Source organism: Balaenoptera physalus (assembly GCF_965194825.1).
Source record: "Balaenoptera physalus genome assembly, chromosome: 3".
Lineage (NCBI taxonomy): Eukaryota > Metazoa > Chordata > Mammalia > Artiodactyla > Balaenopteridae > Balaenoptera > Balaenoptera physalus.
The window spans coordinates 147,213,155-147,357,333 of record NC_138890.1 but is presented as its reverse complement, the minus strand read 5'-3'; the positions used below and the strand labels follow the sequence as shown (position 1 = coordinate 147,357,333).

The 144,179-nt window shown below is 40.9% G+C and overlaps 1 protein-coding gene across 1 annotated transcript; it reads left to right on the top strand.

Annotated features, from left to right (window-relative positions):
* The first annotated feature begins 57,389 nt into the window (after positions 1-57,389).
* SLC1A3 (solute carrier family 1 member 3) lies at positions 57,390-132,129 on the top strand. Its single transcript, XM_082453795.1, has 10 exons — positions 57,390-57,599; positions 59,191-59,462; positions 78,133-78,270; positions 114,411-114,615; positions 117,995-118,037; positions 120,814-121,106; positions 123,610-123,843; positions 124,395-124,589; positions 127,710-127,844; positions 129,802-132,129. The coding sequence occupies exons 2-10, from the start codon at positions 59,282-59,284 to the stop codon at positions 130,004-130,006; spliced, it is 1,629 nt and encodes a 542-aa protein (XP_082309921.1). The 5' UTR covers positions 57,390-57,599; positions 59,191-59,281; the 3' UTR covers positions 130,007-132,129.
* Positions 132,130-144,179: the final 12,050 nt, after the last annotated feature.

Below are 144,179 nucleotides of genomic sequence, written 5' to 3'. Positions count from 1 at the left end.
GTGAGATGAGTATTATGGTCACTGGTAGAAACATCAAGTTCTCAATTTAGTTTAGGAAAATTTGAATGAGTATTTCTATTCTTTCCTTACACTTCCAACTCTTGTGCCAGCAAAGTGAAAAGCCCTACTCTCCCCACCCCTGCACCTCCCCAAACCTCCCACTTTGTGTTTGTTTGTGAAAAGAATATGAGCATTTGGCTGTCTCTACCAGCTCTTGACAATAAGCAGGACAATGGGCTAAGTTATTTAAAAATGAAAAAAAAATTTTTTTGGATAAACACTTAACAAGCTAATGGTGGTTTCTGACGTGTTCCAAAATGAGAAGCATGAAAAAGAATGGCCTCTCTGCTTCCCTATTCAAGCAGGAACTCAAGATATCAAGTCCCAAACCAGGGCCCCTGGAGCAGCAAGATGAGGTCACAGCTGACCACATGAGTGGACCTTATCCAAGAAAACTCTTTGAAGGTATCCCTTTTGGTGACTGAACAGATTGTCCCCTGAGATTGTAGCAAACACAGATAAAAAATACTCGGGAAAAACCACTGCACATGGCACAGGGATAATAAAATGCCTGCTGATTTCAGCTACTGACGGCATGCAGACTTCGGACAATTTTTCCTTAACTCATTTCTATGCTTACCCTAAACTCCAGAACCTTCAGTCATGAAGAAGAGGTTGATTGGTGTCAAATGAATTTGCTTGGCATGAAAACGATACAAAGGCTCCACTTCATAAGAACCCAGGAGTTGAAAATACTTATATAATGAGAGACTCCAAGCTTCCCATTCATCAGAATAATCTTCCTAAAACGTCACTTTCCCTATCCAATGCTCAGAAGCTTACAGTGTCCTTCTACGTTGGATATAAATGCTTTATAAATAGCCTTGCTGACATGAGCCTCGTCCTGAACGTAAGTGCTCTGTTCATTGGAAGCCAGTTGTCACAATTTCTCACCAACATGTGTCTCATTAATTTCCACACCTGTGCCTGAGCACAGACTATCTTCTCTGCCAGGTGGACCTGCTCATCCTGACTACACCTCAAGGTGAACTTGAGTCCTGTCTTTTTCATGCAGCCCTCTCTCCCACAGTTGACAAACACTTGACTTCTACTCAATTTTTCATGAATATCTTTACTGCAAGGAGCTGGGACCCTCCAAGCCGTGAGGAACACCAAGGTCACGGTGCCTGTGACCTAACAACCTGTAGAAAATGAGTTGCCTGAAAACTTGTCCAGACTCCTAGGTAAGAAGGAAGGGAGGGGGTTCAGTTGTATTCAGTCTTCTCACTCCTCCTAGGATCTGTGGACACAGAGATCATTCAAGAGCCATGGGCTGCTCAGGGGTCAGAAATCCAGCTGATTCTACCACTGAAAGAGGTGGTCTGTGAGTTCCCCGCCTCACCCATCCTCCCTGGCCTGCCTTTGAAAAGTTTCCATAGAGATGGTGATAAGATGTCCACCTTTCCACCTGCATCTCCTTCTTTGAGGGGGTCTAGTCTTGGTAGTACGTTTTACACCAACTTATATCCACTCCATACACATCTATACTTCCAAGCTTTCGCCTTTGTTCTTCCCAGCACTTGGAACATCCTTGCCCTCCTTTCCTACCTAGTAAATGTCTCCCCAGCCTTTTCAAGTTTCAGCTCAAATTAACTCCTTTCTTCTCCTTCTCTTTGCTGAACTCTTAGACAATATTAGCTACTCTCTTCCCTATTCCCAAAGTATATTATTCTTCACTCTATTTTAGAACTTAACGGTTGTGTATAGTCAGTCGTTTATACATATGTCACTCCCAGCCCCGGGGGGAGAAGGACTCTCTTATTATCTTTGTATCCCCAGTTCCTAATTGAATGTGAATAGCTTAGAGGTTCTTGAAATGGACCCAGGTGCACACCGTCCCACACAGGTAGAAGTCAAGCCCAGGGCAATATTCTGCTACTCCTGATGCTTGCTAGGGAACCCCTCCAACTCTCCCACATCAACTTCCTATCTCTTCTTCTATCCCAGCTCTGACACTTTCTTCTTGTTATGCTTACTCTGCAGGCCCCATTGCAGGCCCACTTTCTCTAGCTTTATTTTTTGGAACTCTCTCTGCACAAGCCTAAGTACTTGCCTGGTACCTCTAAGCCTCAGTTTCCTCATCTGATAAAAGCTACTTGTATCAGTGTTGTATATAGAAATATGAGATATGTATGTAAAAAATGTTTTGCACTGAAATATCAAACAATAATGCAAATAAAATAAACTTTAATTGCATATTTCAAGGTAAAATATATTTCTAATCAAAAATAGTGATGATACAAAAATAACTCAGACTATAAATGCAAATGAGCCAGAAATATATCTATGAGTGGCCAAATATCAAGAAAGAAGAAAATTATAACAGTGGGAATATGATTGAAAAAATATACTGGGCTGAAAATTACTGAATATTACCAGTTGTAAAAAGAAATAAAACAAAAATCTTTCTTCTTATTCCATGCTTACACAGCTAATATTATCTCCCCATAGACACCTCAAATCCAATATGTTCAAAACTAAACTTAGAATCTCTTACCCACTCCCCCCAACTAACTTGCTTCTATTCTTATACTCCTTCTTTTGACCAGTGACACTACTATCCATCACCACTAAAACTCCAATCCCTATTTCATCTGCCCATCCTATTCCAAGCCAACCCAAGTCCTGTGGAATCTAAGTCCTGAAATGCCTCTTGTCTCTGTCTCCTCTTATACAAATTCATTGCCCCCACTTCCAGGCCTTTACAATTTCTCACCCGTTCTGCTTCCATTGTGTCCCATTAGATCTTCTATCTACAGTTCATCTTCCATAACGCTACTAGAGAGAGCTTTCAAAGACATAAACCTTAACATGCCACTTAAAAATATTCTATGGCTCCCCATAATTCAGATTAAAGACTGAATTCCTTAATATGTCATTCCAATTATTTCATGATTTAGGCCCTGTTTATCTTTCAACTCATGCTTCTGTACTTCTTTACATATCTTCTTCTCTTTTTTAAAAAAATATTTATTTTTTTTTTTAAAATTTTTTTATTTTTGGCTGCACCAGGTCTTAGTTGCAGCATGTGGGATCTTTTTTTTTTTTTTTTTTTTAGTTGCGTCATGCAGACTTCTTAGTTGTGGCATGCATGAGGGATCTAGTTCCCTGACCAGGGATCGAAACCAGGTCCCCTGCATTGGAAGCATGGAGTCTTACCCACTGGACCACCAGGGAAATCCCTATATATCTTCTAATATAGAAAACTTTCTCTGGGAATTCCCTAGCAGTCCAGTGGTTAGAACGCTGCCTTCTCACTGCCAAGGGCCCAGGTTCAATCCGTGGTCAGGGAACTAGATCCCACAAGCTGCACCTTGGGCCAAAAATAAAAGAAAGAAAACTTTCTAAGACCTTCTCAAGATGACCTTTCTCCCATACGCCCCATAACACTGTGTGCTCACCTTAATTTGAGCATCCGTCTCAAACATGGTCATCTCTAATTAGGTATCTTCCCTGCCAGACTATACACTCTTTGCTTGTCACCTAAAATTTTCACATAAAGACATTAAGTGGAATTCTTCCATTGCCTCCTCACCCAGGCGGGCAGTGCATGAGTAAAGTGATAGGAAATAGAAAAGAAGAACAATAGGAATGAAGGAAGAAAGACAAGGTTAGTCCTGACATTGGACAGAGAAAAGTCCAGGGCCTTGTAGCCTCTGTTGGTGGGTGAAGAAAGAAAAATACTGAACCCAGCATAAGCTTGACCATATGACCCCAGCAAAGATCATAGAATTTAACCCTTGTTATGAATCATATTAAAAGAATACATACAGGGTTTCCCTGGTGGCACAGTGGTTAAGAATCTGCCTGCCAATGCACGGGACACGGGTTCGAGCCCTGGTCCAGGAAGATCCCACATGCAGCAGAGCAACTAAGCCTGTGCTCCACAGCTACTGAGCCTGCGCTCTAGATCCCGTGAGCCACAACTACTGAGCCCACGTGCCACAACTACTGAAGCCCGTGCGCCTGGAGCCTGTGCTCTGCAACAAGAGAAGCCACGACGATGAGAAGCCCGTGCACCGCAACGAAGAATAGCCCCCGCTCGCCGCAACTAGAGCAAGCCCGTGCACAGCAACGAAGACCCAACACAGCCAAAAATAATTTTAAAAAAAGAATACATACAACAAGTCTCCCTAACAGGACCTCTGGAAATGGCAACTGACTACTAGACAAGCTTTTGCTTGATGGATATGGACTAATCCCAAACAACAAATGTTTCATTATGAATTATGTCTTGACCACTTGCCAACAGGTGATTGCATTTAAAGAGCTATTGAGGGCAGTTTTTTCTAAGAGTTCTTAAAATGTGCTCATCATTGAAATCTCCAAGGGCACATAAAGACTTCAAAATCAACACACTGGCCCCAACAGAATAAAAACAGATCACAAAAACAATAACTTCTGGTAAATTTAACCAGTTAAATGTGGTTCTCTGTGTTCCTCTCTCCCTGCAAACATCCTCATCACTGGTCTCATCATCTAACCAAGCCCAAGTTGATACCATAAATAATAATACATTCTAAAATTCTACCTTCTTTAGGAAGAAGACTTATACAAATGAAATGAGGATTTTATCCACTTAGTAAATGTATTCTCAACCAAATTTTCTGCCCTAAAAGCACCAATACTTATAGAGAACATAACATGGACATAACATAGAGAACATAACATAGTTCTAGGGCTATTGTTGTCTCTGAAGCCTGCAGTTTTAAATATATCTCTTAGCTATTCTTGTGATTGATATGCCCCTCTTCACCAACATGCGATATAAAATAAGGATATCTTTTTAAAATATTCAAATTAAGTAACTATGCATCTTACTCCTCTATTGTGAAAAAACATTGCCTCTCTCTTTAGGGTTGTCTCACCTCCAATGCCAAGGGAAAAAAACCCAAGGAGTCTTACTCAGCCCAAGGGGTCAGTCCTGTTTTACCATCCTCATGATGGAAGAAAACTGGAAACTATGAGGAGTCCATCCACTGATGGATGTCAGGATTTGCAGCAGTTGCTGCTGAGGGAGTATCTATGAAAAGTGGGTGGTTTGATAGTGAGATACAATTCTTCCTCATTGCTGTGAGAACTGTGGTGTCTCATGATATCTGTGCTGACAACCAACCCCTTGAAGAAGGGGACCTGGATACCAATCCATGGCTGTGCCACTGGTCTGGCAGGTGTTTCTCAAGGTAGAGTATGGAAAAATAGAAAGACACGTTAAGATCAGCAATACTCACTACACAACACGACTAGTTACCTAGCTTGTTCTAAATAGACATGGCTGTTGTTCAGAGGTACGTCCACAGTTCCAGGGAGGCTGCATCAGGAGGAACCTGCCGCCTTGGCCACGTGCTATGCTCCAAGCCAGCCCTTTTCTTGTCCTTGGTTCCCTCCCTCATACTGAATGTCCCTAACCACCAGCTGACCCTCAGTCTAAGCCATCTCAATTCATCAGAGATGGTCTATTAACATTATCCGTAAAACAGAGGCTATTTGAGTCTCCAATCTAATCCTCCTAGAAGGCTCCTTGGATCTTTGCAAATTGCTTACTACTGCAACCCACACACATCTTACCTGAGGGGGTCTTAGTCAGAGTCCTGACAGCAAAGAGATGGCACACACATCATTTGAGGATAGTCAACAAAGTTGTGCGGGCAGGAAAATGCAATATCATGTTAATAACAAAGGCCTGGAGGACAAGGGAACAGAGTAGATACCAGAACCGAAAGAAGGTAGCCGTAATGAGATGGCCTTCTGACTGGATCTGTGACCTTTAGTAGAGGGACAGGAACACAACCAATCTCCAGTGACCCATTAAGAAAGGGCTACAGGACTAAACACATCAATCTGACTATTCTGCCCTTCCATCTCCTTCTGGTTGTCTCCATTGGTCAGATGCAACAGGAAGCCAGAAGGCAAGAGATACATGTCAGCCTCCTGAGGACACAGCAGAGAAGAAAGGGTGAAAAATAAAACTGGAAGTGAGGAAGGGGAGAAATCCCACCCAGAGAGCTGGGGGAGAAGGTTTTGTGTATCACTGCTCTGCATAGTACATTTCATGGACTGGTGCCAGTCTGTAAGATGTTTGTGGCTAAACTGCCATGAGATGAGTACAGAGATGGAGGGCATGCCTTTAGAAACCTTGATAGCACAATTTTATGCTGCCACAACACTCAAATACACAACCATAAACCCCGCTCATTAAATAGCAAATAGAGCCACTCAGGGGCTGTTGACTCAGGAGGTGAACTGCATGTGGCATGTGCTACATTCTAGTGATGCACAAATAGGCTCGGGTTAACACATGGAATATTTTAAGGTAAGTTTGTCAGCTGTAACCCAATTTTTTTTTCTTCTTTTTTTTGGCTGCACCGTGTGGCTTGCAGGATCTTAGTTCCCCAACCAGGGATTGAACCCAGGGCCACAGCAGTGAAAGCACCAAGTCCTAACTACTGGACTGCCAGGGAACTCCCCCAAATATTTACTAAAATTTTTAAAATTTATTTATTTTTACAACTTTCTATTCTGATTGTTTTGCAGTTATATATATATTTATATCTATGGCATTTTTTCCTTTGTTAGGTAAATTTGGGAATAATATTTGTATTACTGTTTCCATATCTGATATTGACAAAGTAGCTTGTATTTTCTGCAGATAATGCTGCAAAAAAATATTTTAAAACAGCCATTTGAAGGCTCTGGAGATCAATCAAAAGCAGTAGAAACTGCACAATCTTTGAAAGAGAACTAAGTTGGATAAAATTTGTGTTTATATAGCTTTTTTGCCTGAGGGTATTTCCTAGTCCACACAGACAGAAGTCAGCTAGAACTTACGCAGAAAGTCCCAGTCTTATTGGTTTGAAGAATCACAGCATGGAGTTTGAAGAAAGGGTCAATGAATTTGAAAATAGGTCCATAGGAAGTATCCAATATAAAAAGAAAAAAAAGGGAATTCCCTGATGGTCCAGTGGTTAGGACTTGGTGCTTTCACTGCCGGGGCCCAGGTTCAATCCCTGGTCAGGGAACTAAGATCCCACAAGCCACACAGCGTGGTCAAAAAAAAAAAAAAAAAAGGAGAGAGAGAGAGAGAGAGAAAGATTGAAAAAAGATGAACAAAATCTCAGAAATGTATAAGACAATGTCAACAAGACCAACATACTTGCAATTAGATCCCAGAAGATGGAAATATAAAGAACAGGAAGAAAAACTACTTAGAAATAATGGTCAAATGTTACCAAATTTTATGAAAAACAGCACACAGATCCCAAAAGCTCAGCAAACTCCCAGCAGGATAAACACAAAGAAAAACACACTTAGGCACATCATAATCAAACAGCTGAAAATCAAAGATAAAAAAGAATATTGAAAGCATTAAGAAAAAAAGAGACATATTACTAAAAAGAGAACAATGATATGAATGATGGTAGACTACTCATCAGAAACAATGGAGGTAATAATATCAATTTTACACAAGTTCTATCAAAAAACTATATACTCTAAATGGACTAACTTGAACCTGTGAACTTGAGAAACCATCTAGACCTAGTCCTTCTCTAACTGTTATTTAGGCTAGGCTGCTGAAATAAAGAGAATTAACAATAATTGAGTAGTTTTAAGAAGACAAAAGTGTATTTCTCTCATCTGATAGTCTGAAAGGAGCAGTCCAGGTCAAAAGGCTGCTTTGTTCCATATGGTCATTCAGAAACCCAGGATCCTTCCTTCATGTTCCTCTACCATTCCTTAGTGCCTGGTCTTGAGCTTGGGTGGGAGACGAGATGGCAGAGTAGGAGGACCTTGAGCTCACCTCCTCTCACAAGCACACCAAAATCACAACTAACTGCTGAACAACCATGGATTTAAAAAAGACTGGAATCTACCAAAAAAAGATATTCTACATCCAAAGACATAAAGAAGAAACTGTAGTGCCTGGTCTTTATCATATGGTTAAAGTCAGGTCACTGTCACATTAAGATTGCATCTGGCTAACAGGCAGAAGAAGCTGTAGTGGGACATACCCTAGACTAGGTCGAGAAGTGGCACACATCACTTCCATTCACATATTTTTAGAGAAAATTTAGTCACGTGACCATACTTAACTTGGAAATAGAACTAGTTGTGGGGTTGGGGGGGGTTAGGGGAGTGGAGAATGGAATCTGCCTCAATATCAAGGCAGAAAAATCATGCTAAAATAAAAAAAGATAAACGAGAACTAAAGATGTGTATCTAACTTGGATTTTTTTAATTGTCGGTGTCTTTTTCTCACTGAATAAAAGTAAGTATAATATAAAAATATCTACCAATAGCTAATTCACATAAAGATTCTCAGGATTCTCTAAAAACAGTATAAAGCATATTCAAATTCTTTAGGGGAAAATGTGTAATAAAGTATAAATCATCAAAAAAAAAACCAACAAAACTATATACTCATCCAGCCACTGCAATAAGCCAAGTAAGTGAAATAAAAGGCAAAAAGATTTGAAAAGAAGAAAAAAAACCTAAAACTGTCTCCAATCACAGACATCATAAATGTTAAGTTGGAAATCCTTAAGAATCTAACAAAACTATAATAGAACTAATAAGTGATTTCATCAAAATCATAGGATTAAAAAAAAATCAACTTTAAAAAAATCTATAATGTAGCATTTCTACACACTAGCAGCAAACAATTGAAAATGAAGTGTAAAAACAATTCAATTTACAACTGCATCCAAAAACATAAAATATTTAGAAACACGTTTAGCAAAATCATGCAAGACCGCTATACTCAAAACTACAAAATATGCTGAGATAAAAATTAAAGACCTAAATAAATGGAGGAATATGTCATGTTCATGAACTGGAAAAATTAATATTGTTAAAAATGTTAATTCTCCACAAATGGATCTATAGATTCACAACAATCTGAGTTATAATTCCTACAGGTATTTTTATGGACTCTGATAAGATAATTCTAAATGTATATGGAAAATGAAAAAGGAACTAGTATAACCAAAACAATCTTTTTTTTTTCCTGTTTTGTTTTTGTTTGGCCACACCTTGTGGGATCTTAGTTCCCCAGCCAAGAATTGAACCCAGGCCCTCAGCAGTGAAAGGGCTGAATCTTAATCACTGCACCACCAGGGAATTCCCCCAAAACAATCTTTAAAAAGATGACAAAGTTGGAAGACCTACACTACCTCATATCAAGACTTACTGTAAAGCTACAATAATCAAAACAGTGGGATTATAGCATAAAGCTAGAGAAATATCAATGGAAAAAATAGAGTCCATAAATATACTTACAAATTAATATTCAGCATGGGCACCAAACAAAAAAATGAGAACAAATGGAATGTCTTTTCAACATATGGTACTGAAACAACTATATGTATGAGGAAGAAATGACCCTTGACTCCTATCTCACCATTCACAAAAATTAATCTGTTACAGATCATAGACCTAGCAATAAACCCTAAAACTGCAAAACTTCTAGAAGGATCTACAAGAATATCTTCATGACCTGTGTATGAAGTTCTAAGGCAGGTAAATTCCCAGGTAAAACTGGGAATTCCCTGGCAGTCCAGTGGTTAGGACTCCATGCTTTCACTGCAGTGGGCAAGGGTTCAATCCTGAAAGCTGCGTGGCTCAGGCAAATCAAAAAATAGATAAATTAAGTAAAACTAAATTAAGGTGGTTTTAAAAAATCAGAAAGAAAAAATCAACCTTTGAGTATGTGTGCTGCAGGAGGGACTTAAAGGGGCAAGAAGGAATTCACTGGAATAATAGAAATGCTCTTTATCTTGATAAGGGTATGATACACCGGTATATCCATTTGAAAAATCCCATCTCATTGTACACTTAAGATTCTATACTTCACTGTATGTAATTTTTACCTTGTAAAACTGTTAATATATATTAAACTCTAGTAAGTTTGCTTTTCACAGTGGTATCGTTGAGCAATTCTGAAGCTATTTTTTGTGTATGCTAAGCATGGGCAAGTGAGTAATTACATATTGTAGATACGGTGAGGGAGAAGACTAGAATGTATCTGTGGGATTGGATTGAACTGGAAGTACCAGCATAAATTCATGGTTCTATATACATACATACAGAGAGAGAGAGACATTTGTATATGTCCATGTTTGTGTGTGTGTGTGCGTGTGTGTGTTAGCCCTACCATTGAGAGGGCCTCTAAGCAATGACACACATGTATTATAACAATCAGCACACCTACTTCTCAGATCTTGGTTTATAAATACCATTCTTTACTAAAAAGCCAGGGCTGCTTGGAGAAAGGGCTGATTCCAGGCTTGGAGCAGTAAGAGCACAAGATGCTCCTATAATACCTTGTGCTGAAAATTAAGGAAATACATAAAGAATAAGAGATCATATCAAAAGAACATGGAGCCAGCTTGAAGGAGTTCCCATTGGTCATATCTAGGACAATTGATAAAATCAACTGACGTTAAATATAGTGGGTAAAAATTACATGATGTCCAAGTAATTCTCACAAAATATATCTCCACATTTCAAGGGAGAGAGCTGGTGGACACCATCTCATCCAACTGATCTATGTCAACATCATTAACATTGGGGCAAATTGACACCGTGTGCCTCCAGATGTGATGCACTGAGGACATATCACTTTATCCCTGCCAAAAATGCATGGCCTAAAATTAATCACACCCAGGTTGAGAAGCATTTTACAAAACAACTGGCTTGTTCTCTTAAGAAATGTCAAGGTTAAGTAAGACAAAGTAAAACTGAAGAACTCTTTCAGCTTAAAGGATGCCAAAAAGACCTGACAACTACTGCTACAATGATAACTGGATTGGATCCTGGACCAGAAAGAAGTAGCTTTAAGAGATATTATTGATCCAAGAGATGAAATTTGAATGTGAACTATGGGTTAGATAATAGTGCTATAGTAATGTTAAGTTTCCTAAATTCAATATCCTTATTTTCAGAAAATTCACATGAAATGATTTAGTAGAAAAGGGACATGATGTCTTGAACTTACACTGAAATGGTTCAGAAAAAAAGATTTTGTACACATAAACATGTTGATATGAGAGAGAGTAAGAGAGAAGGGAAAATGCTAAAGTAAATGGAGCAAGGGACTTACCTGGTGGTCCAGTGGGTAAGAGTCCACACTCCCAATGCAGGGGGCCTGGGTTCAAACCCCGGTCGGGGGAACTAGATCCCACATGCATGCCTCAACTAAGAAGTCCACATGCCACAACTAAAGATCCTGCATGCCACAAAGAAGACCCCGTGTGCCACAACTAAGACCCGTGCAGCCAAAATGAATAAATAAATAAAACAAAGTAATTGGAGCAAAATGGAAACTGGTGAAGGAATACTGGAGCCCCTTGTAATAGGCTTGCAACTTTCCTATAAGTTTGAAATTGCATCAAAATAAAAACTTAAGACAAAAAATTAAAATTACATAATATTTTGAAACATTGATTAAGTGACCAACAAAACTGTGTTATATTATTGGAGAATTTATACATTACTTCGTTAAAAATAATTTTCAAAAATAAAATTCTTTCTTAAAATGTTAAAATAATGTATCTGAGTATATTAAGACAAAACTTTTCAAGTCCTTATAATAATTATCTAAACATTAAAAATAATAAAGGTGAAATAATTACCCTTGGTACATATTTATGTATTTAATCAATTTCTTAGCTTTATCTGTCTATAATACCATGTCATCGGTGTTTTTGTAAAGAATTTTAAAATAAGGATTTATTATTTTTACTTTTCTTATAAAATTGCCTGCAGTATTCTTCATAGTTGAATTTTATGGTTAATAAATTTGAAATTCATGACAGCTTCATTGATCTCTTTGACTGTAGTATTTTTTAAAATATTTATTTATTTATTTATTTATTTATTTGGCTTCGTCGGGTCTTAGTTGCGGCACGTGGACTCTTCGTTGTGGCATGTGGGCTTCTCTCTAGTTGTGGCGCTCGGGCTCTAGAGTGCACTGGCTCAGTAGTTGTGGCATGCAGGTTTAGTTGTCCCGTGGCATGTGGGATCTTAGTTCCTTGACCAGGGATCGAACCCGCGTCCCCTGCAATGGAAGGCAGGTTCTCAACCACTGGACCACCAGAGAAGTCCCTGACTGTAGTATTTTTATTCAAGAAACTACACTCTCTACTGGTGCTGAGCACTCCACAGGCAGCTCTGAGCAAAGTCTGACAAACAGAGCTTATTTTCAAATTTTAAGTTTTAAATTGAGATCTGTAAATATTTCAACCCAAATATTTCACAGGTGCTTTTTTTTTATCCCAGAGTACTTTCTTCAGCAAATATCTTTTACAAAATAAATTCCTTTTAAAGGGTGTTCTTTTTATAACTCTTCTAAATATTTAATCTAATTTAGATTATGAAAATCACAGGTCTTCTTAATTTCAGTGCATTCCAGAATAGAATAAAAACTTATCAAATTGAAAATAAAATCTTTTCAAAAGATTTTTTTCCACATGTTGAGCTATTCCACTGTTTGAGCACTTATTAACTAATTTGTTCACTTCTTCCCTTGCTTTTGTAAGGATAAATATTAATATCTCCCTGTTTACAAACTTTGTTTTTAATCATTGCAGTTTGCTATAAACTTTAAAAGCTAAAGGTGTGGTTGTTCCCTTTATTGAATAATTTGATTAAATATTTCCAAATGATTTTGAACAAAATGCAATCAAAATTTGGAGGATTTCTTCCCCATGGTTGACATTTAAGTTGATTTTCCAAGCAATTCTTCAAAAAGTTCAAACATTTATAAGATTCAAATGATGATGCATGACAAAGAGAAAGTACATACTGTCATGCTGCAGTTTTTGTTTGCTTTTTAAGGTCAGCTTCATCACACATACACACACACAAAAATTGTAATTCAGTTACTCTGTGTTCAAATTTAATCACTGTCAGCTAGTATTTCAATTACTAAAATATTGAAATTTGTTTGGATGCAATTAGGAGTTGTGTGTGCACCAAAATCAATTCCAAGTACATTTCTGCTCCATAGAGAGCATGATTAGAGCACAGTTTTTACCATGGTGCTATGCTCTGCTAAAATTTATATTCATAATATCACCACAGCAACAAATAATTTCATCTTCAATGTTGGATTTTTAATTGAATTTATTACAATACTCACAATGATATCAAGTGTTGCACTTTCAACAGATGAACCTGTGGAAGTTTTACTTTGATTTCATGAATTGTCAGATGGAAAAAGAATTGAATCATTAACCAGAATTAGCTGATTTCCTGTTTGAAATATCTGATGATCCTGACATAAAACTGGAATTATTTAACTGTTCACCAACTTCTTATTGTTAATGGAGCCAACACTCTAACATTGCTTTGTACATGCACAAGAAATCTTGAGACTGAAAATGGTTGAAATTAATTTAGAAGAACAGACATCTGATCTAAATGAAAAGTCACACTTCAAAGAGTGATGTATAAACATACATTTCCACAGCTGCACATGTTTAATTGTTTGCTTTGGGCATAATCCAGTTAAAATAACATCTAACATTGAAGTAGGTGCTTTGCTTCTTCAGCAGATGTGTGTCTTTGCTTTTTATATGTTTAGTGATATCACTAAAATCCCTGATGTCAACCAACATTTTATGCAAATTTTATATTTGTCATCAACTACCTTGATAAATGAACATTCAGTACTTTATTTTTCATTAAATGTGCTCTTTCAGGTTTTTGGCTTGGTTTTGTGGTGGTGTTGTTTTTGTTTTTTAGCTTGTTGCTGCTGAAAGTACAAATTGCAAAATTTTTAAATAGAGATGCCAAGTAACAAATGACAAAACCATCACAGCTAGAATTCATACTATTTTCTGTATATCTACCTGTGTCGGGACTGTTCAGCCTTTAAATCCAGCACATAATTCATATACATTTAACCTGCAATTTCCTGTGTTTCCCACTAATGGACAATCTCATGGCTTTGTGAGCCTCCCTGGCTATGGCACATACCTGGGCACAACTGGCTGGTAGACCAAACAGCTGGCAGAGGCATCCACTTGTCAAAGAAAAAAAGGAGTTAGCTCAAGTGTGGATGCACTTTTTTTAACAACTAACGCTCTACATGCTATTCTTGAAAAGGAGGGGTTAATTATATTGCATCCGGAAAGGGCTGGGAAAAGAGATATGACTTATCTATCATTAGTCCTCTTTCAGATTTAACCATATGTTAAAGTAAAAACTCTGTTCACTGCACATGCATCTTTCACATGACTGTGGCAGAAGCTAAAAGCACAAGGTAGAGGGCTACTATTAGTTTTCTATGCTGCTAACAAATTTTCCTCATTCATAAAATGGGAATAATAATAGGACTACTTATGAAGTTGTTGTAAGGAGTAAAAGAGTTAATATGTATAAATACGCCTGGATCAAAGGAACTGTTTTATCAGAATTAGGTATTATTGGGACTTGCCTGGTGGTCCAGTGGCTAAGTCTCCACGCTACCAATGCAGGGGGTCTGGGTTCGATCCCTGGTCAGGGAACTAGATCCCGCATGCTGCAACTAAGAGCCCGCATGCCGCAACTAAAGATCCTGCATGCTGCAAGGAAGATCCCACGTACTGCAACTAAGACCCGGCACGGCCAAATAAATAAATAAATATATATATATATAAAGAATTAAAAAAGAATTAGGTATTATTATTATAATTATTACTGCTTTCTAGAAAAAAAAAAACACTATGATTCCTCATTGTTGAGATTTTCAGAAACCAATATATTTTCCAGACCCTTCACTGTCATGAATGCTCTCTTAGTGTTCTATTCACGAATTCCTATATGGTTGTATTTCGGCAGATATTACTTCTGTTGCTGCAACCACAGCAATTAGCTTTCATGGACAGCCATGTTACAATTTGTTGGCTCATATGAAACTCAAATTAAAAAAAAAAAAAAGTAGGGCTTCCCTTGTGGCGCAGTGGTTGAGAGTCTGCCTGCCAATGCAGGGCACACGGGTTCGAGCCCTGGTCTGGGAGGATCCCACATGCCGCAGAGCAACTAGGCCCATGAGCCACAGCTACTGAGCCTGCATGTCTGGAGCCTGTGCTCCGCAACAAGAGAGGCCGCGACGGTGAGAGGACCGCGCACTGTGATGAAGAGTGGCCCCCGCTCGCCGCAACTAGAGAAAGCCCTCGCACAGAAACGAAGACCCAACACAGCCAAAAATAAATAAATAAATAAATAAAAATTAAAAAAAAAAAGTAAACCTAAGTGTATTCCACATAAACTGTTAGCAAGCCACAGTTTCTCCAGTTCAGACTCAAATAGCTAGTTTTATGAAGGTACATTCAGAAATTTCCATCTCTCCCCATTTTATTTAATCATGTTAGTTTCAGCCCATAGCTCTCTTTCCTTTGAGATCTTTCTGATTATCCAAATTATTAGCTTTGAATTACCTGTGATTAAGAATAAGTTTGGATTCAAATAGTCTTAGGCTTAAATACAAGCTCTACAGTTTATTAACTGTGTGGACTTGGGCAACTTCAATCTATGTCTCACTTTTCTAACCTGTCAAATGGGATAACAAATATTTTGTAACACAGGATTCTTGGGATGATGAAATGACATAATAACTGGTACATCTCTCAATATCTTATTATAGAAATAAAACATTGTTATAAATATATTTATTAAAACAGCATACATTACATATTTTAATTATGTACCATGATAATAAAAATTATTACAAAAAACTATTCACCAAGATAACATGAAATATTTATTATTTATTATAATGATTAATGAAATATTATTATGGAAAATGTTCCCCAGGATAAGAATGATCCTTGTGATAGTCCAACAGAGACTTCCTTCCAGGTAGGTATATGACAGCTTAACAGCTACAAATTGACCTATTAACCAACTTTAAAACCCTACCGGTAAGAAATGAGATTACTACTTTGTTAAAACAGCACAAATTTGGGTTGACTTCTTAGGCTCAGATGTTTCTTTTCTGATGCACTATTTTTTCGTGCCTTACTCCCATTTTATTCTTCAGTTCTTTGTGTAGGTCTAAATCAGTGTGTCCACCGGGGAAAGTAAGTTCCTGGGCAGAAAACATATACTCAATCCAGCACCAAAAATAAGCATAGAGCATAGCATCATGGACACGTGAGGGCTCAGGAAGCATCTGATATTTTGATCTTTCTGACAGCAGTTATAGCATATCTTCTAAACACAGATATTTAATTGCAACAACAATGAAAGCCAACACTGCAGAGCTCTTACCAGGTGCCAGGCAGCCTTCTCAGTGCTTCCCATGTATAAACCCATCTAAGAACAATCCTACAGTTGATACTACTATTATCCCATTTTACAAATGAGGAAACTGAGTCCCAGTGGCAGAGCTAGGTTACAAAACCAGAGAGTGTGGCGCCAGAGTCCACATTCTGAACCTGTAGCTACGCTGCCTCTCTGCTGCCTACCCCAGTGACCTGACCAGGCATCCGCACTACCCTGGAGGGAGCGGACCGGGACGGAAATCTGCTGCCGTGGAGAGCATGCACAGGAAGAACACTCCAAGATGGCACGCCCCAAGATGCTGCACATTTCTCTTCCTTTTAAAAGGGCCGCCTATTTCAGCTCCACACACAGAGTGGGGCTTCCCCACCCCGGGGGGGGGGGTAATATTCATTGCGCTGCTTTGTTTGAAGTATCCCCCTCCAGTCCTGGAGCCTCGCGAAGGTACCCGAGGATATAATCCTGCCTTTTCCCTCTCTGAGCCCACTTTCTCTCCCTTCTGCGTTTTTTTTCAATGCACACTATACCCCTACACCCTTCTCTCTTCTCTCTGTCTGCGTGGACTTGGGGAGGCAGGGAGGAGCGCTGGCAGGGCGGGTCCCACTGGATCTTGAGCATCCTGTTTGAACGCGAAAACAGAGCGCAGCGCTTCTCAGGGCACTTCTCCCTCCTGCCCAGGCCGGACACTCAACCCAGCTGTCCGTTCACTAGTGTCCGGGCAACCCCTGCTGGGGTCATCTCTCCTCTGCCCTACTTTTCTTAAAGGCCTTTCATCACAGCTTTTCCCTTTGGAATAGAACAAGGAGGGGCAGAGGTGGAGCAGTGATGGCCGCTCCTTGACCCGTCCCGTGGTGCTAGGTGGCCGGCCCTTCCGGAGCGGCCACCCACCCCCACCCTTGCCCTGGCCCAGTGCCCCTTCCCTGCTGGCACTTGGGCCAGTCAGACTGAGGTGTGGTCAGCTGCCCTGCCCTCCCCGCCCCCAGCTCCCCGTCCCCTTTGCTCCATTTCCGTTTCCTCTGAGTGCTTTCGCCACCACCACCACTGCTGCATCAGGCCCAGTTCCAGCAACTGCTGCTGCACGATGCCCTCTGCCAGAGAGCCACAGCTGCCTGGGGAATGCCAGAACCTTCTTGAAAAAGCCTACTGGAGACGTCCACTCTTTCAGATCCCAGCTCACATCCTCCTTCTTCCTGAACTATGGTAATGCTCTGGCATGTGCCAAATGCCTCCATACTCAGTACTCCATCTATACCCCTTCAGGGAGAAGTACCTTCACACCTTTAGGGTGTGTAAACTGGAGGAAGGGAGAAAGGGCCATACTCCAGCTCTGCGTGCATTTATCTCCAAGTGAGTGTTCCTGGGGCTGTTTACGGATACGCACAGCTATCAGGCAACCCATCCTAGACTCTGGAGCTGAACCTGCCCCTTCCAGCTCCAAACCCAGAGTTCTTTCCACCAAGCCAGAAAGAACACTTTCTCCGGATCTCTCAGGAATTAAATCCCTCCCTTCCCAGCTCTCCCATAGAACATTGCAGAAATCACTCCCACCTCCTACAGCCTCAGTTACTTCTAGGCTGCCCTTCTCCACCAGTGTCTGGGAGGATAAGGCCAATGTCTTGTTCATCCTTACGGTCAGCACCCTCTCTCCCATCTTGGAAGTCCTCAACAATATTTGCTTTATGGAGATATTTTAAGACAGACGAGGGTCTCATGGAGAGAGAGATTTCATTAATCCTCAGGATCAGGGGGTTGAGGAGAGCTAGCCTTTTTTCCTAGGTGACCTGCTTCTAATCTGTCCCACTCACCCAGCACCATAAAAAACTTAACAGGTATCTCCTTCTCCTGTCTTCCCATGGGATTTAGTGATAGCCTCTATTATGGCGCTTATCAGAGTGTATCAATATAATTTTTTCCTTGTTCTGTTTACCCACTAGACTGGGAGTTCTCAAGGACCGGGGACCATGTAATTCACCTCTGTGATAAATGACTGGTAGGTGCTGGAAAAATGCTTCTTGAATGAATGAATGAATTGGAGATTTCATGAACTAGAGTCTCCACTTGAAATAGGAAGTGGGGTAGGTTGATACTGGATATAAACTTGTCAGAGTCTTTGGTCTGTAGAATGCAAGCTTTGATGCGAAGCCCAACTCCTTGTTTTACCTAAGGAGAAGTCCAGGGAAACTGAGCAACTTGCCCAAACTCACAGTCAGCCATTTAGCTGGAATTAGACCTCAGGTCTTCCCCGTTCAGTGAGTCCCAACCCTTTGAGAATCTGAAACAAAAGGAGGGAAGACAGAAATCTCCCGAAGTGTCCTCCTTTCTCCTTCAGCCCAGGCTCCCTTAGAAGCCAGCCCCACGCTGCTGTCCTTTCTCAAAGGCCTTGTATCAGAGGCGGTCACAAGAGGTTATGAAGCATCTGGGCTGAGATGGATGAAGAAAACTCTCCCTCCACTGATGTTCTCCTTTCCCCCAATGATTCCTTCCCCTTCCAGGAGTTTACCTTCATATGGAAGGTGGACAAAGTTATATATTCAGGCACTTTTCATTACAAATTATTTATAACAGCAAAAATTTTACCCAATATAAATGTCCAAAATAGGGGAATAGTTAAATAAATTATGATACAGTTATACAATGCCAGCATATGCACTCATTGAAAAATCATACATTGATGATATAATGAATTCATGCATAACTTGAAAAATATTCATATTACCAACAGTTAATGAGTGCTTACCACATGCCAGGCACTGGCTAAGAGTTTTGCATATATTATCTTATTTAGTCCTGGCAGCAATCTTGTGAAGGAGGTACTGTCATTGATCTCCATTTTACAGATGAAGATACTGAGGTTTATAGAGGTTAAGTGACTCACCCAAGCTAACACAACAAGTAGAAGCAGACCTAGAAATTTCAGAAAAATGTTTTCATTATAACGTTAGGTTTTAAAAATCAGATGCACAACTTTATGGATTATTCCAACTACCTAACCTTTTTCTTAAAAGGAAATACCATCTAAGGTAGTTGTCCACAGCCAGTGGAAGTAGGCATAGCTTTTATTTCCTAAGGATGCTCAATATTTTTCAAGCGTTCCACAATGAATAACGATTTCTCTTATTTGTTTGTTTAGTTTATTTATTTAAAGATGCAATAAAAGTTCTTGCAGGGCTTCCCTGGTGGTGCAGTGGTTAAGAATCCACCTGCCAATGCAGGGGACATGGGTTCGAGCCCTGGTCCAAGAAGAACCCACATGCCGCGGAGCAACTAAGCCCATGGGCCACAACTACTGAAACCTGCGCCTAGAGCCTGTGCTCCACAACAAGAGAAGCCACCGTGATGAGAAGCCCACGCAGCACAACGAAGAGTAGCCCCGGCTCGCCACAACTAGAGAGAGCCTGCGCGCAGCAACGAAGACCCAATGCAGCCAAAAATAAAATAAATAAATTTATTTAAGAAAAAAAAAAAAAGCTCTTGTAAAAGTATTGCTCCCAGGGAAATGGCAGCTACATCACCAGAATTTCCAAAGGAGGAAAAGAGAGGATACCTCAGAAAAAGCTCATGGGCAAATGAGAGGCTGAGCCATCCTGCTGCCTGCACCCCATTCCCAACTCCTCCAAGTCTCCTCCCCAAGATCTAGTTCAGGCCTGCTTTCACCCATAAGAACTGTCCCAACTCAGGACCTGGAGTAGGGAGACAGGAGCTGCTTGCCTCGTAGTACCAACTACCCAAACTCCTACCTTGGCCATCGCCCAAAAACTTTCCCTCAGAAGGGAAGTCCCCTGTTCTGAGCTGTATTTTCCATTAGAAAGTAAAAACCCACATCAGACTTCTTAACTCAGTGAAATCATCCATCCCCTGTGCTCAGCATTTCACACGATAGCACAAGGGATATTATGGAGGCGGCCAGGAAGGCCAGAGGTGGACCCCAGAGTCCCTTGCCCATCTCCTTCTCTGGGTCAGCTCTGCCCAGTTTTCCAAGAATGATCTGGAGTTTGGGGAATGGCCTAAAAAGGGCTGATTTGAAATGTACCTCTCTCTGACTTCCCCCAGTTTGCAGCTTGGACAGCCACACGCTTCTTTCTGAAGCACTAGAATTATGCTGCTCACTTTCTTTCAGAACATGCACTTCTGATGTCCACCCTTTGCAGGAACATGCTTGTGCACACACTCACAGACACACGGAGGTGCACTGGCAGAGCCACAGCCACAATCACCAGCGCATATCCCCAGGGCAGGGCACCCCAGAGATACTCATAAAAGCCTGTACATGGAGGAAGGCAGGCAGATAGGCAAGCTTCTGAGAAGCATTGGTCCAAGTTGGCAGCTGGTGCTCCAGGCATCAAGTGCACATTCCAGCCTGACATCAGAAGGAAACAGGGGAAAGCTATAGGGCCACCTTCTCTTTCCTTTTAAAAATTTCAAAAAGTGTCCTACAGCCCTTCCATTTAGATTTCTTTAAACGAAACTTTATCACATAGCCAAACCAAGCCATAGGAAAGGCTGGAAACAGTCTATGTTCTAAGTGTCCAGTTCCCACCTAAAAATTATAGTTCCATTAATAAGAAGGGGAGAATAGATATTGGAAGGCAATCTGTCACCTAATTGTATTTAACTGAGGACTGAGAAAAATTTGGCCTCCTATTTTAAAAGCCCCTAATCCAACACTTACCTCTCCTCCCACTCCCCAACCCCTATTCCTACTTTCAAAGCACCTACTGCGCATTTATCCATCAACTTTGGCACAATTTAGGAGAAGATGAAATTGCCTTAAATGCATTAAAGCTTAACATCATCTGGCTTCTTGTCAAATTTTACTTTTTAGCATATTTTGTTGCCACTGTGTATCCTTTCTTATCCTCTCATAAAAGTATTTGATATTATACTACATGTTATAGCCAAAACAAAAACAAAAACCCCATAATTATCAATCACTGCAACTAGAAAATAAGGCCTATGCAGCAGGACTCTGTTTGTGACAGGTAATGTTGTTTCCCACTCCCATCTATGACTTCAAATGCATAGCTGTGGACCACTGACCTGATAGCTCCTCTAAATCACTCTGCAGTCATCAGAAAACCTGAGTGTACTCCATTCCTTAGGGTGCTAGTGTACACGTGCTACTTGTGTATAAATGTGCCTAAGCCTACATGGTGCCCAGGTGGCCTCTGCTTCTGTGTATACTCAGGACTTGGTATGTGGTGTTCCCACTGGACCTGGTATTCTGGACCTGCCTACTTCTAAGTGTATTATTACATAGGCTTTGTGTCTGCACACTTAACATTCCTCCACATCATTTGCCCACTTACATAGTATTTCTACCTAAAGAATATTTAGTTCTTGTTTTCTAGTTAGGTTAAGATGACCCCAGAAATCTGAATTGCAGCACTACTTACAATAGCCAGGACATGGAAACAACCTAAATGTCCATCGACAGATGAATGGATAAAGAAGATGTGGCATATATATATATATATATATGTATATATATATATATATATATATATATATATATATATATATATATATATAATGAAATATTACTCAGCCATAAAAAGAAATGAAATTGGGTCATTTGTAGAGATGTGGGTGGACACAGAATGTGTCCTACAGAGTGAAGTAAGTCAGAAAGAGAAAAACAAATATTGTATATTAACGCATATATGTGCAATGTAGAAAAATGGTACAGATAAACCTATTTGCAGGGCAGGAATAGAAAGGCAGACGTAGAGAACAGACATGTGAACCTGGTGGGGAAGGGAGGGTGGGATGAACTGGGAGATTAGGTTTGACATAAATACACTACCAAGTGTAAAATAGACAGCTAGTGGGAACCTGCTGTATAGCACAGGGAGCTCAGCCCAGTGCTCTGTGATGGCCTAGTTGGGTGGGATGGGGAGAGGGGAGGGAGGTCCAAGAGGGAGGGGATGTGTGTATGCGTATGGCTGATTCACTTCACTGTGCGACAGAAACTAACACAACATGGTAAAGCAATTATACTCCAATAAAAAAAATAATAATAATCTGAAAAATAAAGAATGAATTATAAAAGAAGAAATACAGCAGTTCTAAGATGATTCCAGAGTTATACATTTATACCTAGGTGACATTTTTTATTTCCAAACTAACAAATTTTTCAGTCCATGGCAATATTATATGCCACCGTGAAAGGGAAGAAATTCTGTGTTATCTTTGAATATCTAGGGCTATTTTCTCTGAGATCATTTAATCACCTAGAAACCTCAGAGTTATCTTCAACTCCTCTTTCTTATGCACATTTTATGATCTTGTTCAGGGCTTTGTGTTCTACTTGGATTATTGCAGAATAAAATGTCTAAAATGTCCAAAATGTCTCTCTGCTCCAGTTTCCTTCTCTTCCAATCCAACCCCCAGTAACACCACACAAGTCTGAATATGCCTTTGTCTCTATCAAATAACCTCCCATAAAATTCCTAGTTGACCTAACAGAAGAAGCACAAGCCTAATTCTACCCCATCACATCAAAAGGAAATAATAGATAAATATTATTTAAAATATTTTTTAATGTGGTCATTCTACCACAGACAATGACAGATTAAGTAGTACCAGACCAGTGCTCAGGCCTCAAATAATCAAGAAAAGAAAACAATATGTGTGAAACAATTATTTTTAGATGTTGGACAACCAGCATCAGAGAACTGTAACCCCTGAGAGAAGAGAAATAAATGAAATGATCCCTATTATGACCCCGTACTTCTCTCTGAAGGTATTTGCCAGACTCCAGACCACAGAAGTGGGAAGTAAAGTAAGTACAGCACAGTTGTCTCACTGAGTGCAAGAGACATTAGTTGAAGTTTAAGTGAGCTGAGGTGGCTGAAATTTGCAGGGCAGAGAGGAGGGAGCTATGCAGAAATGTAGCTTTAGGAATCTGCATAGATATCTCCTTGAGTCTTTGACTGGATATTAGTCCATGCAGGCATAGGGTAATACAAAACGAGTCCAATCAAAGAAAAACAGAAACTCCACCAAATACTCTGGATATTTTTTTCACTGAAGACCCCCATAGCATTAGGGCCAAACTAACCCTAGAATAAAATCTACTCCAGACTTACTTTAATAAAGCTTAAAAACAAGCCTCAAAATGATGAAGATAATTTCCCAGTAAATTTATTACATGACAGAACAAATCTATCCACTCTTCCATTAAAGGAAGATGAAAAGATCCAGCCAGGAGGAAATAGATGAACATTTTTTCAAGTTTAAAGGGTTAAAAAAAAAATTCAACCTAGAATTCTATATTAAAAAAAAAAACAAACCTTCAAAAGTGAAGTTGAAATAAAGACATTTTCAGGCAAACAGAAACTGAGAAAATTCATTGCCATTGTTAAAGAAGTGCTTCAGGCTAGAGGACAATAGTTTCAGATGGGAATTTAAACCTCTGGAGATAAATATAAAACATATTTACTTCTCATTTTTTAAGTCTTTTAAGTAATAATTGACTTTAAAAACAAACCAAAAAAAGTGCTGTGAGACTTATAACATATGAAGAAGTAAAATCTATCACAATAATAGAACAAAGAAAGGGAGGGAGGAAAAGAAGTATATTGCTATAAAGTTTGAAATTCTATGGGAAGTAGCGTAAAACCAACTTTTTACCTAACTCTCTTACACTTACACTTTCTCATTCCATCAAATCCTAAAGAACCCGATCTTTGTCCTCATCATGACTTTCAGTTCCTACTCTTCAATGCTGCTAGAATCATTCCCTTGCCTTCCAACTCAGCAGGACCCTGTGGCCACAACATAGAATCATAGATGCTACAGTGCTAAAGGTCAGCCATTATCCATTGCACCCTCACTGTATAGATAAATAAAGAGAATTCAGACCTCCAGCTCCTTTCCCTTCAGTGATGCTCTTACCATGATCCTTTGCTTCCATGACCAGTGTTCTGTTTGTCTTGCTAATTCCCGTGCTATGCAAATGCCTCCATTTAATTTCTCCAACTTCATCTTTTTATACTCACTGCTGCAGTTAATTGCTTAAGAAATCATTAATCGTATCAAGAGCTTCTATTGCCATTTTCTGCATCTAATCTCAGCCAGGCTTTCAGTACTGCTCCACATTCTTTTTGTCCATCTCTATTTAGTTCCCTAGTAGAATTTATAATTTCAATTTTAGAAACTTACCTTCTTCTTCTTTTTTTGGCCACACCACGCAGCTTGTGGGATCTTAGTTCCCTGACCAGGAATCGAACCCGGGCCCTGGGCAGTGAGAGTGCAGAGTCCTAACCACTGGACCACCAGGTAATTCCCTTCAGATGCTTACCATTTAGTTTTCCTATGTCTGCGTTTGTCTTCTTTCTTCCTGCGGTGGACATTGTAAGGTTTTGGCTTTCCCAACATTTGAATCACCTGTACACCTTCCTATGTTTGGGGAATTTCCCATTGTGGGAGGCAGATTTCTAAAATAGCCTCCAAGATTGCTAGCCCTGGTGTACCTGCACCTTCTCGCTGTTATTCAGACACTACTGCTGTGAATTCCCAGTTATTCAAACATGATTTTCAGACATAATCAAGTTCCCAGATCAACTGGCCTTAAAATAGGGAGATTAGCCAGATGAGTCTGACCTAATCACAGTAGCCCTTTAAATCTGGGTCTGGTGGTCAGGGACAGAGAAAGTCAGAGAGATGTGGAGCATAAGAGAGGGATTCAATGAGGGAGAAACTCTCCGTTGCTGGCTTTGAAGATGGAGGGGCCACTTGACAAGGAATGTAGGCAGTCTCTAGCCTCTGAGAGTGGCCCCTGGACAGCCAGCAAGGAAACCACAAGGAACTGCACGTTCTACAACCACATGAGTTTGGAAGAGGACCCTGAGCTCTAGCTGAGAATGCGGTCTGACCAACACCTTGACTTGAGTCTTGTAAGACCCTGAGCAGAGATCCCAAGATTTCTGACCTACAGAACAATGAGCTAAGAGTGTTGTTTTAAGCCACTAAGTCTGTGGTAATTTGTTCCAAAGCAGAAAGAAACCACTACACACCCTCCTTTTACCTTTGGGTAAAAGCAGAAATCAATCCCTTGCAGGATGAAGACATATGGTTTAGGTTTACCTCTATTAAAAATAAGACAACAGGCCCAAAATGGAGTCACTTATGCTAAGCCCCATGTAACCAGACTAAGACTTAATTTTAATTATAGTCTCGGCTATCCCAGAAATGGAATCTTAAACCAGTCAATCAAGAATCATGATCTGGGGCTTCCCTGGTGGCGCAGTGGTTGAGAATGTGCCTGCCAATGCAGGGGACACGGGTTCGAGCCCTGGTCTGGGAAGATCCCACATGCCACGGAGCAGCTGGGCCCGTGAGCCACAACTACTGAGCCTGCGCGTCTGGAGCCTGTGCCCCGCAACGGGAGGGGCCGCGATAGTGAGAGGCCCGCGCACCGCGATGAAGAGCGGTCCCCGCACCGCGATGAAGAGTGGCCCCCGCTTGCCGCAACTAGAGAAAGCCCTCGCACGAACCGAAGACCCAACACAGCCAAAAATAAAGAATAAATAAATAAATAAAGTAGCTATAAAATTTAAAAAAAAAAAAAAAAAAGAATCATGATCTGCATTAGTTAGACAATCTGCCTGATAGACATCTGCCATCTCCTAAAGGAAAGTAACTGTAATAACTAACCTGCTTTTTTTGCTTCCTACAACTTCCTTCTTCCTGCTCCCTTCTGCCTATAAAGTCTTTCATTTTGTACAACTCCTTGGAGCTCCTTTCTACCTGCTAGATTGCATGCTGCCTGATTCAAATCAATTTTTGTTCAAATAATCTCTTAAAATTTTTAATATGCCTCAGTTTATCTTTTAACCGTTCTGGTATCAGAAGAGGGAATCAAAGGAGATTCCCCCCCATGAGGAGCCCCCCAGGAGCAAAGAGCAACCAGACATAGGTACCCATGGAGCCCCTTGACCTTGCTGCTTTCTTGCAGCCCCTGGAGGTGGTAGGTAAGTCCCTCTCGGGTCCTACCTCCCCAGCTTTTGAATTATGAGTTTTCAGACTTTATTTAAGCTTTTTTTTTTTTTTTTTTTTACTGACTGAGCCCAAAAAGTGACAGGAGTTCAACATAGAAACCTATCTGGGTTGGACTAAGACTGACTTAGTAACGGGACTGCGTTTAGGTTCAGACTGGGGTCCAACTAGAAACTGGACTGGGTCCAGTGTGAGACCTCAGGTGAGTAAAATTTTGTTTTAAGGTTGAACAAGCAGGTTAAACTTACCAAAGATAATCTTGAATTACAGTGGCCAAAGTGGAGAACTTTTAATCTAGATAAGCTTAGCCATTCATGACGTGCCTCTAGAGAGAAAGGCGTCTCAGCCAAGCACTGACCACGAAGGGTAGAAGGAAAATTATTTTTCCTCCTCTATAGTTTCTGGTGACCAGGATGAGACCCACTGGAACAGTCCACTTGCTCCAGAACCTACAGAGGCGGGAAACTAGCAGAAGTCTTCAAAGGGGGAGAATTCTTACCCAAGTCAGCTCTCCCCTCTCCCAGATCTCTATCTGGGGTGCCACGTCGAGAGAGAAGGTAAAATTTCATGTTGTCCCTTCCTTTTAGATTGGCAGGCAAAAAAAAAAAAAAAAAGTAAGAATTAGATCTTTAAATTGTGACTGGTGAATTTGCTTTCAGGTACCCATTTGTTTTTGATGCTTTCCCAGAGACATCTACTGACTTCCTATTTGTATCGTTTTGTGTCCTGAGAACTTGACTTGAAAACCTCAGGTTAGGGGTCTCAAAAATATGGCTGGACAGAAATATGGGTTGCAATTCATTTGGGGTTTTATGAACTGTTGCCAACTCTCAGGGGAATTATCTGAGTCTCTTTTTTGATTATCTGGGAGTGGCTCTGTAACCGAGCAGGACCCCATGGGGTCTTCCCGGGACAGGCCTTCCCCCATATCCTATGCTTTAGCTCCTCTGATGTACCTAGACAGTAGTATTTGATGCACATTTCCTGAGTTGTTTTGCAGATGTGAAACTACCCCCTTCCCAGCAAATGGAAAATGCTAACTACTTGACGACTATGAGCATATGGCCCCAGGTCTCCTGGAGACTAAGGACTGGTAGTGTTAACCCCTGTAACACCACGCTGCTACCTCACCATCAGCCAATCAGAGAACTGTGCACAAGCTGATCACATACCCTGCGACCCCCTGTCCCTCACCTGGCTTTTAAAACTGCTTTGCCAAAACCCTCTGGGGAGTTCGGGGCTTTTAGGGCATGAGCCACCCATCTCCTTGCATGACCTTGCAATAAACCTTTCTCTATTCCAAACTCCAGCGTTTCAGTTTGTTTGGCCTCACTGTGCGCCAGGCACATTGTTAACAATTTTGGCGAGCCAGCCAGGAGTCCATGCCCATGGCAGGTCAACCCCAGCCTGGGGCAGCCCCTTGCCTGAGCTCCCAGCAGCTGCCGGAGCCCATTTTGCTCTGGGGATCTCGGAGGGACTGTCCCCATCAGGCGCCGGCCGTCCATGGCATGAGGCTGTTTGGAGCCAAGAAACATCTGGAGCTGTGGTCCACATTTGGTGTTATTGGGTGAGTCGCTCCAGCTTGCGCAACCTGGGAATTCCCTCCACTCCATATGGGCTGCTTCCCTTGTGGGAAGTGAGCCACTCTGTTTGCTTGAGGGTACGTCGCTCCAGTGTGTACAACTGGGAACAATTACCCCCCTCAATTTGGGCTTTCCCTCTAAGGGACAAGCCATCTTGTTTGATTGGGGTACCCTGTTGGAGAGGGGAATTGTTGTTGGACTCTACCTGATTTGGGAACCGGTTCATTTTGAGAGCCAGGCCAATTTGTTTGGAGGCCTCCATTTGGGAGTGGAAGTGGAATTTTAGACTACACCTCTGATTTTCTGTCTGTGTGACCATAGCTTAGTTGTTGTTTGTGTCTTTGTGTGTATCATTTTGGGGTGAGCCACTCGTGGTCCATTCTTTTTTGGGAGCCAGGACACTCTGGAGCCTCCGTCTGGGAATGGAGGTGGAATTTCTGGGCTATGCCTCATCTGATTATTTGCTTTGGAGACCATATGTTTGTTGTTTGTATGTGTGTTAGTAGTTGCATTGGCCAATTGAGAAGTCTTTGGTGAATAATGGGACTCATGTGTGACAATAACAGGGTATCCTTCCCTATTGCACTGGTTTTGCCTGTGGCAGAGCAATGTTTCGGATTTTTTTCCTTTTTGGGGCTAGGGAACCATGACTCTGAGGGACCAATATGAATTGCTGTTTGCTTGATATTTGATAACACCTGCTGCGAATAATTAAGTATGGATGATCAGAGTTCTGTTCCATCTTACTGGGGTACTTTTGCAAAACTAAGAGATCTTTAGCTATGCTCCCTAAATGAAAGAAAATGCCTCAATACTCCCTGAGATCTGGAGGGCAAAGGCCCTAATGGCTCGGCTGTTATATCAAAGTGGGTCTTTTGCAATTGCTTTTATATTGGGAGTGTACGTGTGTGTATGTGAATGAGTGTCTCAGTACCTGAGTCCAAATCCCTTTTTCTCTTCCTGGTTTTGCTGAAAAAGGGGCCTACGAATGTGAGCAGATGATATGTATTATTTATTGTATTTATTTATTACTGCCACTTGTTTGTTTAAACTGCAGTGGATATTTGGGAACTGGAAAAAAGGCAGTTCCCTGAAAATAGCCTAAGATGCCTGGGTTTTGTATAAGTAGTTAGAGGAGGAATTCACATTTCTCTTCCTGTGCCTTTGAGATGTAAATGATCTATCTGGCCTCTCTGGAGCTTATCTAATCAATCTGTGTTGCTTGGAACTGAAGGAAAAAAGGGATGCAGAAATAACATTTTAAAAAACCTCAAAACTTCTGGGAACGCTCCCTCAGACAAACTTTAATTAATAAGCTTCATAAGGTATATCAAGAACAAATAGTAAAGGCTTAGTCATCTAAGCAAATAATTTTAATATAGTCCAGCTGTTCATTGTAAGCTAGTAAGTTCATATTGTAATACCTGATTCATAACTGAGTTTTTTTTTTTAAGTGCAGCTATGAGATCTCTAGTACTGTTTGTTTATATGTCTGTGTACACAATATACATATGAGATATCTCTACCTCTGGAAAGTATTATCAAATTTGAATTTATAGGGACTTCCCTGGTGGTCCAGGGCTTAAGAATCCACCTTCCAATGCAGGGGACACGGGTTCGATCCCTGGTCAGGGAACTAAGATCCCATATGCCACAGGGCAACTAAGCCTGTGTGCCACAACTAGAGACCCTATGTGCCAAAACTAGAGAGAAGCCCGCTCACTGCAATGAAAGATCCCACATGCCACAACTAAGAACTGACGCAGCCAAAGATAAATAAATAAATATTTTTAAAAATTGAATTTATAAAGACCTCTATTTAATTGACTTTAAGCACGTACTAATTAAATATAAAAGAAACTAGACAAAATGAGTTTCAAGGGACTTCCCTGGTGGTCCATCGGCTAAGATTCCACACTCCCAATGCAGGGGTTCAATCACTGGTCAGGGAACTAGATCCCACATGCCGCAGCTAAAGACCCCACGTGCCGCAACCAAGACCCAGAGCAGCCAAATAAATAAATAAATAAATAAATAATCTTTTAAAAATGAGTTTTAAGTTCACGTGAAAGGGGAAATACTCTATTAAGTTAATACCTGGTATTAAGGTTAGTTTGTTTGTTGATCTAATTAATATAGATCTGTCTTTAGAGTCATCAACGTTAAGTATAATACTTTCACTGAACCTAGGTTTAATAGAAGTTAAATGAAATCTTGTTATATCTGTTGAACATTTGTCAGCAAGAAAAATAACTTGGTATGATGAAATTTTTATGAATGAATTAAATGCAAATGAGATAAGAGCTTTTAGGTAAACTCTATAGGAATAATTACATTCTGAAAAATATCTAAAATAGTCTCTCCAGATTTTGGTAACTATTACTTACCTCTTGATTTTCACTAGAAATTAAGGTTTTTAAGAGTTGGGGATTCTAATTTAAATATGTAATTAAAGCTACTAAAAATAATAAAACATTTCACTATACAGTAGGAAAGTGGGATATATATTTTGAGTAAAAAAGGAGTTTTATGCATGGTCAGGCTGAGATTAGATTAAACTTAATTGGGTAAATGAATTTTGTTATTAAAAGTAGACAGGTGCAGGACTAGATTTGTTTCCTCTCAGCTAAGGGAACAAGTTTACTTAGAATGCTGCTTTTGATGACAGATTGTGTGAACTTCCTTGCCTTTCATTGATCTGTATTTGTTTTCAAATATTCACAGTGACCTATGATTCTATCTGACCAAATGTTTAAAAATAAAAACTTTTTGATAGTTTTGATGAACTTCCTATCAAATTCTAATTAAAGTTCTTTTGACTTCAGCTAGCTTTGAGATGCTTCAGAGGGCCCCTGAGGCACCTCAGAAAAAAAAAAAAAAAAAAATATATATATATATATATATTAAACTGACTAGAATTAGTTGGTATGCTAAAGTACACAGAAAGCATTGTCAAATGAGTGATTATACATTATAAATAAATGTTATTAATATAGACATTCCAGAAATTATGCAAAATTTCTGAAACTTGTATACATCCTGGTATAATGTTATAATTTTGGTTGTTATTGTAAAATGTTGTATGTCACAACAACTTGGATAAGCTTCTTTGCCAAGAATTGTAATCAGATCTTTAACCTCGCCTTTTTAAGACCTTTATGATTCATAGACAGCTAAGCTGATGCTTTGCAAAACTGCCACATCTTCAAGAAGAGTCATAGAAAGGATGTTTTGAAGAAAACAGGTTTCTGATAACTTTTAAATCATACTGCTAAACTAGGTAAGGTATTTTAAAAGTCTAATGGAAACTATGATTCCATAAAACTGTTAGTAAAAAGGATTAAGTATATAGGACTGTGTAAACTGGTGAATATGGTTATAATTGTTCGGTTTTGCCTGAAATATTACTGGCTTTTAATCTGTGTTTTTCCAGATGTAAGGAAATCTTTCCCCCTAAGTATAGTTATGACACAGTCAGAAAGTTAAATTTAATAGATAAGTATGGGAACTGGAACCAAAAGCCTAAGTCCGATTACAAGTTAGATAATAACAGGGCTATGGGGTTTCATCAGGTTCAAATAATTATAGATGAAGAAAGGAAGAGACTTATTCTATTTACTAAAGATTCTAAAGAATATTCCATGCCCAAGGCTGATCAATTCCATTCCACAATCACCCTTCATCACCCCTGTACAGCAGGAAGTAGCCAGGAGTGGCTGTTGCCCCTTTCCCCACAAGACTGTGGAATGGGCATTGACCATTGGGAATTGTAATAGGGAAGAAGAAATCTGACTCCATGTTAGGTCTGTTTCTTTTACTTTAACCTTTGTATTCTATTGCTTTTCTACAAGTTAATCACTAAAGGAATGTTGCCTATAGCTTAAAGTATATGTAATGACCCATCTCAGGAACCCTGCCCACGTGCTTGAATGTTAAACTAAAATACCTTTGTTCAGCTCACAGGGAACATCCTGACCCAGCCCCCTGTGAATTGTTGCAGGAAAGAAGAAATTAAAACATCCCCTCCTGAGTCTGGTCGAAACCAGGAGATATTTGCAACAACTTATAACCTATATTGTCTTTTGTTGTTGTTGTTTCTTGCATTAACAAATGTGTGACTGAGCCTCTGATAAAATGATAATATGTAGTTTCATATGAGATCAATGATTGTAATAATGTAACTCTAGATATGGGAAGAAGCAACAAGAGGGAATCTTTCCTGGACAATAAGAGACTAACAAGATAGGTGGTCCAGAGATTTTTGTGCTGTTAACAAGGCCTAGTCCAGTGATAGCACATTGAGTGGCCTATCAATGAGATCTTCATCAGACCTGTGAATGTGCATTCCTAGCACAAAATGGTCATGAAATGCCCCCCAAAACCACGGTCAAATTTATGACCATGAAAGGGCCCTGCTGGCTGAAAATTGGCATTTACCATCTACCCCTCCTCTGCAGCTGCTGACCTTCAACACCCCCTGAAAGGAGTTCAGGGTGGAGATCAGGAATGAGGCACTCTGTGCTCTGGGAAAAACTGGCAGAACAGGCCTTCATATAGTTAGATATTTTCAGAAGATTTTAGAAGCCCAAATTCTGACATCTTCTCATATCTAGAAAAGCATTAAAATCACTAATGGTGACATCTGCTTTGGCCGTTGAGGAGAGAAATGCATTTGGAAGTAAAAATGGAGCAGCTGTGTTAGACTCAGACACCACCAGCCATTCTCAAATCAGTGTCTGCCGGAATGTGGGTACCTCTGTCAAGTTTATGATTAACCTCCTTTCTGAACCTTTATTCCTTTTCTTGTTCAAAATTTGTTCTCCTTGAGATTGAGGAGTATCAAAGAAAAGGGGGGAAGTGTAACCCAGCAGGACCCCATGGGGCCTTCCTGGGACAGGCCTTTCCCCATATCCTATGCTTTAGCTCCTCTGATGTACCTAGATAATAGTATTTGATGCACATTTCCTGAGTTGTTTTGCAGATGTGAACCCCCACCCCCGACAAATGGAAGATGTTAACTACTTGACGGCCATGAGCACATGGCCCCAGGCCTCCTGGAGCCTAAGCACTGATAATGTTAACCCCTGTGACACCGCCCTGCTACCTCACCATCAGCCAATCAGAGAATTGTGCACAAGCTGATCACATACCCTGCGACCCCCCCCCCCCCAACCCCGTCCTTCACCTGGTTTTAAAAGTGCTTTGCCGAAACCCTTTGGGGAGTTTGGGGCTTTTAGGGCATGAGCCACCTGTCTCCTTGCATGACCTTGCAATAAACCTTTCTCTGTTCCAAACTCTGATGTTTCAGTTTGTTTGGCCTCACTGTGCATCGGGCACACGAAATTTCATTAACAGCTCTAAATCTTGGAAAGATAGTATCTTTTGCACCCTCTTCAGTAACTCCTCTGTGTTCATGGAGTCATTTAATACAGCCAGGAATATTTGCTCTTTTTACCAGGTGAAACCGGACAAGATATTTGAAAGGATGTTTTTCTTTCTCTCTCTCTCTCTCTTTTTTTTTTTTAATGATCTCTATGTTCAGAAGCTGGCCATGTTGGAAGCTGATATTGAGCGCCTGATAGGAACTTTTTTTGAGGCTTTCTCCCCTAAGGTAAAAGCAAACTATGTACTCTGACGGAAGGAAAAACTTTCTGAAGCCTTTGTGGAAGGATTTACTAAAACATTCCAAAAACACTAAATCTAGACACAGCTCTAAATTTGGAACATAGGAGTCTTTCGTTTTTCATCTTAGTTGAAGATCTTCTCCTTGACACAAAGAAGCAAATTGAAGATGACTAGTTGAATGGGTGGGGCAGCCTCCATATCATTCAGGTTGCAACCCAGTTCTTTAAGGAATTAAAAACAACAGAACTTATCTTACAAATTGATTCTTTACAAGAACAGAAGTGTGACTCTAGAAACAATTCAAAGCCCATCTATCCTTTTTATCAATCCCCAAACCTCCCCTATTCATCTTAAAAGACTTGCAGATATTGTAAAAAAATTGAACTTAGGAAACAAAAGTCCTTCCTGGTGGAACTTGCATTCTTTCTCTGTGTCTTTTGATATGTAAGTATTCTACTGGTCTTCTCCAGGAACCAGGGTAATTCTTATCAGAAGGAGAAAAAAAGAGGAAAGTCTATTTTGCAAAGTAGGCCAATAAAAAACTAAAAATCTCTTTCACAAAAATTAGTAAAAAACAGGTAATCTTAACTTATTCCATCTGCCTGCCAGAAACACAGTTTAGATCTAATTGTTCTTTTTTAAACTAGTGAGTTTTGTATTATCATACCCATCTCATGCTTAAAATTTCAAAACAACAGCTATAATATCTCTGAGTCTGTATGTTTATGTATGTCTATGTATGTATTTATAGATGTGTGAAATTCTCTACCAGGGGAAGGTATTGCCAAAATTAATTTGTAAAGAGCTCCATTTAATAGGCTTAAAGACAAGCAAGCATTTATATAAATCAAGTATACTCTCAGAAATGTAGAAACTAATTCAAATGTTTTTCAAGTTCATGTGATCTAGGATAATCTTCAGTAAATAAAAGCAAGTTTAAGTTTGTTGGTTTAATTAAAACAGGTATGTCTTTAGAGTTATCAGCATTAAGTATAATACTTTTATTCTACCTAATCAAATGCAAGTTCTTGTGCCTGATGCACAGTGAGGCCAAACAAACCGAAATGTCAGAGTTTGGAGCAGAGAAAGGTTTATTGTAGGGCCAAGCAAGGAGAATGGGTGGCTCATTCTCAAAAACCCCAAGCTCCTCCATGGTTCTGGGGGAGAAGTTTTTATAGGCAAAATTTGGTGTGAAGGCTGCAGGGTGTGTGACTTTCTTCTAATTAGTTGGTGGTGTGGTAACAGGATGGTGCTCCAGGAATCTTGGGCTTAGCCTGAAGTTACCAGCCTCAACCTGGGTGGGGTACCTTAATTCTAGGAGAAGAACTCAAAGGTATTGTTATGCATATCCCTTGAGGAGGAACCTGGACCTTGCCTATCACTAGAATTCTACTAAATTTTTTTTCCTTTGGCTGAGCAGCTTGCAGGATTTTAGTTCCCCGACCTGGGATTGAACTCAGACCCTTGGCAGTGAAAGCACAGAGTCCTAACCACTGGACTACCAGGGAATTTCCTGCAGTATTCTTTCTTGACTGCTCCTCCTTTGTTTCTGCATTCCCTTACTTCCCTGATTAACAACTGTTGAATCTGCTCTTTGGTATTCAGGAAGGTCTAGGAGGCTGAAGCCTTTTTCCTACAAATGAGAAATGGGGGACATGGAAAGGATTTGTGCCTGAGAGGGCCCCACAGGGTCCTGCTCCGTTTCATAAGTCTACTTGAAAATAGTTTGCAAAATCTTTTGGTAACTTGAAACCTTAAAGTTACAGTGAGATAAATTAAATGATGCGCATTCTTTGACTATCTAGATCATTTCCAAAAAAGATAAAATACTGAAACATTAACTGCTGAACACAGGTTTACCCATGTCACCAAACTGAGACATAATTATAGTCTCAGCTCTCCCAGAAGTGGAATCTTAAACCAGTCAACCAGGAATCACCTGATGTAGCACCAGTCAGGTAATCTGGCTCATAGACTACTGTCATCCCCTAAAGGAAAGTAACTTTGCAATAACCAACTTACTTTTTGCCTCATATAACTTCTTCCTACTGCCTTTTGCCTGTAAAAGTCTTTTGTTTTGTACAGCTAATTGGAGTTCCTTTGTATCTGCTAGATTGCATGCTGCCTGACTCGAATCAGTTTTTGCTCAAATAAACTAAAATTTTTAAATACGCTTCATTTTATTTTTAACACCTCTCAGATCCATTTGTGCCATACTCAAGAGCCAGTGGCCCAATAAAAAGGGATTGTGATGTTCTCACTCTCCCAGTTGTATTAGTGGCAGCTGCTAAAAAATGAAGTTCCCAGTGTAGAAGTGATGGCCACACAGGTGACCAGCTAGTAATAAACAGTAAGAGCCAACATTCCCTTGTCCTTAGCTGGGATCCTCTGTGGCACTGAAACATTAATTTTTCTCTGCATTTACTTGTTCAACAAACTTTCATCGACCACCCAATATGTGACTTTTTCCCTAAGCATGAACAATATAATGGTTTAAAAAAAGACAGGTCAGGTCCCTATCCTCACAGAGTGTGATGGCCTAAAACATGTCCACAAATTCAACAGTCCTCCCATCAAGCCCTTAACATGAGCTCGTCTTAGCAATTCACTTCTAATGAAGTGAATGCAGTGGAAATGCCACTGTGTGACTCCGTCATTAGCAGAAATACTGTTCAGCTTCTCCTTGACTTTCTCTAGGATGTATGTCCTTGGAACCCAGTCACCATGCTGTGAAGGACCCAGGCCACGTGGAGAGGTTACAGTCACATGGAGGTGTTCTGGCCAATAGTCCCAGCTGAAGTCTCAGTGGATAGCCACCGTCAGCCATCAGACATGTGAGTTTTTGAGATGATTCCAACTGCAGCCCTTGTTTGGCTATAACTGAGTGAGAGATCCTGAGTGATAATCACCTAGCTGAGCCCAGTCAACCTTCGGAACCATGAAGGACAATAATAATAAATAATTTTTTGTTTTATGCTACAAAGTTTGAGCTGGTTTTTTATGCACCTATAAATGAGTTTATAGTCATATGTGCTAATGTCTAGAGCAGACATCAAACAATTATCCAAAAACATAAATTCAACTATAAGGGTACCACAAAGTTTCCTCCTTTCCTGGCTCACAAAACACTACCCCATCCTAGCTGATATCTCCCCTTTTCCCAGCTTCCCTGTCCTTGTTAATGGCATCATCAGCCTGACAAAAACCAAGCATGAAAAATTTGAGTCATTCTTGACCCATTTTCCTCATACCCATGCTCAATCAGTTATGATATCCTGTTGGTTCTATTTCCAAATGTGCCTCCCACCTGGCTCCATCTGACCAATCCCACCACCACCTTGGCCCAGTTCAGGCCCTCAAAATTTCTTCGCTGGTTTATTGAAATGACTTCCCCAATTGGTCATTCACCTCCTTGCCTATTCACCACTGTCAGATATATGTTCTTAAACTACATCTCCTATCTTCCCCTCCCCTGTTAAAAAAAAGCTGTACTATCTCTTCACTGCCTGAAAAGTACAGTCCAAATATCTCAGGCCCTTCGTGGTCTGCTGCTAACCTTTGCTCTGGCGTCGCTTCCCACAAGATGCTGCTATTACATGCTACACTCCAGATAATCTGAACTTCTCAATATGCTCTGATCATGCCCCCTCTTAGATGCCTCCGAGTTCTCTCTCCCTCCATTGAAAATGTTTTTTTTCTTATCTCATGTGTCCTGTGATCTTCTGAGGCTCCCACAGCATGATTGTCATGGGTCCTATGGCTAGGTAACAGTGATAGTTGTGGCTGAGATTGTTCGTGGCCAACCATTTTGCACAACAGAAGCTATGAGTTTTCGCTGAGCAATGCGGCCAGTTAGACGCTACAATTCCCGCCCTTCTAATGCAGCTTGACACAGTCATATGACTAAGTTCTGGCACATGGGATGTAACCAGAAACAGAATGTGCCACTTCTAAGTTATTCCCTTAAAAGGAATAAGCATGTCCCCCCAACACCCACCTTGCTTTTTTCCTTTCTTGCTGGTGATGATGCGATAAGGGCTGGAGCAACCGTCTTGGCCTTAGAGATGAAACTACATTTTGAAAATGGCAGAGATATTCTAGACCTCTTAGCTATGAACAGAGAAAATCAGTTTCTATTATGCTGTGCTACTGGATTTGGGGGTCTCCTTGTTACAGTAGCTTAGTCCATATCCTATCTACTATGATAGCTAATCTTTATATTGAGAGTTTATCATGTAGCAGACACTGTGCATCACATCATTTAATCCTCACAATGATATCATGAGGAAAATAGTATTGGAGATGAGGAAACTGAAGCTCGGAAAGGGTTTGCAATGTGCCCAAGGCCACACGGCTAGTAGGTAATGGAGTTAGAACTCAAACCTAGACTGGTTGCTTTCAGAAACTATACCTTTAATCACTACTTATCCCTTTGCTCTGATTCACGGCCTTAAAGGCATAGACAGACCTCACCAAGCTTTGCCAAGTGTCCCCATGAATACTTAGAAAAATGTTTCATATGTAGTAGACACTCGATAAATGTTTGTTGAATGAATGGTCAATTGGTTTTAGGAAAACAGGCTTTTTTGGAAGTTCCTAACTACAATCATATGATACAGTTAACTGTTTCTGGTGAGCCAGCAGCCCTGCATCTCTATTTTATATAGAACACTCTCCCAGTTACTTAATACCAGACAATTTTCTCTCTGAAGAATACCATATAGCGGACATCTCTGGTGGCACAGTGGTTAAGAATCCGCCTGCCAATGCAGGGGACACGGGTTCGAGCCCTGCTCCAGGAAGATCCCACATTCCACGGAGCAACTAAGCCTGTGTGCCACAACTACTGAGCCTGAGCTCTAGACCCCGAGAGCCACAAATACTGAGGCTGAGTGCCACAACTACCGAAGCCCGCACGCCTAGAGCCCGTGCTCCGCAACAAGAGAAGCCACTGCAATGAGAAGCCTGCACACTGCAAGGAAGAGTAGTCCCCGCTCGCCACAACTAGAGAAAGCCCGTGCACAGCAACGAAGACCCAGTGCAGCCAAAAATTAATTAATTAATTAATTTTTTTTACCATATAGTGCCACACTTTGGGTCCATGTCCTTATCTATCCTACACACAATCAACAGAGAGCCTATGTGAATGTAGCAGGCAACTGGGGAAAGCATGCAGCCAGTTGTAGTCATCTGTATTTATTTACACAGATGTTCTTCCCCTTGTTCAAGCAGAAGACTCCGGCCCAGAAATCAGAGACAGAAATAAAATTAGGGGGATTTTTGAAGACTGCTGTGCAGTATCCTGGATCCCGGGGTCTCAGCAGGGATGTGGGGTTCAGGGACGTTCAAAGTCTTCCTTTGTGCTGTGTTAAGGGTACTAGTACAAAGTGATTAGTGCTGAGAGCTTGGGGTTGTGGAAGAGGTTATTATAAAGTACTGACATCCTGCTGTAAGGGTTGAATGTGTTCCCTTCTTCAGGGCTCTTATCTGGAGCCCTGCGATAGAAAAGGAATAGAAGAGAACGCCTGAACTGTTCTAAGGTTGCTTTCAGCCCTCCCCTGGGAAAACTTTAAGCAATAAACACAAATCAAGAGGAAACTGAAGAATGATTTTCTGAAATGGGTCTTCAAACAACCAGGCTTTATTTTTTCAAGTGGGGGGACTAAAAGAAGAAATTAAAGCCAACTTTCTTTCTAATTAACTTCCATAGACCTCCCAAAATACAGCACAGATGCCATGATGAACATTAACAACATGCTCTTCAGTGGAGTGTGCTTGAACTCAGTAGCACTAAGACAGAGAATGATTTTTAAAACTAAAAAAAAACAAAACAAAAACCCACCAAACACAGAGAGAAACACCATAAAAGCTTGTTGTAATCAATCATGACTTGCATTAGTTCTTTAGCAGGTTAAGCTGAATTCTTTTTCATCAGTACATTCTTCTCTTTTGATTCCAATAATGATGTACATTTAAGATTATTCTTTCTCTTCCAATGGGGACCTACCATATTAACATATCTATTTAAAAGTAAGCATTACTTTGTTTCAGAACATATGTTTGGGTATAATGTCCCTGCCCTGGAATTCCACAGAGTCATGTGTCTCAGGGGTGGGGTGCAGGCGTTTCAGGGCTAAGATGGATCTACCACCCAGAGGAATATGTGGATTAGGAAGAGCTAAGTGATCATTGAAAAGGCATGTTTGATCCACCATGTTTGACCAGTTTTAGTGCAGCCAGATCCCAGGGGATAGGAGTAGAACGGATGTAAGGTAGGTGATTCTAGCTTCAACTTCAGAAAATCAGAGATGATTTGAGGGTATTTCTCCTTCAGTTTTAGGGTCCACAGCAATAATCCCATAGATAGCATCAAGGATATGAAAAACTCACCTTGTAGAGGGAACTGAGCATGGAAGTTGACATCACTTCAGGGTTAATTAATTTGAGATAAGAGTCAGACAGAAAGAAGCTATGTGATAGATGCCAAGAAAGATAGATGATGCTGTCCTGAAAGTGAAAAAAATTGTACTCAATGTCAGAATTCCAAATGGAAGCAGTTCAAGGTTGGATTGAGGATTATTTGACTGTGAGACTGTATTAAGTATTATTTGTAAACCATGTCAATGAAGATAAAAATAATGGAGAAATTTATCTTTACGATTTCTGTCATGTTTACATTGGGCTGAGAGAAGATACCAATGTAATTAATGTAGGGGATTGTTGAGGGGATCTGTTGAAGGCCACAAAGGCTTTGCATAAAGAGTGAACTGAAGTAGAAGATGGAGGTTTCTGTGTCTCTTCTTAACATTTCTGTGTACTATGTATCTCACCTAAAAAAGTGGAATAATAATTTACTCCACCCAACATCAAATTGTTAGAAGGGAAAGGCTCAGTTTTCTTTCCTGCAAAGGATTTTTAAGGCCTCTTTTTCACTTCTCACTCACTCCTCCTTCTCCTTCTCTAGCAAATTTGGGAAGAATAAAGTAGACTTTCTTGGCTTTATTCCTTCCTTTTTCTTGGAAGTGAGTGGGCTGCATGGATCATGGTTTCAAGAGCCTCACCTGGACAGCTCCCATCTCAAGAGGCCATCCCCAGACCAAGGTTGCCTGTGGCTCAGGAACATATCTGCCTAATCCTGAGATTCAGTTCACAAGGCCATTTGGAAGTATACTTAGCTATCCAACTCAGCTGTGTCTCTAATAACAGTTATATTTGATTTCCCACATGTTTAATTCTTTACCTTTTTTCTCACTTTGTTCGTAACCTGGACAGAGAAAAAAAATGCTATATATTGGGCTCCCTGGGAAATCTCAACAAAATAATGAGATATTGCAATGTATAAGCTGATTCTAAAGTACATGTGGAAAAATAAGCAAGCAAGAATAGCCAAGACGGGCTTCCCTGGTAATGCAGTGATTAAGAATCTGCCTGCCAATGCAGGGGACACAGGTTCGAGTCCGGCTCTGGGAAAATCCCACATGCCACAGAGCAACTAAGCCCACGTGCCACAACTACTGAAGCCTGCGCACCTAGAGCCCGTGCTCCGCAACAAGAGAAGCCACCGCAATGAGAAGCCCGCGCACCACAATGAAAAGTAACCCCCACTCGCCGCAACCAGAGAAAAGCCCGGGCCCAGCAACGAAGACCCAACGCAGCCAAAAATAAATAAATAAAATAAAATAAAGTAAAATAAATTTATTTTAAAAAAAGGAGAATAGCTAAGACAATTGTGAAAAGCAAAAGTAATGAAAGAATGTCTTTACAGTATAATGCTACAATAATTAAAACTGTGGTATTGGCACACTGAGTATGCAGACAGATCAATGGATCAGAGTAGAAAGGCAAGACATAGACATAGATATATGTGGAAATTTAGTAGTTATTAAGATGATATTTAATATCAATAGAGAAAAGAAAAAGTATTTAATAAATTGTGTTGGAGCTGTCATCTGGGAAAAAATTGAGTCCTTACTTTATGGCAAGATAATTCCAGATAGATTAAATATTTAAATTCAAAAAATGAAATAATATAAATTCAAGAAGAAATCACTGGAGTCTTTTTATAATCCTAAGTACCATAAAACTTCCCAGAAACCACAAAAGGAAAGATTGATCATTTCAATTACATAAAAATCAAAATTTATGTATAGCAAAACCCATCAAATATCAAAATAAATGACAAACTGGTCAAAATATTAGAAACTTAAATCACAGAAAAAAAGGCCAACATTTCCTAATACATACAATCTATATGGCAAGAAAAGGCTAACAACTCAATAGATAAACAGTCAAAGGATATGAAACAAAAATGGCTCTTAAAAATATGAAAAGACACCCAGTAACATTCTTCAGAAGAAACATGTAGATAACTCTACAATGACTTGTCATTTTTTTTGCCTATTAAATAGACAAAAAAAAAAAAAAACCTGCATAGAACAATGCATGGAGGAACCAGCACTGTCAATACGTTATCATTGGGAGTATAAATTGATTCATCCTCTACCAAGAATAATTTGATCATATCAGTTACAAATGTATGCACCCTTTGACCCAGAAATTCCTCTTCTAGAATTGTATTCTATCAATATATTTGCATATGTGCAAAATGACATATATAAGGTATTTATTAGAGCACTGTTTATAATAGCAAAAGATTGAAAATTAAATATCCGTTATTGGGAAACTGGTTAAATACACTATGATCAATCTCAGAAGGTAAGCTCTATGAGGGAAAAGATTAGTTTTTGTTTTGTTCACTGATATGTCAGAGCCTAGAAAAGTACTTCAGGGCTTCGCTGGTGGCACAGTGGTTAAGAATCCGTCTGCCAATGCAGGGGACACGGGTTTGATCCCTGGTCTGGGATGATACCACATGCCACAGAGCAACTGAGCCCGTGTGCCACAACTGCTGAGCCTGTGCTCTGGAGCCCATGAGCCACAACTACTGAGCCTACGTGCCACAACTACTGAAGCCCATGTGCCTAGAGCCCGTGCTCTGCAACAAGAGAAGCCACTGCAATGAGAAACCCGCGCACTGCAACGAAGAGTAGATCCCACTCGCCGCAACTAGAGAAAGCTGGTGGGCAGCAACGAAGACCCAACACAGCCAAAAATCAATAAATACATTTATTAAAAAAAAAAGAAAAGTACTTCACACATAGTATGTTTTCAATACATATTTGTTGAGCATATCAATACAATAGAATTCTAAGTTGAAGTAAAAGAGAATGAAGAATCTTTTTAAATACAGATATTGAATAATGTCCAAAATATATTGATAAGGAAAAACAATGTATATTATATATTATTGTGTGTGTGTGTACATGTATTTGCTTATATATGCATAAATATTTCTATTTTTGAAGAGTCAATCTTTTCCTCATTTATCATATTTTTAGTACTTTTACTGAGGTATAATTGATATAAAATAATAAATATACACATAAGTAAATATCTCTGTAAGGATACAAAAGAAACTAATGACACTGATTGCCCTCCAGAGAGGACAATGAACAATTGGGCCTGGGATTAAATATGAGTAATAAAAAATTTTTACAACCTAACACCTTGTGTCTCTCAATAAAGCTGTTAAAAATACATGGTAAATGAAGAAAAGGTTGACTATTCAATAAATGGTGTTGGAATATTTGGCTACCATTTTAGGAGAACAAATTAAAAAGTTAGATTCTTACATCACAGAAGACATAAAAAGAAATTCCAATTAGATTAAAGTCCTAGATGAAAGACAAAATAAAAGCCCTATTAAAATGCTGGAAGAAAACATTGGAGAGTACAGTACTTTTATAACTTTAGAGTGGGTAATGTCTTTTCAAGAAATACTCAAAACCAGAAGCCGTGAAAACAAATGTAACAATAGCAGACTTCACTGCCTAAAATTTCAAACCTCAGATGAGAAAAGACACCATAAGTAATGATAATGTCATTGACCAAAGCCTCAAGATGTCCAGTAGAATATCATTACAGTGCCTTTAGGAGTGGTATGGTGCCAAGAAGTGGGAAGTACATGGCAAGAATTCAAGACACAAGTTGAGAGACAGCAGGGGTTCTCCAGCTTTCTGCACAATTGTTCCCTTTGGCAATCTAATTAAGTCCCTTCTCACAATAAGATAAAAAAATATGTAAGTATAAAGCAAAAGATTACAAAGGGAAACAATTATCTTGAAATACAGTTATATGTATATATGCTTCTTTACTAACACAATAAAAAAAATACAGTGTCAGGTCTAATAACTACTGCAGTTTTGAAGTACTGTTGAGATATCTGAAACAACTGTAAGGCGATATAATAACATCTATTCTTTCTATTGGTGACAAAGTCCAAATACTGCTAATATTAATATGGTTTGTTGCCTACATTCATAAGTAAAAGAATTGCTGAATTTCAATGACAAGTTAATGAAAATAAAGTTGTAATATTTTTCACATCCAAGTTCACAGATGCCTGGGTTCTATCTGTAGAAGACCCTTTGGACAACTCCTCCAACCCCAGGTTCAGAATTCCACGGAAAGATCTTGACACAACCTCAAAAAATAAAGAAATGCAAAGTCCAATCAAGTGATGTGGCTCCCCTGTGGTTGCTTAAAGACTCCAACCTCATCCCCTGGGAGTTGACTTATGTGACCACCCCACTCTCTACCCTTCAAACTCATGACAGAGAGACTTAAAGAGCATCTCACAGCATGGCAATCAGGAGTTGAGAAGCCATGCCCTGCTGTCTGCTGCTTCACATATCACACCCAGCCAAAATCTCTGGTCAATGTGCCACTCTGATTAGCTGGGAATGTACATCTGGAAACATAATTTCAAAATATTCCTTTGGGAAAGCAACCCCCCAATCCTTTGGCTAACATAATTATTTTCTAAGCAGGCAAGTATGTATAATCCTGGGGAGATTTAGAATTAAATACAGAGGCCATGTAATTAACACCTATGGTATTCTATGTTTGCATTAAATTTCAAAAGAGTCTCTGACTCTTTGATATTTTAAGTACCTGTAATGTTTAAAATAATGTGGCATATTAGACAACACTTCTGCTTTTTCCTTGCTTACCACGTGGTCTCCCTTCCAATTCCTCCATAGTTTTTCCATGTCTAGGAATTGGAGAGCCCCCGGCCCATTCCTTGATGATCAATTCTTGATTACATATCTCTAGCTACACTAACACACTGTGGAGAGGAAATCCGTGTTGTTAATATTAAACTGTGCCCTAGCTTTAAACACTGTCTAGAGGTTGATAACACCAAATCTAATCTCCAACCAGACCTCTCCCTTGAATTCCTTCTCTTATGTCTAACAGCCTATTCAACATCTCCACTTGATTATCTTTTGATTTCCTGCCCTGCCCACACCCCACACAAGTCTGTTCCCACTCTTCCCAAAATCAGTAAATTACAACCACAGTCTTCCAGTTTCTCAGGCCAAAAACCTTGGTGTCATCCTTTTTGAGCCAATACATGCTTACAAAAAATCTGGCTAACACTATGAGGCAGAATAATAGACATTCCATTAGATATAATTTCAGCCTTTGTAATAGTGTTTGAGCATGTATGATATTAAGCAAAATAAAATGGACTATTTAACTTTTAGTGACTCCATTCCATTTCAGTTATGAATCTTCTGCTCTGTCTCTATGCACACTTGTGCACTCCCTTGGCATGCCCTTGCAGCTGGAGCTTTTGTGTGGCAAGTCCCAAATATGGAATTCCAGCTTTCCGTCTCTCTTGAATGCCCTTGCCACCTGGCCATCTCCATTTGGAGATCTGAGAGGATCCAAACGCTCTTCATTCACCTACACCTAACCTGAACCTTAGGCTTTCAACCCCATTTCAGTTAAACTCTACTTACCTAGTTCCTCAAGCCTAAAACTTTAGTTCCAGCCTTCACTACTCTTTCTTTCACACCCTTTGTCCAAATAGCACCAAATCCTGACAGGTCTTCTTTCAAAAGACATCCTCTCATAGGACTACTGCTCATCACCTCTCTGGTTAGTCACCTTAATCCAAGCCACCATCATCTCTCCTTGGGGCTTTTCCAGTAGCCTCTTAACTAGTCTCTCACCCCTACTGACCATTCTCCATGCAGCAGCCAGAGTTCACTTTTTTATTTTTGTTTGTTTGTTTGTTTTTTGGCCATGCTGAGGCAAGAGATAGATGGGCCCTCAGGGCAAACGATTTGAGTATCGTACTCCGATACTCCGAGATGGGAATAACAGGACAACTGAGAGAGGAGGCTGGGTCCTGCCCAGATAGAAGATAAGAGACCACATATTCCTCATTCTCGAAGGCAGGAGACATCCCCGAATACACATGCACAGAAAGGCTCCTTGGAGGTCAACGGGGAAGTGATGCTAACTGATGTCAACTAACGCTCACTACCCACAGGCCTCTTCGGTAGAATCCATCTTGGCTAAGAAGTGCATGCACACACATGGGAAAATCCTGAGATACACCAAATACGGACTTTAAACCAGGCAAATCAAAATGACTGGCCCAAGGAAACCTGGAAGAAATGCCCCATAAAAGTAATTCAAACTGCCACGAGGGCATGACTCTCTCTATGAGCCCGCCCGTGTGTCTATCCACACATAGTGTACTTCTTTTTTTCCTAATAAATACTTTACTTGTTTCACTATTTTCTGTCTTTGTGGGAATTCTTTTTCTGCAAAGCCGTAGGGCCAGGGCCTTGTCGCTGACCACTGATCTAGTGGCTGGGATTCGGTGCTCTCACCCCCGAGACCCGACCTCAATCACTGACCGGACACTGAAACCCTGCTTCAAGCCGCTGCAGGCCGAGGCCCCCAGAGATCAACGCCACACGGCATGCAGGACCCAACCAGGGATCGAACCCGTGCCCCCTACAGTGGAAGCGCAGAGTCTTAACCACTGCACCTCCAGGGAATTCTTAGAGTTCACTCTTTAAAAAGGCCACTTTACCCCTCTGCGCTAAGCTAAGCCCTGCAGTGGCTTCCTATCCCAGTCAGTGAGATCCAGAGCCCTTTCCTGAAGCCACGTGCATTTCTTTGTTTAGGGTCTGTCTCCCCCACTAGAATATAAGCTCCAGGAGAGACCAGACCTCCTCTCCTTTCTTCACCACTCTACCCACAGTGCCTTAAACAGTGTCACGCACGGAGTAGCGACTCAGAAATTTGTGGCATGAAGTGTAAATAAACTTGGAGTGGGAGTTTGGGGTTAGCAGATGCAAACTAATATATAAAGAATGGATAAACAACAAGGTCCTATGGTACAGCACAGAGAACTGTATTCAATGTCCTGTGGTAAATCATAATGGAAAAGAATATAAAAAAGAATGTGTACAATATGTGTAACTGAATCACCTTGCTGTACAGCAGAAATTAACACAACATTGTAAATCAACTATATTTCAATTTTTTTTTAAATGGGTAAAAATACACTGCTGACTGTGGAGCAAAGGTTGTGGGTGTGAAGAAGTGTAGAAGGGAAACACATTTTACTTTATAATTTTTACTCTTCTGTAAAGAAAAAACATTTTGAAGACCTAAATCCTCAAAAATTTTAAGGGGGGAGAAATTTATGTAAACATGTTAACAAATCTAAGCTCTCCATAAGCACTGAAGGGGCACTAGAATTAGATGGAGAAGTCTTCAGGGCCCATGCTGGTGACGCTGAGGAAGCTGAACATGTCACATCAGCCTTAAGAGAAAGGTCAGAGAGGAGCTTTCCTCTAGTCTACACTGACTTCCTAATGAGAATCAGAATCCCAGCTGCACCATAGCCTCTTCCTCCCCTTTTGAGGATGATTTGTACCCTTGCCCACTCCCTTTTCTTGTTTGTTCTTTTCCTTTTTCTTAACCCTGACCACACCAGTTTTAATTCATACAGTCCAATGTGCATTTCTAAATCTCCAGGCAGCTCTCAGCAACTCAAGACTAGCCTGAAGGATAGACCTTCTTCCATAAAGCCCCAGTATCAAATAAAGATTGCAATCTCATCCAGCAGACCCAAGAGAAGAGTTCTAAAAGGCCAGCGAGGAAGCAGTGAATTCTCTGTGATAAGAAGTTGAGAAGACCAGACATGCCAGGTGGGTAAAAGGAATGCCAGAGGCGTAGCTCCAGGATTGACATATATATATATATATATATATACTGACTGTATTCCCGGAGTAGGATTTGCTCGGTCCTGGCTCTGGTACTGAATTTGTAGTAAAAGACTGGTGCAAAGGGTAGTTAACCAGGGGTAAATTAACCCTTTGGCAGGTCTCCTTTCCCTAATTCCACCCCACACATTTTAACCTGGAGACAAACCCTGGGCTGAAATTAGATTGGGACTACATTTTAATCACTAAACTGTTCCATAACAATAGGCCTCACCTGGTGGCTCCAGTTTCCTGGAAGAATTTGAAAGCTGGACCGGTAGTTCTGAGTCACACTGGATTTTGTGAAAAAAAATATAAGCAGAGGAAGGTTACCTTGCCAAGGATGTGAGGAGTGAGTTCTGTCTTAAAAATTACATTTGAAAAACTTAACAGACATCTAAAGAGGGATCCCAATAGATTATCTAATAAAATTATTCACTCTCTTCTACATGCTGGTGAAAGCTGCTTTTTCTACTCTTCTCTGTCTGCCTCATAAATGTTAGCCATTATTATCCTTTTGTGGATCTACTGCCTCCAAGACTTACCTTCCCATAATGGAGTTGAAGAAAACGAGGATTTTGACCCGAGTGTGGATTTGGGGTGGGGCTGAGGCAGGGGTGTGGATGAGAAGGCATTTCGTTTCTGCTGATAAAGATCCTGGAATATGAAAGAACATGGGCCACCAGGGGGTCACTCCTGTGGCGTCTTTGTTACATTTGGATACCCTGTTCCTTTTGGTTCATGAAGATTGGGTAGTTCTCCGAAGGTTTTAGGGGCTGATTTTGTGGTGGTAGGTGTGATTGCTTATTTGGCCAGATTCCAGAGAAAAGACCTGAGCATTTTACACACTGCATTAATACAAAGCTATCTTTGATTCTGAAAGTCACACCCAAAGACTTTTTTTCAACCCAAGAAATGCTTGTCAAGAAAGCAAAAGTGGTGGAGGGATAAATTAAGAGTTTAGGATTAACAGATATACACTACCATATATAAAACATATAAACTACAAGGATTTACTGTATAGCACAGGGAACTATAGTCAATATCTTGTAATAACCTACAATGGAAAAGAATCCAAAAAAAGAATACACACACACACGTATGTGTAGCCAAATCACTTTGCTGTGCACCTGAAACCAACACAATATTGTAAATCAGCTACACTTCAATTTAAAAAAAAAGAAGAAAGCAAGGTATCCAAGCTGTTTCTACCTTCTTGCTCTCTACTTGTCTAAAACATGGTGTGCTCAACCTCTTCGGTCTTTTCTTTCAGCTGCGCCTTGTTTTAATAGCCGCTCTTGAGTCCGTGCTGTCTTTGCTCCTGGGTTCTTCCACCTGGAAGACTCTCCCTAGCTATTCCTAAGTGTGCAAAAAACTTCACCCGCAGAGCTCCTTCTGAAATGCTGCTTCTTCCGTGCAACCCTCCCTTTTCCCTGCAAACTGTCTGTCTAGAGAGTTTTATTTTTCAATTTCATCAGGTCTTATTTGGTCATCTATCTCACTGTGCATATGTTTTCCCTACAGCACCAGAAGATCCTTGAGGACTACACCCGTTTTGCCCTTCTCTGTGTATCCCACCTTCCCTCCAGTGCCTTCAAACCTAGTGGGAAGTTGTGCAATTCGGAGGACAGTATTTTCCTTGGGAGTGTTCGTTCGAAGAGCAGAGCTGTGTGGCACTCAAGTGCCTGAGCTTTGAAAGCAAGCGGCCTGCGGTGGAATCTCAGTCCAGCCACTTACCCGGCTTGTGACCTTGGCTGGTTGCTAATCCTCTCAGAACCTCAATTCCTTCACTGGTAAAGTGGGAATGATGAAATTTAGTAACAACAGGTTTGCTGTGACAAGTAAAGGAGGCAAATGTAAAGCACTTGCCACAGTGCCTGGCACATAGAAAAGATTTAATAAATGGTAGCTGTTTTATTATTATTACTATGACCATTAGCATTAAACCTCTGGCAGAGACCAAAATATTCTCACCACATGCTAATCTATTTAAATAAATTGGGAGAGAATGGACTGGAGAAGGGGTCTTGCCAGCTCTACCAAGTCCAAGAACGCCTCTATAAAGAGTAATCACTTTATAACGGTGCTGTCTTTCCAATAGAAAGACAGTGCAAGTCACATATGTGATTTTAAGTTTTCTATTAGCCACGTTAAAAGAAGCAAAAAAGAAACAGGTGAAACTGTCTTTAGCATAGTTTTAATATATTTTACTTAACCCAATATCTAAAATATTATCATTACAAGCATGTAATCAATATGAATAATTATTAATGGGATACTTAACATTTTTGTGGATCAAGTTTTCAAAATCCAATATATACTTCACACTTACAGCCCATCTCAATTTGCACTAGCCACATTCAAGCACTCCAATACATGCGGCTAATGGTTACCATATTGGGCACCAATAGCTTTATAACATTGGAGTTGAAAATATCTGCCTCATAAGTGAATCACGTCTTAGCAGGCTTTCACTGTGTGTTTGTCTGAAAATGATCAGGGCTGGGAGTGTGAACACCGGGTTCTGGTGCTGACTTTGACATTCACTTAGTTGACTTCGGGCAAACCATTAATTTGGCTGGGTTGCATTTCCTGCATCTATCCTGGAGCTTAGCTAGGTCGCAAGGACATAAAAATTATGACCCATTGCTCAGTTCAGTCCGTCTCATCACCACCCACCATTTCCTCCGCCCACCCCAGGCCTGGGCGTGAGACCTGAAAAACATACTCCCATACATCTTACCTGTGGTTGAATTTACTAAAGCAAACCATGCCTCTATAAGATTTATTCACTGAAGCATCACTAGCACTGTGGGGTCCTTAGAGTTTACTTTAAACCTTTTGTCTTTTCCTCTGAGATTATTCCAGATTATGAGAACGTTATTCTCAGAGTCTGAGTACTTCGAGTTACCTGATCCAGTCATTTCCATATCTTGCCCTGGGAACCCACTCAGGGTCCAGATGCTGGTGGTGGGGAGAAGGGAGGGGATACCAGAGGAAGGATAAATCTAGTGGCTCTGCGCATCCCACCCGGACATTAGGTTTATCCCTGATGTGCCGTATTACCGTTTGTTTCATCATGAGATTTTATTTGAACAAAGGGTTTATCTAACAACAAAAATAATACAATTTTGAAATGAGTTTGATGTCCTTTATTCAATGAAAACAACCCATGGACTGGGGAAGCACAGTCCCTCACCGGCAGTAGAGCCCCCGTCCCAAGGGATTTGGGGCCAGAGTGACTTTGTAGAGCTTTAGAAGAGGCCACGCTGAAACAGGGCATGATTGGCTAGAGGTCCTTATAAGGCTGGCAGGTCCTATTTTCTAGGGTAAGGTAAGCTAGCTAAAGCAGAGTGGGAGGACTGGAGTTAGTGTGTTAGGTTTCCTTGACAGTGCAGGCTGTCTGAGGTTTCGATTTGTGACATCGGCCCATGTACGAATTAACTTTATCAGGTTAAAAAAAGTTTGAAACTTAGTTCTTGTCTCACCTTTTGTTTGGAGTGGCGGGAGGCTCCCAATATTTACCCAAGCTTCCACCACCAGACCCCAGCCTCAGTGTATTTTTCTCCAAGGCTATATTATCTCCCCTAGTTTCATCTGTTGATATTAAGAGATTTTGGTACTTGACTCATGCAACTCTGATAGAAACCCCCATTTACAACTGAGGTCTAGCGACAGGAGTGAACTGGTCACCCCTAGTGAATTTCATTTCTTCAGGTGTGATCCTGTGTGAGGAGGCAGCAGGGTGAGGGAGGACACTTGGCTTTGTCACTTCTGTGACCCAGAGGTGAGCTGCCTCACGAGGCCAGAGCCATTCCTCTGCCCAGCCAAGGAAAATGGGATCGGTAGCATTCTGGAGGTTTTTTCCTTGGTCTTTCAATTTAGAATCAAGCTATAGATGTGGCATTAGCAGAAGATGGACTTTGATTCCAGAGTACAGCACAAATCTTGAATGTACATTTTAAAGCATAAAATAACTTTATTCTGACCTTACCCCAAATTACTCTCACAGCATCCGATGACCAAAAATTATTTCAGCCTCTAAGATTGATTTGTGTGCAAGACCCAGACAGTTTGCACCATTCACCCTGTTTTCTCAACTCAAAGCTGCATTTTCTCTTGCTTAAAAAATTTGCATATTTTCTCAGTGCCTGTTTCTGACTCACAATAAACAATGCCCAGAGCTCCTGCCAAAAAAATGTCCAAAGGCGAAATAGTTGCTATAATAGTCGTTTTTGTGATGGCAACTTTGAGCTGTGCGCTTTTAAATTATAATCACTTTTTTTTCCTTACAGAAGATGTATATCTGTCTTGATTGCTGTAATTATGATTCTATACCAGTAAACACGTATAAAAGATTCACGTCATCGCTGTGCTTCATAAAACCCTTGCCCTTCAATAAGCTTCCTCTGGTGACTGTTTATATGTCTGTGTTTAATTTGTGGCAGAGGAATCTAATGAGAAGCCATTAATCACTGAGTGCATATAAAAATTTGTGACACTAACTAAATATACCGAAGTGGATGGGGCAAGCCTATTATTGGCATGACATGACTTAGAATCATAGACTGTTGAAAGAGAAAGCGACTTGAGCAAAATAACGTAGCCTAACCTCATTTTACAGATGACATTCAAATTTGGGAGAGGAGGAACTTGTGGTTTAGTGATTGAAAACATGATGGGGGCAGGAATGGGGAGACCTAAGTTCTAAACCTGGACCTAGTACTAAGGAATCCTGGCACAAGCTGACATGACTTCCTCATTCATCCTCGTTCTGGGACTTCCCTGGTGGTCCAGTCATTGAGACTCCACGCTTCCACTGCAGGGGGGCACAGGTTCAATCCCTGGTCGGGGAACTAAGATCCCACATGCCGCGCAGCCAAAAAAACAAAACAAAACACATCTTTGTTCTCAAGGATGATGGGTGGAATCCATGAATTGATGGGGGGCCCCCTGAGGGAGAGAAGAGGGGGACACTGAGATAGCTTCTGACCGCCACCTCCCACCCATTCCATTAGAGCAGCTCCACTTGGATCTCTTTTATATTGTAATGATTGAAAAAGGAATCCATTAGTTTTTCTCCCCTTTTTTTAAGTTTGATGTTTACTGATGTCCTTTCTCCAAGTTTTAGGATTGGAGATGGACTGACACAATTTCTCATATTTGTGGCTGTGAGGTGTCCATTTATTCATGCAGCAACTCTTACTTAACCAAGCAACCTTCTGTACTGGTGACTGGGTATGCAGTAGTTATAAAGACAGGCTCTGCTCTCAAAGGGCCCACAGTCTAGAAAGAGAGAGTTACAGAACAGGGTGGTAATCACTCTGGAAATTTAAACCCAGGGAGTCTTGGGAGCACATAGGAAGGGCAATCAACCCTGTCAGGGATTGGAGGAGGAGAGGGGACAGGAGAAGTTTAGGGTTGACTTTCCAGAAGAAATAACAGATGGTAGGCCTTCCTTTTAATGTTCTTTACTCTTTTTTCTCTTTGTCTTAATAAAAGCTACTGGGGACTTCTTTTGGAAAAAGATGAGAAACCAAAGTTCCGTGAACTGTTAGGAACTCTTGTCACTCACTGACTGTAATGCTGGGCAAATTGCTCAATCCCTTGGAACTCCATGTCAACATCTGGATATACAGGGCTAGTGATAATAGCATGTTCCTCAAAGCACTGTCACAAAGATCAAATTAGATAGTGTGTGTAAAAGTGTTTCTGAAACTATAAAGCCCTATAAAAATGTTGACCATCATTACTGGTCACACTGTGCCAAAACCTTTCATTCCCACTAACCTACCCGATCTTTCCCAGCTACACTAAGATTCTGGTCCTGCGGAGGTTTGGCTCGTTTTGAAGAACTGGGAAAAGAGCCATTTCACAATATGAGTCATAATTAATAGCAATAGCACTTGTGAAATATTCATTAAAAAGCAGACCTTCTTTAGTTTTAGTATGAAGAAAATGTGTTACATTGCTTTAAACCGCCATTATGTCCAACTCTTAGCTAACTTGGGATAAAATGGTTGGTATAATTTCTCACCACCTGCAGATCTATTGAGGGGGGTCCTGTTATTCTTCTTACCTCTTATGTTGGGGTTTCCTAGGCCTCTACCCTTACTCAGACCACTTCGTAAACCCATTCAGAGGTCACAACATTAGAATGTGCTAGAGGAACACGCTGGGGACTAAAACAAGTGAAGTGGGTGGGTCAGGTGACCTGGAGAGGTAGCACCTCTAGCGGAGGTGGTCTCAACTCAATGCCAGCCTATCCCTCAGGCCTCAATACCAGGAGGTTGTCTGTACTGTTCAATGGAATCTTTTTTTTTTTTTTTAATGTGAGCGTGAACTATCCCAGTTTGTAAATGCTCCTCTGCCCTTTTGGCTTTCTAACTCAAGTCTTGTTCCCTCAAAGGGTTTGCATCAACCTAAAACTAAAATCACTCCAGTGCTTAAATCCTGTGGCTCCCTCTTGCCTAGGAATAGAGTTCAAGGTCTTTTCATTTGCTGTTTTGGGTCCTCTGTACGTACAAGGTTGAGCCAGGCACAGGTTCTCCAAGGAGCTCTGGGTCCTCGTAGGGAGACCTGGTAAATAGGCTCCAGCACAGAGTTCCCATAACTTTCTGTGGGTCCCTCCTACTGCCCACTGTGTAATAATTACAGATGTGTCTGTGGGCTCCTAGAGAAAAGGGGCTGGTATTTGGAGCTCAGGACTTGCTCAAGGTTTGTTGAACGAGTGAGTAGGATAAAGGTTAATTATAGTTCACCTCTATAGTTGGGTTTTTCAGGCTTCACATAGGTTTAAGATAAACCCAAATCATTAAACACCTATCCAGAATTCACCATCGATTTTTTGCTGTTTTGCTTTTTACATTCATAAGAAGGAAAAAATTTAAGACAAAATGAAAGACCAACTACCACAAGTACTGTGTCTACTCCTGTTACCTCTAGTACTTCCCCTGGGGTTAAATCAAGTCCCCTTCATTGTCTTAACATTCTACAATTTCCAAATTGTAGGAGGAAAATTGACATTCCTTATGGTGATCCTAAAATGTAAACTATTTGAGCAAGGAAGGAAAAATCTCCCATGAAATTACAAATAAAAGTGGAAAATATTCAATAAATGTTAAAAGGATTTCTAATCATATTCTTCCTCAAATTCCAGAATTCCCTTATCTTGACTGCTGAAATGTGATTGTTCTGTACTATGTTACAACACTTACTTGTTAATCATGATCCCTCATACTTCAAACTAATGGAGTTCAAGGATAGGTTGGATTTGGTTGTTTCCTGTTATGGTGACATCCCCCACCCCCCAAATGAATTTACCTACAGCATACTTTATAATAGCATGTTCAAAGAAAATTCTCGGAAAATTTTTCAAAAGGAGCATTTGCCACATCTTTTTTTTTTTTTTTTTTAAACTCTGGAATACCAAAATTAATATGATTTCCTAGCTCTGTGTCTCCTACCCAGAGTAGCTTTAAATGAAATACATATAGAGACATGTTCATAATTTCTTGCTGTTTCACTTATTTAGTATTTCTAAGAAGGAAAAAAATGTTTGAATGCTCATGGGTCTCACTTATAAAATAGAGGAAAAGGAAGAAATATGTGTTGAGTAAACCCAAGTTGTCCTGAGGGCATTATTGCTATAGCTTTCCAAAAGAGAAAGTGGTAGTTAAAAGAAGTAGTTCCCAATATTTCCCCCAGACTAAAACCTTGTAATTCAGATGAACTCTGAACTGAAACTCTTTGCATCTCATCTTCTCATTGGGTTTTTATTACAGCCAACAAAATTTTCAGTGGTGAATTATTTCCCTTCTCCGGGGTTCACCGGACTCCCATAATGTCTGTGCAAACTAAAATAATGAAATGGTTTTTAACCAAGCTCTGGGGATTAGAAAAAAGGAAAAAAGAAGGGGCACTAGGGACTTCTCATCTCTATGCTAACCAAAGTGTGGTTTTTCTAGTGCTTTTTCTTGCCTTTAAAAAAAACAGAATTAAAAACAAAAATGCCACTTGGCTTGAAACTCCATTGAAAATCATATAAAGATTTCTCTTTTAAGTTCTCTTGAAATACAGGTCACTTCCACAAGAAATGTGAACAAATTAGTCTTAAACCCATGGCTCAGAGAGGACTTAGTGTAGTAAATAAATGCTTTAAAATGTAGTCATGGCATTGAGAAATGACATCTGCTCCATGTACCTAGGCCAGAAGCGCGAACATAAAAATAAGTGATTTTGTTTTAACACAGAAGGTTTCAAAGTGTTTTGTTTAATACTCTTATATTATGTCATTCATTCATAGGAGTGGAATTTAATGTTTACTATGTATCAGGTATAAGACCCATTCTTGCCCTCAAAGAACTTACAATTTAGTTGAGAAGCCAAAATGTAACAGGATTTTTTAAAAGAAAGGGGCAGTAGGAGACAGTGTGACTCTGTGTTAAACCATGTGATATGGATGTTAAGTGACCTAGGAGATAAAAGGAAGAGAAAGATTGCTGAGGGGTGGGATGTAAGGAGTAGATATTCTCAATAAACTCTTAAAATGATGCAAGTTTAAAACTTGTTATAATTGCTGCTAATTTATAATTTTAGCATTTACATGATTCACCGTTGCTTTCCAACCAGGAGCTGTTCAAAAGAGTATATACATGCAACAGTTGAAGCTTGGCAGGACACATACCTTTAGAATCTCCCTGGATTTGCTAATAAGGGAAAAAGACATACTTTCTTGTTGGAAAACAGACGCAAGAATTAAGCAGATTTTGCATGGGGAATATGAGATTTAATAAACAGGAATACAGAACTCTGGCTGTAATTTTTGGTATGAGTTTTGTTTCTATTAAAGATTTTTCTTCATACTAAACAAGTTCTAAGTTTTGGAGTTGAGTCAGGCTCAAAGAATTTTCTTTTTAATTTTTAAAAATCGATTTCACAATCTATTTCCTTCTTAAGAAAGGTGGAATAGAAGTGCAAGTTATATGCTCAAGGCAATGAGAATTTTCTAGTTGCTAAAAATGATGGGGCAGGAGGAGGTGTGGGGGACATTTAGCCTCCTTTAAAATTGAGGCATCTGTCTGCACAGCAACTTATCTTTTGAAATTACCAAACTTCAAGCGTTTATACTCTTGGTCTTAAAATGCTTTTTACTTTAGTAGTTTAGCAAAGATCCTGGCATCTTTGTGCTTCTTACCTTTTTGAATCTTTGCAACTCAAACGGTGAGCTGAATTAGATTTGCTATAATAGAGTTTAAACTGCTAAAATAGAGGCATGTCTCAGCTTGTGTCTTGAGTAAGTTTAGGCAAGGTTAGAGAATTATAGTACGTATTTTTTTTTCTGTATACTTGATTGCTTTCCGGGTCTTCCCAAGAAATGTCAGTTATTTCCCCAATTCTAAAAAGAGGGACTCTTTCATAACAGTTGTACAATCAGGCAAAAGAGCACACTCTCGTGTTTCCTTAAGGGGAGGAAACCTGCCATAATGTGAGATAATTAACTTTAGCCTCAGAAAAGTCTTCTTTGAAACGTTCTAATCAAGACTTCAAGCTTTCTGAGTGTTGTGTGCGCTTTATTCTTCAATTCTTCCTGGTCCCGGTTTTGCATTTCTAATGAAAGTGAACTGACAAAGCTGGAAAAGTGGTCTAAGGAGCAAAACAAAGCCAGCAAGCATGCTTCTGGTGCGCCAAGATTAATCAATATTCCAGAAACCTCGGGTTTCCCCCCTCCTTCCCTGTGGTGTTTTCATTTTTCCCCACTCCCCCTTTCCCGGGCACAGACTCCGCCCCTTTTCTTAAGTTGCCCCGATAGTAATTTGCAGTTTCAGAGCACATGCACGCCTTGCTCGCTGCGTTTTGTTGCTCCGCTGTACCTGCTGGGAATTCACCTTGTCATTGCCTGGGGTATCTTCCACCCGTTACAAAATCAGAAAAGGTAAGTCTGACGTCCTGTATTCCTGCTGGGCTACATTTCTCGTTCCATTTCTCTGCCAGTGTATTTTGTTTCCCGAGCAGAGGAGTAGCGAGAGTAAAAGCTAGCCATTTTGGTAGATAAAGTCCATGTTAGTAATTTAATGCATTGAGCGTGTGGTGTCTATTTACGCCGTGTCCTCTCTTAATCTGGAGTTGAGTCATTCAGGGTGGATTGGGGGCAGACTGTGGTTGCAGCTCTAGAAAAGAATCAAGGCTGAGCTGGTCTGTTTTAAAGTGACTGGGAAAGGGAATCAGAGATTAGTAGGAGGGGAAAAAATTTGGTCTCTCGCGTCTCCTCTTCTTTACTTCTCCCTAAACTTTTAATCTGCTGTGAAGTCTTGAACGAGCTGTACGTCTTATTATCACTGACCCCAGCCTGCAATTTTATTTAAAAGTCAAAACTGTTAAGACTAGTCTTTTTTTCCGCACTTGGATTTGCCAAAAGCTTCTTGCTTTCTAGTTACCTCCTCCACGGACGCACACACTGGCTTTTCGCGTTGCCAGATACACACGTCCACAGGCACGACTTGATTTTTAACTTGGATTTATCATGGGAAAGGTTACGGATTAGAAATCTTGTAAAACAGCAGAAGGAATCCCTTGATCTTTCAAAACAGCTGATTTCCACCAAGGAGAGATTTACTTAGATATATTTGAATAACCTAGGAGCACTTTAAAGAAACTAGAAACCACACGCTGTAACGTTTGGAATGAAAATTGAATTCATCTCACCTATTCTAGAGATCCTAAATTTTAAAATACTGAGAAGTGGGTGATAGTTTCCTCAGAAGACTCCAGCATGTTTGCCACAAAGACAAATGCTACTTTGTACTTCTACTTGGGACCAAAATGAAGATGAATTATGATATCAGATAATTTATAAATGTGCCCAGCTCACTTAGCTTATTTTATGAAAAAAAAAAAAAGTTACCAGGTGAAAGAGTCAAACGTATTTCCCAGGGCCTGTGGGTACTTGTGTTCTTTTCATAAGCATATTTACTAGTTGATATTATCATGGTTTTTTTCTTAATGCAGAAAATAGTTACTTTATTATATATAACAGCAACCTCTGACCGTGAAATCTCAGTATCTTAATTCATTTCATTGACCTGGTTATGCCTTTGCCATGTATACAACATGAGCCATTAAGTATAATTACTGAGCGTTTCCTGTGCGTTTAATTCAATTGGACATTTATTGAGGGCGAACATTGTGCAAAGTACTTGGCTAGGTTCTGGGGGATCGGGTGGGGGTAAGGGTGTTCGGTCACACGCAGCTCTGATGAGCCCTTTTATAGCTTCACTGGAGAGGGAAGGACAAATGTTTAAAAATGTAACACAAGTACCTGCTCATATATTCTGGATTTATGCACATGTCTCACACGTGGTCCAGTAAAATATGCACATTCTAGCCTTGAGATCTGGCATTGCCACTCTCCAGCCCTTGATTCCTACTGAGATTATGCAGTTTGCCAACAGCTTCCCCTGGTGTCGGGCAGCCCTGATCTCTCACCCCTGGAGGCTGTAATTCTTGTCTCTTTCTCTCTCGTCTAGTTGTGTTCTTGAACACCAAAGAGGACTGGCTTTCTGGGGCTGATTCCGTGACATTGAAGTTCAGAGAAGAGACGCTCTGCAGAAGTAAAACATGACTAAAAGCAATGGAGAAGAGGCCAGGATGGGAAGCAGGATGGAGAGATTCCAGCAAGGGGTCCGTAAACGCACACTCTTGGCCAAGAAGAAAGTGCAGAACATCACAAAGGAAGATGTTAAAAGTTACCTGTTTCGGAATGCTTTTGTGCTGCTCACTGTCACCGCAGTCATTGTGGGTAAGTCATTTGATAACAAGCAAAAAAACCAAAAAACAAAAAAAACAACTGGATCTTGTTTCTCGGGGGCATCTGACTGCCTGGGAATATTATCAGATGAACTGATTGTAGGTATTCAGTAGGATAGTCCAGGCTTTCCTCTGAATTTGAAGATTCTTTTTTTCCTTTAAATGACAGTCTGTTGGCACATTTGGAACAACATGTGGTAAACACGTGGGAATCTGAAAGAATCTCATTAGGCATTATGCAAATCAATTGATTGTGTGGAGAAGGGAAATAAATCAAATGTTTCTCCATCTCATGTAAGGATAAAAGAGGATAATTTAATCTTAAGACCTGAGCAGTTAAGTAACAATAGAAACAAGCAAGTACTCTAGATTTGGCCAAAATGTGATCATTATGCAATGTCACTTTCACTTAAAACTAATGTACACTATTGGTACACCCAGAACGAGACACAGATCCCTAATAGTGATTATATTCTAACAGGTGCTGACTTACAGCCGAATATCAACACAGACATAGTGGCCGAATCTTTTCTGTTTGTACACTGTCTCGTCCAGTGACTGGGAAAGGCAAATTAGGGGAAATGTAAACACAGATTCCCTCATTCATTGCCTCTAAGCGTCTGCCATAAATAGCTAAACCTTTTTTGAAACTTTTCAGTCTCTTACTAATTTAGCATTGTTGACAGCAATCTGTACAAATAAAACATTATTGTTTTGTTTGATTTATTGGTATCTGAAATTATAGTTCATTATAATTAGCAGTTATATCTGCTACTTGTAGGTAGCGTTAATCTTCCTTTAAAATATAGCTGAAAAATCTACTTACTTGGAATTTTTGAACCAATATAGAAATCCTTAGGCTGGTAAACAGATAAGCCAATGTCATGCTGTAAAAAATGCTATAACTTAAATTTCTACTAATCTGCCACCAAAAAAAAAGGCTTTAATCTCTACCTTGGAGTTTGCCAAGATCACCATCAAATATAAGAGATAATGACAATAAAAACTAAGAAAATTCTGTAGCATGTAAATATAATTATAACTATCTCCAAAAATAGGATTCTTAGATTGCAGACAAATAGGAATATAGCAGAAGAGTAGTTTGTCACAAGGCTTTAGATATATTCCATTTCAACATCTTTGGCTCCTTTTAGTAATTGTTGGTGATTAATGACTGTTCAATTAATTCCAGAGATGTTCAAAAAGAAAGTTTCCTGATTGACTCAGAGAAGTAATGGCTTTCTTTAGGTCTCCAGGTTTGAATACCTTCCCGGAAGAAGTATTTCAGTGCTGTATCATTGTCTTGGAAGTTGATGTAAAATACAGTATTCTCATCTCGGTTTTTTTCTTTGAATTACAGTCGTTGTCAAGCCAAGTAATGGCTGTGTAATAATAATTGTGAGCGATTATACAGCACTATTCCAGCTACTTTCTAGGTGTTTTGCTTATATTAGCTCACTTAATCCTTAAAAAAGCTTATGAAAGCAGTGGGTAGGTATGATTACTCTGATCCTCATTTCATAGCTAAGGAGACTGAGCACGGAAAGATCAAGCAACTTGCCCAAAGTCACGCAGCTAGTGAATGCTAGAGGTGAAAGTCAAACTCAGGCTGTCTAGTGCCAGAGGCCATTCTCTTAACCACTCTGCCATCCCGCCTCAGTGCTCTCCTGACTAGCTGACATCTTGTGAGAGTTGCCAGGAAGAAGAATGCTGCCATGTCTTGGTAGAGGCCAATTACCAAGCAATGCTACATGCATTCACATAACTTTGTCATTTTGCTCTATGATTTACTCAGTTAAACTCAACAGAAAACGTATAATTCTCCTACAAATGATTAAGCTGCATTCCTCTCATTCATTTAACAAATGCCCATTTATTTTGCAACCCTATACGTATAAAAATAGAACTCAGTGATACTGGAGTATGTTTGGAAAAGATGCAGAAACACTGATTCAAAATGGTGTTCTAAACACAAGAGTTCCATTTCTAGGACAGAAATGTTTCAGGTGAAGAACACAGAAATGGAAAGTGATAAAACCTGAACATGGAAAGTAGATCAATGGAGAAGGAAGTTCTTAAGTGATTACAAAGAAATAACATCTCTGATAGAAGGAAGATAGTGCCAGGATTTAAGAGTCCATTTTCTCTCTGAGTTCTGAGATCATTTCCTAGCCCAATGAGGACTTTTCCTAAGATTTGTGAGAACTGTGATGAGTTGGCTGCGCTGGGGTAGATAACTTGGCAGGATGCCCTCAGGGTTGGCTTTACTAATGGAAACTGAGGAGGTAGAAGTAACAAGAAGAAGGCACTAACAAAGAAACAAATAAAGAGATCTCATTGACAGTCAGACCACTGAGTCTACACCAAAGACTTGGAATCACAACTTAGTAGCAAACAGATTTAGGAGAGAAGGAAGAAGCCTTCAGCTATCTCTTGGTGCCTCTTGCACTGAGGGCCCAGTGAAAACAAAGGCTCATTTAGCTTGCCACTGGGTACCATGTCTACATCAACCCTAAAAGAATTAATAGGAAAAGGACATGTCTGGGACATCAGCTCTCAAATTTGTTTGCTGCAGCACAAGGAAAAACTGGAAAGACGCTAGGAAGGAAGGAGAAAATAGCTATTTTCTCCAAAGATGAAATGACAAGAAAGAACTATAGCTATTACTTAGTTTTCTTTTTTTAATTTCATTTTTATTTATTTATTTTTAAAATTATTTATTTATTTATTTATCTATTTATTTAGGCTGCACTGGATCTTAGTTGTGGCATGCATGATCTTCGTTGTGGTGCACGGGCTTCTTTCTAGTTGTGGCGCGTGGACTCTAGAGCACGCAGGCTTAGTTGCCCTGCAGCATGTGGGATCTTAGTTCCCCGACCAGGGATCAAACCCATGTCCCCTGCACTGAAAGGTGAAGTCTTAACCACTGGACCGCCAAGGAAGTCCCAATTACTTAGTTTTCAAATTCTTAGGTTTTGATCACTTTTACTAAAAAAGACTGGGAAAATCTACATAGTGGGGTGAATTTTTTGTTCAGTCTCTTTTCTTTCATCTTTTTGAAATAAAATAAATGTGCATTTAGTGTGTGGGAATAGAAACTAGAAATACAGAGGAGTAGAGACATGTGACTCCATATATTCAAAAAAAGTAGGGAATTGTAGATATTGCACTACCAATTCCTCTACAAACACAGGCATAGAACCACATGTGCAATGTGATGTCATTTCTATGCAATGACATTTCTAATGTCATTTCTAAGCCATGTCAAAGTCTGAAAGTGCCAGGCTGCAAAGCCTATGTAACGGGAGCAGACTAGCAACTTGAGAGAAGGCAGTGGCAAGTGCTAAGTCCCTTTAAGATAGTTCATCATTAAAGCATTAGATGAAGTGTCTTCCAGGGCTATTGCAGACAGCTGTCAGACAAAAAACACACTGAGTGGTCACTGACTTTCTTCCTCTGGGAAGCACTTTCTACTTCATACTGTGGTCAGTTGTGTCAGAGGGACCTCAGACATCTCCCTGAAAGAAAGAAAAATCCTTTGTCATGTTCAAGTCACAGAATGTCACTCATCTATTATCTGCTAAATAAATACTTTTTTTTTTTAAAAGATTCAACGCTATTCAGCAATTTAACAAATATTGGATGTTGTGTATCTGGCTCTATGCTACACAATGTGGCATCTCTGCCCTCAGGTCGTTTAGTAGGAGAGATGGATGAAAAATGAGATGACAAAGGAATATATGGGGTTCAGAAGTAGTAATAGAGAAATTCGTAACATTTTTTGAAATGAGATCATATTGTATATACAGTTCTATATCGTATATGATGTCTTTCTGTGTTGGTACTTTAGACATTCTACTTTGTTATTAACAACCACATGTGGAACCATAGATGTGCCATGTGGTAACATTTTTAAAGTGTGGCTTTTGATGAAGGATAGATCTGGATTCATATGCCGGCCGTACTTAATCACCGTGTGATCCTAAAGAAGGTGTTTACCCGTTCTGAAGTCTCAGTTTTCCTCATCTATCGTTACATGTATAATATATATTGTGGACACTTATGTGGTGCCAAGCAGTGTTGTAAGTGTTGTTAGTATGTTAGCTTTATTTAATCCTCACAACAAGCCAGGGAGGGAGGTATTTTTATTCTCATTTTATAGACGAGGAGACCGAAGCTCAGATACTTATCCCACAGTTGATGCATTTTGACCGGGATTCAAATCCATTATTCTGGCTCCAAGTTCATGCTCTTACCCACCACAGTGTTCTGGATGCTTGGTCCCTCCTCTCAGGAAATGTTCATTCTTGTTTTATTACCCCAATTAGCTAAGGATGTGCACTGACACATCAACAGGAGGGGTGGAAAGGAGAGATTGAATTGAGAATTCAGAACAAGGGTCACTCCTGAGTCCTGGTGGCTGATTGCATGTGAGTTGACAGAGAAGGTGGATTGCAGGTCGATGGTCTGATTTCTGGCTTGGGTGACCGAGTGGCGTTGGTACCGTCAGTCATGGTGGAACACAGGAAGATGGGGGAAGTAATAATTTCAGTTTCGGACATGTTGAGTTTGAGATGTGGGCTGCCACTGCAGTGGAGATACAGTGCAAGAGGCTCACCATAAATAAAGATTTGGAAGGTAGCCTTACCATCTCCAGACTGAACGAAGACAGGTTCTGTCTTTGAAGGTAAACGAATAACGATCAATGAATCGGGTTATCCTGCTGCATAAGCTACTCTGTAAGTGAGTCTATTCGGAGAGCAGTATTAACTCTAGGGCCCGTCTTTATAACTAGAAGCAATAATCTCCCAGAAATGCTGTCGTGGTATTCTGAGCCTTGGACATGTAATACAATATCCAGCCGAGTCAGTTAGTTCAGCCAAGCAGGTTCATCAATGTAGTGAACTATCAGCTGCTGCCTGGACCAAACTAGCCAACTGCTTGAGTTAGTGGCCCCCATGCTGACACCTTTCAGCTTACTAAGAGAACGGCATCTCCACCCAGATTGAACAACAAGAATCCAAAGAATGGTGAACAGATTTCTGGGTTCAGATTTCCAGTTTCTTCAACACTTCCTGGAAAAGAGAAGAAGAGAAGGAGCTTCCAGAAGCTCGGGGGAGGATGGCTCCTGAGGCAGGCCCTCCCCTGGTGTTACCAGAGCCCAGCTAGTGACTGTCACTCACAGAGACTCCCTGGGCAGAGGGCTGGGCTGGAGGGCGAGCTAAGAAGCAGTGGATTCATAATGCCCTGCTCTGGAGAAGTGACATAGGGATAGGGTGTAAGGACTAGAGTCTTTTTTTTTTTTTTTTTTTTCCTCTGCTTCATTGTCTTCCCCAGGGAGCAGAACTACAGAAAAATTGTTGGGGACAGCCATAGCAAATAGCTGACTTGCATTAGATCCCTGCCCTCCCTCCCACCTTCTCCAAAAGCATTCCAGAGAGCTGCCTCCCGTCCTGGGGATAGAGTCCAGGACGGAATAGGGGAGTAGATCAGAGCCACGGATTCTGGAGTCAGATGCTTAGGTTTATGTCCCATTTCTGGAACTGAGCCTCTGTTTCTTCATGTGTAAAATGGAATAATTATAACACCTCCCTGCCAAGATTCTATCCCAGTTCTGCCACTTACGACCATGTAACCTTAAATAATTTCCTTAAATGCTTGGCAGGCAAAGTGTCCGAAGAAACTGTCAACCCTTCGTCTTTGGCTTCCATCTGTGCTAGGGCGTCAAGTGAAGATACACGCGGGTTTCATGATGCTGCTCGGCCAGAGGACTGAGAGCCAAGGATGAGGGAGGACCGGGTGAGGGGAGGGGAGAAGATGGTCACCTAGTTTAGGTCTGGAAGTGTCTTCTGTTTCCTTGGCTAGAGGAGGGAGCCAAGAGAGTCGTAGGAAGGGACTTAATAGTTGTAAAGGGCTTTGAGAGGCAGAGATGAAAGCCTCAGTGTAAGTGACACCATCATTATCTGTCCCTTACCTACCTGGCTTCTTGAGCCAAGCAGAAAGTAATCCCCAGGCAGCTGTTATCACAACACAGACTGCTCAAGGGAGGGAGTGATGTCTCAGGAAAATGGGAAGTTGCTGAGAAAATGGTTTCAATAAATGTTGTAACATACTCAATAGTGCATTTTTGTTCATACCACTCAGGACCCATCAGAGTTCACCACCTCCCTGGTTTCTCCTTTTCTCCAGCATTTTGGTGTCTACTGTTCATTAATTGTCACCCCCATCAGAGTGGAGCCAAGCAAGATGAGGGGTTCTGGAAACTTGGAGAAAATGTTGCTGATTTCTAACAGCGTTGGTAAAGGTTATTTTGAAGTAGGGGGTAGAAGGCTTAATGTTGTTCTAAGAGTGTCTCTGGGTTTTATTTTGCTCTATTTTCTTCCTGTTAATTCACATAATGAGAAAACTGAGCAGGCAATTTCAAATTTGTTTCTTTTTCAAGTAGGTAATCAAATAAGTATGTGTGTTCAGGACAATTACCTGCAATAATAATACCTTCCATTGTTGCTGTGTTACAGTTTACAGAGTGCTTTCCCATTGCCCTCTATAGCAATGTAAGTCCATGGCCAGTTCATCCCCCCTTCTGATTAGTATCTGTGAATGTCTGGAACACAGCTGAGAAAGCGCTGAGAGTCTAAAGGTCCTGCTTACAGACACAGCTCTGCCGTCAGCTCCCTTTATGATTTAAGACAAATCTCTGGACCTCATATTTCCTCATCAACAAAATACATTTAGACTAATGTCTGCCTCCAACTCCAAAATTCTATCATTTGAAGTCTAATTTGTCTTCCTCTAAAGCCGAAAATACGGAATAAGATACGTGAGGGTTTTCTTTTCAGCCCATGATGCTGTACCATTGTAAGGACCTTTTTCCTGAACTCATGATCTCCCAACTCATTCTAGCCAGTCTCTCAAATCTATGAAGCAGCTGCCTTCTCTTGCTTTGAATTCTTGACTTTCAAGTTCTTGACTCTGGGTGTGGTGACCAATGTTTCCTAAGCAATGTTTGAGGACACAACTGAGGCACACCTCTGCAGAGCCACTCCTGCCCTTCCATCTTCTGCCCACCTCTTATAAATCAGGAGATGAAAATTGCAGGCCTTTGTTTTTGCTATAGAGTAAACAAGGTTGTGAAGAGCCTACGCTATTTGGAAGAGGCAACTGGAATTTAAGCACCGTCTTTTCCAAGCTATACATTCCAGGTGTTAAGAGTTCTTGATATTTATGGAATGCTGGGGTGCCATCATTCACCAAGTATTTGGTCTGACAGCTAGGTGAGCTATATCATTGCTGTGAGATGTGGAAACACACAGAGCACTTCAGGGCACACAGTTTAGTCATTGTGCTCACCCAGGATAAAAATTATGAGTTTTATGTCAAGCTTCAGTGCTATCAAAATGGCCCAGAGCTTATTCCCTAGACCAAGAATATTCCCAGCACTAGACCCAATCAAAAATGCACTCAAGGGCTTCCCTGGTGGCGCAGTGGTTAAGAATCCACCTGCCAATGCAGGGGACACGGGTTTGAGCCCTGGTCCGGGAAGATCCCATATGCCGCGGAGCAACTAAGCCCATGAGCCACGACTACTGAGCCTGTGCTCTAGAGCCGGCGAGCCACAACCACTGAGTCCATGTGCCACAACTACTGAAGCCCGCGCGCCTAGAGCCCATGCTCCGCAACAAGAGAAGCCACCACAATGAGAAGCCCGTGCACTGCAACAAAGAGTAGCCCCCGCTCGCCGCAACTAGAGAAAAGCCGGCGCACAGCAACGAAGACCCAACTCAGCCAAAAAAAAAAAAAAAAAAAAAATGCACTCAAGTGGTTTTGAAACCAGAAAGAGAAGAATAAAACCCCCAAGGCTAGATAAAGGAAGATATACCCTGGCTGAATTAAGTCAATGTCGGGGAAAGGCACTCCTTTTTTTCCTCTGTGTATCTTATCAAAGAGTTGAAGGTAAATTTAGGAGCAGCGAGTTGAAAGGTACACTTAAGTTTTGAATTTCAAGACCGAGTCCCTGTCTCCTGAGAGGACAACTTCATTCTTCTTGTCCCCAGAGAGATTTCTCCGGTTCTCCAGCAATGATTCCAGGCCACAAACTGCTCTTGCTTCCCAGAGAGAAAACAGTGGGCTATTAGTGAGAGACTTTCTATTCAAAATCTTGTAAGATGAAGCTCATTTGTCCCTAATGAGAGTAGAGATGGACAATTACTGCCCTTCTCACCCTGAAAAGATGGCCTCTTCTTTTAGACACATTGCACCACTGGAAATTCCATTTTTAAAGCAAGGAAGGCAAAACCCCCGGTATCCGTGTGCTTGCTGCTGTCTTCAGCGTGTTGACGAATGTGAAGGTAGAGGCATCAAGAAGGAAATTATGAGTCTTTGAAGAGACTGCCTATGACCCAAGTTGTTTTCTTTTTTTTTTTTTTTCTTATTTATTTACTTTTGTCTTCGATTTGCTTTTTTAAGGCAAATGAAGTAGTCCTGTACGTAAAGCTGCAACTCAATAAACTTGCCAGGGCTTTGTAAATTCTGGCATCGGGATGCTTTATACAACATGACAGATGAGGAAAGAGCATACCTTTGCTGAGTGGTTTACAATGTGAGTTTTCAGCTCTGGTATACTTGTAACTGGCTAATTGGGTGAAGCAGCACATGAGCCTGTAACGACTGAGTTCAAAGTTTTTTCAGATTCACTTCCTTGTCTCCAGAAAAAAAGCCTTTTGGTCAGAAAGTGATCCACTCAACTATAAATCTGAGCACACTAGTGTCCCCCCTCTCCATGACCCAAATTAAGGAAACTCATTGTTAAAGCAAATTCAAGCAGATGGAGGACCAACCAACCCAGACCCAGAGTGAGTTTTTAGAAAGATTCAGGCATTTAGCAGAAAAGATGTAAAATAGAATTCAGTCAGATTTTTTTTAAATTGTGGGCCATTTTTGTGTGTGTATTTATTTTGTTATTTTACTTATGAAATAAATAAATCTACATTGCCCCAAATCAAAAAGAACAAAAGTAAAATGAAATGAAAGTGTCACACTCACCCAGATCCCCCAGGGGTCCAATTTGCTTTGTTATCAGTTTCTTCTGTGACTTTAGAGTTATTTTATAAGCATGAAAATAAATTCATATTTATTTAATTTTTTTTTTTTTTTTGCCTTTTGCAAATTGTACCATAGTATATATAGCTCACTTCATACTTTGCTTTTTTCACTTTACAATATTCCTTGGATGTCATTCCTTACTAGCACAAAAAGAACCTCCTTATTCTCTCGAGGCTGCATGGTATGGGTGAACCACACTTTATTTAAGCAATTCCCAATTGATGGGACACTTAGGTTGTTTCCAATCCTTTGATATCATTTTTCAAATGGTATAATGAATAATCTTGGATAAAAGTTATTTCACCCTGGTAAAGTATATCTGTGGGATACATCCCTAAAAGTGAAATTGCTGAGACTAAGGGTATACCCATTTGTGATTTTGTATAGCTAATTTATACCCCATAGAGGTTGTAGTCATTTACTCTTCCAAATTGTGAGATTTAAAAGAGTTTGCCCCAATGGGGCTGCTGCCACAGGTAGAGATGAGTGGACTTTGAAGTTTGTGTGGTCTGGCAAGCATATGACACACAAGCAAAGGCACAGGGAGAACTTGGACATTTTTAAATATATTTCATTTCCAGTTTCTACTCACAACTATATATATTAACCAGAAAGGAAGGCAACAGATTCTGGTGATTTCAGTTTACTATTTCTAAAATAGATTTTTTTAAGTGACAGTGGATTGGACATTTAAAGACCTGTAGGATTATTTATAAACTATATTACCATTTCACATAGTCTATGTTAGCGCAGTTTTAAGAAGAAAAGCACCAGGCTTTTCAGAACTCCAAGGTTCTTCCGATTCAGTTGTCTCTCAGTGTTGCACGCCGTGCGGATTTGAGTCTGCATCTGTACCCTGCCTGGTCATCAGTCACCCACGGCTGGTTATCTGGGCACCACTGGTGGAACAAGGCTGGAACAGGTATTTCCCACCTCCAGCAACAGGAAATACCAAAGGACAAAAGAATGAGCCAAGCCAGGGCCCAGATCTCTGAAGGATGTGGGAACAGAGGAGTGGGGGAGGGTGGAAAGGTTGACTCAAACACAGAGTAGCTTCTCATCAGGAAATGCCTGGAAGTTTGGGCTGAAACAAAAGGCCAGGGACCAGCAGACCTCTTGGGCAGGTAAATTCTCCATTTTGCCCTTGGCTTCTTTATAAAAATGAGTTAATGGAACTTTACGTCCAGCAGCTTCATCAGGCTGGCATGAGACAGGCTTTTAACTTCTCCAGATTGGGCCACAATCTAGCCAAGTTCTGAAATAGAAACTTTTATTTGATCTCTCAAATAATTATTGAGTACCTGCCATAATAACCGTAATGGCCAAATTGATAAAGCATTTTATGACTTATTACAAGCTTTCGTATGCATTATCAAGGACTTTAGAATTCATTAGAAGAAACAAGATGAATGCATATAAAGCAGCTAAGATAATGCTCAGAATATGTAGCAGAGAATATTAAAGTTCAAGAAGATCGTAGATACTGCCTTTCTGATCTATTTCTCCCATTATTCAGATTAAGAAGGGGGGAGGGAGGGCAAAGAGATTATGTCACTTGAAGATATTAGCTGTGGAAATAGGCAGATCTAAGTTTGAAACCCCATTTTGCCAACATCAGTTACTGGCCATGTAATCCTGGACAGATGGCTTATTTTTTCTAGGGCTCAGTCTCTTCATCTATAAGATGGTGATATTAAGTCCTGTAGGTTTGCTATGAAGATTCAGTCATTTAAGTGAAGTATCTACTAGCGTAATTTACTGGCAGCATCAGGCCCAGAACCCTCATCTCTGACTCCCAGACTATGACCTTTCTACAGCATCACACCTGCTGTCTTTCATACTCAAAAAAACCTGCCTAGTGAGAGAATTAGGAATCGAGAGCTGTCACTCCTAGTTTGTGAATCTAGAAACCTAAGCATATGAGAAATCATAGTTCAGTCAAGAACCAGTTTCCCGAATCATGAGAGAAATCACAGTTTGGTAGAGAAGGGAGGTCCCTAAGGGTAGGCTCCTACACTCACGGAGCGCAGTAGGGAATCGGATTCACGGTGCAACTAAGCGATTCCTCTGCTCGGGAAACTGTTCAACAGCAGCTGGGGGCCAGGCCTAGAGACTGTGCAGGTCAGACAAAGCCCTTATCATCCTGTGCAGCTCACTTGTTGGTGTGGTGGAAACTGTGACCTTGCTTTTAACCAATAGAACATGGCAAAGGCAATGGATGCCACTCCTGTGACTTTATTACATCATACATTAGATTGTTGTAAACTTGAGGCAAAGTAGTGCTAGTTTTTTGTTTGTGTGTTTGGTTTTTTACTACAAAAATGAAAAGACCCTAGCTGGGAAAGAATAGTATTTTGTCACATAAGACCAATCGTGCGCTATCAACAAAAATATTTGATACTATTATATCCTTGAGCCATCTTGCATTCAAGCAGACAGCATGGCCTCCTTTCTGGCTGAAGATCTACAGGCCAAACTTTTTCCCGGTAGGAGTTTGAATGGGCTTTGACTGGTTTGCAATGTAAATGCTAGAAGAGCTAGTTAGCTCACCTTGGGTGGGCCTTTGGTAGTTTTCTTACAGCTGGCCTCAGAATGTGAGGTCTTCCTCTCAAGATCAATGCCACTATCACTTTTAGATTCTCTTTTGACATCTGAGCTCTTTGGGGGGCATCGTCTCTTTTTCTGGAGAATTTTGCATTGTGAATAATAATTCTAGAAGGCTTTGGTCTGCCGATCTGTTCATGACAGAGTTTGGAGATAGGGAGGGAACGTTAGTAAAACTTTATTATTTCAAACGCCAACATCCACCAAAAGATAAAGTGGGTGATTTGGTCTAAAGTTTACTTCAGATTGTGCTTCATTCTTTTACTCTTAAATATTTTCTGGCTTCTTAATATTTTCAATAATTTTTTTCAGATTAGATATGAACCAAATTCTTAAAACAGGTCTTTAGCTTTAACTTGTGAGTGTCTGGCCTTCAAAAGTGAGCCAGGTATGTGTTCTTTCTGAGGCTCCAGAGTGCACGTCGTGTCTTAGTTTAGAAAGTGAAGTGATATTTAATCTTCCAAAGAAGTGTCTGTTGTATAGACTCCCCAGGGAGAAACAGTGAACCCCTGAAGGACTCTTTTCTTGAGCTTTCCACATTAGGGGAGAAAAAGTATTTTTAAAAAATGCATCTTTGTTTGCAGCATTCAACAAGCACAGTTAATTTTGATCACCGTAAACATTTTTGTTAAGATATTTCCTAGATTCTAGAAATCTTGTTAAAATACCAAAATAAGAATACTATGAGATTGTTGGCTGAGAATGAGCAATTTTGATATTGCTCGTGACATCTATGTATTACATAATGTCACCAAGATGCCAACTTTGCAAAGTTTGCTTCGGATGTAACAAATCCTGTTAGGAAGTTCTTCTGGTTTTTATGGTTATTTTTGCAGAGTAATCAATAATAAAGGATCTGTTCTCTTGCACTAAAGATCTGGTAGCCATAAAAGTTTTTATTAGTTCTGGGAATATCAATCAATGTGCTTAAATAAGTGCCCACTAATGGAACTCAGCTCTGCAGAGGCAGTGATTTGCTTTACTGAAGGGAAGCAGGCTTCCCCCAACCCCTCTCCCTCTAACTGGTCAGAAGGGCAGAGTGGAGAGGGCTCTGAGAAGTCTATGTATCAGGCTGTGAGAACTTGTTTTCAGGGAAGACTCTTCGTTGCTGAAACCTGAATTGCTTACCCAGAAAAGCCATCTTTGCATATGCAGGGCATCTCCTCTTGACTTAATGCTGATAGCTGGCTGACCTCAGCACACTGACTTCACCTCTAACGCTGCCTGTCCCAGCAGAAAGCTGAAGAAAAAAATGGCTTTTGTTTATTCATTTAAAAATGAACTGAAAAAAAGCTAGATGTGGACTTCATTAAGTAAAATCAACAAAATCTTTCCTCAACTTAAGCTCTATATTTAGTTAACCTAATTCAAAATAGAATGAAAATGTAGATAAAATATTTTGTACTAACTTAGGCTCTTTAAATTAGTACCATGTCTACTGAAAGGCCGTGAGTACCGCGTAGTGGGTGAGGGTCTGGGCCCTGGAGCTGGGTATGAAGTCCACCTCAGCCACTCAGCTGACCTTGAGAAGAGCTTGACCCCTCTCTACGCTGACTATGGCTCCGACCTATACAGGTTTGTGGTTTTGGCAGTTTACCCTCTGTCAGTGACTGGTTCTCCATCTGTGAGATACGGGTAGTACTATTCCTGGCCTCCTTGGCATCTGTGCTTGTGAGAACTTGGCATCTTGCATGTGCTGAAGACTGTTAGCTGTTGTCATTAAGCATGAGAACCTGCAGCATGTTTTCATTTAATGTCTTTCCCACCTTTGCTACTGATGGTTTCCAACGATGAAAATGTGTGCACTGGAGGGAAAAGGCAGGCTACTTTAATTAATAAATTCTATATACATTAGTTAAATCATTCCATGCAAAGGGACTTGGTGTAACCATTTTAAACAGTGACTTGATACTAATAACCATATTGTGGGATCCTCAAAAAGTAAGAGGACCTGTGGAAGGTTCCGAAGGTGCCTCTGGGACATCTCTAGCAGATCCAAGGTTAGTACTCAAGTGCTTCTACAATTTTGGGGGTTAGAGATGCTGAAGACCCAGAGGCCAGGTGCATTTGAGAACTGTCTTCAAGCAAGCTAGTAGAAAGAGCGCTGGCTTTTGTTTGGAAGTCTCCGGGTCAACCACTTACTAGCTCTGCAACCTTGAACAAGTTAACTAACATCTGAGCATCAGCATGTTCATCTTTAAAATAGAAATGATAATACCTATCTCATAAAGTTGTGATGAAGATCACACCACCATTAACACATAGTAAGAGCTCAATAAAAATTGCCCTTCCCCACATAATCTTTCCTAAGAGTAGAAATGGCTCACTTGATAAACCCAGAGACAGTAAGTAGACCAAAGCACAGTCAGGGACAAAACTGATTCAAAGTGTATTTGCAATGTGCCATCACTCTAAACAACTCCCCTCTTCAAAGCACTTGACTTAAAACTATCCCTTATAAATAAATGATGTCATCTTTCCACAGTTCCTACTATAAAGAAGAGCTTTTAGAAAGTGTGGTTTCCGTATTGGAGACGGTAAAGAAACACAGACATTCTAGGGTAGATGTCAGGACTACACTTCCAAGCAAGACCAGCTTGACTGGAAGGAGACAGATGAAAAATTTCACCACCTCTTGAGATTTTGCCTCCTTGACTGTCCTTCTGTTGCTCTGTTAGACATCTTTTTGGCATATTGGAGAGTTAAGAGACTTTGTCATTCATGTATTGCCCAGAATTCATTCACTGAGCTGGCTTGCTTTCCCTCCGAACATCTAGATGAAAATTGGTTGTACGAAGTGAATGTGGGGTTTGATGGGGGAAGGGAAGGGAAGGTGCGAGGAGCATTCAGGGAGAGAAAGAGGCTGCATACAGCTGGTGTGCTTGTAGACAGGGGAGTAGAGTCAATGTTGGCAAAGCCTGGACTCTGGGAAAAGGGATCAAATGCACCTAGTATTTAGAAAGAATAGTCCCTTCTTTCATCTACACTGGCTTGTCTCTTGCCCCTAGAACCTGTATCATTAGTAGAGCAGCTATTTTACCAATTTTTTCTGAATTATAATTTAAATGGGTATTTCTGGACTAGGCAGGATCCTACCCACCCTTGAAAATATTGTTGTACATGAGTAAATACATTTCTAAAAATGTATTTAGAAAGGGTCTTGTAAAACCAAGCTTGTTCTTAAATTGTTATTTGAAGGATATCTAAAATTCCTACTAGCTTGGTATGGTCAAATTTCAGAAGACCAAAATGAGTTTCTTGGGCTTACTGTGCATATTTTTTGTTATAATTGAGTGACAAACGTTTAAATGCATGTAAATAAAAGTCACAAAACATAACCAATACCAGTGAAAATACATTTGATTGGAAGTAAACTTTATAATATTTATTTTATTACTTGCATACTTATTATAAGATAAAGCACAGATTTTAGTAACTTGACCTTTATATGAACAAGTAGGAAAGAACCAGATATAACCAGAGCTTTTTATAATTCCTATGTGCTGTTAATACTGTTGTATTGAATAATGCACACTGAAAATTGAAATTAAATACCTTACCCCAAACCGAGTTCCAGGGAGATTAAAGATTTAAGATTTTAAAACCAAACAAACTATCAAAAAAGGAAAAGTGTATTAAAGGTTTCTCAAACTTAGGAGGGTGAGGGAAATTAAAGTTTATAACTCTTGAAGAAATCACTTAATAAAAAAGATGTGTAGACATTATTTGTAGAACACCTGTATATTTTAAGTAATAATATATGGCAAGCAAATTAGAAAAAAACTATAGCAAATATTATTTTAAACATAGGCAAAGGGTAACTATCTCTATTATATAAAGAATCTATACCAAATATACACACACATACGTAAACTCTTAAACTATCAGGATTTAGTAAATGACTGGTGAAAATACAATTAGGAGGAATGGTCAACATCATTAGATATTAAGTAAATTCAAAAGAAAACAAATATACAGACTATTTACTCATTCAAAAATTCTGCTTCTTTTAACAAGTTTTTATGATAATATTCTGTTCCTGGTATGGGAAATAAAGCCTTCTCATTCACTAATGGGTTATTAAACTGCTGGGCCAATCCATTGGGAAAGCAATTCGATAGCATGAGTTGAGGTAGTCATATGCTTTATTTTTTTTTCTTCCAGTTTTATTGAGGTGTAATTGACATACAACACTGTATAAGTTTAAGATGTATGGCATGGGAATTCCCTGGCAGCCCAGTGGTTAGGACTCTGAGCTTTCACTGCTGAGGGCCAGGGTTCAATCCCTGATCTGGGAACAAAGATCCCGCAAGTCTTGCAGCTCGGCCAAAAAAAAAAAGAAAACCACACACATACACACACACAAAGATGTACAGCATAATGATTTGACTTGCATACATCATGAAATGATTATCACAAAATGTTTAGTGAAAGTCCATCGACCAGGGATTGAACCCATGCCCCCTGCAGTGGAAACACGGAGTCCTAACCACTGGACCACCAGGGAATTCCCAACAACTTTCATATACAACATACAGCAGTGTTAATTTGTCATGTTGTCCATTACATTCCTAGTACTTATTTGTCTTATAACTGGAAGTTTATACCTTTTGACTGCCTTATCCAATTCCTTTCCCCACACACACCCCCTCTTGTAACCACAATTCTGATCTCTATGAGTTTGTTTGTTTTTGAGGTATAATTGACCTACACTATTTTAGTTCCTGGTGTACAACATAGTGATTCCATGTTTCTATACATTTCCAAATGATCTTCATGATAAGTATAGTTACCATTTGTCATTCTACAAAGATATTACACAATTATTGACTATATTCCCCACACTGTACATTTCATACCCATGACTCATTTATTCTGTAACTGCAAGTTTATACCTCTTAATCTCCCTCACCTATTTCTCTCCTCCCCCGAGCTGGTAACCAGATTCTTTAATGCACTGGTTCCCTTTCCCTGAACTACACTAAACAAAATATTCCTAGGTAAAAACCAGCCTTCATATATTCATAATGGTGTTTTTCATAAAAGTAAACAACCTGTGAAACAACCAAGTGTTCAACAACAAAAAGGGTAGTAAGTAAATTTTGATACGGTCACTGGATCTGCTATCATGAGGCTTAAAAGTGATGTTTATGGTGACTATATATGGAAAAGTATAGTCTGCGTGATCTCCGTGTATTTAACTCTGTAAGAGAACATTCTGGAAAGAAGCTCAGGGAAGAACTAACAGTAGTTGTCTTTGCTCTACTGAAGAGACAGGAAGTATGAAAAGTAGTCAAGAATGTGAAATCTGAGTCCAAACTGCCTGGGTTTAAATCCCAGCTCTGCCACTTGAATGGACGGCTATTTGACTTTGATATGGAAGAGCTGTTGAAATTGGGCATGTTTTAACTTCACTATGATTAGATTTCTCCATCAGTAAATTGGTGGTAAATTAGTACCTATGTCCTGGGAGTTTTGTGAGGATTAAATATATTGATACTAATACAGGTAAAGCACTAACAACAATGCCTGGCAAATAGAAAGAGCTCTCAGTCAGTAGTAGCTATTTGCTATTTAAATGGTAGAACCAATCAAGGCAGGCTTTTGCTTCCTCTTTTCTACATTTTCCAGATCAACTTTTCTCTCCCGAACATATTACTGTTACATTGGGAAAAAGCAATAAATATTTTTCTGAAGGTCTTGAAAACAGGGTCAGCTGGATTTTCTAGTCATGTAGATTCAACTCGCAATTGGGATATCACGGTATGTAATCAAAGAATGGATACTTCATGTTGTTGGAATCCAAGAATTGAAATTGGAGTTGCAGTAACAGTTGAAATGAACTTTGTGTCTCATTTCATAAGAAGTTAGGATGGTTCAGTTTCCTTAAAGGACTGCTTGCTTCCTTTGGAAAAACGTGTCTACACAGTGTTCTCTCTCCTCCCCCCAACCTCTAGCCTCTAGACTACTCAGTACTTCTCTATAACTCACATGTTTTAGTAAAATTTTTGAAAATATTTACAATAATGGAATAAGCAAATTTGAGGGGGCAAAGAAAGTTTATTAGGGAAAGGGAAGAAGGAGTAAATTATTCAGTACATTTGTTAATTTCTGAACATTTCCAAAGGTACCATGCATAATTTGATTTATGTATAGAGTTATCATTTAAATATTTTTTAAAGTTCCAGGAGCAGAATCAAATTAAGGGGAAAATTGCTTTCTCTTTCCCTTATTATCCCCTAAGTTTTCAGGGAAAACTTTTGGAAAAAGTCTCTGCTAATTTTATAGTCTTCTTTTGCCAGCAACTAGCAAGTCTGTACAATATAGTTGCCAAGGCAATATCGGGACCATGTAGACAGAAAGTGTGGTGTGCAGACAGGGAGATGATGAAAATGGATTAACAGTGTGAACAAGAGGAGTTTTTTTTAATTGTAAAAAATAAAAAAAAAAATAAAATAAAATAAATTAAAATAAAATAAAATTACACTACCCTTTATAAGTGGTTATGCCAGCAGTTCTAACATCTGTTGTTACAAAAGAACTTCATTATAATAAGCCTTTTTTTTTTTTCCTATACTGCCTTGTGTGTGGATACATGATTTGTTTCCTAGGTATGCCCCAATCTTTATGACTGTGTCCTGGGCCATGTCAAAATTGGTTCCCCTACATGCAAGTTAGACAAAGAAATGTTTCATTTGCTAAGACCAGGAACATTTTTTCTCTAAGTTCTACTTGAAGCCCTGAATTCAGCCAGACCCTTCCAGACTATGATTGAAAAGATAGGCATATCCCTTGCTCCAAAGCAGCACAAATATTTGCTGCTTAAATAAATCGACTCTCGTTAGACAGGAGTGATAATCAGCCAAATGCTTGCTTATTTTTCTATGATTGTTACAGTTTCAAAAAAGACTCAACTTTTCTTCTTTGTTTTGTTTTGTTTTGTTTTTCTCCTGCAGGTACAATCCTTGGATTTACCCTCCGACCATACAAAATGAGCTACCGGGAAGTCAAATACTTCTCCTTTCCCGGGGAACTTCTGATGAGGATGTTACAGATGCTGGTGTTACCACTAATCATCTCCAGTCTTGTCACAGGTACCCTATGCAGTTTTGTTTTGTTTTGTTTTTTTCATGTGTGCTTATTGCAAAAGATCGCTTAGAAAAACAAACGCTTTAGGTTTCTGCTGGATGCATGCTCTGTTCTAGAAAATAAAAGTCCCTTCAAAATGATGGAAAGGAGGCTTTAGTAATGCATGAATGATTATAACTCTCGTATTTTACCAATCACAAGAGGAAACGGATTTGAACCGCCACGTAATCTGGTCTGCCTCACTACAAAAGAGGCGCACTGCTAAACACTACACAACCAGCCTTCTCTGCCCACAGCGATGTAGTTGACAACAGCGTACAACAGGTCTGTTTTCTCACCCTCTTATCCCACCCAGATAACATCTGGTTGGACAGCCTATTAGCTATTGATGCAAGAATGCTTGTTCTCAGAGCCACCACGACTTGAGCGGGAGCCTTCTTGGAAGCCTCATCAAGAGGTAATGCCCACAACACACTCAGCAACTCTGCTGCCACCAACACTGTATCTTTTCCTGGTGAACCCGCATGATTTCGTTCCCTTCTCCATTGTCCCCCACCCCCGTTGCCTTTTACGCTGGTGGGAGAATGGGGAGGGGGTGGGAGATTTTCCCCATCCAGATATTTTGTCAGTTGACACTTGGATTTTCAAGGCATGGAAGCTTTGCAGGATAGGATTCTTATTTTCTATGAACGCGAAATAACGATTTACGCCTGCATGGGAAACGGTTGAAGAGTCACTGGTACCTGTGATCGGAGAATACAAACAGAACCAAGAAGTTTTAAAAAAAAGGTTGCTGTACATTCCTCCTTGCCCACTCTTCTCTTTCCCCACAGCACATCTCTGACTTGGAGAAGGAATGTCCATAGACACTGCCCCAGCAGGATGGTTTCTGAGTTTGTAGCTAAAACCCAGAACTCAGGTATTACTGGCCCTGTTTTCTCTTCCGTCCTTGGCTTACTGCCCACCCTTAGGCAGATCATTCTATGAGCTGGCTCTGAGCATCTTTTCCCCTCCCAGGGAGTTCTCAAGGATATTTATAATCTCCTTTCAAGATCTCTGTGTAATAAGAACAACATAGAACAACTCAAAAGTCTTAGGGCAAGATTCTGACTACTGTATGCCTTGGAGGGCTGGCCATTACTTGGACAGAAACTATGTCAGTTTGTTTTTTTTTCAGCGCCTTGCAGATCTCTGCTGGCTTCTACTTGTTCAGGTCTTCAAACAAGTGATTGCATGTACATAAAGCTTCCATTGGAGGATGAATTGCCCATAAAACAATCAAGTAGACAGGATGATTTGGGGCACTTGTTTTTGAAACTGGCCTGGCCCATTGCTGACCAGAGGTAATCATAGCGGCCACGATTCTTATCACAGAAGCTAAATTCGTGCTGATGTGAGGGCACATCCTCATTATCCGTGTGCTGCCATTTTCCTGGGAAACAAGTTCTTGCAGAAGCACTTAGGGGACAGAACTCACATCCACTATTTTGTTTAATGGTACAGGGAGTCCCTTCCCACCATCCCTACTGGCTGGAGTCTGAATTGAGTACCTGTAGTTTTCCTGGATGCAACCTGTGGGGTTTGGGGTTCCTTTATACTGTCTCTTCAAGGGTGAGAACAGTGTTTAGAGGTTTCTGCTTTCTGGTAATTGTGCTACAGTGGGTTTTATAAGAGGAAAGCCCTCGTTTGGTACAACTAGAGAAAATATTAGCTCCCTTTAGTAGCAATCCTAGTTAACAGTTATTTGAAGTGGAATTTCCTGGTATTTTCTAATACTTAATACATCAACTTTGTTGAAGGAATAAGAGCTTTCGTTGAGTAATTTTTCTGGGAAAAAAAAAAGAAACCACTATGATGCAATCCCTCTGCATGGTTAAAAAGAAACTGTGCATAAACCTTGGAGAAATTATCAACATTTATAATATTGGTGTTAAAGAGAAAGGAATTATAAGCTGCAAACAACCAGTATAAAATGAACTTTTAAAATGTAACCTAACTGCAAGTTGGGAATGCTGCCACTAAGGACCATTAAAAGAGCGTCAGCTCTTTTCCAGGACTGTTAAGAGAAAGGGCTTAATTTAGCTTGCCAAAGATCTTTTTAAGGTGTTGGTCTCAAAGGAATAATTTCCAAGCTACATGGTAATTTAGATATTCATGATCAACTGGAGTGAGTGACAGAGTCAATAAGAATTTCTTTCATGGTTTTAAGTACAGGGATTCTAAACCAAAGCAGGGTGTGACTCAGTGTGAATGAGGAGGTGGGGGGACTTTTGCAAAGTACACACACCCCAGAGGATCCCTGTGTGTGTTGGGAAGCATTATTGGAGAATGTGCTGGGAGAGAACAAAATCAGGGTCCACTATTTTAGAATGGAAAAGCAAACTCAGATGCCTCCAATGGCCAAGCAGGTGATGTATATATATGAAGCTGCCCTTTCAGGCTACTTTTTGTTTTCCTACTTAATAGAGTCATGGATACAGAGAAATATTTCTCTTTGACAGGAGAGGTAACAGGGATGAGTGTGATGATAAATGGAAACTGACCCGCTGCAGAATAGCGTAGACAAAGGGAGGCAAGGAGGAGATTGTGACCTGAAAACTATCAGCTCCAGCCAATTGTTGCCATGTGTCAACAAGGGCCAAATCTTCCAATTTTTCAAAAGAATCCAGAAATCCAAAAATTGATAAGAACCTAGATTTTCAAACATTGACATAATCAACAGAACAAAAACAGAGCCAGCCAAACGAAGCACATCTGCAGGCTCAATCCAACTCTTGGGCTACCAATATTGGAACTCAAGTTTCAGTGTCAGTGCTATTAATTATAAGAAATGCACTGATAGATTTGTGCACCCATCAGGCTATCGCTGGGTTTCATATGTTGCCTCATTCCACTGTTGACAGTTGCATATCAAAGCTTAACTCAACATGGAATCAGCTACTGAACACCACATTTATTGTCTACTAAACAAATAACTGTTGGAAAACTTCTCCTCCACCTTCTGGGTATTACCATGTTGTGTCCTAGCCATGTTGGCCTTTTCTGCACCCGACAGGAACACAAGAACTCAGCACTCTTAAGTTCAAAAGTCCCAGGGTCTGTACAGACAGAAGCTGAAATGCATGAAACCCTTATTGCATTACTTCCATTTGGCATTTTGTTTTAGAAGTTTCTGTACATTTAGTCACATTTAAACTCTGAGACATTTAAGTTAGGTTTTCATAGTTGGAACATCCCTGTTGGTGAATTGTGGCACTAGACCCCCTGTAAGCCATGTTCTCTTTTTTCTGAATTTGAAATTTCAATCCTTCCAAACATCCTTGGTGTGTATTAGCATTCCAGAAGCTGCCAGAGAGAAGCTGGAGAAAGCCTAATGGCTAGATTTGTACTCAAGTACCTATTTTTTTGAACAAGAAGAATACTTGTATGCCAACATACCGCACAATAAAATAGGGGGTTGGCACCAATTTCTATTGATTTGGTCAAGATAGGCAGCCAGACTAGATATTTCATGCCAGAATTATGAGTTGGCTCGGCTGACTTAACCCTGATTAAATTCACTAGATAATAATTAAACTCCATTTCAGGTTGCTCTGTGTAGATGTAACTATCACCTGCTCCTTACTTCGGAATTTTTTCAGAAAACTAGTGCTTTCTTCTTTTCTCATTCTAAGTGTGCATTCCTTCTCAATCACTTACCTCGAAAGGAATCTTCTGTGTCTCCAGTTTTCTGGAAGGGGGATGCATCCCTTTTGACAAACATCTTCCAAATCTATAGACCAATGAATTCAGTGGAATGTGGGACTTAACTGTAGTTGAAGCCAACAAGCTACACTCAGCAAAAGGCTCTCTTACCTGAGAAAATAAAAGTACAGACAACAAATGGCGTACCTCAAAGTATGACCCTTAGTGTCAGAGAAATGACAGTTACAATAAAGATAATCTAAAATTTTGTCATTTCCTTTAACACAAGAGGGCAAAAAAATGAGCTAGACAATTCTTAGTATTTGGACATGTGAAAGGTTTGTGAAGGCCTTGCAAAAATGAAAGCCAAAATCACACAAGAAAAATTTAATATTTTAAACTATTCATTGTCATGGCTCAGGGATATAGCTGAGGCCTTTGTGAAATACCCCAGGCACTTATGTACAAGAAAAGGGACTGTAGATTTCTTTCCTTTCTTCCCCCACACATATATTTCATTGAAGAAGGGGAAAAAAGTATCCATCTCGGGTGGAGAGGAGTTTCTTTGGGCCTCCTTTTCATTCTCTGTAAAACGAAGGTGTTAATGGTACCTATGTCATGGGTCTGTTCTGAGTATTTATGCCTGGCACACAGTATGTGCTCAATTAATGGTAGCTATTGGCAGTCAGAGTAGCAGCAGTGAGAGCTGTCCTGGTCCACATTGTATAAGTGAAAATTCTAGAAGAAGAAGAGAGCTTCAATTCAGGGGCATGTAACTGAGCCTCCACATTCCTCACGTCTCATATGTCTGTGATCCTTACAGCGATCAGTTTCCTATTAAAGGTAAATTAAAGAAACCATGAGTAATGGAGTAACAACACGGGAGAATTCCTTCCTCTCTATTGGAAGGGATTGGTTTTTGCCCTGCAGTGAGGGATGGGATGACCTTATCACAGCTGCATAATTCTAAATATTATCATTGGTTATACAACTGCCCAGTATTTCCTGAGAAACTTAGCCCCAGTGTGTGGCACCCTGGAATCCACAGGGCAGCAAATTCCACGTGCTGCTTACATGCCAAAAGCGGAGCCTTCCCGGCTAATCAAAACTTAGACAAACTGAGTGTGTCTCAACACTCGAACACACTTCATGGCAGCCTGGAAACAAGGCACAGAGAAAGCAGCTTCAGCCCAGCTCATTTGAAGCCAACCGTTGGCCCCGCTTTATTTTCTATCTCCATCTGTTTACAAACATGGGAAGGGAGGCTAAAGAACATCCATCTAGAGGGAGAGGTTGTAAGATCTAATGGGAAGACCCATCTGAGGGCTAAAGAGATCACCTGACTTTTTTGCATCCTATAGAAAGGAAATCTGGGAAATTAAATGCTTTTTATTTATTTTTAGTGGATTTGGGTTTTGGTAAAGCGTAGACAAATCTATTTAAGTCTAGGTGTCCCAGAAAATGTCTACCTTTCTGTCGCAGACAATTTCATTCACCTAGCACTTGTTGAGTTTTTTTACGTACCAGCCACTCTTCTAGGACCTGAGGATCCCAAATGAGGAAGACAAGGCCCCTGACCTCAAGGAGCTCAGAGTCTGGTTGGGAGATAGACTCATGATGGCAGTGTCACGGGAACAGTGACCCAGGGAAGAAGAGCCCAGTGGAGGACAAAGCAGGGACTGAGTATCAGGCCATCCCTCTTCCTGAGTCTCCAGTTTTCAGGCTCCCCAGTCAGCAGCTTGTTGTTGCTTTCCTCACACCTGGCTCACCACTAAATGCGGTAAGAGCCAGAGGGGGGGCCCCGTGACATTCCCAGCAAAAGTAACCCCGGGAAACATAGCCTCACAGATGGGAAGTCAGAGGGAAGAGGCACCTGACAGGGTTTCAGCCACAGAAAGTTTCCCTTTCAGAGCAGAGCCGCTCAGCTTTCAGGAGGAGGGACAGGAGACTGAGGCTGTCCAAGCTGGAAGGCAGAGCGAGGTGATGCTGTGCATCCCGGCGCCCGGAACGGGGGTCCCCTCTCCAGCACCCCGGAAGGTGGCCGCCAGCTGCCTCCCGAAAGTTTCATGCTTACGTGGTCCGAACTTGAGCTGCACTTGTCTCCTGTGAGGCCCACCTAGTGGTGCTAATTGTGCCCCATGGAGAACAGTTCTTCAGCCAGTTTCAGGAGGGCATCTGAGCACAGCCTGGAATTTCTCTCCCAATTCTTCTCACATGCCCACTCCTTCTAGGCCCCTTACCAACTGGGCTGCCCTCCCCCGAATCCCACTGTTTTCCCAGAATTGAACACAGAGCTCCAGGTGTCACGTGACTGGGTAGGAAGCATCACCAGGAACCAATCCTCTGCTAATACCAGCTGGGGTTGGGTCCGCTGTCCTATCAGCTGCAACAAACCACTGGCTCAGAGGGGTTCAGCCTGTGGTAACCTAACCCCTCAGAACTGAATGTTTATGGAAAAACTTTTGTGGTAAAAATGGAACAGTTCTTGAATTGAAAGATCAGAAGCCCCAGGCTCAAGGCTTTGTGTGAGGTTTGACTTTCCAGAAGGCTTGGGGTTCTATGAGTTGGGATTTTTTTTTTTTTTTTTAATAAAGGGGTACTTTTTTTTTTTTAAAGGAACTCCTTTATTTATTTATTTATTTATTTATTTATTTATTTATTTATGGCTGTGTTGGGTCTTAATTTCTGTGTGAGGGCTTTCTCTAGTTGCGGCGAGCGGGGGCCACTCTTCATCGCGGTGCGCGGGCCTCTCACTATCGCAGCCTCTCTTGTTGCGGAGCACAGGCTCCAGATGTGCAGGCTCAGTAGTTGTGGCTCACGGGCTTAGTTGCTCCGCGGCATGTGGGATCTTCCCAGACCAGGGCTAGAACCCGTGTTACCTGCATTGGCAGGCAGACTCTCAACCACTGCACCACCAGGGAAGCCCAAGTTGGGATTTTTTTTTGGCCACACAGCTGTGGGATCTTAGTTACCCAACCAGGGATTGAACCCAGGCCCTCAGCAGTGAAAGCACGGAGTCTTAACCACTGGACTGTCAGGGAATTCCTGGGAATTTTTATCTGTGAATTTCAGCAGCTTCAAGGTAGCCTGTGGTTTTGATCGGTTCTGGTTTGTAAGACATTTTTGAAAGTTTCTTTAATAAAATTAGCAAGAAAGAAAAATTTAAAACTTCTTTTAAAATTAAATTATTCTCTAAGAAAAATAAGACTTTTTTCCCCTTATATTACCAATTTGGTGATTTCTTTCAAACTACTGTGGAACTACAGGTCTGCGGGCCGTGTTGGAAAGAGATGCTTTTCTTCTGCTCATATGATAATGGTTTTCAGTAGAGCAATGATGAATTCTGATGAATTCTGACTGGAGTTTTGTGCTTAAGGACACACACAGACACCCAGTCTATTGACTTTGATTTGAATGGACTTCTGCTAGGAGAAATGCTCACCTTGGGAATGACTAGGAACCTGCATTCCATTACAAAAGACTTCTGTGTGTCCCATAAAGCCAAGTAAAAAGATGCTGGAGTTTCTACCAGCAGAAAGAGACAGACATAGAGATAGAGAGAAAGAGAAGGTTCTATAGCCAGACAAGGCTTTCTGTGGCAATGCCATGGGTTGTATGTCTGCAGGGGACAGTACGCCATCTTCCCTCTGTTCCGTGTGTAGTGGGTATTTCATGATAAGCAGAAAGAAGGCTTTGGGGTGACGGTATTCTCTGCTGAAGGACTGATCTGCTGGAATGATCCAGCCGATTTTGAGTCTGGGTAGAATCTAGGTTCTCAAGCCTTATGTTTGTGCAGATTTATTTCTCTAGGCAAGATAATCTTCTTTTCAGCTTCTTCATGGAGATCTTTATAATAACCCCAGATCCCCCAGGCTGGAGGCCAGCGCACTACCCGTAACTGCACTTGTTTTGCTAACCCAGCAACATCTACATTATCAGTTAGTACTGCTTTCAAATGTCCATTTCCTGGACTCCCTCGTATGGGGAAATAGGTTTTGCTGTCTTTCTATTTAATTTTTTAAACAATTACTTGAGTTTCCATCTGAGTTTTCCTCAGAGGGAAGAAACTTCCCCTAAATTACCAAGGGGGTTTCCTCTCACAGGCCACTGGATGAAGAGAGGCCAGTGTCTGAGCTCTGTGGTGCTGGGGACAAGTAAACAAGTCAGAAGAAGCTCCTGGCTAATCATTTAGAAAGAGTTCTGTAAGAAGAGCAAGATGGCAAGATGATTGTAGGCCTCCTAGATCCAGCCTGTTGAGATGACATTTATATTACCAGGACCTGTCAGTGCTGTTGTGGGGGGGGGAAAAAATAAACACACACACACACACACACACACACACACAATCTTGTCTCATCTATAATACCCCCGGACCCTGTCCCCCACCTATACTCCTTCCCACCACTGGATTATTTTGAAGTAAATACGACATACTTCATTATGTTTCTAAAAGCAAAGAACACATAAGACAGGAATAATATTTTAAGATGATTTTAACTTGTTTCATGTTTCTTTAATGTTCTACACACACACCCCCCACACACACACACCAAGAGCTGTCAGTCACTTAAAGAAAGTGTTGCCAGCCAAGCTCTTTACTTTCTTTCTGTTTGTGGTATAAACTTCTCTACCAGTGCTTTACATTAATTACCAATGCTTGCAGAGAGCCTGGTGCATCTCTATCTAGTAGGAGATAATGCAATAAAATGTTGATGCTATGAAATTTGTATAGCACAACATGAGTATGTGTATGTGCTCACATAGCTTTGCATGCTTGTTTTTTCCAAAGTTCTTCTGACTCTGAAAAGTACTACAGTCTGACTGTTGCCTCTACTCTTTTTAATTTGCAACTTTTCCAGAATTTCTTTCTGCACTTTAAGGTTTCTCAACTAGATCATGTCTCCTTAACCTGTAATTTGAATGCACTGTTCTCAAAGGAGTTTGTGCTAAGAGCTGAAGTTTCATTATTTTAAAACTAACTTTCCTAAAGAATATTGCAAAATTTTCCTAAATTGATACATACCATAAAATCCTTAATATCAGCATACCCTACCTACACGCTAAGTATTTATTTTTTTAAAAAAGATGGAAACATTAGTAGCTTCTATACTGGAATCTTGCTGTATTTTTAAATCTTAGAATATAATTTGGCAGTCTTATCTTGGGACCTGTGCTTAATGACATATCTGAAAGCATTCCTTTGGCATGCTTAGGCTTAGAGCCAGACATTAATGTAGTAGTTCTTAAACATATTTAAAAATAATAAACTGGAAATTCATAACAATAACACTCATGGGTACATACAAAATGTTTACATTTTAAATGATGTAGGAACACATTTACTGTGAGAGAATATGACTTAGTATAAGAACAAAACTATAAGCATATTTCCATGAATAGTATAAGCTATTAAATCTAAGCATGATTGACAATTTCAAAATTTCTAATATCACTTAGGCATTATATTTCATAATTTTTAGCCCCTTTTTTGCCAGTATTCATATGAGTAGAGGCAAGAAACACTTATGAAAAATTTATAGGGAAAAATCTTAAAATTGAAAGAATTCAATCTATTGACTTTATTCATTTTTTTCCCTCTGAATTGGATACATGGCATCATTATTTGATTTTAGCAGAAAACAGATATTCTATGGAAATATGGCTAATGTCAGGATATAATTTCCCATTAAATAAACACCTGAACACTAACTTAACACCTACAAAGTGAGGTCAAGGGCGTGAAAAGTGCTGTACAAATCACATAAGCATATTTGGATATATAGCAGTGTGTATCAGACTTTCAACTGCTAGAGACATCCTTGTTGCCAGACTTTGCCCTCTACCACTAACTTCCCCTTGTTCCTTGTTCCTTGGAATGATAGAAATCTCTTTTACAATAGAAAGAGAGGGATTTTTATTTATATGAAGTCCCTAAAATTATTTCTTGGTATTGGTAGACTTAGGTTTATCTTATTTTCAAGATGGTTTTTATTTTTTAACAGTTTTATTGAAATATAATTCACGTGCATACAGTTTACCCATATTAAGTGTATAATTCAATGGCTTTTAGTGTATTCACGGAGTTGTGCATCCATCATCACAATAAATTTTAGAACATTATTAGTAACCCCCAAAAAACCACACACTTCCTAGCCATCACCCCCGAATTACCCCATTCCTCTAGCCCTAGGCAAACATCAGTCTTCTTCCTTTCTTTATAGACCTGTCTATCCTGGACATGTCATATAAATGGAATCATACAGTACATGGTCCTTTGTTACTGGTCTCTTTCAAGGTTCATGTTTTCAAGGTTCATCCCTATTGTGGCATGTGTTAGTATTTCATTCCCTTTTATGGCCAAATAATATTTCATTGTTTGGCCATCCCATATTTTATTTATCCATTCATCTGTTGGTGGACTTGGGGGATTTTTTACATTGCAGGCAGGGAGCTCTTATGAATAATGCTGCTGTGGACTTTCATGGGCCTATGTTTTCATTTCTCTTGGGTATATACCTTGGAGTGGAATTTCTGGGTCATATGGTAACTCTGCTTAACCTTTTGAAGAACTGCCAGACTGTTTTGTAATTGCACTTGTAATTGTAATTTTCATCCCCACCGGCAGCATATGAGGGTTCTAATTTTTCCACGTTCTTGCCAACACTTATCATGTCTTTTTTTTTTTTTTTTGCTTTGCTTTTACCTGCAAAAGATGTATGCTTTAGTTAAAACTTTTGAAGTCATAAGATATGTAGTCTGGGTATTATAACTGTGCATTTTACCTTTCAAAAAAGATAAAATTCAAATGTTACATCTTTGGTTATACTAAAATAATTGTTGAAATCCTTTGAAATGTAGGTAGACTCATCAATTATAACTTTGTTATGTTAGAATATAATGTGTTACCTTCTTCAGCTATAGTGAATAAAAATCAGCTTAATTTAAAAAATGACAGGTGACACAACAATGTGAATATACTTAACACCACTGAACTGTACCTTTAAAAATGGTTAAGTTGGTAAATTTTATGTTATATGATCTTTAACACAATTAGACATTTTCAAAAATAAGATAGATGTAATATTTTAATGTCAGTTCTTTTGAAAGGGGCATTCTAAATGCTTGTTTGCTTATTAATCTAACCTACCACAGCTAGAGTTTTTACACATAGCTTTCAAAGGACATCATACACTGCTTAAATCAGATAGCTTTCTCCCTGTGCCGGGAATTCACTTTTGGAAATGTATAGTATAGATGCTTGAGGTATCCAGAATGTTAAGTCTTGAGGGCAGTGATCGGATAATCTCTCCAAATTGAGACATTCCTCAGAGGCCCCTGTGGTTTCCCTGAGGAGTGGTTGGGGGTCAGGGTAGGGGTATGGGAAGAGACAGACTGAAGCAAGAGGACCTCTGGATTACATACTCGAGTTTCCTCCAAGGAATGTGGATGCTAAGACTGGAGTGCTGGTACAAATCTCACTGGTATGAAGTGGCCTTTATGAGCTGCTTCAGTGGCCTGGTGCATCTTAATTTACAGAATGTTCCCTGTTGCTGAAAGTTCTGTTCAGATCTTTTACAATACTACTCAATTATATATTCATTATAATTCTCTGCATTATGAGCTATAATTCCAGGTCAGTTATTTTCAACTCAGAAGGAAAGGGTTTGCTTCCTTAGGTGTCTGCACTTGGGTAATTCCAGAAGAGCCCCTAAAGTTCCGTTCTCTTAGGACCCTCCACTTTTTAAAGCACTCGTAAGACCTCCAATCCAAATCTTGGACTGTGTCTTTGTAGAATGGCTTCTACTGCCTTTTGACCATCAGTAAGCCAAAGTGAAGCTTGCCAACTGGCCATTCTCAGTAATTTGGGGGCTGTTTCATTCAGCTTCCATCTCATTTCTTGAATTGCCAGCTGTGAGTTGTACCTCCGCTTGATGAGCTAGTTTATTGTGGTACTGATTATTGCTCATTTGTATGCCTGAAGAGGACTATAGCCCAAGCAACCTCTTGCATTGATGGTGATATCCTCTTACAAATGTATAAGTAATGTACAAGCTAATTATAAATCATTCGTGTTTATTAAAGAAAATCCCAAAGACCCTTTGGTGTAAGCAAAATGTAAGCCACTGACCACTCTTTAAAGAAACAAAGCTATATCACTAAGGGAAAACTAAAGGTGGTTGGGTCTTTTGAAGTTGATGTCACAGAGGGCAGCATTGGTGCTGCTGCCAGAGACAGGATGGATTATTGGTCTGACCAAGGGAAGTCTGGAATTTTAAAGAACACTGATAGAGTATTACAAGCACTATCCTTGATAGCAAGGGCTGGCTTTTTTTCACTAACAGTTGGTTTCCTCTGTTTATGCTGCTGTTTCAGATTATCCTTTCTGTGTTGAAATCCACACAAGGGGCATGAGCTTAAAACCCTCAAAAAATAAACAAAATATCCCAAGCTTTTTGTAAGTCTAAATATTAGACATTGTTCAGTTATGTCTGCCCCCTCCATCGTTGGACAAACCACACTGTGGTATGTGGGTCGGCTTTATCCTCCAGCCCTGTGATCTGCTGTCAGTGGCTCTGGGCCAGTGTCCTCTCCAAGTGCAAGCTGCATGAAGGCAGACAGCGTGTCTCCGTTCTGATTAAGCTTTGCAACCAAGCTCCCCCAAAGGCGCCACACTGGCGCGGTGCTGTGCAACTGTGTGTACACGTTGACAATGACAATTTAACCTCCCGGCTGGGAAATGGGATTTGGATATTAGTAGGAAAACAATTTGTGGTCTCATATTTGTGGTCCCTTAAAGGAGAAAATTCTAAGTGGTTGCTAAGTCTTGGAAAACTTTCTATTTCGATATTTCAAGAGTCCTCCCAAATAATGCTCAAAGGGGTATTTTTGAGAAAAAAAAAAGATTTCTTGAAGTTTTGCAAGTACAAAAGTTCCTGCCTCGGTGGAGTACAAATAGTGTTATATGAGGGAGGCAGAGGTGTGGGCAGGAATTTAAAAGTACATTACATCCACCCGTGTTTATTGTGCTACAGTATTGGGATGTAAGGGTCAGAGGCAGAATTGGTCCCTTGGGATGTTTGTTGTTGAAATCATTTCTGTCCATGGCCCTGGTGTTACTAGCCAAAATGCATCTATTCTAATAAAATATAGGTTCCATATGACACCATATCATTATAAAATACATATTTGTGAGAGTTGCAATGGAATTAGACTCTGCCCACCTCATACACACAGGCAGTGCAGAGAAAGTTGCATGATTCTGCATAACTAAGTTTTAGGTTTTCATTAATTACCCTATTGGAAATACGTAGTTCTTCTTTTGTAGTTTCAAGTAAGAATCTAATTTGACCATTTTCCACTTAAAATACTTTATGAGTCCTGTGGTACTCAACTAACACTCACTGTTAACCAATTTCTATTCTCAGCCACATGCCGCTCATAATGCAATTTATTACAAGGACTTGAATGAAATAATTTAATTATTTTCAATATACAAAAGGCAAAATTAGCTGCCATGAATTTCTCTGGAGCAAAGCATACTCGATCCTTCCAAATAAGTGTTCATTTGTGACATTCAATCAAGATACACTCAAATTCAAATATATCTTTTGTTAAGTAGAGTATTTCCTTTGGCATTCAAAATGATTCCAAACTTTGCTCAGAAAAGAGAAAGAGAAAGAGAGAGAGAGAGCAGATGTATTAAGGAAATTTAATCAGTTTCACTTGGCACATTCCTGCCAATCTACTCATTGGTTTACTTACACCAAAGAGTACATATAAAAGTTAAGATAGAATCCGTGATTCTTTCATGGAAAGAGATTTTTATCAACACTAGAAAAAGTCGGATTTTGGTGAAGTTCTGACTGCAAGGCTATTTCCTTAAATATCCAGACTCTGATCATCCATTTTATTTTATTTTTACAACTGAAATCATTTTTTGAGAAAAGGTAGCCATTCCAACAATTATTATTCTTTAAAAAAGATCAGTTTCTTTTATTGAAATTTATCAGAGTAACTTCATGGCTTTTTTATTCCTTGTTTTTAATTTATCCCAACCCTTATGTGGAGGAGGCTAAAATGGGCTCTGGTTGCTGCGAGTTTGTAGTGAGCATTCTCTGCATTTCTATGTGATCACTTAGAATTTTCTTTTAATTAAAGCATTAATCAGCATTAAACTTACCATTTGGCTCTTTTTCTTTTTTTTTTTCTTTTTTTTTTTTTTTGAGGACCAACCACATAAGTGTGCAAGAAATTGTATTTTATTCTGCCAAATACCTTTCCATTATTAAATTTTTTTTAAATGATTGCACTGTCTGAACGTCAAAAGGAAATTTTTAAGGTTTGTATGTTCGATTATTTTATCTACAGCCAGGACTGTGCCACTCTGAGCAACAAACTTAGGTTTCAAAATTTTAACTTGGGAACTTCTCAAGGAAATTTGAGATTTGTGTCAATAAACCTTTTCTTACTGATGACTAATGTAAGTTGGAACACAGTTCTTAAATTAAATCTACCGTTTTTGCCCCCATAGTTCATTGGCTCTTTGGACAACCTCCAAATGCAGTCTGTACCACACTTCATGCTGTCTCCTCTGTGTAGTTTGAGAGTTTGGCTCTTACAACCTTCGATTGCCCTTGGAAGGTATTTATGGCTTTAATGGGCTTTGTTCACAATCACAGTGTTCTTGTAGATAAAACCCCCTGGCTTTCTTGTGACACTGAGCTACTGATCCCAACTTCCCACATGTACAGTCAAAATCCACTTTCAAAAAGTGCAGCCTCACCAGGAGAGAGGCTTGGAAAGGACTTCTTAAGCATGAGCAGACCCCCTGTGTGACTGGTCTTTAGAGACAGTGAATCACTCTGTTTTTCTTTCTAACCACAGACATTGTGAAAAGACTCAGTGGAGAAAAGAGTAGGATTTGATCTCTCTTGACTCTAACTGCATTGATGACCTATGGTCCAAGAGTTGCTAAGGTTTCAATAAAAGAAAAAAATATGAAAACAAAAACTGTTTTAAGAAAACACCACAGATACACTTTTTTTGGTGCTACATATCAGTATGATGAGCAGTCCTGATAGTACAGTACAGTTATTATATTCCTTATGTATGTTGAATTATGAAAGTCACAGTCTATCCTAGCTGAATACATTTATCTGATTGGCTCAGGGGTAAAAGGTTCTCTGAAGATTTCGTTTTCTCTATCATGAAGAATGGACAGTTGGTTTAAATTCCTATTTTTAGGCTTCCCAAAATAAAAACACAATCCTAACTTCTGTTGGTTGACACGATGGAAAAGTGGCATAAAGAACAATGCTCTGGCCTTTCTGCAGCTTATTTGTCTGTTAAAAAGAAAGGTATTCCTATCTCTTTCAGGAACTTCATTCCAACAGATTCGTTCTAGAACAATTCCTGACTGTGTTGAACGATCAAGGTAGACTTCACTTTGAGAAAATACCCAAAAGGGAAGTCCAGATCAATGGTTCTCAAAATTTTTCCAGTCCCAACTTACTTGAGAGAGAAAAATCACTCCTCCTAGTGATTAATAGTAGCTAATATAATTTCTTGTTTTTGTTTTTATTGGTATGGGGAGGAACAGAAGGAGTCTTGTAAGTATTGTTTAAAAGGGCTCTAAAGATATATGCTCTGATACTCATTTTTCCCCACTCCCCAACCCCTGAGGGAGATGTGCCTTCTCTATTGAGAATAAGTGTGTGTTTTCCAAAAATAATAAATTATAAAATGACTCACCGTGGATTATTTTAGTATATTTAAAATCTGACTCAAGCTTTTAGGAACATTGATTTCACTTTCAGTTCACTTTCAGGATTAAATTGCTAGGCAGATGTGAAAGTAGAGTTTGGGAATGTCAGTCTACCTTACCGTTTTTATCTGGAGTATCCAACTCTTAGTGTAGAAGCAGGTGGGGAAAGTAGATTCACTGTTGGGGAAACTTGTCCACTGTTTCTACCCTGACCTCTAGCTCTGGGATGAAAGTGAAAATCATCTTTCCCGGATACAGGCTAGGGGCTTTCTATAGTCTGAGGGAAAGTGTGTTTTCTGTAGGAGTCATTTATGTCTAAAAAGAGAAAAATTATTTTCCCTAAACATAACCATAATGTCCATGATCATTTGTTTAAAAATTAACAATGACCTCTTAATATCATCCAATCGGTTTCAAAACTCCCCATTTCTTTTCTCCCCCTCTTTTTACAGTGTGTCCGTTTGAATCAAGCCACATTCATAAATTGAATTTGTTTTGCATATCCCTTAAATCTTGTCATCTATAGGTCCTTTCTCTGTCTCTCTGTCTCTGTCTCTCTGTCTCTGTCTCTCTCTCTCTTTCCCCTCCTTTTCTTTTGCAGTTTATTGAAGAGACCAGATTGTTTGTCACGTAAAATTAGTTTTCCACATTCTGGATTACAGAATGTGATTCTGTACATTACAGAATCTGATACATCTGATTACATCTCCCTAGTGTTGCTTAACATCTTCCTCTGTCCCTCAGACCATGGTTTTTTGGTCAAGAGAGTCACAGATAGATACAAGCAGTAGAAGTCTGTATTGGAAAGAGGCCTTGAAGAGCCTTAGGATCCACAGCTTTCAGAAGCTGGTAAAACTCAGCTGGCCAAAGGCTCCTGAGTTAGGCCAGCTTTGACAATGTGATTGCTACTTCTTTAGATTCAAAAATTCTTCTTTTGTTTCAAGATGGGAGAGAGCTATTGCATGTGTTCCCAGGTGTATGCAAACTAGAATTATCTGCAAAATAAACTTAAAGACACAGTAAAGCCTTCATCATTCTGAGCCTGCTTCCCCGCCTGAAAGGGACCCACTGGTGCCTTTCAAGGTACTAAGATTTTACAGAGCTGGTTCATTATTATGAAGATGGTGAGTGCACGTAGAATAAATTTATTCCTGGTGAAAGGACGTAAACGTGGAGGAGAATTCAGCTATTTTAGATTTAGAAACAGTAGGAAACTATTGAAAATTTGTTGTTGTTTTTCAATCAAAGGAAATGCAGAAAGGAGGGGCTAAATCAGAAACTTCGATCCTTCTCCCACTCCTCCCCACCCCCAGGCTTGTTGATTCTACCTCCTTAACTCTGACTTCTGACTGTGGCCACCCCTCCACCAAGTCCAGACAGCACCGTCTCAAACCTAATCTGCAGCCGCAACACCATCGCTAGTCTCCCCGCCTTCCCCCCACTCCCCATGGGAACTTGCCATTTTCTGACCTGCTTTTTTACATGAAGACTGTATGATCTTGCTAAAATTCCCCACTTTGCTTTTGAAATAAAGGTCAGAACTCTGAGCATGGCTCCTGCTTTTCTCTTTCCATCTCATTTCTCACTGTCTTCCCCCCATGTCTGCCTTGACTCTTTACCTGAAACCCCGCCTTTCCCTTCAGTTCTTACTTTAATGTCACTTCCTCCAGGAAATCTTTCCTACCTGTGCTGTGTCACCAGGTGGTCCCATTGTCATTTTCCACCTCCTCCAGCCAACTCTAAGTTTCAGGAAAGTGAGGGACCATTTTGTTTGGCACTCCATCCCTAGCAATCATTTTTTGAGATCCCAGAGAGTCTTCAGTTATTTTAGAAAAAGTCATGAAAGTCTCCTTTTGGATGTAAAAAAGTGTTATACCCTGCATACCATTTTTCAGAGAGGTTAATACAGGAGGGAAGAAGCATCAAAGTTCCAAGGTGACCCAGCTCCTCCTGAAACTATTCCACTGTGTCCTTGAGTAGCATCAGACCAGAACAACCAACATTTGGACTCCTGACTTAGAGAAATATTGCACCCTACTGCCAATTTATGCAGTTGGCGTGTTTGTTTTTTTTTTTAAACAGGCAAAGAGAGCTTTAACATGCTTTTCCTGGAAAGATTCACTGATTCAATCTTTCAGTTAATATTTGGTGGAGTGCCCTCTAAAGCCGTGGCATGCAATTCTGCCCTAGGACATGAGAGTGTGTGCCGTTTAAAACAGTGAACATTACATGGGAGTTTCTGATTGCCAGCTACTTTGCTTCCCTGATAGGCATTTCCGGATTTGAGGAAAGATTTATTTTGGCATCCCCAGCTCCAACTGGTATGCGCGCACATCTACACACACACACACACACACACACACACACACACCATACTTTCTCCCTCAGTGCTTAAGATCATCTGTCTTCAACGTTTGGAAATTGAATTTACACTACAGCAGAGTAGCTGGCTCTCAGTAATTTTCAAGGGGAGAAAGGACATCTTTCCTTCCCCAGGAACTGAGTACAACAGCTTAAAAATAGAACAATGTGTTTTGGGTGTTTTTCTTTTCATCCTTTGCATCAATAACAGGTGTACAGTTACAGACACAAAGAGCTAGATTCACATCTTCTGCGTGCCTCTGGAGAATTCCCAGAGTTATCCAGGGAGCAAGAACTGGCCTAAAATGTTTAGTAAAATGAAAGTAACCCAATACAGCTGTGTGTTACTAACGCTGCCGTATCACATGACTTTATTATTCTCTTCCCATAGTGACTCTAGGAGGTAAATGCCCAGTGGAAGAAAATTTCACCAAGAACAATTTTTAGGTACCAGTAAACCATATAAAGTTAAAACCTTGAAAAGTCAGATTAGAACAACTGACTCGGCTACTGTAAAATTGCAGGCTTTGAAATGGTTAGGGAGAGGGTGCTGAAAATTGAAATGCTTCCACTGGAGAGCATAGCTACAGCTTCACAAACCAAATGTGAGATGTGAGATTAATTTGCTAGTTTGCTTTTTAATGCATTTTCTAAGATGTACTTCCTAAGTTGTTTTATGATGTCTTAGGGGCATTGACCTCACATGTGCTCTGTGACTGAACTCCTCGTCCATTTTGCAGCATGTCCGTGGTCAGTAATGGCATTACTTAATGAATAAGTTCACACATAAATTTACAGCGTGGAAGCGGCATCCCCCGCTAGCACACTTCTCGGCAGCTGCATGCAATTCTTTCACTTCCTCCCCGAGGAAATGGTTTATAATAGATTTGAACAGATGCTAGGTGTTTGGCAGCATGGGGAGGGGTACTAGTTTTCAAATTTTGGGTTATTTCATGTCTCCGAATTAGAATTTCAACAGCCTTTATGCCTTTGATGTGCTCCAGCGTTCACAGAAATACCTAACCTGACTCCGCACTTAGCCCTCATGAGCTCTCTTAACCTATTTTATTAGTTCTGATGACATCACTGCTAAATCCTTGGCTGTCAGAGTCCAATCTGGTAAACATGCACAGGCAGATATGATTTGGCACTAAAATTGCTCCTTCTTTCTAAATGTGCTTTTCCAGTTGTCCTGACAGCAAAGGCAAGCGTTGCCAGGACCCCAGCTTACAGGTTATCACAGTGCCCCAGCTTCCCTTCCCAGGTGCTCCTCTTTTCTTCTGCCAGAGCGTGGCTCCCCCAGCACTGCTCTGCCTGCCAGCCTGTGAGCATTAAGACCAGCCCTGGGTTGTAGCTCTGTCTGTAGCTCTGGGCCTGGCATACAATAAGTGCTCAATAAATTTCTTTCAAATGAGCCAAGGATGGTTCACCAAGAAAAAAGCAAAATGTTCCTGTTTCCTTCTTAATCAGCCTCGATGTCAGAATCTTCCTCGGAAGCGGTTCCTATGCCCCTCCAGGAGCGTAAAGAAAACTTTGTGCAGACAGAAAACCCTCAGTGCATTGGATAAGCCAGTGGAAATGTTCTCATGCTTCCAAACACTCAGTGGTGGATTAAGGAGCACGTTTGTGTATCCTGCGTGCTGATTCCCAGTGAATGGTTATTCTGTTCACCTTCTTTACACGTTTATCTCCCTACTTGAAATATTTTACTTCTCTACTCATTTGGAAGTTATTCCACAAGCCCTCGTGAGGCATTTTCATGTGCTGCGGCCTCAGCAAGACTGTCGATACACTTCTCAGGGAGCACGGGCTGTACTACTTCCTTTATGTTCCCTGTCAAACCTCGTCTAACTCTGTGCTTTCACCGGATACTCGGTAAATAGTCCTGACAGCATCTGCCATATGTTTTCATGCTTCGTTCCCTTCTGTGTCCTTACTGCTTTTGTGCTCTGAGTCATGCACCGTGGCTACTGTCTAGGTGAGGCTGTTAATTCATTCAGTATTGAGCTCCTCCAGTCAGCTGTGTTAGGTGCTGAAGAAGGAAGTCACAGAGCTGTTAAACAGGGACTCCGGGCTCTGGATGTCCTTCCTCTGTGGAGAGATGAGATGTTTAATTCTGAAAACTTGAAGAGGGACCAACTGAGCAGCGCAGGGTATAGGATCAAAGAAGAGGCGGCTGCCTCCGGCTGCATGTATCCGTGGTAATCCCTGTTTGGTTCTTAAGGACACAAACTTTGGAACCCTCAGACTAGTTTTCATACCAGACTAGGTTTTCAGCACTGGTTAGCTATGGGGGAAGTCTTTGCTTTGGCATTCAAGGCTTATCAATGGAGTGGAAATAGCGGTAGTGATAGTAATAGAAATATTTGTTGTCCACGCCACGTGGGGGGACCCTGAGGTGAGCCCAGCTGAGATCGTGGCTGTGAGGGTACTCTGTGCGAATTGCAGGCACGGGACTAATATTAGTGATTACAGCCACTTTCGGATTCTGCTTTGATACTGTAAACATCAAATTCAAAGGCCCTTTGGCTTCCTTGCTGGAGAGTATTCGGTGAAAGGCCCGTCCTTGCTTGTGCATCTCGCGTCTGCTCAGAGAGGGTCATTTCCTCAGCCTTGGCGCGGGTCTCATCAGTGACCATGCCTGGGCTGTCACTAATTGGAAGCCAGTTTCAGAGATCGTGTTGTGTGTTACTCCACCTCCTTTCAGTTGATTTGCTACTTCCTGAGACATGCTCGCTGCAGCTTGTCAATGTTTCTGAGCAAGGAGACTGCTTGTAGATGACCCTGAGTAAACAATTAAAGTCACTTTACTTTCTACGTTAGAATAAAAAACCCATTTGCCAAAAAAGCTCATGACCTTCCAGGATTGGGAAAACTTTATTTGTTGTAAACTTAACCGGTTTCAAATTGGTGCGCTAACAAAGCTTTAAACTACTTTGCAAAGTTCGTGGTGAAGCTTTTGTTCTGTCCTAGCCTCACCGCTAACTAGTGGTGTCATTTTGTATATTATTGAGCCTCTTGGTTTCTTGGACTCACTTTCCTTAGTCATGACCTAGCCCCAATTTTAAGCAATTAATTTTGGCTTTTTGATAACAGACTTGGTTTCCAAGGGTGTTTGCAGATTCTCCCGTGGGATTATGTTCTCTACAATCAAGTTTCCATAGCATTAAGATGTGTGCAAATTAGAGACAGTGCTACATGGTTTACTTAGTCTGGGACAGAGCCTGGCACATGGTAATTCCTCAAAACTTGGCTAAATAATGTGTGATTTACATCTGAAGCTGAAAATATATGAGAACACTGGTATTGCCATTCAGATCATGTTTACCCTCTTCTACCTTAAAATGGTGACGTGATGATCTTGACTGCAGATTTATTCTTTGATTGGTCAGTGACTTTTAAAATTTCACCTGCATATTAATTGCTAGCAGTTACTGAGTATAAAAGACATGCTGGGCATTGAACACACATACTTGTTATTCCTTCTGCAAGATCATTATTATTATCCCCATTTTCAGATGAGGAAACTTCCCAAGGTGTCCCTGGCAGCAAGTGGCCAAACCTGTGTTCAAACTCAGATCTATTTGTCACAAAAGCCACCCCTCTGTAGTGTCATGCGGTGTGGCCACTAGATTTATACTGGATCGATTTATAATGCTAAAGTGCATTTGTTGCCTTAATTTTACTGCCTCTGATAAAGTCTTTTCTCCACATGAGCTAAATATTCTCCACAATTTTCCCATACTTGTGCACTTAACTTTTTATGTCACGTGTGGTTGATCATTTGATTATTTGGTGAGAATATGACTTGTCTACTCAACGAAAGAACTCCTTGAGAATAGGAACTACTGTTTGGACATTTGCATCTCAGCCCTAGTTACAGTGACGAGTTATAGTAGATATTACATAAATAACTCATTGATTTGTGGATTGAGTACAGTTGCTTAGTTATTCCTACCTGCTGAATTTGCAGGGTTTGTCACTCATCATTCGTTCAACAAAATATCTATTGGGTCCCTACTGTGATAGCCACTGGACATATAGCAATAAATACAGACCATCAGGTATGTTTAGAACTGACGGTCTACAACCTGGAAAACCACAAGCTGATATGTTACTGGTGGAAGGAGTAAAAGTAAAGATGAATTAAAGGCATACACTTAAATAATGGACTTTTTAATGATCAACGTAACACATTCAGAATTGTTTGCCAATGAGTTATCCAGTGAACTTTCCTGAAGCCTAAAATAATTATTATGCTATTTCTTCCTCATATGAATAACTTACATTTTTTTGTTTTGTTTTTAAATTTTATTTATTTTTGGCTGCGTTGGGTCTTCGTTGCTATGCTCGGGCTTCCTCTCTAGTTGCAGCGAGTGGGCGCTACTCTTTGTCGCGGTGCGTGGGTTTCTCATTGTGGTGGCTTCTTTTGTTGCGGAGCATGGGCTCTAGGTGCACGGGCTTCAGTAGTTGCAGCACTCGGGCTCAGCAGTTTCAGCACGTGGGCTCAGTAGTTGTGGTGTGTGGGCTCAGTTGCTCCACAGCATGTGGGATCCTCCTGGACCAGGGCTCGAACCCGTGTCCCCTGCACTGGCATGCAGATTTTTAACCACTACACCACCAGGGAAGTCCTGAAAAACTTATGTTTGTATTAATCCTTGACATATTTAGGTATCTACCCAATGATATTATATTCCCATTTAATAGAGAAAAATATTTATCAGTGTATAATTTTCTAGATTGATACTACTGGTTCTTTTAGAAAAAGAGAGTTATTTCCTAAAGTTACAAAGTCAGGCTTACTGTATTCTCACAAAACATCTTGTGACAGTTCCCTGTAGTACAAGGAATCTTTTTATGTTTTAAAAATACTCCCTTCCTATAATAACATTTGGCTGTGGAATTCCTGATACAATTTATTTTGGTTATTCTGAAATTTTAGAGTCTTCTATAATACCTTTGACAATAAAATAGAACCTAATGAAACGGTGGTGTGGACTTGAAACTGACAACATTTAGATCTAAAGAGTGTTTAAGGCTCCATGGCAACCTGGAAAGATACCTGGAAAAGTACCCTAGTGCACTTATTAAAAAAAACCCTGTCCTGTTGCTTTTTTTTTTTTTTTTTTATCAACAACTTAAAGACCTAGAAGGCACCTACACTGTGTTTTGAGATGATATAAGCCCCCAAAGAATGGCTTCAACCACATATGCCTCTGGAGCACGAGTCAAAATGACTTCAGTGGGCTGCAGTGCTGCATGGAAACCAACAAAATGAAGTTGAGCAGAGGATAAATGCACATTTCTGCTTTTAGATTCAAAAGATTCAATCACAGGATGGGGAGCGACTGAGCTTGGCAGCCATTAATGTGACTAAAAGCTTAATGTGAACCAACAGTAGGATGTGGTGGCTAAAAATGAATGAATATAGTCGTGTGCTTCCTCGGTAGAATTATGAATAGTTCACTGTACTCTGCAGTGGTCACAATGCCTTGGGAGTATTTGTTTAGTGCCAAGCACATTCAAGAGTACCTTTGACAAAGCAGGGTTATCTACTAAGAGGGTGTTGAATCCAATCCAAGACACATTTATTGGACATCTATTTGGGGCAGGTGATGTGCTAACCGGTGTGCAGAATAAAGATGTGAAGAGACATTACCTGTCTCTAGCCTCAAGGAGTTGAAAATATTAATGGAGAGCCCAACAGGTACAGACATGACTGTAAAACAAAGCCGGCTCTGAAGCCAAGAAGCACAGAAAGAGTGCTCTGGGAATTCAGGAGCTGGACCGGCGGGAGGATTTCCACAGGAAATGAGGACAAGAGCAGAAGAAGCCTTAAAAGCAAAGATGCAGAGACAGGAAAACTCAAGGCGTGTCTAGGGAATACTGAGTAGTCTAGGTTGCCCAGAAGAATACGGTAGAATCGGCCCTCGTAGGAAATGAAGCTGAGAAAAGAAGGTTTGGAGCAGAGCATGAGGGCCCCGACTGGTAGGCAGTGGGAAGGATTACAGGTTGATGAACCTCTGAAAACAGTGATACATGAGGATCAGTTGGAGAAATGACGTGCATTTAGTCTGGAGAAAAGAAGACCGAGGTCTCTCTGGTAAATGTGGACTGGACTTGCTCTGTGTTCCTCCAGAAGCAAAAATGTATCTCAGGGGCAATATAAAGAACCAGATTTCAGTTCTTTTTAAGCACCGGTTTTTAAAAATCAAAGCTGCCCAACAATGAAGAGTTAGCCTAGGAGGTGGTGAGTGCCACCATGGATGGGGTCAGAGAAAGTTTGATAACTGCCGCTCTGAAGAGTATGGTGTGGAGGGAATACTGCAGCTTCACCAAGAGACCTGGGAGTTCCAGGAATTACCCAAAGGCCTTTGCAATGTGCAGTTACCCATGGTTGAGGTTTCTTTTTTCTCTTTGATTTAGGATATCTGTTAGTATGTCAACTTCTGAATAAAGCTGGCATGTTATGACTCTCCAGTTCAACAAGGTATCGGACTAATTCTAGTGCAGGCTGCCCACTGCTTTGACAGTAGCCACTCATTATCACCGCTTTCCTTTTCATCACATGCACCAAGACTTTTTTACTATGATATAAGGCATCCTTTCAAGTACGAATTTAACAGATTTTTGTCAGACTTCCTCATTAGACGAATCAAATGCAAATCAACAATTGATACAAGTCCGGTGCAAAGAAGACTTTATTTTACAAAGAATCTCCAGGGCAGTTCTGGGGGTAGAAAGATTTGAGTTCAGATGCCAACAATAGCCACTTACTAGCTGTGTGATCTGAGCACGTGGTGTCACCTCCCTGTTTCCTAATCTGTAAATGGTTATTGACCATTGTTAAGTCCCAACCACGCAGGTCATTTGAGAGGATTAAATCAGATAAAGCACTTAGCATGTGCCTAGAAATATAAGGTCTAATTTTACTTACTGAGATCTCGCATTTTACAGTAGTGTTCCAAGGAGTCTTTCAGACCTAAAATATTTTTTAAAAACAAACAAAAAAAAATGACCATCATCATGGCTAAGATATGTGCCAGATATTGTCCTAAGGCATCACATGCGGAATTTATTTAATTCTCAGAACAATCCTATGAAGTAAATACTATTATTATCCCTCATTTACTGAGACACAGAGAGGTTGCATATCTTGACCAGTCACAAGCTAATAAGTAAGGGAGCCAGGATTCAAATCAAGCAAACCCTTCAGTTTATTACAATCATTTCCGTCCAGTATATGCCAACAAATTTCCCTATTTTCCTCCCAATTCTATCTCAAATCATTCTGCTGGATAATTTTATGCATTTCATTTGTTCAGGGCTGTTTCACAATAATATATTTTTAAGTCTTACTTCTTACTAAATACATGAGGGCCTTAATGATCATGTCTTTGGCCAGAGCATTGAGAAGGTCCTTAATGAAATGTGAGTGAACACATAAGTGAGAAATTTTTAATTATGAAAGCAATCAGTATAGCCACTTTCAAAAGAAGTAAGTTACCCCTAATATAACTTCACTTCCTTACTGCCACTTTCCATTATTTGTGATGGGGCAGTCATAGTCATTTGAATTAGTCATTTGAAATCAATGTTTTGTACCTGCTTTTCTTTACCTTATTTGTAAATCTTTTATCCCATATTTCTTGTTAAAGACAATGTCCCCAGTTCATATTCTCTCTCTCTCTCCCTCCCCCTCTCTCTTTGCCATTTTGTGTTACCAAATTTTACTCCAATGTGCCCATCCACTAGTTGTGTTTTTTTCCAGACACTGGTGACTGTATCGTTACCCACCCTCTCCCTAAATTCCAAGTTAAAGAATATTATTACCAATCCCACGCATGCACCATCAGTCTCAAAATCAACCAAATGTCATTTCCACATCTTTTCTTTGACATCCTCCAGCTCCTTGAAGTCTACTCAGGGTAAGTGAAATTCAATGTAAGGGGCTGCCTGTAATTTTCTTTGGAGAATTTTTTGGAATTCCTAAATACCCTGTGGAAAAAAACATCAAAATATGAAACTGATGCTGCAAAACTAACTCCCTTGTGTAGAAGAAAAAAGCTGTAAAGTGTTGCACCACTTCTAGTGGAATATATCAGGAATAATTCAATTCCATTGTTGCCCTTAGCCCTGGGGGCAAAAATGCAGCTTTTCCTGTTCCAAGGAGGGAATGTTCTCTGACTTATGTGTAAGGCAGAGATGAGGGAAACCAACCAATTCTAGAGTTTACATTCTTTTTCACTCTGCTAAGTGATACTGCTTTATTGTTAGGGTCAGGTAGTTGGGAGCATAATCTCCCACTCCCTGGGTGCAACTATTCCTTTATAGATTAGATAAGAACAATTGATGAACTTTTAAATGGTGAGAAAACTAATCAGAACTGAAAGGAGGTGTGTTGGCCATAGCCCAAGAAACATGCTGACTGAGATAAAATCACCTTCTGAACTGTTTCCCCATCCCATACTTCTCTGCTTTGTCTCCCTTTCTTTCTTCTCTTTTCTCTCTCCCCTTTCTTATCTGTCATTCCTCAACTCTCACTAGCTTCCTCTTCTCCTCAACCCCAACTCTATCCCCAAAGACTTAATTTTGTACACTCTCTTAACTGGTCAAAACATGGACTTGAATTTCTTTTTTTTTTCACTCACACACACTGTATTTTATTTTTACAAGAGATAAATAAACTGACACCAGGCACTGTAAATGGATGACCACAACAAAAGCAACAGTGATTGCAATTACCAAACACGAAACACACTCATACTATGTGCACTTGAAGTTTTAAAAATGTATTCTTTTATGTAGTATATAAGATTCTATATTCTGGATTTAATTCAGAAAATAGCTGAGGTGAACATGTTTTACTCTCAACTATTTCTTTCTTTCTTTTTTTTTTTTTTTTTTTAAGAAATATACCTTTTAAAAATATCTTAATTTCAGTTTCAGGCAACAGAACTTAATCTCAGTGCATTTCAGAGTTTTCAGGTTGGGTTATGGTTCCAGAATCTTCTGATGGCAAGGAATTGGAGGGGTGGGGTGGACCTTGGGTCACATAGTTTGTATGACACTTTTGGCCCCAGGAATCTCTGCTGCTTCCCAGCCTCCTCAAGGCCTGGAGTCACACTCCTGCTTCAACTGTTCTGGGAATCTGGGCCAGATGGATTTGGGTTTTAACGTCCATATGTCGCTTTCAGTTTCTACGAGGCTTTCAATTCCTCTTTTTCCTGCGAGGGGCAGGACTTCCATGGGAAGAAAGAGCACCCCTTGAGTCTGACATGTTCTGCAGTCAACTCGCGACGCCCTTTGACTAACTTGGGACAAGTCTGGCCCAGTGGTAGAACTCAGTCCCATTCAGCATCCTGCCAGCTAGAAAATGTGCTTTTTTTTTTTTTAACATCTTTATTGGAGTATAATTGCATTACAATGTTGTGTTAGTTTCTGCTATATAACAAAGTCAATCAGCTATATGTATACCTATATCCCCATATCCCCTCCCTCTTGCGTCTCCCTCCCATCCTCCCTATCCCACCCCTCTAGGGTTGATCTCCCTGTGCTATGCGGCTGCTTCCCACTAGCTATTTTAGAAAATGTGCTCTTTTGATCACCACCTTCTTAAGAAAGTTGCACGAGGCCCAGAACATAAAGGTCTTTTCCGTGGCAAGTTAGACAACCCGGAGTAAAGAGGGCTGTTACGGAAATTGCGAGCAACTCATCCGGTGGTTGGTTGTAAATCGTGATTCTTTTGCAAAGGCAGAGGGGGCTGGAGCTCTGGCCCTCAAAGAACTTCCTCTCATTAAACCAGAGCAATTTGCTGCTCTCTGCGTGCTCTTTCTGTCCGGAGTGAAGTCACCTACTTTCCCCACTCACATCAGTGCTCCTGGCGGGGGCTGGTTGAAGGTCCACCGCCTGTGCGTGTGACTTTCCACATCATAGGGGTCTCTTTTCAAAGCCAGGCTTCACAGGTATAACCAAGAGTCGTCTGATCGGCCCTTGCTCCGACCACCCAACCCACACTTTTTCTTTTAGCTGCTATTTTCTGTGGTCCTGGGTTTCTAAGTCTTGGCGAGAAGACAGTCATTCCTTTGTGCTCCGCTGCTACACAATGAGGTAACCAAAGAAAGGGTCTCGGTCTGAGGCTGTCAGCTGTTACTAATCACTACTCCCCAGCTCATCGTGGGTCCCACTCGCCTCTCCCTCTTGCTCTGCTTAGCACACATAAAGAAGATGAACGACTCCCTGGTTCCTCTTCAAGAAAAGCATATTGTGTGGCACATTCCAATACCGTGAGCGAAGGATGGGCTAGTGTGTGGGGTGAACGGTCACCTCTCCGTGGGGCTCGCGCCGGCAGCGATGGCCTGTGAGACGTGAAACTCAGAGCTGGCCCTTCTGAGAGTTTCCTGGGACCTTGCTGAGAGAGAGAGGGAGTCGGTGTGGTGGGTTCCCGCGTTACTGGAACCATTCATGGCAGGGCTGTGTCAGGTTGTGATGAGGCTATTGGATGGTTAAGTGTAGAGAAGAGCAAAGCTTGACCACTCAGAGGGCTTCACCAGCTGGTACCCCGGAGAAGCAGTCCCCCTCCCTGCCCAGCCCCCGCCAAAGGTTAAGGGGAAGGACCCAGAAGCTCTTGGACATGAGAGGTAGCAGCCGTTGAAGCTGGGCCTCTGCTTCCCCTCACTGCTTCCTTCTGTGAAAGTTCATTTTCAAGGATGTCTATGGCCAGGGAAAAGGGATCGTTTGCTCAGTCCTACCAGACTGAGAATAAAAGGTGATTTATGATAGGACTTTTTCTGCCAATGGTACTAGTGTCTGCTCTGCTAGTTTTTCTATTTAACAGTCTTTTGAAAGAGAAAGTTTCCCTTTTACCTTTCCACACTGCGTTCTACTAATGCACACTAGAGCTCAAAAAAGACTCGTTGACAAGTTGTAAGGGTCAAGTTAAAAAATCAACTTGCCTGACAAATGCCATCACAAGTGGTAAATTTGTAAGGAAGCTTCCTTGTCATTCTCATGCAATATAACGTCATAAAACTAAGTGGTGTTATAGGTGAATGAGATGCCAAGTTTTGTGAGACTGTGAACAGCCATAACGGGAAGGAAAAGTTGGCCAGGGTGAAAACCCATGTGAGAATACTTGTGATTTAATTGACTGTGAATTCCACAAAATCATTCTCAGCTCTTTGTGGAGATGGTTTAACTCTCTTCACTAAGAATCACTGATTAAAGTAAAAGAATCACTGATTAAAGTAAAAGAATTTTCTTGGCTCAATATTCCACAAAACAAACCTTTTCTAAAACTTTTTCCCTCGTTACAATGTCTGTAGAATTTCTGTTCAAATGAGTTGCCCAGATTCCAGAAATCAGCACCGTCATGTCCTTGGTCCTCATGTCCTTGGTCTCCGCTAGCGAGATGGGATGAGGTCTTGGGTATGGTGGGTGGGCAGCCCGAGGGCATCAGAAGCAAGGTGAGAGGAAGGGAAGCCCATAGCTCGTGGCTCCTTGTTAAAGCCTCTACTATTAACTGAAAGGAGGTAGATACCAGTGTTTGCAAACCTTTTTTTTCTTTTTTTTTTACCAGAACCTGCAAAGAGGATACAGATGTAGTTTACACTGTGACCTGGATACACACAGACATACACACACACAGCTGAAAAAAGTTTCACAAAACAATACCTTTACCCCATGTATGCACTCTATTGTTTTCTATCCTCTTTCGTTAATGGATAAAAATACTAGCCATGACCCACTTAAGCACGTGTTAGACCCCACCCCCTCTTCCATTCCCTTCTCTGCATGGAGGTGTGCCAGCCTCCTGCCCCTCCTGCCCTGCTCTGATGACCTCCCAGCTCTGGAGATAAAGCTCCAGGTGATACCGGGTCACTCCCCACAAGGTCTGTCTCTCCTTCTTCAAGATAGAAGGAACCTCACTATTTTGGATTAATTGGCGGGAAAAGCAATCAAAATTGGTGAGTCCGCATTTCAGAGTGCTTTAAGCAAAAGCAACTTTAGTGCTCGTCATTTGAACAGGAGCCTAATCTAAACGCTTTTTTAAAAAGTGTGTGGCCTCCTTCGGGCATAACAGCCGCAGTGGTGGTAAGAATGACTATTCAACAAACATTTATTGGGTGCCTTCCTGTGCAGACACTGTTTTGGGCAAGGAGACTACATCAATGAATAAGACATATGGTTCTGCTCTCTTGGCACTAAAATTCTAGTAGAGGGAGTCATATAATAATCATAACTAACATTTATCAAGGGCCTATTTTGTACAGATTCTTTATATAAGTTTTCCCTACACTTGCAATATAGGTATTATTATCTTCTTGTCTAGGTGAAATGGAGGCTCAGAGAGGTCAAATAACAGAGAGTAGCTTATTATTTATCTGATTAATTAATAATAATAACAGCTAATGTTTCTTGAATGCTTACTATGTGCCAAGCACTATGCTAAGTGCTTTCTGTATAGAAGTCCCTTTAATGCCATGAAAACCCTGTGAGAGAGCTTTCCTTATTCCCATTCTATAGATGAGGAAACTGAGGCTTACAGAGGTCACATGGTACCAGAGCTAGAAGTGGAATCCAGGTATTCTAACCTCACGGCCGGAACTCTTAATCACTGTGCCACCATTTTTTAAGAAGAATGTGCTTCTAAAAATGCCTGAGGTTGGCCTCAAGTAGTTTGAAATATTGTCTCTTCGATGAAATTCTGAGGCTATAACCAGCATATTCATTGTGATGCAAAATTATGATACAGTTTTTTTTAAGAATTCTTTTTTTTCGTGTTTTTTAAAAATTTATTTATTTTATTTATTTTATTTTTGGGTGCATTGGGTTTTCGTTGCTGCGCATGGGCTTCCTCTAGTTGCGGTTCTCTAATTGCGGTTCTCTAGTTGCGGTGAGCGGGGGCTACTCTTCGTTGCGGTGCACGGGCCTCTCATTGCAGTGGCTTCTCTTGTTGTGGAGCACGGGCTCTAGGCACACGGGCTTCAACAGTTGCAGCACACGGGGGCTCGGTAGTTGTGGCTCACGGGCTCTAGAGCACAGGCTCAGTAGTTGTGGTGCACGGGCTTAGTTGCTCCGTGGCATGTGGGATCTTCCTGGACCAGGGCTCGAACTCGTGTCCCCTGCATTGGCAGGTAGATTCTTAACCGCTGTGCCTCCAGGGAAGCCCCCTATGATACAGTTTCTAACCTAACTTTTAAAGATTTGCCTTCTGTTCCAGAACCCCTAGAATCATAGAACTTTTTTTTTTTTCCAATCTAGTCTATAAAGAAGCCGGAAGACAATATTTCAGTGAAAAAAACCTTCGCATAGTTTTAGACAGAGATTTAAAGTGATTTGTTTCACACTCCCTCCCTCCCCCTCACCGCCTTTCCTCGGAACTTTGTGGCTCTCCTATTCACTGTCCATTGCTGAGGGTTCCAGTGTGCCCTTGCTCCAGCAATGCGCAGCTGCTTTAGGACACAAGAGCTCATTTTTCAGTCTGTAAATATGAAGTATATTGTATTTCTAGAGCTTAACTTTCTTATTAAAAATCATTACCTTTTAGTCAAATGAATACGGTACATACTAGAGCTCATCCTTGATTTCCTTGTTGTAAGTTTGCCCATCTTGAAATTCTAGGAGGGTTGAGAACAGGCGGCTTTCATTAGATGAGTGTTTGAGAAGCCCATGGTGGAGAAGGAGTATATGTAAAATAAAATAACAACTGAAACAGAACAATATTCTTGAGTCCACAGTTGCCATCCCCCCTTTTCCGTTCTTTCTGGGCTGATCCAGTGGCCCTGGAAGAACAATGAAACACCACGAGGATGAGTAGAAAGACAATTCATAACAGACGGTTTCTTCTTTAGATTTCACATTTCAAACCAGAAATAGGAGTTATTGGGGGAATAGACTGAGGCACATTAATGTATAAGACAGATTTTTAGCTGATGGGAGAATAAAATCCATGCAAATAATAGAGCCTTGGGAACTTGACATTATTTATGTTACCCTCTAATACTTGACTGAATACATATTTCATTTATCTGAGAAGTCATACCAAATATTATACCAGAAGAAATCTAATTTACAATAGACTTACAGAGTTCCATACACATATTTAGGAAACACTCCCTCCCCACCCCACCCCCAAAACGTGAATTTGGTGCATATCTGTTGTGCTGAACTGATTACCTAAAGACTGTCTTCATAAATAAAGAGGTAAATGCATATTGACCCATTTGTATCAAGAAACTCTCTTCTCTTCCTTTCCTCTCTCTTCAAAGTGACTGCTGCCTAAAATACCCAGGTGTTTTGAAGCAAAGTCTAAATCTTTTACATTCTAGAAAATGTCTTGTTCAATCTTTCTTAGATGCCAGACTCATTGGTAAACATATAATAGGTTTGCAGGAATGAATGATTGATTAGTTTCTTGATGACCAGTTATTGACAGGTTGATTTTTAGAAAAGAAAGTAAGACCCATGTGCCCACAGTTAGCAAATATCCAAGACACTCCACCCTCTATTAGAACATGCTCTGGGCTGTTTTTCTAGGCATAGAGAGGAATTTGAACTGATTGATCAGCTCTCTGGCTGGTCCTTCTGGTGACCAGTGTTACTCACTTCCCCTCAAGGTGGGGAATGTCAGAGTTTTCCCACAGTTACCTCCCTTCGTGAAATTTTCTTCCAGTCAAGTGGCTCATTTCAATATTGATCTCAAAAGCAAGAAAGTTAGCATGGATAACAAGCAAATGAAATGTGGGTGACTCCTAGCTTGTCCATTAGAATTGAGGTATAGTGGAAAGGGTACTCCCTTGAGATTGTGGGTATAAATCCTGCCACTGCTGTTTACTAGCTGTGCAACACTGGGCAAGTTACTTAACATCTCTGGCCTCGTCTCTTTACCTTTAAAATGGTGTTAACAATATCTACAACATACAGTTGTCATGAAATTAGATGAATATGTGCCATTGATCAGAGGGCAAATTTGGTGAGTTAGTGAACCAGCACAAAAGTTAACTGAATATTTACAAAACATATAAACTTACAAGCATGTAAGACAATATAGTATTTCTTTGGGTTTCAAGAGGATCTCAATTCTGATGACAGATTGTTTTCATAATAAAGATGTCAGGATGTCTTGAATGGGGCTGGTTTAGCTAAGCCCAGATCAAATGAAGCAAAAGGGACCAGTCAAGATCATTATCTTTACTACTTGCTCTGGAATGTGTTTCTCAAATACGTATTTAGATGAACACATAGTTGTCATAACATACTCCCGCAAGTACCTACATACCCAAGGGACCTCTTTCCCCCTCACCACAGTGCCCTTTTCTTCCATATATTTTAAACTGACAAGGCTCAATGCAAACTTTTCCCTTCTCAAACATTTAGGGCACTTCCTACCAGAGTTCCCTTTTCTACAAAGTGATTTAGTACTTTACCCTTGTGCCCAGACACGTGTTATCTCTAGTGTAGAGCTTTGTCTGGAATTTCAGGAGGCTGGGGGAAGATGGTCACAGAGTCTGGGTAAGAGACAGGAAGAATGACAGCTGGCTTATGTGGGGTTTCGCCTTCCAGAGCTCTTCCTCCATTTTCTTGGCTCCACCAGCATCAAGGCTATTCTCTTTCAGGCCCAGTGTTGTGACAGATCATCCACATCCATCCTGCTGTTGCCCTGATGACAGTGTGTGGCTTTGCTTCTAGTGGTCCCTTTAGTTTTACAAGCCTGCCTCAGAGAAAAAGGGAGTGGTTAGAATTGGAAGGAGGAGAGGGGATGCTGGGGTACCCTGGGCAGAAGTGGGCAAGCAGCCCCGCTGTGGGACACCAGAACCCTTTTAGCGGAAGGACCTACATGGAGAATCGGTTAATGAAGATACTCCCACACATTCCTTCTTCCGCTGAAACAATCGGAGCTGCTGCTTTATTCTCTTTCAGAGGAACAAGGTCAATATGCAGAGGTTGGTGAGGCCTCTCATTTGACTGTTGATTCTCCTTCTGGACTCATTGCTAAAAAAATGCCTCAATGTTTGTCTTCATCTATTTCAGAATTAGAGCATATGGAGAAAATACTTTCTTATTGGTTTTCACTTTTTTTAAACTTTATTTCTTAAAAAAAAAAAAACACCTATAGACTTTGTTTCCTAGAGCCGATGGCCCTGTAGCTGTGGATTCTGGTATAATTTTCCCCACCCCTCCCCCATGGTGGGAGGGAGGGAGATTTAAGCCTCCTCCTTTGTCTGCCACGTTGGTTTCCAGTGCTCTGCCTTGACCACTTAGCGCTCTCTCTGAATAGCTATAGGTCGAGAATAGTGGGCAGGAGCAGCAGAGAAGAGTTGGCGAGAGAACGGAACAGCACCACAGAATAGAAGGCGAGAGGGAAAGAAAGCATCTCGGAGGAAGAAAATACTGCCGCCTGGTACCCCTAGCAGAGATATCCGGCCTTTTGTGCCCACACCACTCGCTCACCGAAGAATTGCAGGCTTCAGTGGTGACAAGCTCAGGCAATGATGGGAAAGAGAGTGGGCCCCTTCTGGGAGAAATGATTTCAAGCACAGGAAAGCCAAGATGTTTTGAGATATGATGGAGACCTGAGAATGAACCTGGGGGGATGGGACCACTTGGACTGAGAACAGATTAGCCCATTTTTAATGATGGTGAAGTATTGAAGTGGCGCCACCCCCATAAGTGGGTATTAATGCTGGGTTTCAAGAAACCCAGGGCAAGGATAAAAGAAGCTACGTTCATGCATTAAAGTCAAAATTGGCCTCCTTGTTTGTGGGAACTGTAGTTGGTTTTCTCAGGGGGAGAAAGTACGTTAAATTCAGTTACACAAGATCTGGGTTCAAGTTCCCCCTTATTTGGTGTTAACTAAGACCTTAGAAAGTTACTTATTTGTTTTTTAATATGCCTTATAAATTGTTAAAAATAAGAACGTAGCAGGTACTAAGTGCTTATTATGAAAATTATGAATGATATGATTCAAATACACATTACACATGAAATTATAAGTTGAAGGTCATGGCTTCAGTTCCCATAGAGCTCATTACCATTGTATCAAGATTTTGGAGCAAACCCAGCGAGGTATCTGGCAATCATGGACACTATTTTTTTCAATACTTTACCTTACTCTAAATATCAATACATTAGTATGAACAGGGTCACTACCTACATGTTGAACCACTATTAGAATCTGATACTGATCATTGAAATACAATATAAACTTTTAATACGTTTATAGAATCATGATTTTAAATAGTAAAGAAAAAAGTTTGATTAACTATAATTGGATGATGCTATAATTGGATTTTAGTGTTTTAGCTGGTTTGGGGAGGAGAAAGAAGGAAGAGAAGTGAGGAAATGGTTAATGAAACAGAAGAGCCCATATTATTATTAAGATGACTTACTCTCTTGAGAGTTTTGGGTCATTTCCAATTTTTTTCCATCCCAAGAGGCATGGAGATGTGTTCCATTGGCTAGAGCAGTTAGGGAAACCTTCAAAGTCATACCTCCTCTCTCACAGGGGATAATGCCTTGCCTGAGGTAGATTTTGAAGATGTCCTAAAAATGAGGGAAAGAATGTTTCACATGAGATAAGATACTCCAGGCCTATGGGACAAGGTGGAGGAAGGCAGAGTGCAAAAATGAGAAGAACCCCACCAAAATTATTCTTTTTAAAAAATTGTGATGAGATGAGATAAAATGAAACAACAGAGAAGCTATTCGAGAACTTTGGCCTACTTTAAATGTAAATTGAAGATAAATCAGTAGGTGATTAGAATAATAGCTGAAATTTTACGTAAAAATATCCAAAAAAAGGACTCCCAAGTACATACATAAAATAATAATTCTTATAAAAGAACTTAATGGCAGTTAATCTGTGTGAGTCTGCACAGTGCTCAAAACCTGAGATATGCTTAGATTATTCTGCCAGAAATCTTTTAAGGTATCTCTTCACACACACACACACACACACACACACACACACACACACACACACACACCTCACTAACTAACACTCATAACTTCCCCAACTAGTAGCAACCTAGGAAAGAATTCGATTGTCCCTTCAAACCATCAGAGAGCCACATGATATCAATTCTTGGGGCAGAAAATAGGTGATCACGAGTTTGCTGACACAGCTGATGCCTAGACGTTCCATGGCTTTTTCCCTTCACCTTTTGTTGATGGCCTGATTAAATTTGGTGCCAAGTTCTCATAACATGTATAAAATCCCATTGCTGGGTGGGAGAGGGTAGGGGAGTGGTGAAGGAAATGCTCTTCCCGTGACCTTCCACTGGAGAATTCCCTGAACTGATTTGCTGAAAATCTCCTTCTGTTTGCCTTCCCCAGGAATGGCGGCCCTAGATAGTAAGGCGTCAGGGAAGATGGGGATGCGAGCTGTGGTCTATTACATGACGACGACCATCATTGCCGTGGTGATTGGCATAATCGTTGTCATCATAATTCATCCTGGGAAGGGCACAAAGGAAAACATGCACAGAGAAGGCAAAATTGTACAAGTGACAGCTGCAGACGCCTTCCTGGACTTGATCAGGTACGTCCTTGCAAGCCCATCCTTTTGGGTATATTTTGACCACCCAACCCCTCTTCTTGGGGGAGCTGATCAAACCCTAGAAGAGGTATCTGACTGAACCAGTCCCGCTGGGCTTGAAATGAAGGTCACATCTTTACCTCTTTCTAACAGAAATGGAAGTAAGGGTCCGTTTTCTGATCTCATGTGAAAGAGGTGAGAAGAGCAAGGAGAAGATAAGGATTTAAGAGCCCTGCTTTTAGGATTCAGAATCTGAGCAGTCAGTCATCCTCTCAGCTGTGCAGCTCACCTTGCAATATTAATAGTTCTTTTGTGTGTGTGATTTTTTTACTGAAGTATATTGCTGTACAATTACATATGTTACAGGTGTACAATATAGTGATTCACAACTTTTACAGGTTATCCTCCATTTATAGTTATTATAAAATATTGGCTTTATTCCCTGTGCTGTACAATATATCCTTGTGGCTTATTTTATACCTAATAGTTTGTACCTCTTACTCCCCTACCCCTATATTGCCCCCTCCTTCCCTCTCCCCACTGGTAACCACTAGTTTGCTCTCTATATCTGTTCTCTATATCTATATACATCTGCTTCTTTTTTTGTTATAATCACTAATTAGTTGTATTTTTTAGATTCCACATATAAGTGATAATCATATAGTACTTGTCTCTGTCTGATTTATCTCACTTAGCATAATGCCTTTCAATAATTCTTGACCTACTTTTCTCAAGTCTTGCTCTTTAAGGCTACTTTTTGTTTTTCTTTCAAGTATAGCCTGTTCATTGGACTCTTTTAATTTGGAACTTGTGATCTGTATCATCATCCATTGTACACGACAATTTATTTCCAAAAGGGACTTTAGAGATCATCTGATCATACCTGTCCCAAGGTTTTCCTTTTGTACTATTTATGAAGAAAGGATTTGGCAGATCAATAATAAAAGACTAAAGGATGGCTTCTTTAGCATTGTTTTATACACAGACCGTACACTGATTACAAATTAGCTTATCTAATACTTGAAACAGACTTGAGGATAGAATATGTTGGACACAGAACTGAGAAGTAAGCCCAAGTTTGAGCCTGGCACGTCCCTGCCTGCTCTCTCTCCACACTTGCCTTTGCATCAGTCAGTTGCTGGCAGGAAGCGTATTGCAAGCCCAAAAGGATCACTGAACGGGGTTTGCAAAGGTGTGGGCAGGGTAAAGGGAACCTACAAGTGATGGTGAGACACTAGAGGACTAACAGCAATAGGAAGCTGTTTTGTTACCACCTGTGGCTCTGAGGACAGAAGGGAGCCGATACTGGAAGTCTGGACAGGCTGTGTCCTGAGGGAAAGGGCCCTCAGGATAGGGACTACAGCTCTAATTTGGAGGGAGGGAGCTGTTGCCCAACCTGCCAGAGGGAGAGCCGGAAGAATATATACATCCACTTCTCTCCTCCCACTGCCCTGTGATCTGTCAGCGCCTCCCACTGGACAAACCCAACAGGAAGCCAGAAGGTGAGGGGTCAGCCTCCCAGGCACAGAGCAGGTTGGAGAGTGGATGGAGAAAGGCAAATGGAAGATATCCCAGCACGGACCTCTCAATGCCCCACCTGCTTAGCATTCCTCCAGCAAGTAGCCCACCCAGGCTGTGCTCCCCAAACCTAGCCCTTTCCTCCCTTCTCTACAACGTACTTGCAGAGTGACTGGCTTACCAATCCTAGATGCTTACTCTAAAGGATTCCCCACCGACCATCTGAGAGAAACTCCTCCTAGGGACTTGAGTTCACGTGCCATCTCAAGGAATGGGTCTGTGGCCGGTAGATTCAAGAGTGATTTGGACAACAAAGGGTCTCTTCAGCAGCACCTCTCAATTCCGACCATGAGTGACTTTGTGTCATCTGTATGTAAGCACAAGGCAGCCCCATGGTGCCTCCCTGAAAGCCCTTTTCAGGGAGTTAATCGCAATTATCCGAAGGTAACAAGCCACTCTGTATTATTTCATACCAAGTTGGCACCCAATGATAATGATTTTATTTAGTTCGTACAATTAATTAAGGCTTTTCACCATTTTCTTTTCAGGAACTTTACCCTGAGGGAGTTTGGATTAGGGGTATTTTATTATACTTTCTTTCTGTATAATTTCTACTCCTTGTTTAAAGAATTGGGATCTTGTCATTCTCTATCTGGTGTGTTTCTGCCCCTCCTTGCCCCAGTGACAAGTGTAAGACTAACCTGTCCCCACCCAGACACCTGGTTCGAGCGTTTATCTTGGAATCTCCTAAACTCACTTTTCTCTCAGGGTTTGTAGAAACAGACCCATAGAGCATAGATGGGAAGGACAAAGAAACTGGATGGTCTAGGCCAGCGATCCCCAACTTTTTGGCACCAGGGACCAGTTTCGTGGAAGACAGTTTTTCCACGAACGGGGGCTGGGGAGTGGGGATAGTTCAGGCAGTAATGCGAGCGATGGGGAGCGGCAGGTGAAGCTTTGCTGGCTAGCCTGCCGCTCACCTCCTGCCCCACAGCCCGGTGGCTGGGGACCCCTGGTCTAGGCAGTAGGAAGAGACAAGAGTTTATAACCTTAAAATCTGATTGATGACATACACCTGCTGGAATCTCACACTCTCCAGCTGCCTGGGTCATGTCTCCTTCTCCTGCAGTCTTTAGTCTTGGAGCCCTAGTGATAGTTTAATCCAATCTCCTCTTTAACAGATGAGTCAACTGAGACCTACATGGGTGCCATGAATTAGCCAAGGTCATACAGCTGGCTAGAGATTCCCCAGCGAGAGTGTTGCCTCTTACTTCTTCCCCACCATGAACACAAACGCTGCACTGAGGCAGTAACAAACCCTGCCACATGGGCCTCAAGTTCAAGTTTTGTGGGCCATCTCCCTGTTGGTCACCAAAGAGCCTTAGAAGCTCTAGCAATTCAGAGTCAATATCTCATCCCCCAGAGGGCCTTTGGGAGGACTCTGTGGAGAACAGTCTGACCATGACATTTGATTCCGAACACTTGGTCCTTAAACACATGGCATGATACCAAAATGGCCATTATTGAATAATACCTCAGTTAACCAGAATGCTTATGATAAAAGGCATTTCCATTCTCGCTTGGGTTTTTCCTAGGAGCAGGGTTTGATGTTGGAATAAAAAAATCCCATTGTCTGACAAAAGGACAGATGAGTTGAATTTGGGACTTCCTTGAAAAATATGAACTACATGGGCCACGCTGAGGGATGACCTATGTCCCATTTCATAAGATCCACCAAAATCTTTCTCTTTTTCCATTTGCTGCTTATTTCAGTGCAATCTTTACCTTAGACACAATGAAAAAGTATTTAAGGAACTAATTTATTATTTGGGAATTTTTCAAGTGACCATTATTTTCTTTACAGGAATATGTTCCCTCCAAATCTGGTGGAAGCTTGCTTTAAACAGGTAAACACAGCCACTAATTCACCTTTAAAATTCCTCTTTGGTGTACCAAACAGAGTAGGGTTCTCTTTGTAATTTAATTTAATTTTTTCCCATTTCTTTGTAGTAAGAAACACTACTCTTGCCAAGCAGATGGAAAGCACTAGAGTTTTCTGGGGAATTGGGAGGGGGGGGGGTGGTCTTCCCTGTACTGAAGGCTTTATTAGTTGCCAGACACTATATGTCTTGCATACAAATGACTCATTAAGTCTCTGTTAATTATTAAGAAGGCTAATCAGGAGACTCTCTCTCCTCTCCTCCATAGCCCATACACAAAAGCTCACCAAGCAAGCAAACTCCAGTATAAGATATATTTACAACTTGCTTTAAAGATTAGGGAGATTATTCAAGTTTCTGGGTTTGATTTTAAAAATCAATGGGTTGTTTTTTTCAAAGTCTACTAAGGGCCTTGTAGATTCTAAAGGAGGAACCACATCAGAAAGCACTGCCACCATCATGTACTGAATGTCCGCTCTGTACCAAGCACTAATGTTATATTTACTCTTCACATAGATATGATGGGTATCATTGTCTTCATTTCATTGATGAGACAACTTATCTATGATAATTCAGAGAGGTTATGTAGTAGGTGTAAGATTTCACAAGTAGTAAATGGCAGACCCGAATTCAAATCCATTGTGTTGATTTCAAATTCCATCCTCTTTCTGCTTCTACATTCTGTTCTGCTTCCTGGGAAGGGGTATCCAGGCTGATGAGACACCTAGCAGGAGGCCATAGTGAAATCCAGTTCCCTTCAGCCCCAAATCCAAGCAACTCTTAGCTCTCTGTGTTGAAGACACAAATACATTTTACTATTAGGGGATAAAATTAGTAAAGTTCATTCTAACCTCACCTGAACAAAAAAGCTTTGTTGCCCAAGATACTAAAAGGGAAACAATTAGACATTCTAGTTGTTAAATTATAGCTCCCAAACATTTCTCCAGATGGTGTCACTTCACCCTTGTTGTAATTCCCTAACCCTTGTGCTTGGGATCTGTAAAACAAACAAAATCAAACCCCAAACTCATGGAGGACCAAGTTTTACACTCTTTGCTTTTTTCCCTTTTTAAAATTTGTATTGACCATTTTTAATAGGTAATGCATGTGCACACTGCAAAATTCAAACAGAATTCCTTCTTTATTTAAAAAAAAAAAAAGCCTGCGAGGGCAAAATCTAACTCTCTTTATTCAAAACAACTGTAATCATAAATAATAAACCCCTTTCAACCCAACCAGCCAACCCCAGCACCATGGAGCTGACTATTCCAGTTAGTCAGCTGGCACTAGGTGACATCAAAAATGCTGATTTCTAGCAACCCTGGGAAAAGTGCTGACTCATGAAGATTTATTGTATTTGGTTTTGGATTGCATTTACAGGATTTTGAAAGGGAAGCAAATGTATCATCCCAGATCTATTTGTCTTAGATCAGAATGCAAATGAGGTTGCAATTTCTGTGTAGGCTGCAAACTGTGTCTAAGGGGAAAGAGTTGGAGGCGTAGGAAAGGCTAATTGGGATTGAAAATTCACCCTAGACCATCCATAAAATGCATAAGCACCCCAGTAGAATAGAGATTTGAGAGCTGACTGACAAAAAGGTGTCACTTTCTTTGTTAAATACGAGCAGTGCCACTGATTGTTTAGGGAATATGTCTACAGTATTGACAGCTGGCCATGTCCTTGTTTGGGAATAGTGCTTTCCCACTGGACAAGAAAGTCTCCCATTTACTCTTGGTAGAGAAATGGCCCAACACTTCATGTACACCTGTGCTTTCTTCACCTAGACTCTAGATCCAGTCAACAGACTCTAGATCCAGTCAACATCCATAGATTATTACTCTCTCTGGTGCTATACTCCCGTCAATGTGAAGGCCAGAAATTCTGCTCTTGTTAAAATCATAGAGAGATGGGCTTAATTGTTTCAAATGGCCACAGTAATCCACTCAGCATCTTCTGTCTGGGGCATCTATGCAGAAGCTATGGGGAAAGAGGAGACTCTTCTATAGACTTGAGAACTGGGTTGTCGTCCTCAACTATTATTCACGCAACTATTCTTAAGAACTAATACTCTCAGGAATACTTTGAAGAATGTTGTTTTGGGGATTTTAAATTGTTTAATATTCACTGAAGTCTCCAACTAAGTCTAGTCCCTGAAGGGCTTTGTTATTGAGCACCACCAGCCAACATTAGTATAGTGCTTTAAAATTTACCAGATGTTCTCATATATTCTGTTCAATTTGATCATTACCACAACACTGTGAGGTAGAACCAGCACAGTTATCCCTGTTTCACAGCTGTGGAATATGAGCCAGGGGATGTTAGGTGATTTGTCCATGATCCCCTAACATGAACCCATAGAAGGTAAAGGGATTATTGTGAATATTTGAATTTATAGTCATTCTATTAGGGTTTCAGAAAAAAGCAGAAGCACATGTATCTGTTTACTCCATCTTCAACCTCTTTCCTATTATGGTTTGTTGTGTATTTCAGTGTGTGTGTGTGTTTGTCTGTGCTGAGGAAGTAGTAGAGGTTTGTCACAGATCAGATAGATGATAAGTAAATAGATAGAAGATAAACAGATAGATAGATAGATAGACAGACAGACAGGGTAGATAGATACTTTGTATAACGCTTTTCTCTGAATTTGGGGTAATGTATATCATTATAGAAAATCCAAGCAAAAAGTACAAAAGAAGAAAACAAAAGTTACCTTTAATCCCTGTTGTGCCTTTTCTTTTTAAGTTTAAAACCAACTATGAGAAGAGAAGCTTTAAAGTGCCCATCCAGTCCAATGAAACACTTGTGGGTGCCGTGATAAATAATGTGTCAGAGGCCATGGAGACTCTGACGAGGATCACAGAGGAGTTAGTCCCAGTGCCAGGGTCTGTGAATGGGGTCAATGCCCTGGGACTAGTTGTCTTCTCCATGTGCTTCGGATTTGTGATTGGAAACATGAAGGAGCAGGGCCAGGCCCTGAGAGAGTTCTTTGATTCTCTTAACGAAGCCATCATGAGATTGGTAGCGGTGATAATGTGGTATGTATTTCCATTTGCTATGTATGCTATCTAGAAGATGCTTATTGCCATCAACTTGTGTTCTGTACTGAGGAAGATGCCACCAGGCAGGATGGCCAATTGCAATGATCTCATTCGGGTAAGCACAAGAAAATCAGTAACTTTCTGGGCTGGTAGTGGCCTTGAACATACCTGCAAGGCTGTCTGCATAAGTTTGCTTCCTTGTTTTTGAAAGGTGTCAACTCCCTTACTCCAGCACTGATGGGATCCCACTCCTCATTCCTCCTTTTGATAACTAATTAGTTATTCATTCAATACTATTTATTGATTGTCTCCTATATACCAAGCATTTAATGCCAGGTACTATGGGTATAGCAATGAAGAAAACAGACAAGGATGTCCTGGATCTTACATTCTCTTTTTTTTTTTTTAATCTTTTCCATTACAGTTTATGACAAGATATTGAATATAGTTCCCTGTGCTATACAGTAAGACATTGTGTGGATCTTACATTCTTAAACAAACAAACAAATCATCCATGTGCTTTAGTCACAAGTGCTATGGAAAAAAATAATAATAAAATAAAACATGAGGTTTTCTTTCACGTAATATGATGTGATGTGATAAAAAGTGAATGGGGCAGAGGCTTAAAATTTGCCTTGGATGGGACGGAAAGGCCTCTGAGGAGGTGGGTGATGAGCAGAAGCTAACCATGCAAAGTACTGAGAGAAGAGCATTCCCAGGAGAGGGAAAAGCCCCTAGACCATCAGAAAAACCGAGCTCTCCTCTCCTCCATTTCAGTCCTAAGAAAGAAGTGTAAATGGCCATTCTGCATCCAGCCTGAAGGACTCATGGGAAGTATTATAGAAGGCCAAGTCACAATTTATAACACAACTTCCTTCAAAGAAAGTTGAGAGCAGGAGACAAAGGAAAAGATTAAATCCACAGAGGAACACTGGCCTTGGAAAGTAAACTCTCCCCAGCAGGGAGAGAACCCTGTGATTGGTTTAAGCCTCCTGTGAGGGTTGCTTTCCCTTTTTCCTTTGTTTTAAATCCAGACTCCCTCTTGGCACCTGAGGCAGGAAGACATCCATTTCTAAGAAAAGCCCTCACCATCACGAATAAAAATATCCTTTGTCTTTATTGCCCCCAAAGCCCAGAGAAATCCATTTTTCAGGAGTTTGTTCAAGATGGATATGAACTTGGGGGCACAAAGATGATCAGAATGTCATCTCCCCAGGAGTCCCCATTGAAATGCTGGGGGCCCTCCTTGGAAATCTTGGCAGAGCTGAAAGTGGACATTTATCTTCATATTATTAAAATGCCTCCACCTTTCACCTCTTTTATGAAAGAAGCCTATTCAAGGCTGCTGAATGAACCTCACATGTAGCTTTTCTAGCTGTACGTTTGCCTGCACATTCAACATTGAGTTATTACATTTCTGAAAACAGGTACTCTTATAATTTCCTGGCCTGTGTTTTTAAAGGAGTTTTAAAAGAACCATTGTATTTTTCAATATGAAATAAGTCCTCCATAGTTCCCAGCAGACCCTTCTCCTGAAGGATGATCAGCTTCTCTGTTTTGGGTAATGTGAGTTGGGTTGTAGTTTACAGCACACATCGGACAAAGAGAGTGGGGCCTTGATTCAATGTGTACAAGACATTTCATGTCTCCGTTGTTCATTCTTTCGAGTCTACAGGCGAAAGATCACAAATGGCAGTAGCAGCCTGTGGGTAATAATTGCTTAACTAGAACACCCGTAACCTGATTGTGATAGTACAAACATGCATGTTATTAACTTTGATAGCTCTAAATTTATTTTATGATTGCCTTCTACTTATGGCAAATGGTGCTAGTTTTTCATTTGCATTGTAACATACAATTTCCTCTTAGAGTACATTTATTTAAATTAAAAAAGATTAATACTAAGTAATATTGTAAGTAGTGTGTAATATGGGAAAAACTAATAAAAGTTGTCCTTGATTAAGAGAGCTGTCTGCAAATCTAAAACACTGAAATGCCATCGTGTGCATCTTGCTTTAGCTTGGGAGTCAGGCTCTGACGTGGGAAATGCTCCCAGAAGTCTGGATATTGGTTCAGTGGATTCTGACTGTTCAGAGTACTTAGCAGGGGAGCAGGAGACAGCAGGATGGGATGTGGGGTGGGGGGGGGGGTGGATGGCATCTGAGGACCCCCAAAGTGACCCAGGTGTGGTGAAATGACAGTTATTTAGGAAAAAAAGAGGTGAGTAACAAAACCTCTGAACCTGCCTTTTTTTCCTGGTTTAGGAGAAAAAAAGAATTGTGACCTAGAGAAATTCTGAGTGAGAGGAAAGCCTAATTATGCACTAGTTATATTTAAATAAAAAAAGAAAGACGTTCACAGTTTCTGCAAGTCCTCATAGTATTCTGCGCAGAAAAGTTTGGAAGTCAACTCTCTGACTTTTTCTTATCACTTGGTAATTTCTGTGGAATAGCTTGTTGGAAATCAGACTTCCAACTGTGCGTGTGTTGCTTCTACATAGGTACGCCCCTCTGGGCATCCTCTTCCTGATTGCAGGGAAAATTGTTGAGATGGAAGACATGGGAGTCATTGGCGGGCAGCTTGCCATGTACACAGTGACAGTCATCGTGGGCTTACTCATCCATGCCGTCATTGTCCTGCCCCTCCTCTACTTCTTGGTAACGCGGAAAAACCCCTGGGTTTTCATCGGCGGGTTGCTGCAAGCGCTCATCACGGCTCTGGGAACCTCCTCTAGGTACGCATATACCCGTGGCTTATTTCTATCAGAAAATGTATCTCAAACTTTACTTTGAACCAGAACCTTCAGATTGAGGGGCGGGGGGGTGTTTTTCCAGGTTTTAAATGTCCAGACGTAGGAATTGGCTTTTTGACTCCAATGCTAGTCAGACCTAGTTGGGATTCAAAGACTAGCTGGCTATATACCCTTTCAGGGGACAAAATGGAAATCAGCTATCCTTTCCTGCCCGTTCTCATCTTCCTCGTCCAGTTGCCATTTGCCTAAGGGAGAGATGGCCGAGCCTTGGCACAGGCTCTTGTTGAGGGGTGGGGAGTAATCACAAGTGATGCCTCACAGTGGAACCCAGAAGCAGGGGAGCTGCCAAATGACCCAGTGAGGGGACCCACTGTCCCTAGCCCTGCTCCCCTATTTATACTAGTGCTGACTTAGTTCCCTTTCACTTAGGATGTGGGGAAGGAAGGAACTCTCTGTCCAAAATACCAAAACGGACAGGCACGGTCTGAGCTGTGAGGATGGTCAGCTGACATGTCCTGTTTTACTGTGCTCAGCTCTGCCACCCTACCCATCACCTTCAAGTGCCTGGAAGAGAACAATGGCGTGGACAAACGTGTCACCAGATTCGTGCTCCCAGTAGGGGCCACCATTAACATGGATGGGACTGCCCTCTATGAGGCTTTGGCTGCCATTTTCATTGCTCAAGTTAACAACTTCGACCTGAACTTTGGACAGATTATTACAATCAGGTACAAGGGACATTCTATACGACCTTTTCTTAAGAACGACCTTAAATGATGAGCAGTGATCAGGGCTTGAGTGAAGAAACTGGGAGAGGGGACTCTTCATAGGAATAGTGTTATTTTTGATATTGAGAGATTTTTATTTTTTTTAAACTACAGATGTGCATATTTATAAATAATGAATTTCTAATAATACAGAAATGTATAAAGTAAAAATTGAAACTTGTCTGCCACCATCACTCCTCATCTTTCTATAGGTGACCAGGGTTACTGTTTGGTGTACAAAGACCTTTTCCAATGCACAGACATACACACATTTTTTTTTTTTTAATTAATGGAATCATACCATACATACTGCTGGCCACTTGATTGATTTACTCATCCGTATACCATCTATAAACATACCCAGCTCTTTCTTTTTAAAATCTGTAGAATACATACTATGGCTATTTCTCTTTTTAAAAAATGTTAAACTTCAATAAAAGGCCTTGAAATTTTAGCTTTTATTATTCATTAGCTTTTATTGAAAAAATTAGAAAATAAAAATACATTTGAAAAACTGGATTAACATTTTCTCTTGGGTTAATTTTTAGACAGTATATATGACAGAGCACACTGACAAACAGGTTGAGAATTTTCCTTTTGTGGACTATTTTTTAACTATTATTTGAGCTGTCTAGTGAAAGGTAATTTTCCCTCTCCTACCTTCCGCTAATCTCTTAGTTTCCTTCTCCAGAGGCAACCACTGTTGCTTGCTAGTTTCTTTTGTATCCTTCTGGAGACAGTTCAGGCATATCCATGTGCACATGTGAATATCGTCCCTTCTTTCTGCTTAATGAAAGTCATCATGCACAACAGACCAATGAGTATAATGGAGACAAAATCTCACAATCCAGATCAGACCCTGCTCTTCAGTGTGTGTGTGTGTGTGTGTGTGTGTGTGTGTGTGTGTGTTTTAATTATTATTAACAATTTAATTTGGAAATCAAAATAAATCAGTTTTTTCACAACATTTTGATTATAAATTGTCTTACATTGTCTTACACATAAGAAAGTTGAAAGAATATTACAACACACATCTACCTAGAACCAACAACTGTTAACATTTTGCCATTTTTGCTTCTTTCCCACCTCTCCCCGCCTTCATGACACTTCATTGTACATAGTTCAGCATGCATCACCTAAGAATAAGGATAGTTTTCTACATAACCACAATAGTAAGATTCTTAAAAAAACTTCTGGAATATCCAGCCTATATTCAAATTTCCCCAGTTGTTTCAAAATATCTTCTATAGCTTTTTCCCCAGACTAGGATCAAATCCAGGTTTATGGCTTGTATTTGGTTTTTATGTCACTTTAGTCTTTTTAAATCTCTATCAGTTCCCTCACATTTGTGTGTGTATGTCTATCTATGTTTATTTAGAAATAATTTATGTCAGACTCTGTATACATATTTTGTACTATTGGGAAATGATAATAGTTGTAGGATGCACTGGGATAAAAAAAGATGGGGCTGATCGTGGCCAGGGGTTCTGGGAGCCCCAGGCCCAGTCTAGCTAAACTGGGGCTGGGAGCTCAATATCTCCGTTCACTATAACCTATTCTTGGGCATACCTTGACATACTGGTTGAAAAACCCTGTGTTATGAAAAGGTTTCAGTTGCGTGTGTCAGAGTTAAAAATAATAATAACAATTACAGTGCCTTCAACAAGATAGAACTGTACTTTTCTCTCATGTGGAGCAGCTCCGCCCCACAAAGCCCTCCAGGCTGGTAGGTGTTCTACAGTGTAAGGGACCAAAACTTGTGGTTCCATCATCCCCAGGGTATCACCCTCATCCAGGTGGTCCAGGATGGCTCAACATCACCTCCAAATTTTAGCCAGTGGGAGGAGGAGGAATGGCACAAACTGCAATTTGCTTGATCACTTTCACCTATGTCTTTTTTTATTATTATTATTATTTTTTTTAATTTTTGGCTGTGTTGGGTCTTCATTACTGTGCGTGGGTTTTCTCTAGTTGCAGTGAGCGGGGTCTACTCTTCGTTGCAGTGCGCAGGCTTCTCATTGTCATGGCTTCTCTTGTTGCAGAGCACAGGCTCTAGGCGTGCAGGCTTCAGTAGTTGTAGCACGTGGGCTCAGTAGTTGTGGCTTGCGGGCTCTAGAGCACAGGCTCAGTAGTAGTGGCGCAGGGGCTTAGTTGCTCCGTGGCATGTGGGATCTTCCCCGGCCAGGGCTCGAACCTGTGTCCCCTGCATTGGCAGGCAGATTCTTAACCAGTGCACCACCGGGGAAGCCCCTCACCTATGTCTTATTGGCCAGAACTTAGTTTAAGCTCCAAGCAGGGCTGGGAAATATAGTTTCATTGTGGGCGGCCATACACCAGCTAAACATTCTAGTACTGTACAAGGGGAACAATGCGGGGGAACCATGAAGAGTCTCTTCCACAGACTTATTACTTTATGAATATCACTTTGTATCTAGGTAATACTTTATTGTTCAGAAAACATTTTCACATTCTCACATAAGCCTATCAAATAGATATTTAACAAACTGAGTCCCAGACAGTTTATGTGCCCTACAAATGAGGTTCACACTGCCTCCATAAAAAATATTGCTAGTGCTACAGAACCTTGTTCATAAATCATTTTGTTTTTGAATTAATAAATTTGATTTTTTTTCTGACCCCAGTAACCATACAAGTTCAGTATCTTTACAATCCTCTGCTTGGATAAGGGAATTATTAGAAACAAATTGTTATTGTAACTGTGCAGTATTTTAGACCTTATAAAATACTTCCAGGTACATGAAAAAGTATATAGGCACAAGTTTCCTCATTTAGAAACAGCTGTAAGAACAGGACCAACTTCCTAAGGGTTGTTGTGAGAAATAAATGAGGTAAGCCATGCTTAACAAATCAGGAGGCACATAATAGGCATTTGATAAATATTAGTTAATATGATTATTAGCTCAATGGGTTTTATACAATCTCATTTACAGTTTTCTAAAGCACATCCTCTTATGTTAACTTGGCAAGTCAGACATCGCCCCTGTGCATGTTTTACAGGGTCTGCTCTCTATCTGGGGAGATTTAAACAAATGTTTTCTGTTTGGGGACTTCCTCTAACAGTATCACAGCCACGGCTGCCAGTATCGGGGCAGCTGGGATTCCTCAGGCGGGCCTGGTCACCATGGTCATCGTGCTGACATCTGTGGGCCTGCCCACCGACGACATCACGCTCATCATCGCAGTGGACTGGTTCCTGTGAGTACGCTGAGACTGCATTCGGCTTGCTGTCGTGGGGCTCTCCTCTGTCATCCTAGGGCACCAGGCAGCCTGGCACCCCTGCCAAAGGGCTCCATGAAGAGGGGAGGCTTGGCCTGTAATTAAATTGTCCTCCCTGCCTGATCCCTGCCGTTATCTGGCCACCGATCCCCAGGCGCCATGCACACTCTCCCTTATCAGCCTGCAGGGCACATCTGGCTGCTACGCTTCTCACTCTATAAAACCATTCGGGGATTGGGAAACCCGTTGTCTACAAAGCCAACATAAATCAGCAAAGCCATTTCTGAATTGCACAACACATCCCCATGGTGGCTGGGACCGAACAGCGGGCCTCCCAGGCTGGCTCAGGCTTTCTTCTTGCGCTTCCCATTCCAATGGCGTAATACGGTGCAGATGTTCCCATCTGACCCCAACAGTGAGTGGGGCAGCTGTGCAGACAGTGGGGAGAGAGCTGGCGTCATTAAGTGGAATTGATTTTTGGCTCTGGGGAAAGTTTCAAGAAAAGCACCCTCAGACACTAACATCTAGGGCCCACCCCTCTGCCCTTTTCCCCTCACCCTTCCAGCTAACATTCTCTGCCTCTTTTCTTTTCCTTGCATTTACAATTGCTCCCCAGGATGCCCAAGGTGACAGCCTAGAAGGACACAGTAGGTGTTGGAGTCTACACAGATTCCATGAGGTAGATCTAATGACCACAAAAAGTTCAGTGTTCTCAAGGCACAATAAGTGGGGGGAAGATAATTAATTGAGAGCGTGAGTTCCACGGTCACTTGGATCTGGGTTTGTGTCCTGCGCCTGTGTGACACTGGCCAGGTTACGCAGCCACCCTAGTTTCCTTCTCTGCAGAATGAAGACAATAATGTCGTCTACCTCCCGGTGGTGCTGTGAGGATTAAATGCATTGACACATGGAAAGCATTCAGCTCACTGTCTGGCCCACAGTCACTACTTGACTCATGTGAAGACTTTTATAGTATAAAGCTGTGGTTCTCAAAGTTTTTAGTGTCACAACCCCTTTACACTTAAAAATTGATGACCCCCAAAGCTTTTATCTGTGTGGGTCATATCTATCAATATTTATCATGTTAGAAAAACTTAGGCATTTTTTAAATGTTAAATTCATTTAAAGGTTACAATAATCCATTCATTACATGTTCACATATATAACATTTTTATGGAAAAATATCATTTTCCAAACCAAAAATTTAGGGAAAAGAATGATACCATTTTACATTTTTGCAAATCTCCTTAGTGTCTAGCTTAATACAAGACTAACTGCTTCTGCATTCAATCTGTTGTGTTATCTTTGGTGTTGTGTTGTTTGTTCGAAAAACTCCACTAGACAGACATTCATGAGAAAATGAGAGGGAAAAGGGCAAATAACATCTTAGCATTATTATGAAAATTGTTTTTGCCTCAGGGACCGCCAGGGGTCTCTAGATCACACTTCTGAGACCTTCTGGTAAAAGGAAAGTGAGTGGTAGGAAAGAGAACCAAAGAAAAATTTATTTAAAGTTTATTTAAAAGGAGAAAGGGGAGGGTCATTCCTACTGTTGGTACTCTAATTAGTAACTGAAAATTAATACTAATATATTTCCTTAGTTCTAAGTTATTAATTAATAATAATATATTAATTAAGTTATTAATTATAATGATAATAATATAATTATTATTAAAAGTTATTAATTTTAAGGATAATAATATAATTATTAATAATAATATAATTATTAATATAAGTTATTAATTATAAGGATATATATTAGTAACTACGATTTTGAATGTTATGTGTCTATTATGGGATGATGCAGTGGGTGGCTATACCAAGCAGAATTTTAAGAGATGCCCCCAGTGACTTAGCCAGCTGGTTCAAAATATGAGCTGAAATCCCGTGATGTTCACAGGAGCCTCGCTTTTCCTTCCACCCCTCCCTTCCCCAGGGACCGTCTCCGTACCACCACCAACGTGCTGGGAGACTCCCTGGGAGCTGGCATTGTAGAACACTTGTCACGACATGAACTGAAGAACCGGGATGTCGAAATGGGTAACTCAGTGATTGAAGAGAATGAAATGAAGAAACCATATCAGCTGATTGCCCAGGAAAGCGAAATTGAGAAATCCATTGATAGTGAGACCAAGATGTAGACTAACACAAAGAAATGCTTCCTTGAGCACCAGGTGTTTGAAAACCATTATACAATGTTTCCATCTCATTTCAACTCATTCTCTCCAGTCAGCCCCTTACCTCCCTTTTCCTCCCTGCCCTGATAGGATTGGGAAATATTCATCCAAAAACAAGGGGGGATTTTGCAGTGGCCAAAATGTATAGTTTTCATCCCATGTTTGAAATTTTTAAGTCATTTCATGTTAGTCTTATCTAATAAGGTACTGAGATCAAAAATAGTCTTGATCAGATCTTACAAGTTTATGTGGCACGCAATCCTATAAATGTGATAGTTCTTACAAATTAAAGAGTCAAAACAAATACTAGGCTAAAAACATAGTTTTAAATCAACTTTCAGAATTTAAAAATCCTTCAGAATACAATTCAGTTTTAGTATCAAAACAAAACGACTTGATCAGCAATGGGTTATCTGTTGGACATTACAAGGGTTTTTTTTCCCCTTTCTCTTATGATTTGTGTCCTTATTTTATTAGTAGCAGGACAATACGAATACACACCCAGCACAGCTGTGAGGAGGCGCAGAAAGTGAAAATTCCATGTGGCCATGGGCAAGTTACGTCTCATCTCTAGGCCTCAGTGTTCCCATCTGTAAAATGAGCGAGTTCCTTAGATGCCTTTATGGTCGATTCTCACCCAAACATCCTGTGGCACCATAAAAGAGCCTGCCCTCCATTTCCCCAAAGAACATCCTGTAGCAAGTATCATTCCATGGAGCATGGGACTTTCAGAATAGACATTGATTGGGAATGAACATTTCTAAGTGGAGGCAGGATGGCTGTGTGGTTTACCAGGTCCTGTGTCCAAAATGTCAGTTACACAAAAGTCACCTGGCCGGAGGCCATTCCAGGAGTGGAATTGTTCACAAAACTCTGCTTAGTTCTTCCCAACAGGGGAAGTATTCCCTTCTTTCCTACTCTTCACAGACTAAAGGGACTACTCTGGGAAGGATATCTCCCACCACTCCTCAACTGACCACAGAATTTTAGAAAATAAAACGTAAGACTAGCAACTAGCCAGGGTGTTCACGGTCTTACTATGGAACACTAAAGATGGCCAGGAAAGAACGGAGCACGGTTGACATTATAAAGAGAGGATTTGAAAACACCAAGGTTATAAGTCATCTTTAAGGAAGGTTTTTTTTAAAAGGAGAGGTTCTTTTTTTTTTTTTTTAACCTGAAACACTTTTTCTTTTCAGTTCAAAAATCATTCCTTAAGGAAGTCTGCAGATCAAAATATAAGGTCACTTCTTATATGTTTTAAAGAAGTCAAATGAATGAGCTCTCTCTCCACTAGAGGTCCATGAACCGGGTGGGTGGTCTCTTATTTGAAAAGGTTTTTGACTATCATCAAAAGTTCTTAGAATGAGAAAAACAAGATATTTCTTTGTGTTGGAACTCCATTCACCAAATCATTTAAAACCTTCAGCTGAAGTGGGGTTTGGTTTGGTTTGGTTTGCGTCCCTGAGAGAAACCGTAGAAGATGAAACAGTATGAAGTCATGTCAGTGTGGTTCCAAGAAAAAACAAAAACAAAAACACTAGGGGTATTAGTTTCAGGCAAGGCAGCTACCAAGTTTAGAGGAGATTAATTTTTTTACCCTCTAAGGAATATCCCGTCAAAGATGTGAAGTGGGAGCTGTCAGACAATACCAGCTGTGTTTGAGTTTCTGACTGAAAATGGTGAGGAATGGACTTAATTATGCTAACAGATTGAAAATCTAGACATACATCCTCTGATATACAATTAGAGATATTTTTATATAGATCGCGAGCATTACGTACATGTGTACAAAAGTTAACATTAGGCTGTGGTGGAGTAACCATTTAATGTCAAGGCTCTATTTGGGAAATACACTACAAAAGTTAATGTACATGGCTGTCATGACACCAGTAGAGTAAAAATTAATCATGTCAAATTAACTCTGTTACACAATGTGATCTTTTTTATACTAACCATCTCTTATGGAAAGCAGGTCCTCTTGCCAGCCCATCACAGGCTCTGCATATTACATGCACCCAGTGTGGACTGAGAAGCATTACCTTGTAGATGTATTTTCAATAAAGAAAAAAATTAGTTTTACATTATACTTTTGCATGTTGTTATTCTTCTCCCTGAAGGAAAATAAAATTTTCATTCATGGAAGTATTGCAATGAGTTCAGGACAATGCTGGGAAGGATGCCACGCAGATTATTTTTTTTTTTTTTAGATTTTACTAGGTACAATTTTGGAAGGCCCAACTGGGGAAGCCAACCACAGGAAAATAAATAAGGACACACTCTCCCCTGCCCAGCTCCTAGAACTGGAAACAGGAGGAGGTGAGGGAAGCACTTTGCTGTAACAGCATGCATTTACTTGTTCACCTCAGATTCAGATTTCTCCAATAAATTGAATCATTTCCATGTTGGGATTAATTAGAAAAGTGTAATGCCACCATTGGTTCTTCCAAAATAAGTAATTTCCTGTCTGACCTTCAAATTAGGTAGGTAGATTTATCTATGTGATTACTGCTGCCATTTGTGAAAAGAGCTGAATAAGGTCTCAAGGGATATTTCAGAAACAGCCAATGTGCTAGTGAACCGTTCTATTCATAAAGCACGAGTTACGACAACTGCTTTATTTTTTTCTGTCATGCTTTTTAACAGAGGACTGGGAGGCAATATCATGGAATGCCCAGACCGAAGTTGTGTCTAGAGACATTTTAATCTGACCCTCTACTAGCAGGTGGCAGCCATCTAGAGGAGGGGCTCTTAAGTATGGTCCACAAACCCCTAGATCATCCATGTGAAGACTTAAGTGAGTTCTAATAGCCCTTGAAAGCGTGGGGAGAGTTTTGTGCATCTGCCTTTTTCTGGGGGAGAAATCCTTAATTTCCATCAATTTCTCTAAAGGATCTTTTGACCAAAACATTTACAAATCACTGTTTGATTAATCTAACTTTTTACAAGGCATCTATGGTATTGGAATGGCTGATTGGGGAAATGCTCACAGCCTGAGGGCATCAAACCAGCTCTCTCGCCACCCTGAGGGAATCCCGATCTATGGGACTTTCTGGATACAGAAGCAATCAGGGAGATGCCACCAAAAAATGAGTCCACCCCTAGGAAGTGCTTCTTCCTGCAATCACCAGTTTCCTTCCAGTCGCAGCCTAAGCTGCATTTTGCCTCCACCCTCCCTCTGCCCACAGTCACGCCTGCGAAGCTGGTCATCAGCCTGTGGAAGAGCTGGAGATGCCATTAGGGCGGAGGGACGTGGCAGCCCTGTCAGGGTGTGACTAAGGTGATGGGGAAGCCAGCAGAGATCCCTCTGTGTGGTAGCTCACAGATCTGTTCACAAATGGAACTTTGGAAAATTTTCAGATTAACGCTTTTTTTTTTTAACGTTTCTGATGAGTAAATAACGCTAACAATTTTTTTAAAATCCTACACTGTGAGAAGTTGGGGGTCTGTGTGCTTCCCATATTTATCCCTTCAGCAGCCCTGTCTCACCCCAAGCAGGATTCCCTTTCCCGGTAAAATGCTTTCTTTTTTTTTTTTTTTGGTAAGGCTTTATTCATATACAGAGTGTTGAAAATAGAGGTTTTGGTGCCGTTAATTACGTGCGTCTGAAGGAAGGGTTCATTTCCCGATGGAAGGGGCGGGGGGAGGGGGAGGGGAGCACACGCCCTCCTTCCGGGTGGCCCGCCGGGCACTTGACCTGAGGCTGCTGTCAGTCATCCGGCCTCCGCGGCGGCGCGCTGCCCCTTCTCCCGCTCGGGTGGTCCCAGAACTGGGGCAACAATGACCAGCTCTGTGTGGCCTGTTCCGGGGGCCAGAGCAGTTGGGAGGTGTCATGCCATGCCGAAAGCAGGCTCCGAATGAATAAGCCATCAGAAAAAGCAGGGAAGGAAGAGCGGAGGAAGCCGATGGGCCGAGTTCTAAGAGGGAAAGTGAGAGATGAGAAATCTCGGGGGTAAATGAGGCAGGGTCTGGGGGAGCAATACCCACAATAGCCACCGGGGGGAGCCCGGAACTCTCCGCAGGAAGGAACTGAACTTCCTCTTAGAGAACTCGCTTGGATGAACTCAGTATGAAATTCCAAGGTCGTCTGTGCAGAGGGAAGATCAGTATGTGAAAGCCATCAAAGGGTTTCAAATTCTTCCCCGCCCCATTTCTCCTTTCCCTCTGGTCATCCTGCTTCTCCAGTCCTCTCTCCCAGGAGCCCCTTCCTTTCTGGGTATTCTCTGTTTCCTCTCCCCTGTGCCCTGCCTCTCTCCCCTCCCACCTCCTTTTTTGATGCCATCCTGCTCTAGATTATTATCTTCCCATCCTATCACTTATGTTTCCTAAGCACAGAACAGGTTCTCAGTAAGTGGCTCGGTAACATTTTTTTAGCTGGTCTTCCCTCATCATGCCCACAAAACTGGTGTCTCAGCCTTCAATTTGGAAACAGTCTCATTTTACCGAACGTACACATACAAGTAGGATTGTTAGATAAAACACAAGACACCAGTTAAATATGAATAGTAACAAATAATGTTTTAGTGTATGTTCCAAAATACTGTATTTTTTTGGTTAATTTGGCAACCCTACCTACAAGCAAAATGAAAAATTCAAGACAATTTATGTTTGCTTCGATGAAGAGAATATTATAGGTGAAAGAGTTTGTGTGATTATTAAAAATAATCATCCTAATTTTTAATTCCTCTTTGCAGACAAAAACATGCTTTAAAAGGCAGTCCAGATCTGGGCCTCTTCTTACTATTTATTTGTTTTGGGGACGTTATCACTCATTATGTGCTTGTAAATCTTGTTGCTGCATTTAAAACGCCTGATCAATCACCTTTAAGACTTCACAGAACGATCTTAAATAGATTAAACAATGTTTCAGTTATCCATGCTTGAAATATTTTAAGATTCACATCTGTTTTTCTTTTCTTCTCTTTTTTTTCCCCTTTCCTTCTCTCACTCCTTCCTCCTGTTCTCCCCTGCCCCCCACCCCCCACCAACTCCAAACATAAAGTATTTTCTGTAATCCGTTACAGGGCTGAACAATTTGGCATTCACATATGGTTTTCCAATGTGAACATATTTTTTTCATTTGGGGCGCTCTTTCTAGAAACGCACCCATATTCTTTTCATATTGTGCTACTCAAAGACCATCATTTACCAGTCATTGTAAACTTTGGAAGGAGGCATTTTTCAAAGTCTTTTGAGGGGACTCTAGCCTCCGTGAATGGGCATCATTCCCACAAAAGCCCCTTCTTTCAGCTGAGGCTGAAGGATATAAAAAAGCGGGGCCCAATCGGTACTGCAGAAGGAGCACAAAATATGCCCCTTAAGATCATAAATTCTTTCCCAATAATCACATACCTGCAGCCAGGTTAAAGACAACAGTGTGTCTCACAGAAGACGGGTGTCAGATGACAACTTTTGGATTTCCTTTCCAAGTCTGTAGGTCCAGGGGATCATTAAAGAAAAAAAAAAAAAAAGCTTGAAGACAGCCAGCCGGGAACTTGCAGACATAGCAGGAGAAAATAAAGACCATCCAAGGGTCATCTCAGCCCCAAAAGGAAATGATGATCGGTCTGCCCTGGGGAGAACTTAGCATTCAAAAGTTCTGTCAGCAGCACAAGTCTGAAAACTGTCACCAAATTCCATGGCCTTGGCATTCCAGGGCCTCAGTGAGGTATTGTTTCATGTAAGCTGATGATGAGTCATTAACCAAAGAAGCAGAATGTCTACACGTGTGTTAGAAAGCTAGCACAGCTAGACTAAAAGTGCCTTCATGCTTCCTAAAACTTAAAGGCCTTCAGCTTCAGAGTGGTGGTTGAATCCAAACCTATTAACCCTAAATTCTTGAGCAGTTTCATCAAGGTCCCTGGACTGTCTTGGTTAACTCTGGAACATAATCTATTGGATTCGTGGTGATGGTAGTTACCTGGATGAGGAAATGTGAGTTCAAGTCCCTGACTTGCTTTTAACCGACTGTGGTACCTTGACCTAATCCTTCAGTCTCCCTGTATGTCCTCATCTGTACATGAGAAGTTTGGCTGAAACCTGAAGTCTCCAAACCAGTTTTCATATCAGGTTTCCATATATTGGAGGAGGTTGAATGGGGCTCTGTGGTCAACTAAGCTTGGCACGTGATGGATCAGACTTCAACTCCCTCATCATCAACAGGTATAATAAGACCATGAGGTGTAATGAGAATTAAATAAATGATAATATAAAATTCTCAGCACAGCTCCTGGCACTTAGGAAGAGTCTTAAGATGTTTAGAACAAAACCGTCTCAATGAAAAAAGAAGAGGCCTAGGGATGAGGCTGGAGGAGGGGAGAGTGGTTCCCAGCTCCATCTGGGCCCACCAGAGCAGGAAGGAACTCACCGAGGAGGCCACAGACCAACCTCTCCTCCGAGGGAGGCTTTGCGGGGTCAATCACCCCTAGAAACGGGCATCCTGAGAAACTGCCAGGCCGGAGGGGCCCAGGCCTCTGCGCGCGCCCGGGGCACAGGCAACCCCTGCCAGTCTCCTCCCGGCCTTTGTCAGGCCCGGCTCTCCAGCGTTGCATGACGGTTTTGTCAAGGGCACAATTCGACACTCTGAGGGGACCACCCAGCTTTCTCCCGGTCTCCCAGAGAACAAAACCACCACTCTGTGTGCCAATGACCTCCCCTTCTGCCAGGCCCCCTCCTGCTGTCTCCTCCCTGCCAAAGGGAAAGGGAGAGGCAATCAGGCCCACACTCTGTGGGAACCCAGGGGCTGGTGTGCTAATGAGCTGTCCCCAGCTCCAAGCCAAACTCTCTGTACCTGGGGTGCTGCTGCCACCCTGTGGCATAGGTCTTTCTCCAGGCTCCGGATGGCCGCTCCAGACAAGGCGGAAACACCAGGCGTGTGTTTACTGCACACTCATTTCTGATGGACTCAAGCAAAGGTTAGAGAGACAGAAAATAGCTCAGAAGTCTGAAAGAAAAAGGAACTTGAAGTATTGTACGTCTACAGCAGTGATTCTCAAAGTGTGGTCCCCGGACCAGCGCTATCAGTATCCCCTGGGAACTTATTAGAAATGCAAATTCTCAGATCCAACCCTTGACCTATAGAATCAGAAACTCAGAGGGTAGAGCCCAGCAGTCTGTTTTAACAAGTCCTCCAGGTGGTTGTGAAGTACACCAGAGTTTGAGAACCACTGGTCTAGAGTCTAAAAAGAAATGGACTTTGGAGTTGACAGACTAGGGTCCTAATCTTGGCCTTGCCTATTAGCTGTGTGACTTTGGGCCATTTATTTAACCTCGCCATGCCTCTATTGAGTCATCCCTATCACAATAATAATCATTCTTATTTTCTAGGATTTTGTTGAGGATTAGATCAGAAACTAAGGTAAATTCACTGGCATATGTATATGCTTGATTAATGGTGCGTATTTGAGATGTTATCATAATGGAGTCATAAACTTGTTTACACTACCACTAGGATAAGCAGAGTAGATCATCTATTTATTGAACAGATATTTATAGAGTGCCTACTATGTGCCAGGCACAGTAATGGGCAATTTAGGTATAGCAATGTACAGACTATTCTAGTAAATACTTTCTAATAAATGTGTAGTTATAAGGGCACCATGGACTGAATAGTGTCCCCTCCAAAATTGATATGTTGAAGCCCTAACCTCCAATGTAATTATATTTGGAGATAGGGCTTTTAGGAGGTAATTAAGGCTAAATAAGGTCATAAGGATAGAGACCTAATTTGACAGGATTGGTGGCCTTCTCTCTGCACACACACACACACACACACACACACACACACACACACACACCCAAGAAAAGGCCATGTGAGCACACAGAAAGAAGGCTGCCTTCTTCAAGTCAGGAGAAGAGCCCTCACCAGAACCCTACCATGCTGACACCCTGATCTTGGACTTCCAGCCTCCAGGCTATGAAAAAATAAAATCTCTTGTTTAAGCCACCCAGTCTGTGGTATTTTGTTATGTGGTGTTTTGTTAAAATGTAGGCTCAAATTGTAAGCATTGTTATGAGGAATAATAAAGCCGGGTAAGAGCCTGGAGAGGGGTTGGAGCACTATTTAAATAGGCTGGTCAGGGAAGTCTTCCTGACGAGGCTCTGTGTGAGGAGATACCTAAATGGAATGAAAGATCAAGTCTGTGGCTTCAAAGGGAAGAAAGAACCAGTGCAACCCCCCCAGCCCATCCCCCATGCCACACCACCCCTCACCAGGTGCAGTTATGAGCTGTGTGGGAGCAAGAGCCAGGAGGCCAAAGTGGTTGGAAAAAGACAAAGGGGTCAGAGAGGGGTCAAAGGAGTGCTGGCCTGGTGGGGTCTTGCCTACCATGTGGAGGATTGTGGATTTTAGTCTAGGTGTGAGGGGATGCCACTGGGGGTAGAGAGGCAGGGGATCCTCTATTTTTTCTCTAACTTCTCTGTTCATCCTCCAGGTTGGCAATCCCAGTCTTTGCCCATCTAAATAGTCTCCTTTGGGTAACTCAGCAACTTAGTGCGATTCCCTAGACTTTCTGCTCCCTCCCCTCTTCTCCACATTCTTTTTTTCTTTTTTTATATTTAATTATTTATTTATTTGGGCCGTGCTGGGTCTTCACTGCCGCACGCAGGCTTTTTGTTGTGGCATGCGGGATCTTTAGTGGCAGCACGTGGACTTCTTAGTTGCAACATACGCACTCTTAGTTGCAGCATGCGGACTCAGTTGCAACATGTGGCCTTCTCAGTTGCAGCATGCGGGATCTTTTAGTTGCGGCATGTGAACTCTTAGTTGCAGCATGCATGCAGGATCTAGTTCCCCAACCAGGGATTGAACCCAGGCCCCCTGCATTGGGAGCACAGAGTCTTACCCATTGGACCACCAGGAAAGTCTCCTTCTCCACATTCTTCATCCAGCCCTGGAACTCACTCACACCAAGCCAGGGTCCCGGTTTAGACCTGCTGGCTCTCAGCCTGATATCCACACTGTACAGGAAATGAGAGAGGTCTCAGATGAGCAAACCGTACCCTCTGCTGGCACAGGGCAGCCCAGCACAGTAAAGGGGGGGAGTTGGAGGTCTCTGCCCACGGAGTTCTCCTCAGCCTATGTAACGCCTGCCTCTTGAAGAAAATAGTTCTCTCCTGGCCTCCCTTCTTTTTCCAGCCACCCCCATGACTGGAAGGGATGGGGTTCTGCCACCCACCACTCTTCCTGCATGTCTCACAACAAAAACCCTATGGGCTGGTTCACCAGGGCTGGGTTTTTTTGTTTGTTTTTTTTTTAATTAATTAATTAATTAATTAATTAGTTAATTAATTAATTAATTTATGGCTGTGTTGGGTCTTCGTTTCTGTGCAAGGGCTTCCTCTAGTTGCGGCAAGCGGGTGCCACTCTTCATCGCGGTGCGTGGGCCTCTCACTATCGCGGCCTCTCTTGTTGCGGAGCACAGGCTCCAGACGCGCAGGCTCAGTAGTTGTGGCTCACGGGCTCAGTTGCTCCACGGCATGTGGGATCTTCCCGGACCAGGGCTCGAACCCGTGTCCCCTGCATTAGCAGGCAGATTCTCAACCACTGTGCCACCAGGGAAGCCCAGGGCTGGGTTTTGATAAGCTAAGGAAGGACATGAGTGAATTGAGAAAATCTCCTCTCTTCACAATACCTGCTCTCAAGTCTATTGCCTTGAAATAAGATCTTGTTTTGAGAATCAGACCTGAATACTATTGATTTCTTTCTGCTGTAATTATCCTAATTTCTTGAGGCAGATGAGTGCCCTTGGCTGGGCTCGGCAGAAAGTATATTCAGAAAAGCAAAAGAGAAAAATCATGCCAACTTTTCCCGCCAAAATATTATGTAATTATTATAATACTAGTCATTATTATAGAAAGATGAGGCCTAGTGGCAGGGAAATTTCACTGAGGTTCTTTCATTCAAGGGATTTTTCCAGTGCAGGGTCACGCCTAAACCAAGCCCAGCCATTTTTCTCAGGTAAGAGCCCTCTTGAAGTGGAAAGGAAGCTTGAAGTAAAAATAATGGACATGCCTTCCCAATCCACTCCCCAAAAGGCCAAGGAAAGCCTTGACACAGGAAAGAGGTCAGTATTTTCTATTCATTTCCTGCCTTAATGGGAATCAGAGAACAGAATGTCTATAACACTCTCGGGGGCCCTTGTCGGACAAAATCAAGAACCCTCTCTAAGCAGAATGGAAAAAACTCCCTCACCCACATGTCTCAAACTCTCAAACTCCAAGCAGATGCTTCCCTGTTCCCGCCTTGTCCCAGCTATGCGCTTCTGAGACAGGCGTCACCCCAGAGTTGTTAAGCCTAGCATGGGCCTTGCAGCCAGGAGCTCCTAGCTCAAATCAGACACCTCCACTGACTCACTTGTATCCCGGGACACTAATGTCACTTCTCTAAACCTAACGTTTCCTCCTCTGGTGACGTATCATTGGGCTCGTGGGGTTTTCTGGGGATTTACTTAAGCAATGCTTAGCTCATGCCCAGCACATACACGTGCCAGGGCTGAAATACAGCTGAAAATCAGTGGCCGGTCCAGCCACACCAGATATTTGCTGCTGTGTCCTTTCTGATTGGTCGGCATCCATGCTTCAGCAATTGTAATGTATGTTCACTATCACCTCCGGCTATTGTTATCACTAATGTTATTATTCTTCTTGTTCTCACACTGTGTGTCCCTGGTGGCTTTATCTGGAGAGAGAGAGAGATCTTACCACAGTATGGCAGCAGATGATCTTCAAAGTCCTTCCCAGCTCGAAAGTTTCATGAGTCTATGAAAATGATCTCTAGCTGGAATTGACTAAGGCCAGAGAGGACTGAGTTGTAACACAAGCCAGTTGCCAGAACGCAAGGAGCATCCTTCTCTGCTCCTTCCCATCCAGGCAGGAATCTTCAGGCGTTGTTTAGAGAGTCTGGGGCTGTTCTGAGGTTCAGAGGACTTGTCCCCCTCCCTGCTTCCCCTCTCTTTACCCCTCTATTCTCCCTTGATTGCACGTAATCACTCTCTCTTTCTCATTCTCTCTCTCCCTGGCCCTCAGACCAAGGACTCAGCTTGCTAGTTTTTCATTTCTATTCCCCCTAAGGCATTATCTTTTGCATCACCACTCCCCTGGCTCTGTGCTCTGAAGCATGCCCCACTAACCGGGTCCAGGATCCTGGAACACTCAGTTCCAACCTGGACACCGCAATACAGGCTCCGGCTTGTCTGCAGGGAATCAGACCTCGGAGTCCTGGGTCTATCAGCCCATCAACCATCAACACATATTTTACTTATTTATTTGTTTTTATTGAAGCATAGTTGATGTACAATATTATATGTTACAGGTGTATAATATAGTGATTCACAATTTTTACAGGTTATACCACATTTATATTTCTTATAAAATCGTGGCTATATTCCCCATGTTGTACAATATAACCTTGTAGCTTATTTTATGCATAATAGTTTGTACCTCTTAATCCCCTACCCCTATCTTGCCCCTTCCCCCTTACCTCTCCCCACTAGTAACCACTAGTTTGTTCTCTACATCTGTGAGTCTCCTTCTTTTTTGTTACATTCACTAGTTTGTTGTATTCTTTAGATTCCACATATAAGTGATATCATACAGTATATGTCTTTCTCTGACTTATTTCACTTAGCATAATGGCAAACTTTCATTCTTTTTATGGATGAGTAGTATTCCGTGAGTGTGTGTGTGTGTGTGTGTGTGTGTATGTGTATATATATATATATACATATATATATATATACCACGTCTTCTTTATCCATTCATCTGCTGATGGACACTTAAGTTGCTTCCATATCTTGGCTACCGTAAATAATGCTGCTACGAACATTGGGGTGCATGTGTCTTTTTGAATTAGTATTTTTGTTTTATCAGATATATGCCCAGGAGTGGAATTGTTGGGTCATATGGTAGTTCTATTTTAAGTTTTTTGAGAAACCTCCATACTGTTTTCCACAGCGCTACACCAATTTACATTCCCACCAGCAGTGTACGAGGTCAACACGTATTTATTATGAGCCCCAACTCTGGCATTAGAGGGGTGAGTTTGAATACTCATTCTGCTGTTTGCTAACTGTGTGACCTTCGGGAAGCTTTACACCCTCTCTGAGCCTCAGTCCCCTCACCTGTAAAATGGAGATATAACAACATCTACCTTGCTGTGGTAACTGTGAGGGTAGGTGATTTTGCACACGAAGAGCAGGTAATCACAAAACAAGAGGCTTTATTGTCATAAAACAGGTTCAAAGAATTTATAATCCAATGGAGAGGAGAGATATAAATACATCACGAGAAAACACTGCCAACGGTGCTATGGATTCTTACACCAGGGGTTCAGAAGAGCTAGGAAATCAGTCTCTTGCTCAGGTGACATAACGTGGAGGCTTTCGCAGACTGAAAAAATCTATACAGGCAGCTTCATTATGAAACAAATCATAGTGCACTTGTGATCAGTATTTATTACCTTGAAAATTAAAAAGTCTTCCTAGCTCCCCCTCAGCATGTCACAGGGCTCCTTGGCTAGAATTCTCCAGATAGAAAGTCTGACCCACAGTCCCATGCTCAGTCATAAATCTGCATTAATATCAGCAATATTTTGAGCACCTACTGTTTACCAGCCAAGCACAGATCCTAGTAGGGAAAAATCATTAAATGAGTAATAATATCTGTGTGATAAGTTCTAGGAGAGGGTCAAACAGGGGAGTTCCAGGAAAGCATCACTGTAAACAGGGCATGTCGTCCTCTCCCCAAAACTTTAAGAGGCATTATTCCAGCTCTCTAACTGAGCGCGATTATGCCTGAACTATAGGCACAGGATAATTCTATTCTTTTTTCTTTTAATTTTTTTTTTTGGCTGCACCACGTTGCTTGCAGGATCTCAGTTCCCGGACCAGAGATTGAACCCGGGCCACAGCAGTGAAAGCACCGAGTCCTAACCATTAGGCCACCAGGGAACTCCCGGATTATTCCATTCTTAAGGATTTCCAGGAACTGGTTTTAGGATCTAACCTCCCTTCCACTTTAGGATGCCCTGGTTTATTTAAATTGTAATTTCTCTAACCACATATAATATAAAACCCTTCAAGTACAGAAGGGCAAGGCATATGTTGAAAACCTGTTATGCATCAGGCACCTCACAACAGTCCTGTGAGGAGGCATTATTATATCCATTTTACATACAGGAAAGTAGAGGTTCAGGGAATAAGTAACTTACCCAAGGCAAGGTTGCAATTTGAGTCCAGATCCATACCCAAAGCATGGGTTTCCCCCCTAGACTACTCTAACCCTGGAATTTAATTCTGACGAAGCACTGCAAACCCAGGACCTCATCTAAAACATACTATGGTGTAATCTCCTAGGTCAGTGTTTTTCAAACTGTGGGTCATCAGTTTGGTGGGTCCCAACCAGCATTTTTTAATGAAAGAATAGAAGAGAAAATATCAGAGTGCCCCACATGTAGTAGAATATTGTTTGGGGAAATTTTTATTTTAATTGTATAAGTATGTGTATAGGTTTGCATCATGAGTAAATTACATTTCATGGTTTCAAAGGTTAAAGCTACAGTTCCAAGCTTTTGCTGATCAATAACCAGTCACCAGTCAATAACTTTTTCACCTCGTGAATTTAAGGGGTTGAGTGCCTTTTGGTTTCCACAACTGCCTACCCTCAAGGAAAGTTCATCTTCCAAGTACAAATAGCTCGGGAACTCCCTGGTTGTCCAGTGGTTAGGACTCTGTGCTTCCACTGCAGGGGAATACCGCATGCCAAACGCGGCGCCGCCAAAAAAAGAAAAAAGTGCAAATAGTTCCTTAGGATGTGATGATTTGGACTTTTATCTTAAAGACCCAAGTGTTCTGCCACCATATATTTTCCAAATTCAGTTCTGGGCTCTGCTAAAATATATGACCCAGTCCTCCAAAATCATTCCACTCTCCGGTGAACTTGAAGATGGGCTCCACGACCAGGTTAAACTTCTCTTAGACAGCCGCATCCTCCAGTGCTGTTTCCCAAATGAAGACATAAGTACCCTCTGACACTTAGCTCTGGAAACAGATCCAAGGGGAGGAATGCCTTGTTAGCACTGACATCTGGTGGCCGTCAAGAGGCTGGCAACCCAGTACCTCGGCCATTTGAAATTCATCAT

What these genes read in the sequence shown, in the direction of transcription:
- SLC1A3 (XM_082453795.1), top strand. Translation starts at nt 59,282, where the DNA reads ATGACTAAAAGCAATGGAGAAGAGGCCAGGATGGGAAGCAGGATGGAG. An exon ending in TGGAAGCTTGCTTTAAACAG is followed by an intron (nt 118,038 to 120,813) that starts GTAAACACAGCC and finishes TTTCTTTTTAAG; the next exon opens with TTTAAAACCAACTATGAGAA. An exon ending in GCTCTGGGAACCTCCTCTAG is followed by an intron (nt 123,844 to 124,394) that starts GTACGCATATAC and finishes TACTGTGCTCAG; the next exon opens with CTCTGCCACCCTACCCATCA.